This window comes from Ailuropoda melanoleuca, chromosome 7 (assembly GCF_002007445.2).
Source record: "Ailuropoda melanoleuca isolate Jingjing chromosome 7, ASM200744v2, whole genome shotgun sequence".
Classification (NCBI taxonomy): domain Eukaryota; kingdom Metazoa; phylum Chordata; class Mammalia; order Carnivora; family Ursidae; genus Ailuropoda; species Ailuropoda melanoleuca.
In genome coordinates, this window is record NC_048224.1 from 26,091,683 (window position 1) to 26,235,861 (window position 144,179).

The following is a 144,179-nucleotide window of genomic DNA, read 5'->3' on the forward strand; positions in this document are numbered from 1 at the left end:
TCTGTTAGAAGAAACTGCCTCCCAAAATTTTAAAGAAAGAAAAACTTATACATATATAAAAATAAGGCTAAATACAATGAAGGGATGGAATATGACTGTAAAAATGAAAATTAAAAAAGATTTTAAAAAAGGAATTAGTACGATAAAAAGTTGGTTGAAAAAGGAAAGAAGAAAAATTCAAAAAAAAGAAAAAGAAAAAAAGAAAGAAAGAAAATTTTAAAAATTAAAGTTGAAAGACTAAAGAATCATGGGCGGAAAAAGCCATGAATTCTATGCACTGTATTCCCCTGGTGCTGGCGTTTTTGTAGTTCTCCTTGATCGGTAAACTTGGTCTTGGCTGGATGTTCCTGCCGATCTTCTAGAGGAAGGGCTTGTTGCATTGATTCTCAAATGTGTTTGCTCCGGGTGGAATTGCACCGCCCTTGCCAGAGGCCAGGCTAAGTACTGTGCTCACCTTTGCTCTCAGTAGCTTTTGTTCCCTGAAGGCTTTCCGCACAGCTTTCAAGGATGAGACTGAAAATGGCGGCTTCCCAATCCCTGGCCCCAGAGGAGGCAAGAGCTCGAGGCCCCACTCCTCAGGGAGCCCTCAGAGAAGAGCAGTCAATCACTTTAGTCTCCCTGGTCTCTGGCCGCACCCCATGCTCACCCAGCCTGTGACCGAGCGTTTCTATCTCAGGCACAGGGCCCTAACGTCTCTAAACCCCGAGGATTTCTGCGGCACGCTCCCGCACGGGTTCTCCTGGGGGAGGAAGGGAGGTCGCCCCAGTTCTGCCGCTTGTTGGGCCCCAGCTTGGAGAGCAGTGGCCCGACTGTGCCGCAGATCACGGTTTATGGCACCCCCAGCTGAGAGCCCACCCGTCAGCTCACTCTTTGCAACCAGCTTCCCCACTTTGATACCTAGGAGCTCTGCTGCGCTCAGGCCTCCCCAGTCGTTCTTCGACCCTGAGAGTCCTGAGACCACACCGTCCCAGCGAGGGTTCCACCTCCCCGCTTAGCCACCAGAGCTCCATTCCTCACCAGAGCCGACTTCGAAAAGCTCCGATTTCGCGCTCCTCGGCTCTATCACTTGTGGGTAAGTACTGACGGAGGCTCCCTCACCCCTGCGGTCTATTTGCCCATATATTGCCTCAGATTCACTTCTCTGCACGTCCTACCTTGCAGAAAGTGGTCACCTTTCTGTTCATAGAGTTGCTGCTATTCTTTTCTTCGATCTCCTTTTGAGTTCGTAGGTGTTCACAGTGGTCTGATAGTTATCTAGATGAATTCCTGGGACCAGACGAAATCTAGGTCTCCAGACTCCTCCGCCATCTTGGACCCACCCTCTGACAGTGAGTTTTAAATACCATCCATATCCAGATAGCATTCACATTTCCTCCATTGTCCCATCAATGCTTTTTTATTGTGATATGTCAGTTTGTCTCTTCAGTCTCGTTTAGTCTGAAGATTCCTCTTCCAGCTTTTTTTTTTTTTTTAAGAAGCTAACGTATTAGTCTGGTAGAGATTTACATATTCTCACTTCCTGCACACAACCTCATGAAGTTGTTTAATGTCTCTTCCTGTATTTTCTGTAAATTGGTGGTTGGATCCAGAACCTTAACCAGATTCAGGTTTGATTTTTTGGCATGTCTACTACATGGATGGTGCTGTGCATTTCCTCAGGAGGTACCGAATGTCTGCGCCTTTCTATCCATAGTCTTTTAAAGGAAGTTGTCCCTTCAAACAATGGAATCCACAATTGGGGTATGCTGCCACCGGGTGGTAACAGCACGCATAGCCACAGGTTCAAGCAGTAAAATAAGAGAAACACTTTTCTTGTAAGGTGACCGCAGGCTGGACTTGTTCTCCTCATTGAAACTTTATTAAATTACCACAGTTCTTAAACATGATACTTAAAAGCTACTTTTAAAATAAACTAATGCTGTGTCTTTATAGTGCTTTTATAGCAAGTAATAATAGCTACAAATTTGTTGAGTCCAGGAACCTTACATCCATGATCTCATTTAATTCTCACAATACCCGAGAATATTAAATCATTGTGTCCATGGTAAAACAGTGGTGAGGCTGAGATTTGAGGTCTACCTTTGTTCTCCTAACCATTTCTCTGCCTTGCTGCCTTCCCTTTTGGTCTATTTTGAAGTTGCCTGTACTTGCTGACCCCCTCCTCGCCCCCAGCTTATAGCTGTGCTGACTTTTGTTTGTTTGTCCTGCTTCTTCCCACCCCCAAACCATCCTCCATCCATCTCTGTTCTGGGAAACTGGCTCCTGTGGCTGTCTGACCCAGTGCCTTCCAACGGCTTCCAACTGAGTTCAGCCCAATTTATTCTTTTTGTTTTCACACTACTTTGCAGTGTTTCTGAATGGCTACTTCCCTCAACGGCTACAACTTTGGCTCCAGGTGGCCCTTTTCAAAAGCTTCTCGCCTACCTGCAGCTAATACAATTTTCTCCTCTCACCCCTCAGGCCTGAGGGTGTTAACAACTTCCTGCTATTCTGTCCCCTGGGAGTCTCAGCTTCCCCATGAGTACGCCTCCTCCACCTACCCCCATCAATAGCACCTTCATTAAGACATCTCAAGAAAAACCCTAGCTGAGGGAGTGCCTCTTATTCACAGCTCTGGTCTTGATCTCATGAGTCAAGCATTGGGCTCCACACTGGGCATGGAGCCTACTTAAAACAACAAAACCCAAAGAAATAGCAACAAGAAGGCCCACCTGGGCTGGGTTGCAGGTGTGCCGGCTGTTTCCCATGAGGATTCTCTCATGCTTTTCATTCACTTCCTCGCCTCTCACTTTCTCCTCAGTCCACTTCAGTGAGGCAAGCACCCCAGCATTTCGCTGAAAAGTTACCAGTTTCCACTTTTCCTAGCCAGTGGCTAACTCTCAGTTCTCATCTTTTTTTTTTTTTAAGACTTTATGTATTTATTTGACAGAGAGAGAGAGCACAAGTAGGCAGAGCAGCAGGCAGAGGGAGAGGGAGAAGCAGGCTCCCTACTGAGCAGAAAGTCTGACGTGGGGCTCCATCCCAGGACTCTGAGATCATGACCTGAGCCAAAGGCAGACGCTCAACTGACTGAGCCACCCAGGCGCCCCTCAGTTCTTATCTTAATCTACTAGTAGCTTTTTTTTTTTTTTTTTTAAGATTTTATTTATTTATTTGACAGAGAAAGACAGCCAGAGAGAGAGGGAACACAAGCAGGGGAGTGGGAGAGGAAGAAGCAGGCTCCTAGCAGAGGAGCCTGATGTGGGGCTCAATCCCAGAACGCCAGGATCACGCCCTGAGCCGAAGGCAGATGCTTAACGACTGCGCCACCCAGGCGCCCCTACTAGTAGCTTTAAAGAAAAAAAAAATTTTATTTGAATATAGTTGACACACACTGTTACATTAGTTTTGGGTGTACAACATACAGAATAGTGATTGGACACGCTTATATGTGATGTGCTCCCCACAGGTGTAACTACCATCTCTCGCCATACAAGGCTATTACAACATCATTGGCTATAGTCCCTACACGGTGCCTTTTATCCTGTGACTTCCTCATTCCATAAATGGCAGCCCTTACCTCCCACTCCCCTTCCCCCTTCCTGCTCTTCCCCCACCCCCCTCCCATCTGGCAACCATTAAGTTGTTCTGTGTAGTTATAGGTCTGATTGTGCAAGAGCTGCTTCTGACACTCTCCTTGAAGCACTTCTTCCCAGGCTTCCCTTCAGATATGGTTGACCTCTGTACCTTCTCAGCCACTCCTTCTCTTCCTGACCACATTTTGGTGGCATGTTCCAGCGTTCAATTCACAAACCTCTCCTCTGTCTCTACTCTCTTCCTATTCATCTCATCTAGTCCTGGAGCTTAAATGCCACCTCTACACAGATGACTCCCCAGTCTGTCTCTAGTCCCAACCTACCCCAGAGCTCCAGAATCACGTCGAATTGCCTACCTGCTGCCGCAAAATTAATTCCTGATTCTAGACCTCCTCCCACCCCACCCCAATAAACTACCTACCACTTAGTTGATGACATCACCATTCACCCACGTGCCCAGCTTGAAACCTTAGAGTCATTCTTGACTCCTCTCCTCACTCCCCAAGATCCACTCCATCAGCAAGTTCTGTGGGGTCTGCCTTCAGAATATATCCAGGATACTGACAGCTTCCCGCCATTCATCACTGCCACCCACACCCAAGCCACTGTCACCTACCAGGACAGCAATAGCTTTCTTGATAGGTCTTACTACTTAAATTCTTCTCCCTTCCAGTCAATTCTCCACACAGCTGCCTTCTGGTCTTTTAAAAATGTAAATCAGCTCATGTCACTCCTCTGTTCCTCTGTTGACCTTACCTCACACCTAGAATGAAATCTGAAGTGCTTCCATGGGCTGTAGGGCACTGTGCCATCTGGTGGTGTCCGCCTCTCCACCTTAACCACCCACCTTCCTGCTCTTGCTCTCTCTGCACCCGTCATGTAGACTTTTCCTGAACATGCCAAGCTCAGTCCAGCTCAGAATCTCTCTCTGCTGATCCCTCTGTGTGGATTTTTTTTTCTACCTTCACGTGGCTATTTTTCATCCTGCAGACCTCTGCTCTCCTTTTATCTCCTCAGACGGGCCTTCTCAGACCAACTTATCTACAATAGCGACTCTCCCTCCGTGTCACTTTTCATCACCTGTGCCTGCTTAGTTTTCTTAGTCAGCAAGTGTCATGTTCTGAAATGAAACCACTTATATGTTTACATGTTATTTCTATCTCTCTTCCTGGAAGGTAAGCTTTGTGAGAGTAGGGAATTGTGGGAGTCCATTAAATATTTGTTGGGTGGCATCACTTTTATTGTTGTCTCCACACACAGCAAGTGTTTGGTAGATGTTTGCTCCGTGCAGAGTCTTGGAATCCTGTCCCTGATTCTGAAGGCTCCAGGGCTGTTGCAGGCCCCTCCCAGCCTTGGGGGCTGAGGCTATGTGATCTCACTGTGATCCCCTGAGCACACGCTACAATGCCCTTCTCAAGGACGTGGTGATATCTTGGCCATGGGGTTAGGGATTTTAGAGAACTGCCAGTGAGCCTTCTTTTTTTTTTTTTTTAAGATTTTATTTATTTATTTGACAGAGAAAGACAGCCAGCGAGAGAGGGAACACAAGCAGGGGGAGTGGGAGAGGAAGAAGCAGGCTTCCAGTGGAGGAGCCTGATGTGGGGCTCGATCCCAGAACGCCGGGATCACGCCCTGAACCGAAGGCAGATGCTTAACGACTGAGCCACCCAGGCACCCCTGCCAGTGAGCGTTCTTACGGTGGACATGGGCATTTCTTAGCTTAAGCCCTCCTGTTTGTCCTTCAGTTCAGTTCTACTCAGAGTCCTCTGCTGGCCCCGCTATGGGGAGGCAGAGCCAAGGAAGCTTTGGTGTGAGGAACTCATGGCAAGGAGGGGTCTCCAACAGCTGTCACAGGAGGCAAGGGGACTGAGTGCACAACAGAGGCAGGGCAGCCAGGCCCAAAGGTGCCTGATTGGCAGTCCATCCGTTCCCAGTAAAATGTTCTGATCTCAGACCTGCTGCCTCGCCTTAACTTGGAAACGCCCCTCAGAGTGAACAGGTTGGGTTTTCCCAGCTGTTTCTCCCAACCCAGCTTCAGGGATTCTGGGAATCCTGGCCAGCATGCAGAGCTTCTGAACTGGGAGTGAAAGCTGTTTCAAGATTTATTGGTACGCAAGGAGGGTGATCTGTGGGCTCGGTTACTGTACATGACCCTCCAGATGACATCTTCTGGTTGTCGTGGCTCTCAGGCACACACAGTATGGCAGCTGCATTGCAGCTGGGACACAATGCAGGATACCTTCGTTTCTTGGCAGGTGTGAATGCTCATCCACTTGCATGTCATAAAAAATGTAGTGAGCTGTTGTGTGTCCTGAAATACAATTTTTTGAGATGTTTAATGATATTCCTTTCACCACATGGTGAAAGGAATATCACCCTCCTCTCAGCTTATTCCCCTACCTCCCCTCCATTTAAGGAGCTGCCTTTTTGGTTGTCTATGTCCCTAGGAAAGGGATGTGATAGAGATGAAAGAAAAATCAAAGGAGTCTTCTTGCTTTGGTGTCCAAAAATATATGCCCTTCCATAAATAGAGAAGACTCCAAGAATAGACAAAATCTCTGCGAGAGAGCAGGGCTTCCCAACCCCCATACTCAAACAAAGAAGAGGTTTCCCTGCAGCTGGGAGAAAGAAAAGATAATGGGGAAGAAATGGCATAGAGACCTTGGTGGTGTATGGAGGGACAAGCCCTGCCTTCTGGACAGAGCCTCATGAGGCAAAGTTGAAGCTTGGGGATCCTTTTACTCCAGAGAAGGAGGAGCCTGATTCCCACACTCTCAGATGGCAGAGAAGGGAAGACAGCTTCCAGGACAGAAGGGTCTTGGCTGTCAGGAAGGAGAGAAATGGTAATAGTCACTGGCATGGGCTGATGACCAAGGTCAGGTGCTCACCTCTATCATCTTAATGTGGTGGAAGAGAAATTGTGGGGTGGACTCCAAAAACCTGACATTAAGGTTCTGCTCTTTGGACAGAATGTGAATTCAAACTCAAAATTAAGCCAAGCTTTCACACACACACACACACACACACACACACACACACACACACACACACAGAGATATGCAGGCACACAAGAATGTTACATCTCATAAAGAAAGCTTATTGAGTTCCTACTGTGTGCCAGGCTGGGAGCAGGCTCCCAGACATGGTCTCTGGCCTCCAGTATTCAGAGGCTCCCAGCAACATTTGAGTGGCTGGCCATGAGCCTTGGTGTTTGGTGGACTACTGGAAGTGTGTGCCTAAGGCTGCATGATCATAGGGGTAAAGTGTGCATTCTCCTGGGAACTACAGCTCAGGCTTCACACACTCAGAAGACCCCACTTTCAGGGTGCTCATTGCAGTCACTAAACTCCCAGAAGACTACTAGGGAAAGCCAGAGCTTGTGGAGTCTTTCACATGAGGACCACAAACCTTTGGGAACTGGCCACTCTCTGCTCCCAGAAGGCTGCTTAGAGGATGCAAGCTTGCAGGGAGGCAAGGTGCCTGGACACTACTGTGGCACAGTCCCCTCCTGCTAGCTCTGAAAGGGCTCAGACTTGGAGAATTCTCTCTGCTGACCTGCTCAGTTTCTCCCCTGGTGACAAATCCTACACCTATAGGGACTGAATACAGTGGCCATTTCTCTCTCTTTTTTTAAAGTAATCTCTGTACCCAACATGGGGCTCAAACTCATGACCCTATGATCATAAGTTGCATGCTCCATGGACTGAGCCAGCCAGGCTCTCCTACAGTGTCTAGTTCTTAAAAGGTGACCCTTTATTCTCTTTGCTCCACGCAGGTCCCTTTTCTTCCCCTCTTCCGTCACCTACATTTAGTTTCCTGGATTACCGTTTCTGCCCTCCCAGTAAAGACTTGCGGAAAACATCTTTATTTCCACAGCAACAAGCACATTAGCTCCTTGGGTGGGCAAGATTCCTACATTTTTGTGCATTCTCACTAATTTCATCAGGAAAACACCTCCTGCCCATGTCTCCAGGCCTTTGGGAGAGGATTATATAGTTCTGAAATCACAGCATAGACCTTATTTGTTTCATCCAGAAAATCATTTTGAAAATTTTTTTGAAGTAATTATGTCTGTTGCAAAATATTTTAAAAATGTATGTATTACTTTAAAAAGCAATTCAGCTTTGAAAAGGTAATAGACAAATTTGTTATAAAATTCAAAAGGTACTGTCAAATGACAAAACTAAGACAATTTAGTAACAAGCTTGATGTTCTTTGTGCAAAGGAAAACAATCCATGGACTGGGGGAGTACGGTGCCTCACCAGCGGCAAAGCGCTCTTCCCGTGGGATCTGGGGCAAGGCGAGTTTTATAGAGCATTACAAGCAGCAATACCGAAACAGGGCATGATTGGCTAGGAGGCTGGGGGTTTCCTCATAGAGCTAACAGGACTTGTTTTCTTGGGTAAGGTCAGCTAGCTAACGCTGAGCTGGAGGACTGGGGTCGGTGTATGTTAGGTTTCCATGACCGGTGTTTCCTGTAAGTGCAGGCCGATTTAGGCTTAGATTTGTGTCGTGGGCCTCACCATGCTGTGCGTCCTGATGCACCAATGAAGTTTATCAGTACAAAGCCAAAGTGGTGAAAAAGCAGTCCTCTTTCCGCTCCTTTCCTCCAGGCACTCAGTTCTCCCCGGAGGTAATCACAGCTACCAGTTTATTTTGTCTATAAATAAGTTGTAAATATTTCCCAGTTTGTGGCTTGCTTTTCAATTTATTTGTGGGTTTTTTTGGTCATGTTGATGTTTTAACATTTTTATGTAGTCTATTATTTTTAGCTCTAAAAATTATTTTAAAAATGCATGCAATAACCCTCACACAAATGTTCATAACAGCTTTATTTGTAATAGCTCCAAATCAGAATCATCCCAGATGTCTTTCAACATGTGAATGTATACACACACACACACACACACACATATATACACACATACACATATACATACACAAACACACACACCATGGAATGCTACTCAGCAATAGAAAGGAATACATTATTGATACATGCAATACCTTGAATGAATCAGTTTTACAAAATGTTACCATTGGGGATATGGCATAAGAAGAAATATATATTTGCTGTCTGCCTTCCCTCCTCCCCCTTTCCTGGCACACAGCTCCTAAAACCCTTGGAATCTGAAGCAGTAAATGTATTTCTGTATGTTAATGAGGTGACTACTGGCTGCAGTCTCTTGGAAACCCCCAAAGGTTGGAGGGGTTGGTTTTTGCCAGAGGAACCAACACTGTGATTGGAGAATTGGAACTTTTAGTCCCATCCCCCAACCTCCAGGAAGGGCAGAGAGGCTGGAGGTTGAGTTAATGATCAGTGGCCAGTGATTTAATCAATCATACCCACATAGTGAAGCCCCCATAGAAAACCCTAAGCCAAGCATTCCGAGAGCTTCCGGGTCACTGAACACATCAAAGTGCTGGGAGGGTGACTCGCCTGGAAGCTCTGAGCCCCTTCCCACATACCTTGCCCTATGCATCTCTTCCGTTGGGCTGTTCATGAGTTGTACCCATTTAGAATAAACCAGCAATGTAGTAAGTAAACTCTTTTCCTGAGTTCTGTGAGCTGCTGTAGCAAATTATCAAACCCGAGGAGGGGGTCATGGGAACTCCTGATTTAAAGCTGGTTGGTCTGAAGTGCAGGAGGCCCAGACTCCAGATGGGTATGTGAAGTGGGTGCAGCTTCGTGGGACCAAACCCTTAACCTGTGTTGTCTGATGCTAACTCCAGGTAGATCGTGTCAGAATTGAATTGAATTGTGAACATTAAACTGGTGTCAGAGTGTTTAGTGTGAGTAGTAACACAGAAAAAAAAAGAGAAAGAAAAAGAAAAGAGGAAAAAACCCCTCTTTTTTTCTTTAGAGGGAAACTGAGCAAAGCATATAAGGGATCTCTCTGCATTATCTCTTATTACTATTGCCTGTGAATCTATAATTATCTCAATAAAGATTTCAATTAAAAATACATGCAATGTAGGGGCGCCTGGGTGGCACAGCGGTTAAGCGTCTGCCTTCGGCTCAGGGCGTGATCCCGGCGTTGTGGGATCGAGCCCCACGTCAGGCTCCTCCTCTATGAGCCTGCTTCTTCCTTTCCCACTCCCCCTGCTTGTGTTCCCTCTCTTGCTGGCTGTCTCTATCTCTGTCGAATAAATAAATAAAATCTTTAAAAAAAAATACATGCAATGTAGTACCATGGAAAGTAAAAACGAAGAGTCTCCTCTCTATACCCTAATTCCATTTTCTAGAGGGAATTTTAACACTACAACATATATCCTAGACATTTTCCTATACTTACACATTTTTCTAAACAAAAATGGGGCTGTACTATTTATCTATATAATTAGCTTATTTTTTCACTGAAAAAGCAGACATCCTTCCATGGCATTTAAGGTTGCCAGATATAGCAACTAAAAATATAAAATCCCCAGTGAAATTTGAATTTTGGATAAATACTGGATAATTTTTTAGTATAAACATGTCCCTATATGTTGCTTTTTTTACCTAGAAACCCTAATGGCAGTGTATTTATGTACTTCTTTTGAAAAGTTGGTTGCATAGTAGCCTTTGCCTATTGATGAGGGTGCTCTTTTTTGATCAGACTGTTCATTATCAGTCTTATTAATTCACAAAGTCTCTTAAATTTGTATGTACCTTAAACTTTAATGTTAATACTTCTCTCATGTTCAATACAGCAAACATTAACAGAACTACAGCAGAAAAAGCCTGGGCTTTGGGTCCCTGGCTCTGCATCTTACCGGATAACTAAACTTCTTGAGCCTCAGTTTCCTCATCTGTAAAATGGGAATATGAATATCTACTCTGCAGGATTAGACATAACGTATCTACAGTCCCTAGTACAGTGTCTAGCAGAGAATGGAAACTTAAGAGATAAACCATTGTTTATTTATCCTGTGGTAGGTGCAAAGGGTAAACAGAATTAAGAAACGTATTCCTGGGGCACCTGGGAGGCACACTCAGTTAAATGTCTGACTCTTGGTTTCAGCTTGGGCCCTGATCTCAGGGTCATGAGATTGAGACCCATGATGGGCACTTAGTGCAAGTCTGCTTGAGGTTCTCTCTCCCTCTGTCCCTACCCCCCCCAAAATAAATAAATCTTTAAAAAAGAGAAATGTATTCCTGACATTTTTTGTTTACTTTTTATTTTGATACAATTTCCAAGTTATTGGAAAGTTGCAAGAATAGAACAGAACAAGGAACTCTCACATACCTTTTACCCAAATTCACTAATTGCACATTTTGCCCTAACATCATTGTCACTGTCATCATCCTCCTCATCATCATCATTCTCTCTCTCTCACTCTCTCTGTTTTCCCCAGAACAAGGACATTCTCTTACATAACTACAAGTTCAATGGTCAAAATTAGGAAATTTAACAAATTCCCAAAGTAGTTATCTAATTCAAATTTCTGTCGTATTTGTTAAAGATTTTGTGTATTTCTTTGAGAGAGCAAGAGCAAGAGAGCACAAGAGGGGGGTGAGAGAGCATGAGCAGGGTGAAAGGCAGAGGGAGACGCAGAATCCCCACCGAGCAGGAAGCCTGTCATGGAGCTCCATCCCAGGACTCCAGGATCATGACCTGAGTAGAAGGCAGACGCTCAACTGACTGAGCCACCCAGGCGCCCCTGAAGTATTTAAGATTTATTTATTTTGAGAGGGGGAGAGAGAGAGAGGAGGGGCAGAGGGTGAGGGAGAGAGAGACCCCCAAGCAGACTCTACGCTGGGTGGGGAGTCCAACATGGGGCTTGCTCTCATGACCCATGAGATCATGACCTGAGCTGAAACCAAGAGTCGGATGCTTAACCGACTGAGCCACCCAGGCATCCCTGAAGTTAGGCTTTTAAAAAAAAAGTTTTTTGTAGAGCTATCCCCTTTTTTAGCAAGATTATGGCCAAAAACTTAATTTTATGTGGCTTCCCAATTTCTCTTAGATTGGGTATAGGAATTGAGACGTGGTTTGTAGCCTGAGGTCGTCTAACCTGGGTTTAGTAAGGGAAGCAGCATTGCTATGAATGGACTGAAGCCTTTGCTTCCTTTCCCCACTGATGACTTAGCCACATGTATCGCTGACATCTGGGTATCCATTCTGCCACCAGAGAAGCACAGTTCTTACCCTTCCTTGCCAAGTCCAGATACTCCTATGCTGGCAGGGTGGCTGCTTGGTCTTTCTCTGAAAGGTACATCTGCTCATCCCCGTCTCCCGGTCAGCACCCCACCCAACTCTAGCCTGGCACACAAGGCCCAGTGAGGTGGGTCTCCACTTCCCGGCTCTTCCTTTCTTGCCACACCCCATCTCCTTGTGCTCTACCCAACATGCCTTCCTCTGAAGACACTTGTATTTTCTTGCCACTGGGCTTCTGCACACATACCTTGCTCTGTCTGCTGCATGCTCTTTTCTTATCAAATTTTTCTTTTTTCCCAAGGCCTAACTCCAGTACAAAATACATTAATCCCTTGGTCAGAAATGATTGCCCTCCTCTCTGAGCTCTAATCAGCATGGCGGTGTGCACTTGTATTTAGTACTTTTGTTTGGCCTTTTATTAGAATTGGTTGTCTATGAATCTGAATCTCGCTCTTCTGTCTGTGAGCTTCCTTGGGCAGAAGCAACATCTCTTTTTTTCCTTTCTCTGGCATTGCCCTGAACAGGGTCTGGCATAGGGTAGGCACTGGTGACTGGTGGAAGAATGAATAGCAGACATTACACTGTGAGAGAGGGGCTGGCATTTGGTTATAGAGATGATGCATGTGAGTGCACATAATTGCTCAAAAAGTCATAGTGGATCTTATTATTGCTGGTAATGGTGTAATTATTGGTAGACACGTTATATCCCAAATGGCCAGATCCACCCAGTTAGTGACTCATGAAACAAGAACAGCACAAATGTAATCCAACCTCCTTATTATCCATATGAGGAAACAGGCCGACAGAAGATCAGGCACTTCTTCTTCTTCTTCTTCTTTTTTTTTTTAGGTAACTGAGAGGTTTTTATTTTTATTTATTATTATTATTATTATTTGGTTTGGATTAGGTACTTCTTTCTGGCCTCACAACTCAGAGCCTTGCCTCCTTACACTGGACTATTTTGCCTTGTGGCATAATTACTCTCCTCAATTCAGTAATATCCAAACTCTTTTAAATACATATACTCAAAATAATTTTGAAAAAGCAGACATCTACATTTTCTCATAATCCTGAATGGTCTAAGAATATAATTTTGGGATTATTGTAAATATGTCTTTAAAAAGCTGGATTGTTGTATACTTCTTAGAATAAAGCTGTAACATCACTCCTTTAAAGTTATCCAATGGACTGGAAGTACTGAATGATTTGATATCCACCATCATCCATTAAGAAAAAATACAGAAACAGGGGTGCCTGGGTGGTTCAGTCGGTTCAGCATCTGCCTTGGGCTCTGTCACGATCCTGGGGTCCTGGGATCAAGTTTGGCTCGGGCTCTCTGCTTGGTGGGGGCCCTGCTTCTCCCTCTCTCTGCCTCTCCCCCTGCTTGTGCTCTCTCTCTTGCTCTCTCTCTCTGACAAATAAGGAAATAAAATCTTTAAAAAAATACACAAAAATACACAGCTTCTTTTTAACACTTGATTGTTTCTCCTCTTTTTTTCTCTTCATTCATATTTCCAGTCCATAGAATGTTATCTTAGTGCAATTTTTTCTGCTTGAAAATCTTTTTTTTTTTTTAAGATTTAATTTATTTATTTGACACAGAGAGACAGCCAGTGAGAGAGGGAACACAAGCAGGGGGAGTGGGAGAGGAAGAAGCAGGCTCCCAGTGGAAGAGCCTGACATGGGGCTCAATCCCAGAACTCCGGGATCACGCCCTGAGTGGAAGGCAGACGCTTAACGACTGAGCCACCCAGGCGCCCCTCTGCTTGAAAATCTTTTATCCAGAACCCTATTGTACTTCATTGCAGTAAAATAATAATTATACACACACACACACACACACACACACCACACAGATATTGCTTCATGGGCAGGTAGAGCAGAGCAGAGAATTTTTAGGGCTGTAAAACTACTCTGTATGAACTATAGTAGTGGATACATGTCGTTATACACTTATCTAAAACCATAAAATGTACACACCAAGAGGGAACTCTGATGTGAACTACGGTCTTTGAGTGATAATATGTCAATGTAGGTTCATCAGTTGTAACGTATGTACTACTTTGGTGATTGGGTGAGGGATAGTGATAATGGGGGTGGTTATGCATGTGTGGGGGCATAGTTTTTAGGGTCCGTACCTTACCCTTAAGTTTGCTATGAACCTAAAACTGCTCTAAAAAAGAAATGTCTCTTTTGTTTTTTGAGGGGGAGAAACAGCGTGCGTGTGAGCTGGTGGGGGAGGGGCAGAGGGAGAGAGAGAAGCCCAACGTGGAGCCCGACTGGGGGCTCCATCTCATAACCCCGAAATCGTTTGAGCAGAAATCAAGAGTCTGCTGCTTAACTGACTGAGACACCCAGGTGCCCCAAAAAGTAATGTCTATTTTAAAAATACATATGCAAACTTATACTTAATGTTTTCTTTCCTGTAGCTGTAATTTTTTTTCTTCCAGGTAGAGTTACCATTACAATTGTAATTCATACAGACATGAAAATCAGATAATGATCGGACAGTGAACTGTGTTAGAAAGAATTCCATTGTGTGGCCGGGTTGGTGTTTATGGTACCTTCAGTTATCTAATGGACAGTTAATTTGACCCCAGGGCCGGGGGATGGGGTGTATTCCTGGTGGCCGCACATTTTAGTAAGATTTGGCGAGAGGAGAGATATACTTGTATTTGATTGGTGGGAGAAGGGCCGCTGGGCAAGGAGAGGACGAAATGAGAACCGTGAAGACTAACAACTTCTCTGCAGATCAATTTTAGGAAGCAGGGCGTAAGAAGGCTGAATTCTGTGGAAACTTTGTATGTCCACGCCGCCTGGAGAACCTTCACATGCCCTCCGGTGAAGGCGCACCCAGACAGAAGACCAAGGTCTTAGGTCACGTTAACGCTCCATGGTCACCTTCACATGTCCTCCGGTGAAGGCGTACCCAGACATAAGACCGAGGCCTTACGTCACCGGGCCTCGGCAGCCCCAGGGCCACTCCGCCGTCCCATTCCCGGTCCAGCCCTCACGGCTGCGGGTCCGACCGCGACCGCGCCCCCCCAACTCCCCGCCTCATCCGGACCCGGCGCCGCGCGCGCCCCCGCCGCGCCCCGCCCCTTCCGGCCCGGGAGTTTTGATTTCCTTGGCGGGCGGAAGCAGCCGGAACCCGAAGATCCCATAGCTTCTTAGAGGTTTTGGGCACTCGCTGCGTCGCTCGGGACGGCTGGCCGGCTCCAGTGTGCTTCTACCCGGCCCCGCCCCGCCCGGCCCTCAGTCCCTCAGGTCAGTGTCTCCCTGCGTAGGGCCGGGGTCCGGGCTGTGTGCGGTGCGGGGGAGCGGCGGCGCGAGCCCAGCTTGCTCCTGGCTCACAGGAGACTGGAGCATTTCCTCGGAACCCCACCTTACGAGCCCACTTCCCGGATGTTATAGTCAGGCTTTCCGACCCCCGGTTTTCTCCTCTGTAAGTGGCGATAATGATCGTACCCTACCTCAGGGTTATTGGTGAGGGGCAGGCAAAACGTTTGCCACGAAGGAGGCTGCGAGAGGTGTGAGTTCCCATTGCACGTTATGTGTTACCACTCCCTTTTCAGAGTCCAAATCCTTCCTCTTCCTTCACCTTCCTAAAGTAGTGGCTTAAGAGGCTCACACTAAAAGGTATATACCTTGACTGCTAAAGCAGTAAAAGGAGCAGCACCACCAAGAAACCGGTGGGAAAAAGGGAAACTCTAAGGGAGAGCATCCCAAGAAAGCGAACAGACCTGTAGCAGCTAGCATGAATAATTGTTCTTGAGCTTCACCTTTGATATTTCCCTTTGGTAGTGGAATGGGGGAAAGTGGCGGCGGGTTTCAGAGGTACCTGGAGTCTTGCTTAGAAGCCAGCGTTGCCTAACTTTTTCGTTCAAAATATGGTTTCTGTTTACTATGTTGTGTGGGAGAAATCGGAAACTCCCTTACTGCACCATCATGGGCTTCTTTCACCAGCGGATCTGACTTTCTTGTTTATCTACTGTGGACCAGCCAGATGGGCAGATGACTCCCTTAACGCCTTTAGGAATGAATGCCTCTTCGTTGGTGCTCCCAGAATCCTCTGCAAAGGAGCAGGACAGGATGTTAATTAAATGTATCAATTACAAGGCCACCTTATACGCCATTCGGTATTCTACTTCTTATTTGAAATATCCTCAGCGTCAGTATCTTACCAAGCTCATAGACGAGGTAAATGTATACCCGGTAGGTAATAGCATAGCCCAAATAATACCGTTAGTAAGAAATTGCTCCCAATTTGTTGCTCTCTATACAATTTAATGATAAATCTATTATCTAAGCATTTCCTTGTTGCCTCAGAGAAGTTCAAGATCCCAAATATACATGCCAGCTATTCTTCTATTTAGTTACTCCGAGAAGGACATCAGGTATCTGATTGGGGTCTTGTTTTCTTCATTATCCACAGTTGAGAGGCTGCCTTCCACATTGATCATATACCTCCTTTAGGTAGCTACAAAGTTAGGTTCCTCCAGTCCCATCCTTCCTATGTTCTTTATTTCCAAGCTCTAGAGGATAAACAGGGCACTTAAGAATATTTAGAGCCAGCTCCACAAAATTTAAAAACCAAGTGAACTCTGCTGTCATTATAGCAGTTCGAAGTGCAAACACTAGTTTTCTTTTACAGTAGCAAAAATGATGTTCCCTGGATTCAGTAGATATATTTGAGGCCCACATTTGTATTACTCATACAAAAACATGGTATAATTTGGCGGGGGGTAGGTAAAGAAGAAAGAGAAAGAGAAGGTGCTTGGTTCTGTCTTACATTGGCACAAGTTGATCTCTGCTAGTTGACTCAAGGCCATGACCTGGAAGTTCAAAACTCATTTGGGAGAAACCCATCAAGTTAATTGTGAATTCTTTTATCTCTCATCTGGGGAAATGAATTCCAATGTCATGCAAATGGTTGTCTCCTTCTGAGTGTGGCAACAAAGCCCAGTCCTTTGTATGGAATTTAGACACGTGCAGTTGGCAATTAGAATTCTTATATTTTGTGAGGCCTTTGTCCATTTCCATCTCATGGTTTTTAAACTTTGAAATGTCTTTTGGTGTTTCGTCTTCAGCCCCTGTGTTCTGAATACCCTAATACTGCCTTGGTTGGGGCTTTGTTCTCTAATGAACCCGATAACCTACTTTTATAGCAGGCAACTTTTTTTTTGAGGGTGGTGGTCACAGCACCTTCCTTTTTTTTTTTTTTTTTAAGATTTTATTTATTTATTTGACAGAAAGAGACAGCCAGCGAGAGAGGGAACACAAGCAGGGGGAGTGGGAGAGGAAGAAGCAGGCTCATAGCGGAGGAGCCTGATGTGGGGCTGGATCCCATAACGCCGGGATCACGCCCTGAGCCGAAGGCAGATGCTTAACAACTGCGCCACCCAGGTGCCCCAGCAGGCAACTTTCTAAACAGATTTATAGCCTGGTGTTCCCCCATTTCTAATCTTCTGCTCTTTCTCTTCTACCTCATCAGGATCCCAAAGATTTCTTTCTCTCTCTCTCCTTTTTTTTTTTTTTCTTTTTAAGGGAGAGTGTGTGAGCGGTGGAGAGGGGCAGAGGAGGAGAGAGAATCCTAAGCAGGCTCCAGGCCCAGTTCAGAGCCTGATGTGGGGCTCGATCTCATGACCCCGAGATCATGACCTGATCTGAAATCAAGAGTCAGACGCTTGGGGCACCTGGGTGGCTCGGTCGTTAAGCATCTGCCTTCCGCTCAGGGCGTGATCCCGGTGTTCTGGGATCGAGCCCCGCATCAGGCTCCTCCGCTGGGAGCCTGCTTCTTCCTCTCCCACTTCCTCTGCTTGCGTTCCCTCTCTCGCTGGCTGTTTCTCTCTGTCAAATAAATAAATAAAATCTTAAAAAAAAAAAAAAGAGACACTTAACNCTCTCTGTCAAATAAATAAATAAAATCTTAAAAAAAAAAAAAAGAGACACTTAACTAACTGAGACAGCCAGGCCCCCCCTTTTCTTTCTTTCTTTCTTTCTTTCTTTCTTTCTTTCTTTCTTTCTTGATTTTTTTTTTAAGATTTTATTTATTTATTTGACAAAGAGAGACAGTCAGCGGGAGTGGGAGAGGAAGAAGCAGGCTCCCAGCGGAGGAGCCTGATGTGGGGCTCCATCCCTGAATGCCGGGATCACGCCCTGAGCCAAAGGCAGACGCTTAATGACTGAGCCACCCAGGTGCCCCTCTTTCTAGATGTTATTTATTTTGAGAGAGAGAAAGACAAAGATCACAAACAGGAGGAGGAGCAAAGGGAGAGGGAGAAGCAGATTGCCCACTGAGCAGGGAGCCAGACTCGGGGCTCAATCCCAGGACCCTGGGATCATGACCTAAGCTGAAGGCAGATACTTAACTGACTAAGCCACCCAGGTGCNGGCCCCTTTTTTTTTTTTTTTTTTTTTTAATTTAAGAGATTTTACTTTTAAGTAATCTGTACACCCAGTGTGGGGCTCAGACTCACAACCATGAGATCAAGAGTTGCATGTTCCACTGACTGAGCCAGCCAGGTGCCCCCGGATCTCAGAGTTCTTGTGTTGACTATACTTTTACTGCTGTTGTTGCCTGTTTTGAAATTTCTTAGTCCTATGAACCCTGACTTTTTTGGGTGTGGTTCCAGTTTGTTCCCACCTTTGCCCCACTGACAAATACTCTTTAAAAGATTTCTGAATTAGTAGTGCTGTTAAGGATCTTTTTAATCCTGTGCCTCAGGTACCAGTGAGAATAAATATGACTTCTGTGATGTCTCCTTACCTGAAGTAACTTTTGCCACTCCAACGGAAGCAGAATATTTTATTTCCCCAACTTTCTGTGATCTGACTTTGTTCTTCCATTGCGCTACCCCATTCAGGCAGGTTCAGCTAGATTACAAGTTCATCCTGCTGATTAAGTTGGTCCAATGCCATCTCTTCCTAGGAGATGGCTATTTATTGGATCAGAACGTCTTTTGCCCATGATCTTTATCTTTCTTGCTGTAATAGCTTTGACGTTGAGATTAAAACTGGCTTTTTTTAGGCTGATGTTTTCCTTGAGTTTTAATCTTCCTTCCAAAGCTTCTGCTGTAGTGTTCTGTTCACGGACCAAATTTTCGAAGGGTTTTTACTTGCTGACAATAATTTATCTTTTATCTCTAAGTAAAATGATTCATGGAATCAGAGTGCTTTAGGCATTTTAAAAGGAGACTTAAAAAGATATTTGAAAAAATACTCTTTGCAGCTCTTGGGCTTTTGATTATTTCATTCAGTTTTTTCTCTACCTCAATTTAAGAAGATGCCCCATCCTCATTGTAGTAAGGATCTCCCTTTTTACTTTTTTTTTTTTTTTTAATAAACTCACCACACTCCTGAGATAGAACTCTCACTCTAGATCTTCCAAAGTCATGAGCATTTTTTTAAAAAAAGATTTTATTTATTTATTTGTCAGAGAGAGAGAGAGTGCGAGTGAGAGCAGCAGGCAGAGGGAGAAGCAGCTCTCTGCTGAGCAAGGAGCCTGATATGGGACTTGATCCCAAGACCCTAGGATCGTGACCTAGGATCATGACCCGAGCCGAAGGCAGATGCTTAACTCACTGAGCCACCCAGGCGTCCCGGTTATGACCATTTTTAAGGCTTATTAACGTGCTGGCCACTCAGCTCTGGATGAGATGGGATAAGGAACAGAGAACAGGAAGGTAGTGAACACGGTGCTGGCCACTCATCAATCCCAAGCCTTTGGCAGGCTTTCTAGAGCTCTGCCTGTTGGTGAAGGGGACTATCTGGCTCTAGAAATGAGCACTAGCACCAGGTTTCCACTACAAGAGGCAGTTATCAAGGTGGATGAGCCTTGCCCTTTCCAGGTGGAACTTCATTTCCCAAGTCCCAGTTGGATATGCATGTACTCACTTAATTTTTTGAGATGTTAGAGAGAATGGGGTCTGAGGATCCTGAACCCTGTTCTGCCATAGCTAGTCCACTGCTAGGTCCCCAAGGGAGATTTGTGCACAGGGGTCAGGCCAGGCAAAGGAGAATTTCCTTACTAGCTGGGTATGGGCTCAAACCCCTTTGTGAACTCTAGAGTCCTGGTGTGCTGTGCTGGATTATATGAGAGATTCTTTGTGCCTGGCTCAGTGACCTCCACTTCCCTGGGCTTCCTGATTCTTGCTTGGCTTTCTAAGGGGTGTTGGGTCATCTCTTCCCAAGGTTGAAATCCCCAGCTCTGTCCTTCCGTACCAGCCTCTGAGAAGGAGAGCCCTTTAGAGAAGCCATTTCTATATAGGTTCAGAGATCTTTCACCCCATGTCTACCCATAAAGAAAGCTCCACTTTGCAGTACTGAGACTCAAGTCTTAGGACTTGACCTATGTATATGTGAACACTTTTAGAAAATTTTAGAAATCTACTTCCTAGAAACTTTTACTTGTTTTACCTTTTTCTTCTTTCTTGGCTTTCATGAAGCTATATTCTTCTAATTCTTTTCTTTTTCCTTTCTGCCTTTTCCCACTCCTAACTATAGGCCTGGTATGGGGAAGACCTTAGCTGCCTACATTTTAAAGATTTGTCTTTCGCTTTTAAGTCTTTACACTAACTGTAATTGATTTTGTGTGTGATATGAGAGATCCAGTATTCTTTTTTTCCATGTGGCTAACCAATTGTCCCAGCTCCAAATCTGCATTTCCATTTGCTGGTACCCCTAAAAGCAGTTTCAGTTCAGTACATGTAGGTCTTTTTTGTCCCCCCGGGATCTTTGCACCTAAATTCCCTCTTTTCGGAATACTTTCTTCCTCTCCTTTTTGGGCTCACAACTCCTGTTGAGGCCTACTGACCAAAGACCACTAAACACATCTGTAGTAAAAAATTAGGAAGCTTACCTGATTTTTGAAAACAAAACAAACCCCCTCCCCCGCAAAAATTAGGTAATTCTTACCTTTCTGCAGCAAGAGAAACCATACTCCCTAGGAACCGAAAAGGGGCTTGAGGGTTTGAGTTGTGCTGGTGATTTTCAGAAGGATTAGGGAAGCAAGGACCAGTTTTAGAATGGTTACTGTCAAAGAGCTGTGGCATTTCAGTGGGTGGGTCTCTTAAGGAAGCAGGTGGTGGGAGGAAATCCTTGGTGAGAAAACAGCAGTCAGTCTAAGAAAGGATCATGATCATTTCAACAGCACCTCCGATTTGATTACCGGAGGGATGATTTTCTTTTTCTCACTTTTCATCCTTTGGATTGGATCTTGGCTTAAATATTACCTTCTCAGCAACCCATTCTGACCACTATTGCCTATTTCTTTCCCAGTGTTTATGACAACTTTTAATTATTTATTCTCTACTTATTTGCTTTTTGTCTTCTCTGCTGGAATGCAAGATTCATGAGGGCAGGGACCACATTTCTTTCCTTCTCCATTATAGAGTTAGTGTAAAATGCAGGTCTGACACATCATAGGTGCTCAGTAATTTCATCTGTATGATAAATGAAAAAAAAAAATTCAGGGTTGACAGTCTGACTACACTAGGACTTCTGCCTGATATACTGCTAATCTCTAGTTAAAGTCAACTAACAGCACATCCTCCACAGATGAGACAAAGCTGACATGATTGTGACCTTAGGTATTCATGTACACAACAAGGCCCTCCTCATCCCCATGATTTTTTTGTAATTCTACTTAATTTGAAAACTCAAAAAGACAAAATCAAATAAGATCTACCTAAGACTTTTACAGCTAATTTATATATATATATATATATATTTTTAAAGATTTTATTTATTTATTCGACAGAGATAGAGACAGCCAGCGAGAGAGGGCAACAAGCAGGGGGAGTGGGAGAGGAAGAAGCAGGCTCATAGTGGAGGAGCCTGACGTGGGGCTGGATCCCGTAACGCCGGGATCACGCCCTGAGCCGAAGGCAGACGCCCAACCGCTGAGCCACCCAGGCGCCCCTTATATATATTTTTTGATACATACTTAAGAGTATAGTTGACCCTTGAACAACACAGTTTTGAAATGTGTGGGTCTACTTATACATGGATTTTTTTTTTTAAGATTTTATTTCTTTATTCGTCAGAGAGCAAGAGAGAGAGCACAAGCAGGGAGAATGGGAGGCAGAGGGAGAAGCAGGCTCCCCACTGAGCAAGGAGCCCAACGTAGGACTCCATCCCAGGACCCAGAGATCATGACCTGAACCAAAACCAAGAATCAGATGCTTAACCCACTGAGCCACCCAGGCACCCTCTTCCTTATGATTTTCTTAATAACGTTTTCTTTCCTCTAATTTACCTTATTGTAAGAATTTAGTATATAATACATATGAAATACAAAATATGTGTTAATTGTTGATGCTATTGATAAGGCTTCCTGTCAACAGTAGGCTGTTAGTAGTTAAGTTTTGGGGGAGTCAAAAGTTATATGTGGATTTTTGACCATGCAAGGGAGTCCTTGCCCTTAACCCCTGTATGTGTGAGGATCAACTGTATATGTACACATGTAAATTGTGGAGCATAGTAATAAAATATGTATCTCATTATATGTTTCTTAAAATTGTATGTTATTGAAATCTTAATTTGCATTTCCCTGATGACTAATAAAACTGAACATTTTTTCATGTTTTTACTGGTCATTTGTGTTTTTTAATGAAATGCCTTTTTATTTCATTTGCTTTTTTCTTTTGGGTTGTCTTTTTCTATATTGTATATAATATATTCTGGATAAAAATATATTGTTTATAAGTGTTACAAATATTTTCTCACATTTATAGTTTTCTTTTTTTAAGACATGCAAAAGTTCTGAATTTTAATGTTTAATGTATGATTTTTTTTATGATTAGTACTTTCTGTATCTATTTAAAAGATTTTCTTCTGTCCTAAAATCACACAATATTCTTTAAAAATTTTTGAAGGTTTACCTTTCGTATATGCCTTTCCTTGATCTACAGTTGATTTTTATATATGGTATGAGATAGGAATCCTGTTTGTTTGTTTTACCATATAGCTGATCAGTTTTTCTGGTATCATTTATATGCCTATGACATATTTATATATGCACTTACAAGAGTGGAGGAGATAATCTCATAGTAGTTCCTTTTTTGATCATGTACTATTTCTGTCTTACAGGTTCTTTGTGTAATATTGTATAAACCTCCAGGAGGACTATGAAAGATTATGATGAACTTCTCAAATACTATGAATTATATGAAACTATTGGGACAGGTAATTGTTTTTTTCCGCAGAGGCAGAGGACAGATCAACTATTTGAGAATGTAGTGCATTTGGGCAGTCATGAGCTTTTCAGTATAATTTTAAAATTCTTCAACCTACTTTAGAAAGAAAAAGTGGAGCAAGAGAGAGGAGAGTAGTAGGAGAGGCCTAGTAGATCCTTTTATTTAGAATAAACGTCACTGGAGAGTTTTGAGGCAAGGAGTGATCTATCTGACCTTTGTTTTTAAGGATCACTCTGGCTGCTTGGTTGTGAAAAGCTTGGGCTGGAAAAGGCAGGGGCAGAAGCAGGGAGATGTTAGGAGTTTATTGCAGTAATTCAGGTGAGTGATGCTAGAGATGATGGTGACTTGAATGAGGGTGATAGCAGTGAAGGTAGTGAAAGGTTGGGATTCTGGTGGCTAGTGAAAGGGTGTGTGTGTGTATTTTAATTTATTGAGGTACAGCACAATAAAATATGCAAAGTACACTCGTCTTGATGGAGTTTTATATATACATCCACCTACATGTTCCCTGTTCAGATCAAGACAGAAAGTTTCCAGTCAGTACCTGCCTCTTTTCCCCCAAGTAACACTGACGTGTTTTGAAGACAGAGCCAATGGGGTTTGTTGATGGGTTGGATATAGAGTGTGCTACAAAAGAGAAGAGCTAAGGATGGCTCCCGGGTTTTTGGAAAATGTTGATTTGCCATTTACCGAGATGGGGAAGACCATAGGAGGGACTACCAGAAGCTTCTTTTTAGAAATGTTACGTTGGCATTCTTTTTTCTTTTTTCCTTTCTTTTCTTTTCTTTTCTTTTTTTTCTTTTCTTTCTTTTCTTTTCTTCTTTCTTTTTTCTTTTCTTTTCTTTTCTTTTTTTTCCTTTCCTTTCCTTTTTTTTTTTCTTTAAAGATTTTATTTATTCATTTGAGACAGAGAGATAGAGAGAGCATGAGCAGGGGAGAGGCAGAGGGAGAAGGAGAAACAGGTTCTCTGCTGAGCCAGGAGCCCAATGTGGGGCTCGATCCCAGGACCCAGAGATCATGACCTGAGCTGAAGGCAGATGCTTAACCATCTGAGCCACCCAGGCACCCCTCTTTTCTTTTTCTTTCTTTTTTTTTTTTTTTAAGATTTTATATTTGAGAGAGAGAGCAAGCACACACAAGCAGAGGGGGAGTTGTTCAGGGAGAGGGAGAAGCAGGCTCCCGCTGAGCAGGACCCTGGGATCATGACCTGAGCTGAAGGGAGAGGCTTAATTGACTGAGCCACCCAGGTGCCCCAAGTTGGCAATTTCTTTTAGATACTGATGTGTAGACATTTATCCAGCTTTTTTTTTTTTTAAAGATTTTATTTTATTTTTTTATTATTTTTTTTTTATTTATTCGACAGAGATAGAGACAGCCAGCGAGAGAGGGAACACAAGTAGGGGGAGTGGGAGAGGAAGAAGCAGGCTCATAGTGGAGGAGCCCGATGTGGGGCTCCATCCCATAACGCTGGGATCACGCCCTGAGCCGAAGGTAGATGCTCAACTGTTGTGCCACCCAGGCGCCCCGACATTTATCCAGCTTTTGATCCAGTTTTGAAACATAATATCCTGCTTTTGATCTAGTTTTAAAACTGAGTTGATGTTTCCTGTTGTCTTTTGTCTCAGCAACTTTATATTGTGTTCTAGTAGTGTTAATTGTAAAGCAAATTTAATTGCAATGTCAATTGTAAAGCAAATTTCTAAACAGCAAATTCTGTTTTCCTATTTCTTCAACCTAAAGTTAAAGATACTATTGTGGTAAAAAAAAAATCTTCAGCTAGGCAGTGGATGAGGAGAGGTTAGAGACATGGCTAGCACTTTGGAAGCAACAGGAAGAAAGAGCCACAAACTTCCAGGAAAATATGGATTGATAGAGCCTTTTTTTTTTTTTTTAAAGATTTTATTTATTTATTTGACAGAGAGAGAGACAGCCAATGAGAGAGGGAACACAAGCAGGGGGAATGGGAGAGGAAGAAGCAGGCTCCCAGCAGAGGAGCCTGATGTGGGGCTCGATCCCAGAACACAGGGATCATGCCCTGAGCCAAAGGCAGATAGATGCTTAATGACTGAGCCACCCAGGCGCCCCTGATAGAGCCTTTTAAATGCAAATGGAGGGGCACCTGGCTGGCTTAGCTGGAGTGTGCAACTCTTGATCTTGGGGTTGTGAGTTTGAGCCCCTCATTGGATATTGTGGTTACTAAAAAAATAATATCTTAAAAAAAAGAAAATAAAAGCATGTGGGAAGGTTTTGTGCCTGTGTCCTCAGGTTGCTCTGATGATGATTTTAGGTTACTCTTGCTTATCTCTTCATAATATGTTTTCCTATACTTAGGTGGCTTTGCAAAGGTCAAACTTGCCTGCCATATCCTCACTGGAGAAATGGTAGCTATAAAAATCATGGATAAAAATGCACTAGGGGTAAGTTTAAAATTATTTAAAAAATATGTATAGATCAGTTTTGTAAATTAAAACCTGAATTTGCTTGAATGTTCTGGTTACTACTTTTTTTTTTTTTTTTAAAGATTTTATTTATTTATTCAACAGAGATAGAGACAGCCAGCGAGAGAGGGAACACAAGCAGGGGGAGTGGGAGAGGAAGAAGCAGGCTCATAGCGGAGGAGCCCTGATGTGGGACTCGATCCCATAATGCCAGGATCACGCCCTGAGCCGAAGGCAGACGCTTAACCGCTGTGCCACCCAGGCGCCCCTGGTTACTACTTTTATGAGAATCATCTTTCTATAGCTTTTCTTTTTTTGGCTTGTTTTTTAAATTGCCAGTTATGTATAAATCTCTGGTTTTAGAACCAGGGAAGGGCAATTTAATTTTAATGCTGGGCAGTGGTACACATCTGCAGTCAGTAGGATCCATTCTCTTACAGTTGTTTCATAGTCTTTCATGTGTTTCTGGGTATTAATATCTCCCCATGACACCGTTACTAAATATTGATCTCTTTTTACTATCGGTAGATCTTAGTCCTAGAATTTTATTCAAAGTGACCTTAGAAATTATCTCATGAAATCCTTTTTGTAATCAGCCTCTTTCTCTTCTACATGGATGCCTCCAGGATTGAGCTGCTCATTACCTCTTAAGCAGCCCATTCAACCAATATGTGGTCTTGGTTTTAATGTACCTAAAATTTTTTGTTTTTATATTAAGGGAAGAAATGTCTCTTTTGATGGTCTTTTTTGGGCCTGTTATACCCCTTTCCAGTGTTCGAAGTCACCCTGAGTGGTCTTTTGTTTTTAATTCTTTTACCTTTCCCTCATATGGTTTGGTTTCTTTGTTTTTTTTTTGTTGTTGTTGTTGTTGTTCTGGTCTCCTTCTGTTGGGAATTCACTAGTCTCATAGTATGGATCTGTGGCCCTTTCTTTTTCTTGAAGTTGAGTTAGAAAACATTAAAAAAATCATTTTTCTCTCTAACTAAAAACCCTGGGTGTTGAAAACATTTTTTCTTGTGGATTAAGTTAGCATTATAATTAGTAGTAGTGTAAAACAGCACAAACATTTTATAAATGTTGATAATTATCAAACATAAAAAATAACAGTTTACTGAAAATACATTTTAAAATTAGACACTTTGGACTTCTTTTGGTCTCCCTTATTGGAATGAGACAGAATTTAACATCAATTCTTACCTTATTTATTTTTCTTATTTTTTATTTTTAAGGAAAGAAGTGCTGGTTAACATACATAGATAAGTCAGAGGGAATGTGAGGAGTTTTATTATTGCAGTATCACTCAATTCTTTGACGATTAGTGACTAATCAGAACCTATTTTTAATAATCTATCAACCAACAATTCAGGTTCTCCTCCAGTGTTTTTGTTTTTCATTGTTCAGTATTGTATTTATTAAACTAATAAAAAAGCATTGAAAACCATTTTTCGTGAGCATTTAAAGCATTGATTACAAATCTGATTAATTTAATCCCCTTAAGCAATTTAAACTTCAGTTATAACTTCAGTATGCCTTATTCATATGAATACTATAAATGCTTTAATAACAAACTATGAAATGTTTTTCCAAAATGTATTACTACACTGATACTCAAAACTTATTCTAAAGCATCAATATAATGATGTTAATTCATTATTTCTAAACTTGTTTTTTTGTTTTTTGTGTTTTTTTTTGCTTATTTTAGTTACTTCCTAGGACTTTAATTATATTTTTTTTCTTCCAGGGTTTTAGTTATCAGATTCCCACTCCTCCCAAAAGAGAGGAAAAAAAGATTGTCATTTTTTTTTTTTAAAGATTTTATTTATTTATTTGACAGAAATAGAGACAGCCAGCAAGAGAGGGAACACAAGCAGGGGGAGTGGGAGAAGAAGAAGCAGGCTCATAGCGGAGGAGCCTGATGTGGGGCTCGATCCCACAACGCTGGGATCACGCCCTGAGCCAAAGGCAGACGCCTAACCGCTGTGCCACCCAGGCGCCCCAAAGATTGTCATTTTGAAATAGTCAAATTTACAGTTGATCCTGGTCAAGACCTGACATCTATATGGTCCGACATAATTGGATGTTAAGCCACTGATCATTAGATTGAGCCTCTTTTTACAATAAAGTTTTACGTGTTATTTCATGGATATCTAGATTTCTGTCTTTAATATGGACTTGGAAATTTTTTTCAGCTTGGCTCTTCCCCCTTTCCAACTAACTTTGTGTTTTGAAAAATTTTAAGCCCATAGAAAAGGTAGAAGATTGAGACAGTGAAGACCTGCATATTTTTCACCTACATCACCAGTTTTTATTTTATTTATTTATTTATTTATTTATTTATTTTAATAGATTTTATTTATTTATTTGACAGAGATAGAGACAGCCAGCGAGAGAGGGAACACAAGCAGGGGGAGTGGGAGAGGAAGAAGCAGGCTCATAGCGGAGGAGCCTGATGTGGGGCCCGATCCCATAACGCCAGGATCACACCCTGAGCTGAAGGCAGACGCTTAATCACTGTGCCACCCAGGCGCCCCCATCACCAGTTTTTAGCTCAGCATGCTTCTTGAAGGGACACTGCTAAGACTGAAAATGGTAGTGCAGGCATGTCTCTGTTATTTTCCTTGTTTGGAATGCTAACCTTCTAAGGGAGTCTGAGATTGTTTTGATTTTTCTGGATATTGTACTATTGACCCACATCAAACTTGTCTTTCATAAAATCCTCAAGGCTTTTTTTTTTTATGTACATACAAATAATTTTTGGTATATTTTTCTGTGCTTTTGAACAATTTGTTCTGAGGCTATTGGTTGCTTTTCCTACTCAGTATTAAAGCTGTTGACTTTAATGCTTGGTGTACTTCCCAAATAGGTTTATTGCTCATGTAATGTGTTTTGTCACAGAGTGATTTGCCCCGGGTCAAAACGGAGATTGAGGCCTTGAAGAACCTGAGACATCAGCATATATGTCAACTCTACCATGTGCTAGAGACAGCCAACAAAATATTCATTGTTCTTGAGGTTAGTAGAATGGTCTAGAGACTTAAAGGTATTTGGTCACTGTCTTAGTCTGTTTGGGCTACTATAACAGATGTCACGGACTGGATAGTTTATTTTTCACAGTTCTGGAGGCTGGAAATTCCAAGGTCAAGGCACTGGCATGGTCAGGTGAGGGCCCTCTTCTGATTCATAGCTAGTGCCTTCTTGCTGTGTCCTTAATGGTAGAGGGGCCACGGGATCTCTCTGGAATCTCATTTATAAGAACATTAATTCCATTCATGAGGGCTCCACCCTCATCTCCTAATCACTTCCCAAAGGCTCCACCTCCTAGTACCATCAGCTTTTGGGGGTTAGGATTTCTACATACCAATTTTGTGGGGGAAATCAAATATTCAGACCATTTCTATTCACTTTATTAATAGTTAAGGGAAAAGTATGTTTCACCTGAAAGATTAAGAGAAATGTTAAGTGGCTTACCTGTTTGAGTTCTGTCTAAAACAATTTAGATTAAGTAGATGTATAAAATAAGTTGGAGATTCATTGTAAACGCATACTTTCCAATATACTTCTAATAGGGTTAGGATTAATGAACAGAATATGTTAGAATTTGTTCCTAGAGGGCAGGATCCATTTCAGTTTTACATGGCATATTAGTCTAGGGCTGCCATAGCAAACTACCACAAAGTTGGTGATTTAAAACAACAGAAACTTATTGTCTCACTGTTCTGGAAGCCAGAAGTCTGACATCAAGGTGTGGGCAAGGTTGGTTTCTTCTGGAGAATCTGTTCTGTGCTTCTTACCTAGTTTCTGATGGTTACTGACAATCTCTGGCATTCCTTAGCTTGTACCACTCCAGTCTCTGCCTCTGTCTCTAAATGGCATTTTCTTTTTTCTTTTTTTAAAAGGAGAAAGGACATTTTCTTTCTTTCTTTCTTTCTTTCTTTCTTTCTTTTTCTTTCTTTCTTTTCTTTCTTTTCTTTCTTTTCTTTCTTTTCTTTCTTTTCTTTCTTTTCTTTCTTTTCTTTCTTTTCTTTCTTTTCTTTCTTTTCTTTCTTTTCTTTCTTTTCTTTCTTTTCTTTCTTTTCTTTCTTTTCTTTCTTTTCTTTCTTTTCTTTCTTTTCTTTCTTTTCTTTCTTTTCTTTCTTTTCTTTCTTTTCTTTCTTTTCTTTCTTTTCTTTCTTTTCTTTCTTTTCTTTCTTTTCTTTCTTTTCTTTCTTTTCTTTCTTTTCTTTCTTTTCTTTCTTTTCTTTCTTTTCTTTCTTTTCTTTCTTTTCTTTCTTTTCTTTCTTTTCTTTCTTTTCTTTCTTTTCTTTCTTTTCTTTCTTTCCTTTCTTTCCTTTCTTTCCTTTCTTTCCTTTCTTTACTTTCCTTTTGTTTATTTGACAGCCAGCGAGACAGGAAACACAAGCAGGGGGAGTGGGAGAGGAAGAAGCAGGCTCCCAGCAGAGGAGCCTGATGTGGGGCTCGATCCCATAACGCCAGGATCACTCCCTGAGCTGAAGGCAGACGCTTAACGACTGCGCCACCCAGTCTCCCCCTAAATGGCATTTTCTTATCTGTGTGTCTTTGTCCAGATTTCCCTTTTCATGTAATAACACAGTCATTGGATTAGGGTTCACCCTGGTCCAGTATGACTTCATTTGGACTTGATTGTATCTACAAAGACCTAAATAATGTCATTTATATTGGTACCTGATGTTAGGACTTGTACATATCTTTTTGGGGGGCATAGTTCAACTCACAGCCTATAGGTACCTTTCAATATACGAGTTATATGAATCAGACTCTTTCAAGTTTTAGCTACCCTTTTGGGTCTGAAATGTAAAGTCTTTAGAACTTCCATCATTCATCTCTTGTTTCATTTTCTTTAGTCTCAGCCAAATAATTTGTAACTGCATATCGTTTTCATAGATTAGCTCTATTTCAAGAGCACATTTTAAAATTCATAATGTTGGGACACCTGGTTGGCTCAGTCAGTTAAACAGCCAGCTCTTGATTTCAGCTCAGGTCATGATCTCGGGGTCCTGGGAAGAGCCCTGCATCAGGCTCTGCATTTAGCAGGGAGTCTGTTTGAGGATTCTCTCTCTCTCTGCCTCTGCCCCTCCCTCTGCTTGTGCTCTCTCTCTCTCAAAAAATAAAATAAATAAAAAAGATGAGAATGGGTTTTAGTACTTTGCTATAGAAATACAAAACCCTGAATGGACTTAAAAATCATAGTGTTAGGGTGCCTGGGTGGCTTGGTCAGTTGAATGTCTTATTCTTGGTTTTGGCTCAGGTCATGATCTCAGGGTCTCTGGATGGAGCCCTGTGTTGGGCTCTGCATTTAGTGGGGGAATTTGCTGGAGATTCTTTCTCTCCCTCTCCCTCTGGCCCCCCACCCCCTACTCTTGCACTCTCACTTACTCTTTCTCGAATAAATAAATAAATCTTAAAAAAAACACACACACAGTGTTTTTTGGTTCTGCTTCTATTTACTAGTCATAAAGCTGCTTGAGACCATAAAACTGCTATTGATCTCTTCTGGAGTAATTGTTGACTTGTTTGATCCTGAGAAGATATTTTTGAATATGCCTCACTTGTTTTCCTTGCCTTGAAGTTGAATTAATAGTATCTCTGAGTTAAGTAAAATTTTTTGTTTTAATTCCCCTGGAGTGTTTTTCTGGATAATAACAACATCTCTGTGTCTCTGTTGTTACTGAAGTATTGCCCCGGGGGAGAGCTGTTTGACTACATAATTTCCCAGGATCGCCTGTCCGAGGAGGAGACCCGAGTTGTCTTCCGGCAGATAGTTTCTGCGGTTGCTTATGTGCACAGCCAGGGCTATGCTCACAGGGACCTCAAACCAGTAAGTGGCTGTCACACATGCTGTCCTGAGAGTTCAACACCATTTACCAGTAATTACTAGTTTTCCAAATGTTGTTCTGTTTATAGTCTATCTTGGCTTCTTTTTTCTTCCACTCATAATGGATCACTTTTTTTTTTCTTTTTTCCTTTTGACTGCCGGTAGGCTTTTGGGGCATACTTGATTATTGGCATTCTATATATTTGTCAGTTGTGGGCAACACTACGAATGTCTTTGTAATCAGCTGGGGAATATAAATCTCAGGATTTTATCTCTCGCAAAGAAGAGTTTTGAGTATTTTCTTCGAGAATATTGTCATTGAATATTTTCCCCTCAATACTCTTTTCCTGACCTCATCGTCTTTAATTTTAATTCCATTATGCCTCAGAAGGGAACAGTTCAGTGGAATGAACAGACTCTAATTTTCAGGAACAGAATAAAAATGTGAATACTCTTAAGTCTGCAGGCTCTAATATGGGTAATGGTGAACGTGGATTTTATGTTATTTGATATTAGGGTCAGGAACCTAGGGGCGCCTGGGTAGTGCAGTCATTAAGCGTCTGCCTTTGGCTCAGGGCATGATCCCGGCGTTCTGGGATGGAGCCCCACATCAGGCTCTTCCGCTGGGAGCCTGCTTTTTCCTCTCCCACTCCCCCTGCTTGTGTTCCCTCTCTCGCTGGCTGTCTCTCTGTCCAATAAATAAATAAATCTTAAAAAAAAAAAAAAAGAAACCTAGAATTGGTTGGCAAAATATGGCAATGTTGCTATCCTTTTACCTCAGTTTATACCCAACCCTTTGCTTTGAGTTCATTCTTTTGGTTTGGCACATATTGTGTTTGCTTGTAGTTGAACCTCAGAGCACCAAGGAGAAAATGGTTTATGCTGAAGTGTCTTGAGGGGAAGCAGGATATTTATCAACATTCTTCCTCTTCCCTTTCTGTACTTCTTGTCATTTCATTCTTTTTTAATGATTTTCATTCTGTTGTTCCCAGGCCGTTTGATATAAACAATCTTAAATCTTATTTATTGGTTTTGCTGCTGCCTGGACTACATCACGCAGAGCCTCCAGTGGCAGGGTCTGCAGGCAGAAATATAACTGGACAAAGAGTTTTAGAAGAGCGGAAAATGCTTATCATATGGAAGCAGAGGCCTGCATTACATTTACTGAATTTGGAAAAATACAAAATATTGTAACTTGCTTGTTGAACAGCTAGGTAGCTCTGCTGTCATCAGCCAACTCCAGTTCTGTTATACTCCAGGTTCTGTTGAGAATCTCAGATAGCGGGCCTGTCTTGTTGTGAACGTGTGGTGCAAAGGCAAGAAGTCTGTAACTTGTTGGCCAAACTCTAGGAAAACCTTTATTCATCAAAGAAGAAAGAAAAGAATGGGAAGGCTAAATAGATAATCCCCAGTCGTGCAGACTTTCAGGTTCATTAACCGCACAATAAAAAACCACAAGTGCAAAATATACGCTGCTTCAAAAGTATTTGTAACTCTTGAAGTAAAGAGGAAAGAGAAGAAAAAAAATCTCTTGAAATTCCAGCCAAAATATATTGTGTTTGCATCTTTTTGTTTATTTTTATACTTTTTAAAATGTTTGCTTTTATCCCAAATATAAATAGTGTATAGTATATAAAGTGTTTCTCCCCTAAAAATCTGTCAATCCTTGAATACCTAAATTTCCTTTCTATTTTTAAAAGCTTATGATGGGAAATACTGTGGAAATAAATGTCTTATATGTGAAAAAAAATCTTATTTATTTAGAAATCGTTTTTAGAAATGGCTAGAGGTAGGATGTGATATAAGGAAGTCAATACACAGTTAATGAAAAAAAAATCTTTGTTTTCCCAGGAAAATTTGTTGTTTGATGAATATCATAAGGTAAAGCTGATTGACTTTGGTCTCTGTGCGAAACCCAAGGTAAGTACAGAAATCAAAATGCATTTATTTCCTTTGTAAATACACCTCTTAGTATGTTATCTTGCAATGACTTCCCCTTAGCCTTTATTGAGCGTTGTTGCATCCATTAAGAATGCTAAATTTCGTCCCTTTTAGAAGTTCTCTAGATGATTCTTTTTTTTTTTTTTTTTAAAGATTTTATTTATTTATTTGACAGAGATAGAGACAGCTAGCGAGAGGGGGAACACAAGCAGGGGGAGTGGGAGAGGAAGAAGCAGGCTCATAGCAGAGGAGCCCTGATGTGGGGCTCGAACCCATAACGCTGGGATCACGCCCTGAGCCGAAGGCAGATGCTTAACCGCTGTGCCACCCAGGCGCCCCTCTAGATGATTCTAATACACCAAGATTGAGAACCACTGCTCTAGGTGCAGGGTTGGTCCTGCTGAAGATCCCATGGGTATGCTGTGAGAGAATTTGCAGTGCCAAGGTGACATGAGGTCATTACAACATGAATTCTGAATTGATCATGTGTTTGCAGTTTGAGTATGTTGCCACTAGATGATGCTTTTGTTCATTTAAATAGGAGTTTTGGGAATTTAGTGCAAGTCTTTCTTTGTTATCCAAATGGTTATATAATTAACAGTTACATTTTGAGAGACAATCCCCTTTCTTTATGAAAGAATGAAGGAAGAAGTCCATTTGCACTTTTGAATTTATACTGTTCTCTATTTCCTTAATTTGCACTTCACAGTTAAGTACGGGTGTTCTCTAGTGTACCTTCTCTTTGAGGTGACTTTGAACTTTCCAGCTGTGCTGTCTGCAGAGCTCCTGTGTGGCTGCCTGTTGGAGGCTTCCTCCTGAGTTCTCTAATGATGGCACTCACAGTCTCTAAAATGAGCTGTCTACACTCATTAAGAATGTGGAAATTGCAGACCTGTCTCAGCTCTTGTAGTCCCATGATTATTTCCTGCCCCAATCAGAATTAGCGAAATGCAAAGGGAAGCAGATTTTGCCCCTTCAGCTCAATGTTTGATTCTTTCTGATTTTCCTCTCCTTCACTTGGCTCTTCAGAGATTGTCAGTGGAGCCTTGGGTCTGGGAGCCAAAAGCTAGAATGCATTTTTTTGATCGGCAGCCATGTAAAGAAACATATTTTAAGCAGATAAACTGGGCTAAGTCATGTTCTCCACAGGAGGCGGCGGAGAAGGTTTGTGGCAGACTCCATTAGCTTTTACTTATGGCTGCCACAGATTCGACCCACGCAGACACCATCTAAAAAAAGCAGGGTTGTCTGGGAGAGGATTGCCTCCGCTTTCTGCTGTGGAGCTCACTTCTGGGCATGTTGTTGCAGTTGTAAATGAAATTTCACGATTTCCCAAGTCGTTTGCAAGTCGTAAGACTGTACAAGCATTGAGTAGTCATATCATTTGCGTTGTGTCTTGAGGTGTCTGTGGGAGAGCAGAGGGTGTTGAGCACATTCCTCATCTTCACAGGTCTGGGAGCTTGGGCTGTGATCTGCTTTATAACTGGTTCTAGAAAACAGACTCCTAAGGCACTGTTTGTTGCAGCAGATTCCTCTCTCCCCTTTCAGGGAAGAGAAGCTTCTGTATTTGTAAAGACTTGGTATTTGAGATAGGGTCCAGGAAAAAAATGGTCCCTTTTCTTTGAGTACTTGGGGGGTGGGAAGACATGGGTGCTTGGATGTCTGCTAAGCTGGTGAGTATTTGAATAGACAGCTAGGAAAGTATGAACCTGACTTGACTGAGCTAAGGGGAAAAGGATTTTGTTCATGCCAGGTTGTAGTGGTGTTGGAAATCCAGAGAAGAGGGAAGCACGTGTGTGCATGCATATAGGCAGAGTATTGCGTTGGCAGCAGAGTCTCTTATTCTTTGGGGTAATTCTTCGTCTAGCTTCTCTTTGTTTGAGCCGAAAGAATGTTTATCAAGGTTTTAATTTCTTAAGGGCTGTAACTAATGAGTCTTTCATTTTTTCTTATTGGCAGGGTAACAAGGATTACCAACTGCAGACATGCTGTGGGAGTCTTGCTTATGCAGCACCTGAATTAATACAAGGCAAATCCTATCTGGGGTCAGAGGTAATCATTCATTGATTAATTCAGTATATAATCAGTATACATTTATTGGAGACTGATAGTGAGTCAGGCATTGTGCATTGGGGATATTAAAGTAAGCTAAGAAATGTTCTTGTTCATCAAAGCATTCAGTTTATTCAGAGAGTAAGATATAAAGTAACACATGAAATGAATAACTTGCAATAAATATAATAATACATAGTATACTTGTGAAGCAAGGATGCATTTCTGGTGTCCTTGTTGTGGATGCTTTTGTGTTAAACAGTACCATAGTTTAGACTGCTTAGTCCCGCCAGGTAGAGCACAAGGCCAGGGTTATAGGCTTAGTTTTCAGAGATGCTGGCTAGCTCTGAGAAAACTTGTACTTTGTTCATAGCCACCTATTTGAGGCCAGCAGTCCTGTGTAGGAGGCCCAGGCTCAAAAGGCCTGGGAATTGCCTGTTTTACTTACCATTTGCTACTACAAGCTAGTCAGTCCTTTCCAGTCTCTGGATTACTAATTTGCTGATGTTAATATCATAAGGAAAACAAGGTTTAGTTATCAAAGGCTCAGGATATGCTGGATTGAACAGTTTTTTTCAGCTCAGGACATCTCCAAATCTTTTTTTTTTTTTTTTTTTAAGATTTTATTTGTTTATTTGAGAGAGAGAGAGAGAGCAGAGAGCACAAGCGGGGGTGGGAGGGTGGATGGACGGAGAGGGAGAAGTGATGCGGGGCCCGATCCCAGGACCCTGAGATCATGATCTGAGCCGAAGGCAGACGCTTAACTGACTGAGCCACCCACGCAGCCCTGGAGATCACCCCTGGACATCTCCAAATCTTTAAAACGTTCTTGTACAATGTTGTCCTTTGGGGAGCATCACAGAGAGCAGCTGATCTTGATTTGCTTTGCCTACAGAGTCCTCTTTTTATGTGAAGCATCTTTTGGAGCTAGTGTTATGTCAGAGAAACTTTGACATGTTCATTTACTTAATTTATAAGAAGAGAAGGTGGGAACTGACTTGTTTTGGTGACTTTTTATTTGGATATAATCTCAAACTTACAGAATAGTTGCAAATGTGGAATGAGGAACTTCTGTATACGTTTAGTCATATTCACACTTATTTACATTTTTCCCTAGTTGCTTGATCATTCTCTATGTTTGTATATATGCATATTCTTTTTTTGAACCAACTAAGTTTTAGACCTCATACCCTTTAAGATTAAGTACTATATATATATTTCCTAAAAGTGAGAACCTTCTCTTTTATACCCACACTTTAGTTCTCAAAATCAGGGAATTTAACATTGATACAACTTACTTAATTCATAATTCGTATTCCCATGCTGCTAATGTCTTCAAGGCTTATCCATGTTGTAGCATGTGTCAGAATTTTTTTCCTTTTTAGGGGTGTCTCTGTGGCTCAGTTGGTTAAGCACCTGCCTTCATAAATAAATAAGTAAAATCTTTTAAGTCCACAAAAATCCTTTGGAATGAGTACTGTTGCTCATTTCATTAAGGTAAAGAAGTTGAGGAAATTGAGGCTCAGAAATTTAAGCGCCTTCTCAGGGTCACACAGCTGGTAACTATAGGTCAATATTTGAACTGAGTGAGGCTTTCCTGCGTACCCTTACTCTTTCTCTCTCCTCTCTCTCTCTTTTTTAGTGTATAATAATTTTTTTTAAAGATTTTATTTATTTATTTATTAGAGAGAGAGTGAGCATGAGTCAGGGGCAGAGGCAGAGGGAGAAGCAGACTCCCTGCTGAGCAGGGAGCCCGATGGAGGGCTCAATCCCAGGACCCCTGGGATCATGACCTGAGCATAAAGCAGATGCTTAACCGACTGAGCCACCCAGGCTCCCCATAATAATTTTTTTAGTAGAGCCTTTTTTTTTTTTTTTTACATTTTTAAAAAGTTTTAAATTCCAGTATAGTTAACATGTGGTGTTACATTAATTTCAGGTGTACAGTATAGTGATTCAACAATTCTATATATTACTTAGTGCTCATCATAAGTGTACTCTTTAACCCCCTTCACCTATTTCACCCATCCCTCCACACACCACATACCTGTATTTTTTCCACTGTTCCATCCAATCTCCCAGGAGCAGTGTGGTAATCGTACACCTAATGCTCAAAGATTCCTAGAGGACTGATGCTGAGGCCCTGCTGGTTTGAATGCATATGAGATTTTCCTATAGGATCTTCAGGAGTTTTCTTGTCTACTTTATTTTATTTTACTTTATTTTGGAGAGAGAGAGAGATTGAAAATGGAGTGGGGGGAGGGGCAGAGGAAGAAGGAAAGAGAAAATCTCAAGCAGGCTCCACGCCCAGCGCAGAGACCAAAGCAGGGCTCATTCTCTCAACCCTCAGATCATGACCTGAGATGAAATCAAGAGTCAGATGATTAACCGACTGAGCCACCCCGGCGCCCCTCTTGTTCCTTTTAATTTGACTTTCCATCCTTCTAGGATAGTGTCCCAAGGAATTGTCTAAGGCACTTGTTAAAAGAGGTAGAGCTCAGTCCTGTACGCTTAATAGATTTTGGTTCTGTTTTCTAAGGTGGGACTTAAAAAAAAAAAAGAAAAAGATTCTTCATTCTAAAATAAGTACTTTAGGTAATTCTGTTTTTCATTGGTCCAGATCATGCTTTAAGGAATGTCCCATGGTAAATATCTCTAATTCCTTCAGTGATTTCTCACAGGAAATTGTTTCAAACCCCTACTCCCTCTGATTTTTTTTTTTTCTTATTTGGCAATTGGTAGTTTATGGATTTACTTGCATTTGCTTTGGTTTATGATTTTAGCTGATTAATTTATTCTCATATCCAATTCAAAGCAGTGAGAGGAAGGTGTTTGGATGAGTTAACTGAGGAATACTTTTTCTGCTTTTTTCTCTCTAGTAGACTTTGGTAGACTTTTTTCTCTCTAGTAGACTTATGGGGATGTTACTTTTTATTTTCCTTATCTTTTTATTTAACCTCAGACATAATCTCTGTTGACCACTTCTTTTTTTTTTTAATAATAATTTTTTATTATGTTAGTCACCATACAGTATATCTTTAGTTTTTGATAGTGTTCCATGATTCATTATTTGCGTATAACGCCCAGTGCACCATGCAATACGTGCCCTCCTTAATACCCATCACCGGACTATCCCAGTCCCCCATCCCCCTCCCCTCTGAAGCCCTCAGTTTGTTTCCCAGAGTCCATAGTCTCTCATGGTTCATTCCCCCTTCTGTTTACGCCCCCCCCGCCCGGCCTTGTTGACCTCTTCTTATGGCATTTGATGAAGCCATGCTAGCCCACTCCTTCCTGTGCAGCCTCTTTGCTTTGAATTTAACACCCTGGTCAGGAGTGCTATGCTCTCAAGGCTTAATTTATAGATTAATTATTTGACATCTCTGAGGCATAGATGGTTAATTTCTGACCTCCTGCAACTTGGAAGAAAAAATCAGGTGTTTGCCTAAAAGATTATTTACTTGGGACATCTTAATAATTTGATGTGATTTGGTAGACAAGACTGAATTAGATTTGGATTACTTAGTACAGAGGCACTACCTAGATGTGATGCTGCTTGAGTTATTTTAACTCTGTTTCTCTCCTCTACCCAACCCCTCCTGCCTTTAAAAAAAATGCTGCCCTTTTTACCTCTTAAAATTTTCCTAAGGCTCAAGCAAGGGTGGGAGCTGTGACTTGTCCTCAGCCAACAGTGGTGTCATTATTGACTAAGGCCAAATACTGCTTGAATAAGTAGTTAGCGCTTAGGACTCACGGGACACATGGATATCTTATATAAAGGTTAAGCTCCTTTCTGGGATTTTGAGATTTGTAGGGGTGTTTGTGCTGGCAGGCTAATTTCTAACCTTTATATTTGAGAAGTCAATCATTGAACTTTATTAAGGTTTCTTTGCACAGAGAGGACTTTACAGCGCAGTTTAGTCACATCTGCAGATTATCAGGAGTAACTTTTAAGACTTGTTTTGACATCCTCATGCATGTTTCTATAATCCTCACATGTAGTAAACCCTCAACAGCACTACAGAGTTGTCTTTCAGAATCAGAGACCTGGCTTTATCGCCTTCCTCATCATATCCATTCTAGCCTAGCCAACTGTGAATTATTTTCTCTTAAGTGTTAAAATCCAACAGAAGAGAGTGCATTGAACTGCAAGTCAGGAGACCCAGCCGGGTGGCCTGCCATTGACTAGGTGACTTTGAACAAGCCTTCCTTTCTGGGCTTTAGGTTCCCTGTCTGTGGAATGAGCAGACTGAATTGGATGGTCTCTGCATTCTTTTTCAGCTCTGTGAAGATTCTGTGATTCTGTTAAGTGTACTACCATTCTGTAATATGTTCTAAAAATTTTTTTTAATTATTTTTTTCCTCCCTCTCAGGCAGATGTTTGGAGTATGGGCATACTCTTATATGTACTTATGTGTGGCTTTCTACCATTTGATGATGATAATGTCATGGCTTTGTACAAGAAGATTATGGTGAGTATTACAAGGCATAGAATTTCAGTGTAAAAGTTCTATACTGCATACTATTTGTTTCTATCCATAAAAGTACAAAACCTGGCAAAAGTAATGTGTGCTGTTAGAAGTCAAGATAATGGTTATGCTCTGGAGGAGGAATGAATGGAAGAGGGGTGTGGGGGGGTTCTGTTCTGTTTCTTGATCTGGATGCTGGTTATACTTGTTTATTCAGTTTTTGAAATCTTGTCCAGATGTGTATGCGCTCATAATATGTATACTGCTCTGTGTGTATATTATACTGCTTCAGTAAATAGCTTAACGAGACAAAAACAAATGGGGAGCTAAACACGTAAGATGATTTTTCTGCTAAGAGTTTTTATTTTGTATCCTGAAATGATATCTTGGTAATTTACTTGGTTAAATCACATTCTCCTATTGAATTCTGGTAAAATAAGAGAAACTGTTTCTGTTTGACGGTAACATTTGGCTTTAAGGTATAATAAAACTACAGTTAAGAGTACTGTTAGCTTTGTTAAAATCCTATCTATCAGAGACAGGAAGTAGATTTGTGGTTGTGGGGGTTGGGGATGGAGTGGCAGTGGGGGTGTGACTGCTAATGGATATAGAGTTTATTTTTGGGGTCCTGAGAGCATTCTGGAATTATATAGTGGTAATGAGTGCACAACTTTATGAGTATACAGAAAACTTCTGAACCATACACTTTAAAAGGGTGAATTTTAGGTTATGAGAATTATATTCAATTTAAAAAATCCTCAGAATCACATATAACAAGGAAAACAGTGAAATTCTTTTTAAAGATTTCGTATTCAAAACAAGTTAACGCAAGAAGATATGTAAAGAGGGAGAAAGAGCATCACTTTGTGTCCATAGCAAGCCAGGGTCAGACCAGCAGAGCAGCTTCTCTCCATGTAGTTTGAATTCAGTTCTGTCGAACAAATATTTCTGAAGGTCATCTTTGTATGAGATACTGGAAGGCATGAACAAGGATCTGTGAAACTTGATCATTGTCCACCAGGGCCTGATTTCTTGTCGGAGACAGATGGAAGGCTATCTAAAAAGGGTGAAGGGCCAGGGATTCCATAGTGTAACAGAGGTATAAATGAAGTTAATGTAGGAATGGGTGAGGGGTTTGGGAGAACATATTACAGGAAGTGAGGTTTGAGCAGGGCTTTCAAAAAAGGGTAGAAGTGCTTCAGAAAGGGATGTGGGAGAGAGCATGCTGATAGAGTAGACAGTATGAGCAAAGAGAAGATGGGAGAAGCGTGGGGGGAAATGGTCTGACGTTTTCTGTGGCTGGACCACTGGGTCTCTAGCACCCTTTAGGTAGGGAGACTACCTAAATCAACTCTCATTCTTGGGATGTGGTATACCAAGTTGAAAGTGGTAATCCCAGTTGGATCATTTCATGCCCTATAGAACACGTTTAAGGGCATGAGTTCAATCTTCAGTTTTTAAATTTATTTAATACTTATTTCCTATGTCCCACCGTGGAAAAACCTTTAAAATCCCTGCCCAAATGATGAAGAGTGGTTTTGGGAAGAGGTGGAATGGTAGTAGTTCCAACTCTTTAAAGGCTAAGGAGCTCTGATTCTGCGGTCAAATGGAAGTCAGTTTGCTGTAGCTGTTAGTGCTGCTTTGGGGGAACCGTGCGTGCATGCGCTTCTCCTTGGGAAGGGGAGCTAGATGGGGCAGGAGGCTGGCAGCCATCTTCCTGGGGCTGGCTGCTGAGGGAGCCAACAGCCTGTATCTCCTTTCTCGTCTCTAGAGGCTTTCCCTAAGCTCTGCAGGCTAGCACGTGTGGCTTTGGCTCTGCTCACTCATTGTGGCCGCAGTTCCTGACCACACAGAGCCGCACCCTGCTCGGTCATACAGCAGAGTAGTGTTGGGATCTCGGTATAGCTTCAGCTTTGCTTGAAACAGAAGTGGTGTGGGATGGAGGCTGGTCTTTGGGCAGCTCAGCACAGTTTTCCAGCTATGCTTTTTTAAAAAAGAATTCGGCCAGGCTCTTCAGTACTTCACTCTTTTGGCTACTCTTTCCTGTAAAATAGTAGAGCTATGTTTCTTGTTCTAAAAATAATTTTAGTACTGTAAGCCACTAGTATATTTTACCCCACTCTTTTTTTTTTGGAATTCCATGCCAGGGAAATAAACTGACAGACAAATTTCTCCCAAGATGAACTAGAATTGGATCTGTTAGGTGGTATAGCATGAAATTTTATACCATTTAGAATTCTAGAAAGACAATGTGGGGACACATAATCCTAGAAATTCACTGTTGGAAAGGATCTTACAAATCATGTTTTCTCACCTCTGCTTCTTGTTTCATAATTAAATCTTGCCTAAAACATCTCCTGCCTTGGCTACGTCCATGTAATTTCTTTGTGTATTAGCATCATTTGGGGTGCTTTAAAATGTACTGGGTCCAGCCCCCAGAGCAATTAAATCAGAATCTCATTGGTATTTTTAAAATCCAGGATCTCTGCTTTCTGTCTGTAGACAGAATATGGCAAATTAGTTTCTTCCTCTGTAAAATGGATGGAATGGTAGTTTTTGCTATATAGGGTTGTTAGGATTGAATGAGTTAAGCCATGCACAGCATTTAGAGTAGTGCTCAATAAGTGTTCACTATTATTATTCACACACATGTCTAAATTTGGTTTGCCAGTATTTTGTCCAGGACTTAAAATTTGTTCAGAGATTAATATGTACTTTCTTTTCTTAAACTGTTTTATGTGTTTGTTTATTTTTGGTTTCAAGATTTTACTAGCCACATAAAGTTAATTGAGGGGTATTCTTCCTTTTACTTCTTCTTTAAACAGAACTCCTGATCATCCCAAATGAGTTTTGGAAGTTCAGTTTTGGACACAAAGAATGTGCCCATTTTGTATGATTTCTCAAAGTTATTGGTATAAGAGTATTTACTAGCGGCAAACTATATATCAGATTTTTATATATTTTTTTCAGATTTTACATATATAAGGAATTTTATATTGTATCTCTTTATGCTATTCCCTTTCCAGTTTTTTCACACACACATGAATGGAAATTTCCTGAGGTTTTGGCTATGCTAGGGGCAAAATGACTGTCAGTATAACTGGAGCTAGGATGGACATTCTTTTGTGAACATGGAGACTTCTGAGGATACTTGACTTCTTGATGATGAGTATATGGGAATCTTAGTAAGACATTATGCCATAAAAGATCATATGATTTTATCCATGTAAAGTTTTGAATATTCACCTTGGCCATGCAAAGGCTCAGTAAAGATGTCTGACTTTGAACAGGCTAACTTCCATATACCCCATGGATATCCACCTAGTAAAACAAAATGAGGTACTGTATGCATTTACCAACTATAAACTTTGATTTTAGAATAATTATATCTCTTTTTTATAGTGATGATTAAACAGGTTGTAATCTTTGATTTGCAATGTTAAAGTGTTGTAATCCACATGTAAGAAGACTACTTGGCAGGAGGACGTGCATTCAGCTCTTCCAAGTGATATCGAGGCAGTAGGGACAAGTTGAACAGAAGGGGTAGGTAGACCAGGGTTGAGGGCGGGATATATTGTTGTCTTATCCTGTTGGAAAGTAGTAGTTGATCTGTCAGGAAATTGTTCCTACCAACTCTGACTCTTGAGTTAGTAGCATGATGCATAGTTCTTCTAGATGTGTGAATACCTAGGAATCTGTGCTGCAGCTTAACTTCTTTCTAGGGTGCTAAAGGCGAAGAAAGGTTGGTTAAAACTTCAGTCAGCCTTCTTGGCCAGGCGATGTAGAGGTTGGCAAACTGTGGTCTACCAGCCAAATCTGGCCTACTGCCTGTTTGTTTAAATAAAATTTTATTGGAACATAGCCATACCTATTTGTTCATGTATCATCTGTGGCTGCTTTGCACAACAGTTGGTGGAGTTGAGTAGATGTGACTGAGATTTTATGGCCCACAAAACCAAAAATATTTACTATCTGTTCCTTTTCAGAAAAAGTTTGCTAACTCCAGGCTTAGTGTCCGTGATCTGTAGTAGAATGGCCCTCTCCAGAGCCTGCTTGCTCCTTTTCTAGAATATTGGTCTAAAATGCCCAGGCTTGTAGTTTATCAAGAAACTGACATTCAGTTAATTGTTTTTACAATGAAAAACAAAGAGTGTATGGTAAAAAGCTAAAACATTACTGAGGAGCATATAATTTAAAAAACAACAACTTCTCACCTAGCCCTCTATTTTCTTCCACAGAGACGACTATTTAGAAATTTCTCATATACCTTTGTAGGAATTATCTGTACTTATACAAACCTTTATATATCTGTATATATCCTTTGGGATTATATAATCCACACAGTGAATGGCCCTCACCCCCTTCTTCTTTCCTCCTTTTCATTTTATTTTATTTTTAAATATTTTATTTACTCATTTATTTTAGAGAAAGAGTGAGCAGGGGAGGGCAGAGGGAGAGGGAGAATCTCAAGCCGACTCCACACTAGGCACGGAGCCTGATGCGGGGCTCAATCTCACAATCTTGAGATCATGACCTGAGCTGAAACCGAGAGTCTGACGCCTAATCGACAGAGCCACCCAGGCGCACCCCGCCCTTTTTAAAAATTTTATTTTATTTTACTTTTTAAAGATTTTATTTATTTATCTGACAGAGAGACAGCCAGAGAGAGAGGGAACACAAGTAGGGGGAGTGGGAGAGGAAGAAGCAGGCTCTCAGCGAAACAGGGAGCCCAATGCAGGGCTCGATCCCAGGACCCTGGGATCACGCCATGAGCCGAAGGCAGACGCTTAACGACTGAACCACCCAGGCGCACACCCCCCCCTTTTAAATTTAATGCTTTACTTTGAAGATTGTTTCATATTGGTACATAGCAGCATGTACAGGTTTTCCTTGTTCTTTTTTTTTAAATGACTGCACAGTATTTATTGTGAAATTTCTTTTATTCTAAGTTTGTGTACATCATTTTTTAAAAATTAATTTTTAATTACACAATTACACAAGTAGTGCATAAAATGTTCTCTGTATAAAGAATGAAAACATAGATAACTGAATTTCTCTTGACCTGTCACATAGGTAATTACTATGATCACTTTGGTTCTTTTGGAACTTTTATTTGTATTTGTAGTATTTTGTATTTTTTTCTTAACATAAATGGTATCATACAAATATAATTCTGTATCTTTCTTTCTTTACTCAACAGTATATGCCATTGTACATATAACATTAACTCATTTTTACAAATAGTTTAGCCATTTTTTGTTGAATATTTTAGGTTATTTTCTAATTTTTTCACTAATATAAGTGATGTTCAGTGAGCGTCCCTGTGCATATCTTCTTGGACATATGTACCAAGTAGTAGAATTGCTAGATCCTAAGATATGACATTTGAAAAATTAACAGATATTGTCAAATTGCACTCCAGCATTTTTTTCCACATTTTACTTCCAGCAGCCTTGTATGAGAGTGGCTGTTTGTCCACACTCTCTTTAACATTGTTAGTTATAAAAATTTTGGATCTTGATTAATTGAATGGGTGAAATCTGAAAATGGGATCTGATTTTTTAAAAATTTATGGCATCTGATGTGTTCTTCATGTGTCTCTAATACTTAGAGTTTGAACTTATTTTAAATGTATATCTCTATATTTTTTAAAGTTTATTTCTTCTGCAGACTGCCTGTTCATGGCATTTGCTCATTTAAAAAAACTTTTTCTTATTAAATTACAAGAATGCTTCTACAATAAGGAATAATAATAATTACTGTCGTTCATGGAGTATTTACTACGTGCCAAGTGTTGCTCTATGCATTCTACATGGATTAGCTCATTTAATCTGCATGATAGTCCATTGAGGTGGGTACCGTTATCATAACCTTTTTTATGTTATTAATTGTATATATTTATTTATTTTTTTAAAGATTTTTTGTTTATTTGACAGAGATAGAGACAGCCAGCGAGAGAGGGAACCCAAGCAGGGGGAGTGGGAGAGGAAGAAGCAGGCTTCCAGTGGAGGAGCCTAATATGGGGCTCTATCCCAGAACGCCGGAATCATGCCCTGAGCCGAAGGCAGACGCTTAACGACTGAGCCACCCAGGCACCCCTATCATAACCTTTTTTAAAGATGAGGGAAGTGAAGCAGAGAGTGGTAAAATAATTTGCCTGAAGTTATTCAACTAATTATTGGCAGAATTGGGATTTGAACTCAGGTGGTCTGCTTCCAAAGTCTGTATTCCCAACTACCATGCTATAGAGCATCCGAAGGAAATTAACCATTTTGTTCTCTGTGTTAAAATATATATTTCAGGTTTTTTCTTCGTGCTTTTTTTTCTAGTATTTTTGCCTCTTTTAAGATTTTATTTTTAAGTAATCTATATCCAACATGGGGCTCGAACTTACAACCCTGAGATCAGGAGTTGCTCTCCACCGACTGAGCCAGCCAGACACCCCAATACTTTTAAATTTTTTTAATACTAATTTTTTGATCTACCAGAAATTAATATTGGTGTAAGAAGTAATCGAGACCCAGCTTTTTTCTAACAGTTTTTATTTTAAAATAGTTTTAGATTCACAGAAAATTTGCAAAGATAATACAGCATTCCCGTATATCCCTCACCCAGTTTTTCCTATTATTATTTTTTAAATTTTTTTAAAAAGATTTTGTTTATTTATTTGACAGAGATATAGCCAGAGAGCACAAGTGCGGGGAATGGCAGAGGGAGAGGGAGAAGCAGGCTTCCCATTGAGCAGGGAGCCCAATGTGGGGCTTGATCCCAGGACCCTAGGAGCCCCTAGCTTTTCCTATTATTAACATCTCACATTACTGTGGTAGTTTGTTACAACTAAAGAACCAGCATTGGTACATTACTAATAACTAAATTCTGTACTTTATTCCTGTTTCACTAGTTTTTCTCTAACGTCCCTTTTCTATTCTAGGGCTCTTTCGGGATACTGTATTATATTTAGTTGTCATATTTTCTTTGCCCTCTCTGATCTGTGATAGTTTCTAGGGATCTTTTATTTTTAAATAAATAATTATTTATTTATTCTAAAATAAGTATTGGTTGTCCCAGGCCTGCTTATTCAATAATCCATCATTTTCCCATTGATTTGAAAGGATGGTTTTATTATATATTAAATTTCTACATTCACATATTTCTTTTTCTGGGCTTTTTATTTTGTACTTATCTTTTTGTCTATTCTTGTCTGATACATAATCGTTTTAGTTGCTGTATCTTTATAATGCCATTTATTTTATGTCTGGTAGAATTAACTTTTTCTTATTCTATTTTTCCTCTAGAATTTTTCTGGCTGTTCTGCTATGGTTTTTTTCCCTGGTGTACTGTTTAAATGGAATGTTTGGAAAGCTAATGGGTCCATAATTTGATGGAATAAAGTCTAATCCATTTTATTTATTTATTTATTTATTTAAAAGATTTTATTTATTTATTCGACAGAGATAGAGACAGCCAGCGAGAGAGGGAACACAAGCAGGGGGAGTGGGAGAGGAAGAAGCAGGCTCATAGCAGAGGAGCCTGATGTGGGGCTCGATCCCATAACGCCAGGATCACGCCCTGAGCCGAAGGCAGACGCTTAACCACTGTGCCACCCAGGCGCCCCAAGTCTATTCCATTTTAAAAAGGGATGGTTTGGTAACATATCTGTGGTATTAATAATGGAAAATGAATGAGCCGGGATTGGAAGACCTGGCCTTGGGTGCTCTTTCAGTTGTATGAAATTCCAGTCCTTTCAGAGGATCTGTATTTTCGTAGCCTAGAAACACACATTTGTTTATTGCTTGTGCACGTTTTCATTTCTTAATTCTTTGTGTGTTTGTGAGTGTTATTAGTGCTTTTTCTTTTGAAAAACATTGTTATTAAATTATAGTACATCTTTATAATAGTCTATTCTACAGCCATACAAATAAATGAGGAAGCTCTTTAAATACTGCTATGAATGATATCCAAGATAGATTGTTGGGGGGAAAAGCAAGGTTACAACAGTATGTATAGTGTACTGTCATTTTTGTTAAAATGAAGGAAAGGGAGGCATATTTGCATAGAAGGGGATACAAGAAGTTAGTCGTTGCTGTTCCTTTTGGGGAGAAAAACTGGGAGAGAGGAATGGGAGACTTTTCATTCTATGCTCTTTTAAATTTTGAATCATGTTAAGTTTTTACTTCTTGCCTAATTGTTCTGGCTAGGACTTCCCATACCATGTTGTATGGAAGTGGTGAGAATGGCCATCCTTGTCTTGTTCCTGATCTTGGAGGAAAAGATTTTTCTTTCCTCATCGAGTGTGGTGTTAGCTATGGATTTTTCATTTATGGGTTTTATTATATTGAGGTAGTTTCCTCTTATTTCCAGGTTATTGAGTGTTTTTATCATGAAAGGGTTCTGATTTCTGTCAAATGTCTTTCAGCTGACATATCATGTGTTTTTTCTCTTTCATTCTGTTAATGTGGTGTATCACATATATTCATTTGTGTATGTTGAACTTTCCTTGCATTCCAGGAATAAATCTGACTCGGTGATGGTGTATAATTCTTTTAGTAGGCTGCTGAATTTGGTTTGCTAGTAACCGGTTTTTAAAAAGTAGAATGATGAAGTTCCATGTGAGTTTTGAACTCCTTAAACTGATGTGGGAAGTGGAGGAGATGCCTTCTCCAGTAAAGTGTGAGTCTGTCTGTAGCAGTGGTTGTATGTTTACTTGAGTTGTGCTGAAGTCTCTTCTGTCTGAAGCATCTGCATCAGTCTTTTTGTTGTTGATTTTTTTTTTTAAAGATTTAGTTTTTTTAGGTGATCTTTATACCCAACGTGGAGCTTGAGCTCATAACCCTGAGATTGAGTTGCACGCTTCACCGACTGAGCCAGCCAGGTGCCCCTTGCTGATTTTTTGTGCTTTTCCCCCCTACTTCCTTCCCCCCCTTCTAAGGAGATAGAGCATTCTGAAATGTGTATGTTTTGTATTTTCATGTCCCTTTCACATGGATTCTCAGAAAATATAAAATGTTTGCGGGCACGGATATTCTTATTTTGTTACAAAAGTAGTACCTAACATTCATGAGCTTCTTTGGTCAGACTCTAAGTGGCATAGCTAACTATTACTGTACCTTTCTTATAGATGAGGACTCTAAGGGGCAGAGACCTTAAATAACTTACTAGTCTTTTGGCTAGTAAGTGGCAGAGAGATTTGAACTCAGCTTGTCAAGCTCAGAGCTAGTTCTCATCACCATCCTGAAATACTGTTTCTCAGCTTTGTAGTTACTAGTTTCAAGAGAATCATAGACTCCTAGGCGGGAAAGTGACCCCTATCCCAAACTTCTTTTTGTGTCCATTCACTTGGAAATATTACCAGACACCCCAACTTGTCAAATTTACCAAGACTACAAGTTAATTCTCCTAATTCATATCATCGAGCATCAGCTTTTTTACTTGCTTTAGGTGTCACTCCTGGTGGAGCAGCTTAGGTGGGTCCTCGTTTGCTTCCTCAGTAGCGTTAGAGCCTTGCAGTCATCAGTCATTTCCAGGTCCGTTCCAGCTCTGAGTAGCTGTAAGTTGTCTGACTTCTCTTTGTTCACATTTGGGTTCCCTTGTTTGTTTCAGCCTAGCATTTCTGTGGAAATTTTGGATCTTGATTCTGCTCTCTTGAAATATCAGCTGTCTCCCAGCATTGTGCCACTTTGCACGTTTCTTAAGTATCTCTAATCCAAGTTGTCAATTGAAAAACTGAATAGAATAGGTGTTTTGAGAATTGGGTTTTGATCTCTATCAGGTACACTTAACCAAGGTTTTGTGGTCTTATCCATAAATATAAACTGAGTGACCGTTAATGCCTTACAGAAATTGAACTACATTAGATCCATGGTGTTCCTCATTTACTGCCTTAATTCTAAGCTTTGCTTTCTCTCTCTTTTTTTTTTAACCTGTCTGGACCTAAGTTTCCATACTGTCTATTTGCCTTCACTTGCTGCTCCTTCAAGTTCACATTCATATGGCAGCCATAGAATCAATGCCCTTGATTATTAATATATTATTTCTCCAATACAAGGTAAATGTTCCAACATACAATCTTCAGGTTCTCTACATTTATTTGTTTGTTTGTTTTAATCCTTTGGGGGGTATTTTGATATTTTTGGTAAATCAGATATTTATACAGTGGAGTGAATATAGTAGAAAATATCTAATTCTTGTTCAGTAGAGATTTAACCTTCCTAATTAGTATTATTTACTAATACTGTATATTCTTTGTTTCTCCTACTCTGAATTTCATTTTTTAGTTTTTCATGTATTTGCAAGTTGGAAATTGATTCAAATTAGGACTTTTATGCATTATTGTGGAATTTAATTTCACACATTATAGATTTTGAAATTTATTGTAATCTTGGCTCAGAACTATTGTTCCGAGGCGCAGTGTAATACAGTCTGCTGGTTGAATCTAATTAAGGTGTTGTATCACTTGCATGCAGTATGTATCTTTGCCTAGAATGTTCTAAAATTCTTCACTTGGGAATAACACTTCCTTTAGTTCTTCTTGGTCTGATTGAAAAACCCAGCAATATTTCACTGTATGTAACTCTTGTTTAAGAGGCAGACTGTGTTTATCTCTTGCATTTGTTGACTATTTTAACCAAAATGCTCAGCTGCAGTTTCTAGCATGATTGCCAACAGATTGGGTATTAATCTTATTAATGTCACCTATATTCGTTTACCATCACTGCATTCAAAGACAAGCATGACTGTACTCTAGTTCTGGGTACACAAATATTAAGAAAGTATAAATAATTTAGTAAATGAAAGTTGAATAGCTTGCAAGTAAAATTGCTTTCTAACAAGTATAATTTATAATTTTAAAGAAAATGGGCACATTATCTTTTTATGAGATTATATTTTACAATTATGGAGTTGACTATATACTGTAATTATGTGTTGGAGAGATCGCCTGCCTTTCTTAGAACCATGTGAAAAATGAACAATTTCAAGCTCTCTAGAATTCCCAGGATTATCTTGCTTAGCCCACAGGGTTTATTTCCCCCTCCTGCTTGGTTTCTCTCTCTATTACCCATTTCTTGCTCTCATTTGCAAGGTAATCGTCCCTTAAATAAACAAGAATTCTCTAAAGACTGAGCAGAAACCAGGGTTAAGTTGCACAGCCCTGGTTGACAGAGGGCCTTTTATGGAGATGCTCTTCCCCAACAGCATTGCTCGTCTCAAGGTCTTTTTCATTAGATCTTTGGGTATACTTCCAATGTTGAAATAAGGAGCCTTTCTCCCTGTTTACCTCTAGACTTTCTTAGATTTTCCAGCACAGTACAACAGAAAAAGTACCGTATGTCTCTTCTAGGGCTGTCTACTCCTTTTTTGCTCTGTAACAGTGTTTTTCAGTTTTGGCACTATTGACATTGTGGACCAGATGATTCTTTGTTGGGGCTGTCTTACGCACTGTGGGATGTTTAGCAGCATGCCTGGCTTCTGCCCACTAGGTGCCGGGAGTAGCTCCCAAGTCATGGCAGTAAAAAATGTCTCCAATTGCTAAGAGAGTAGATCTTAAAAGTTTTCATCAAGGAAAATACTAAGCGAACAAAACTTGTAAATATGTGTGGTGATGGATATGAATCAAACTTATTGTGGTAATCATTTCATAATATATACATATATTAAATCCTTATGTTGCACACATAAAAAGGTCTCCAGACACTGCTAGATGTTTCCTGGGGAATAAAATCACCCTGTTGAGAACCAGTGCCTTATGATATTGAACAAGTGCTTCATTTCCCTGGCTGAGACTTAGTTTCCTCATCTATGTAGTGTGGTTAATAACCCTTGCTTACTGCACATGATAAAATATTTGTGCAAGTGTCTTGTGTATTTTAAAGCATTATGTACAAATAAGAGGTTGGGTTAAGGCTAGCAGTAGAACTCAGCTCTGAATTCTATTTCTGTCAGTATCGCAGTGCAGAGAATGAAGCTGAGGATGTCGGGTCTTGGTGATGGGTCACAGGCCTCATGGCTTACTGTAGATGGTACTCTACAGACTATTCTGTCCAAACAGGGAAAGTGCATGGGTACACTTCAGGATGTAATGGCAGCAGGGCTTGACTAGATGATGTGTTCTTTACTAGGCAGTCCTGAGGCAGCCGCAATGGGGCATAGCTCCATTGGGAGGACATGTGGCACTCCTCAGAATGACTCTAGCCTTTCTTACAGTACTGAGTATTTAGCATTCTGGCATGCATGGTTTTGGCTAACATACCCATCTTTGGTCTGTTACTGTTTTGGGCATCCCTCCTCTCCCTCCTGTTTCTTTCAAATTCAACAAACATTTATTGTCTCTTACGTGCAAGGCATTGTGTTGAGTGCTTTCACATATTCCCTTTTATTCCTTTTAGAATCCTATAGGTGGAATTACTTGTTTTACAGATAGTAACAATAGTAGTAATAATAGTAGCATTAGTCGTAGAGGCAGCAGTAGTAGAAACTAACATATATGGAGTTCTGTGCCTGGCACTGTGCTCAGTGCTTTACATGTATTGAATCACTGAATCCTAGCAACATTTTTTGGAGCAGGCACTATTATTTTGCTTCTTTGTACAGATGAGGAAACTGAGGCACAGTGTGATTCGGTAGCTCATCCACACGACTAGGAAAGGGTAGATTCTGGATTTGAACCTAGGAAATTTGTCTTCAGAGTCTACTCTCTTAGGAAACCGGTCCAGAGCGATTAAATAACTTGTACAAGTTCATGGAGCTACTAAGAAGCAGGCGTAATGTTGACTCCAGTCTATTCCTGTTTCCAGTGTGCTGAGCACCATGCTTCTCATTGACCTGTTCTTGCCTCTTTCTGGCAAGGATGGTTTTGGTGTGCTAACTTAGAGCACAGTAGGGGGATCTATTAGAAGATATGTCATGAATTCAGGATGGGATTTATCAGAGGTGATAAAATGAGGCAAAGAGGAACTTGGAATCAGTCTGGTGGAGCTTTTCTTATTCAGTGCTTTGTTCTGAATATTTCTTTTTACATCTGGTTTCTGTAGAATACTGCTGCTTTTAGTTAAGAGTACTTTTGTTTTGGGTGGTACTTTCTGAATTTAAAGGCATAACATTTATTTTATTTTGATAGATCTGGTGATGGGCCTATTATCTGTGTTGGAGCAGACCAGAAAGGGCTAGAACCTAGAACCAGACCTATCCTTGGGGTGGGCAGGTGCTGGTGGGAGAGAGGTATGTGAGGAGTTAAACCCTTATAGATGGTGTATTAGTTTCCTAGGGTTGTTGTAACAAAGTACTACAAGGCAGGGCCTTAAAACAACAAAAATTCATTCTCTCACAGTTCCGGAGGCTAGAAGTCCAAGTCAGGTGTCAGTAGAGCCTCGCCTTGGAGCTGGGCTGATTTCTGGAGGATGATGTTCTGGACAGTTTATAAGAGCAGAGAACCCCAGTGCTTGGGCTAGTCGATGGCTTCTCCATCTACCTGTTCCACCCTTCTAGCCTTATTTAACTGCTGTAGGTTTTGTGCGTGTGTGCATGTGTCCATGTGTGCTTGCCCTTGTCTCGCTGGACCTATATTATATTTCTGACTCAGGAGCCTTATTCAGTGCCTTTTGTCTTCTGTCATTTGTTTTGGGGACCCTCTGGAATTTGCCAGCAGACTATGTTCCTTCGCTCCCAAAGTTATCACAAACAATTCTGTGATGAATGTTACTGTTCATGTATTTTTATATGCCAGATTATTTGCTTAGGATAAATTGGTGGAAGTGAAATTGCTGGATCAAGGATACGCAATTTTGAATGTTTTTTATACGTATTTCTGTATTATTCTCCAGGAAAGCTTATATTCTCTAGTAGTATATATAAGCACTCTTGTCCCTGAACTCTTAATAACACTGGATAATGTTTTTAAGTTTGTCAGTTTGATAGACAACAGATTGTATCGTATTTTTGTTTAAATTAATTACTTTTTTATTACTAGATTAGTTGGACATATTTTCATGTTTATTGGCCATTTAAAAGTTCTTGTTTTGAGGGGCGCCTGGGTGGCACAGCGGTTAAGCATCTGCCTCCGGCTCAGGGCGTGATCCCGGCATTATGGGATCGAGCCCCATATCAGGCTCCTCCGCTATGAGCCTGCTTCTTCCTCTCCCACTCCCCCTGCTTGTGTTCCCTCTCTTGCTGGCTGTCTCTATCTCTGTTGAATAAATAAATAAAATCTTTAAAAAAAAAAAATTCTTGTTTTGGAAATTATCCATGAATATTCTTTGTTCATTTTCTTTTGGAGTGTTTGCTTTTCATCCCATTCCTTTATTTATTAAACAAATATTAATTGAATACCTTTTATATGCTGGGGCCAGACACTATTCTTTGGGAACAGTACTAACAAAATCCCTGTGATTAAGGAGCTTAAGTTCTATTGTAGTGAGATAGAAAATAAGTAAATATATAATATGATGAGTGGAGATAAGGACTGAACAAAAGGTAGGCATGAAAGGGAGGTAGAGAATGATCGTGGGGGTGCTATGTTATAAAAGGGGTCGTGGGAAGCCTCACCGATACCACTAGTGTATAAGTGGAGACCTGAAGATTAAGACAAAAGCTCTGCTGATGTTTGGGGAAAGCATTATAAGGCAGAAGAAACAAACAGTGCAAAGGCCCTGAGGCTGGACTGTGTTTGACATGTGACTATAGTTTGGTGAATGAGGGGGAGAGTTAGGAGGTGAGTCTGAGAGGTAGCAAGGAGTTGGGTGGGTGTGGGGATAGAGAGCATGCATTTAGGGCCTTGGAACCAGAATAAGGGATTTGGATTTTATTTTGAGTGATCTGGGGAAGCATTGGAGAGTTTTGATGGTGAAGTGGCATGACCTGAACTCATGTTTTAAAAGAACATGGGTGGTAGTGAGTGGAGACTAGACTGGGGGTGGTGGAAGGGGCAGTAGTGGAATCTGGAACATCAGTTAGGAGCTCTTGCAATATGCCAGATGGGAGATGCTAGTGGCATGGTGGAAGTAGTGACAAGTGGTTCTGGGTAGATTTTTAACATAGAACCAATAGACTTTGCTGATGGATCGGATGTGAGGTGTGAGAGAAAGAGGAATTAAAGATGACTCTGTTTTCTCCCCATTTCCAGAGATGGGGGAAAATGCAGGCAGAACAGGTTGCCTGGTGGTGAAATCTTAGTGATTTGTAAGAGCTTTTTATGTGATGAAGTTTATTAATATTTAGCCTTTAGGTGGAAAAATTTTCTTTCCTCAATTTGCTTTTAGTTAACTTAGTGCTGTTTTGCGATACAGAAATGTCAACTGTTAGTCTTTATAGTTTTTGGTTTTGCTGTCATGTTTAGAAAAATTCTAAAAATAATCACCTCTTCTTTACTTAAGTACTGTATGGTTTTGTATTTACATTCCCTCTTTAATCTGGATGAAATTAATTTTGGCATAAACTGTGAATTAAAGTTCAGTCTTAATTTTTTCATATAATTAACCTTTTATCCTAGCATCATTAAACAATTTGTTCTTTGCTAAGAGAAATAATTGTATCATTTCCTCTGAATTGGGAAAGAGGGGTGTGTGGTAGGTTGTGTAAAGAGATATTCTAGTACATATTAGTGTTTAGCAAGCCCCTCGTCTTGTCTTTGGTTGATGACTCCGTGACTGTAATTTCTGAGTACCCCAGATTGTAGACATTTGTCTCCTGAGCCTGTGCCATTCCCAAAACATGTACTTGACTTAGAAAATGGCTTACATCAGTTTCCCTCAATGATTATGAATTCTGTCCTATGGATGATATGTGACCTGTTTTTAACCACAGCCTATGTCCTGCCACCAAATATGCTTTTCTGCTACTTGATATTGTCATCTGATAATTGTTTTGAGATTATAAACTAAAATTTGTATTAGTAATATGAACATTGACTACAGTGTGTACTGGCTGTCCCTTTAACCACATTACGGATTCCAAAAACTTCCACATTTATGTATTCCAGTTACATTCTCTGTGCTCTAGTCCTTCTCTGATAGGTGGATAATGTAGAAGTGATGATATTTAATTTATTGGATTTTCTCCTTTAGGGCAAGACATATGTCTCTTATGTTGTTAATAATGTTTGCCAAACTTATAGTTGGATTAAGTCTTCAAGTTTGGAAGTAAACTTCTAGCATTTTGTCATCTTAGAGATTTATGTCAAGGCTGATTGAACCTAAATCTCTTAAATGTTTCTTTATTTTTTGTAGAGAGGGAAATACGAGGTACCTAAGTGGCTCTCTTCCAGTAGCATTCTGCTTCTTCAACAAATGCTACAGGTAAACTTTGTTATTTATTTTTTAAATAATAGAAGTCTGTTGTGGTTGTTTGATCCAACTGTAAGATGTCTGTGGTGCTGCTACATTTGGAGAACAATGCTGTTTTTCTAATAGCTTAACAAAATTCCATTCATTGTGTCAACTGCCTTCCACAAGATCCTTTCTTTCTTTTTTTTTTTTTTTTAAGATTTTATTTATTTATTCAACAGAGATAGAGACAACCAGCGAGAGAGAACACAAGCAGGGGGAGTGGGAGAGGAAGAAGCAGGCTCATAGCAGAAGAGCCTGATGTGGGGCTCGATCCCATAACGCCGGGATCACGCCCTGAGCCGAAGGCAGATGCTTAACCGCTGTGCCACCCAGGCGCCCCTACACAAGATCCTTTCTTAATTGTGTCGCAAATGCATTTCCTTTCATACCTCTACCATACGTCTTTGCTGAGTGGTTTTCCTTCCTTTTTCTTGAGCATTGTCTGTTTTCTCTGACCGACTCTTGCTCTACTGTCTTCCCCTTTCTGGCTCCCACTCTTGCACATGAGGTGTATAGTAGACAGGGAGTACATGCTTGAATGAGCTGATGGACAATCGAGTGGACCCCATGACCTCGTGCAATGGTTCTCAAACTTTAGTGTGTATCAGGATTGCCAGATGGGCTTGTTAAAACACAGATTGCTGGGTGCCACCCCGAGAGTGTCCAGTTCAATGATCTGGAGCATGACTAGGGATGTGCCTTTTTGCCCAGCTTCCGGATGCTGCTGATGCTGCTGGTCTTGGTATACCACACTTTGAGAACCACTGATTTAGGGGAATGGACTCTGAGAGCTAAAGGTAGGAGTGCTAAAATCTAGGTATCTACCCTGCCAATCTGTAGGCATGCCACCTCACCTGGTCTGATCTGTCAAATGGGGATTCTGAGCCTGGCCTCACTGCTATGTAGTGTTAGGAGGATAAAATGAGATAAATAGGAAACACTTTGAAAATATGAGTACCTTATTAGTGCACTATTTGTTTCATTTTTATTTATTCAGACTATCTTCCAGTTTTTCCATTTATTAAGGCATCTCCAGTTTTTTTTTTTTTTTTAAAGATTTTATTTATTTATTTGACAGAGATAGAGACAGCCAGCGAGAGAGGGAACACAAGCAGGGGGAGTGGGAGAGGAAGAAGCAGGCTCATAGCAGAGGAGCCTGATGTGGGGCTCGATCCCATAACGCCGGGATCACGCCCTGAGCCGAAGGCAGATGCTTAACCGCTGTGCCACCCAGGCGCCCCTACACAAGATCCTTTCTTAATTGTGTCGCAAATGCATTTCCTTTCATACCTCTACCATACGTCTTTGCTGAGTGGTTTTCCTTCCTTTTTCTTGAGCATTGTCTGTTTTCTCTGACCGACTCTTGCTCTACTGTCTTCCCCTTTCTGGCTCCCACTCTTGCACATGAGGTGTATAGTAGACAGGGAGTACATGCTTGAATGAGCTGATGGACAATCGAGTGGACCCCATGACCTCGTGCAATGGTTCTCAAACTTTAGTGTGTATCAGGATTGCCAGATGGGCTTGTTAAAACACAGATTGCTGGGTGCCACCCCGAGAGTGTCCAGTTCAATGATCTGGAGCATGACTAGGGATGTGCCTTTTTGCCCAGCTTCCGGATGCTGCTGATGCTGCTGGTCTTGGTATACCACACTTTGAGAACCACTGATTTAGGGGAATGGACTCTGAGAGCTAAAGGTAGGAGTGCTAAAATCTAGGTATCTACCCTGCCAATCTGTAGGCATGCCACCTCACCTGGTCTGATCTGTCAAATGGGGATTCTGAGCCTGGCCTCACTGCTATGTAGTGTTAGGAGGATAAAATGAGATAAATAGGAAACACTTTGAAAATATGAGTACCTTATTAGTGCACTATTTGTTTCATTTTTATTTATTCAGACTATCTTCCAGTTTTTCCATTTATTAAGGCATCTCCAGTTTTTTTTTTTTTTTTAAAGATTTTATTTATTTATTTGACAGAGATAGAGACAGCCAGCGAGAGAGGGAACACAAGCAGGGGGAGTGGGAGAGGAAGAAGCAGGCTCATAGCAGAGGAGCCCTGATGTGGGGCTCGATCCCATAACGCCGGGATCACGCCCTGAGCCAAAGGCAGACGCTTAACTGCTGTGCCACCCAGGTGCCCCAGGGCATCTCCAGTTTTTATTCAGAATTTACCTCAGGCTCACCCACCTTGATTAAGTAGGGCCAGACCACCAAATCTCCATAATGAGATTGAAAACACCTCATCCTTTCTTCTAAACTCCAAAAAACTTAATCTTTGATGATTAATTTTCTTCCCCTCACATTTGAAAATTACAAATGGAGAAAAAAGGTGTGCTTTTCAACTTGTTCTATGGGATTGTAAGCTCATCGGAGGTAGAGATTGCATATTCACTATGAATGCCCTGCATTGTGGCTGCTTGAATATTAAATTGGTGAATATTTCCTGTGAATAGGTTTTCCAGCAAAGACTATTACATCATACAATAGATTGACTGAACTTCATGAATAACGTCCATACCAATGAAGTTCATGTTTGTTAAACATTTATCTTCTAAGCGCATGTTGGTTGCTATAGTTTTCTTGCCTCTATTGCCTTTTTTAAAGAATTTATTCCAAGGCCATTTTAAGGTCTTTGACAGCATTTTTGTGATGATAAAGTTTACATCTGTTCTGATGAATTTTGAGTTCTTGGGAGGAAAGGAGTTCTGTGTTCCCTATTTGAAATGTTAATCTCTAGCTACTTCTCAACGGCCACTAGGTGGACCCAAAGAAACGGATTTCTGTGAAAAATCTATTGAGCCATCCCTGGATCATGCACGATTACAACTGTCCTGTTGAGTGGCAAAGCAAGAATTCTGTAAGTAAAATGAAGTCTGGTAGAATTTTTCAAAAAAAAATTTGGTTTTTGTGTGGATTCAGGACCTACAGTGATGTGGTTTAAGTATAAAAGGAAATGTATTTTGTAGACTTGTTTATCAGATTAGTGGTTATGAAGCTTGTAACCTAATTATATATTTGTCTGTTAATCCCTAGGACAGTGGCTCTCAATTCAGGCTGCACATGAGAATCATTGGGACCTTAAAAAAAAGTGCCCATTCCCATCCTAGAACAATTAGTGGTTAATTCCAAAAGCTTCCAGGTATTTTTTTTACGTGTAGTCAGGATGGTGAACAGTGCTCTGGAAATCATAGGCAAGTCACTTAACTTTGCCAGATCTATTTGTTATTCATCTGTAAAAAGTAGATTAAATCAGTTCTGTCTACTTCCCAGAGTAGTTATGAGGTTATAGCAGATCTCAAACTTTTAAGTCTGAGGACTCCTTTACACTCTTAGTATTTATTTATTGATTCATTTAAAAAGTAACAGTAGTAAACCTATTACATTTTATCTCAAGTTAATTTTTTCATGAAAAATAACTTTAAAAAATAAGTTTAATGAGAGGAGTAGCATCTTTGCAAATTTCCTTAAAGTCTAGCTTGATAGAAGACACTAGGATCTCATCTGCTTCTGTGTTCTGTCTGTTTTGGTATGTTGTTTTGATCGAAGCATATGAAGAAAAAGCAGCCTCACACAGATATGTACTAGGACAATGGATTAACACTTCAAAATTTTTTCAGATAATTAGGGATATTCTGTGATAGTCCATTAAAACTTAACAAATAGTGGTTTCTTAAGGGTTAGTTGCTTGTGGAATCAATGAAGTTGTTGTACTCTATTACATTAAAATCAGTTGGTCTATACGTTGGATCTCTTCCCAATGTAACATTACGCATTGGTCATTTGGAAAATATTGGTTCACTGAGTTATGTAGATCTTCCAAATGTTAACACTTTTCATTATACAATAGAAAAAAACCCTCACATTCCTTAAAGTCTCTATTGATCTCATCAGAAAAGCTTTAAGAAGTGGAAAGCTATTAAACTAATGGTGGCAGGTAACAAGTTTTTGAAAATCCTAATTTTATTTTTAAAGATTTGTTTCTTTTAGTGGGGGAGGGGCAGAGGGAGAGAGTCTTAAGCCGACTTCACGCTGAGCACAGAGCCCAACGTGGGGCTCGATCTCACGACCCTGAGATCACAACCTGAGCTGAAACCAAGAGTTGGGCACTTTAACTGATTGTATCACCCAAGTGCCCCTCAAAATCCTAATTATTGATTGAAAGCCCAAATTGTATCATTAGCAACAAATACTGTCAGTTGTTTGTTTTCCTTTAAGTGACTAGTTCATTTTGTTCATTTTTGAGAAAAGGCCAAATACCCAAGTATAAATATAGTTTGTCTTTTAAGTGAAAATGGTGTTCATGAAGAAAACAGGTAATTCAACTCAAAACTCAGTCATACAGATGCTTTTCCTCTAAACAGCCATCATATTTTGGTATGCAGAAGGGCTTTATGCATATTTCCCATTTTGTCACATAGAATACCGAAAGCACATGTACTGAGTGGCCAAGATTTAATAAAATTAGTACTTTTTACTACTTCATCAATGATATTCTTAATTGAAATTGTCTTAAAATTTTTTTTTTGAACTGTGGGTGCATGACAGAATACGGTATCTTAATATAGTTTGGCGTTACTGCATTGATTCATACTAAGGCACCAACAGTGTTACTCATCTTTGCTTTTGCACCATCACTGCAAATATTAACATTGTGAAAAATGAAAAACAGTATTATTATAAAAATAATTTTTTTATTATTATTATATTATGTTAGTCACCATACAGTACATCCCCGGATTCCGATGCAAAGTTCGATGCCATTAGTTGCGTATAACACCCAGTGCACCATGCAATACGTGCCCTCCTTACTACCCATCACCAGTCTATCCCATTCCCCCACCCCCCTCCCTTCTGAAGCCCTCAGTTTGTTTCTCAGAGTCCATAGTCTCTCATGCTTCATTCCCCCTTCTGATTACCCCCCCTTTCTTTATCCCTTTCTTCCCCTACCGATCTTCCTAGTTCTTATGTTCCATAGATGAGAGAAATCATATGATAATTGTCTTTCTCTGCTTGACTTATTTCACTTAGCATTATCTCCTCCAGTGCCGTCCATGTTGCAGCAAATGTTGAGAATTCGTTCTTTCTGATAGCTGAGTAATATTCCATTGTATATATGGACCACAGCTTCTTAATCCAGTCATCTGTTGAAGGGCATCTCGGCTCCTTCCATGATTTGGCTATTGTGGACAATGCAGCTATGAACATTGGGGTGCATATGGCCCTTCTCTTTACTACGTCTGTATCTTTGGGGTAAACACCCAGTAGTGCAATGGCTGGGTCATAGGGTAGTTCAATTTTTAACTTTTTAAGGGACCTCCACACTGTTTTCCAGAGTGGCTGTACCAACTTGCATTCCCACCAACAATGTAGGAGGGATCCCCTTTCTCCACATCCTCTCCAACAATTGTTGTTTCTTGCCTTGTCTATCTTTGCCATTCTAACTGGCGTAAGGTGGTATCTCAGTGTGGTTTTGATTTGAATTTCCCTGATGGCTAATGATTTTGAACATTTTTTCATGTGTCTGTTAGCCATTTGTATGTCTTCATTGGAAAAGTGTCTGTTCATATCTTCTGCCCATTTTATGATTTGTTTATTTGTTTCTCGTGTATTGAGTTTGAGAAGTTCTTTGTAGATCTTGGATACCAGTCCTTTATCTGTGGTGTCCTTTGCAAATATATTCTCCCATTCCGTGGGCTGTCTCTTAGTTTTTTTGACTGTTTCCTTGGCTGTGCAGAAGCTCTTTATCCTGATAAAGTCCCATAAGTTCATTTTATCTTTTATTTCTCTTGCCTTTGGAGATGTGTCGTGAAAAAGGTTGCTCTGGCCGATGTCATAGAAGTTGTTGCCTATGTTCTCCTCTAGAATTTTGATGGATTCCTGTCTCACATTGAGGTCTTTCATCCATTTGGAGTTTATTTTTGTGTATGGTGTGAGAGAGTGGTCAAGTTTCATTCTTTTGCATGTAGCTGTCCAATTTTCCCAGCACCATTTATTGAAGAGACTGTCTTTTTTCCACCGGATGTTTTTTCCTGCTTTATCAAAGATTAGTTGCCCAAAGAGCCGAGGGTCCATTTCTGGGTTCTCTATTCTGTTCCATTGGTCGATGTGTCTGTTTTTGTGCCAGTACCATGCTGTCTTTGTGATCACAGCTTTGTAGTACAGCTCGAAATCCGGCATTGTGATGCCCCCAGCTTTGTTTTTCCTTTTCAACAGTTCCTTGGAGATTCGGGGCCTTTTCTGGTTCCATACAAATTTAAGGACTATTTGTTCCAGTTCTTTGAAAAATGTCCTCGGTATTTTGATCGGGATAGCATTGAAAGTGTAGATTGCTCTGGGTAGTATGGACATTTTAACTATGTTAATTCTTCCAATCCATGAGCATGGAATATTTTTCCATCTTTTTATGTCTTCCTCAATATCTTTCAAAAGTGATCTATAGTTTCTAGGATATAGGTCCTTTACGTCTCTGGTTAAGTTAATTCCAAGGTAACGTATGGTTTTTGGTGTTATTGTAAATGGGATGGATTCCCTAATTTCTCTTTCTTCAGTCTCGTTATTCGTGTATAGAAATGCAACTGATTTCTGGGCATTGATTTTGTATCCTGCCACCTTACTGAATTGTTCTATAACTTCTAATAGTTTGGGAGTGGATTCCTTTGGGTTTTCCATATAGAGTATCATGTCATCTGCAAAGAGAGACAGTTTGACTTCTTCTTTGCCGATTTGGATACCTTTGATCCCTTTTTGTCTTCTGATTGCTGTTGCAAGGACTTCTAGTACTATGTTGAATAATAGTGGCGAGAGTGGGCATCCTTGTCGTGTTCCTGATCTTAAGGGAAAGGCTTCCAGCTTTTCCCCATTGAGAATAATGCTTGCAGTAGGCTTTTCATAGATGGCTTTTATGAGATTGAGAAATGTACCCTCTATTCCTACACTCTGAAGGGTTTTAATCAGGAAAGGATGCTGTATTTTGTCAAATGCTTTTTCTGCATCAATTGAGAGGATCATATGGTTCTTGAGTCTTTTCTTGTTGATATGATGTATCACATTGATTGATTTGCGAGTGTTGAACCATGCTTGCATCCCAGGTATGAATCCCACTTGGTCATGATGGATAATCCTTTTAATGTACTGTTGGATTCTATTAGCAAGGATCTTGTTGAGGATTTTGGCATCCATATTCATTAGAGAAATCGGTCTGTAATTCTCCTTTTTGAGGGGGTCTTTGCCTGGTTTGGGGATCAAGGTAATATTAGCCTCATAGAATGAGTTTGGTAGCTTTCCTTCTGTTTCTATTTTTTGAAATAGCTTTAGGAGAATAGGTATTATTTCTTCTATTTTAAAAATAGTTTTGACCTTGGAGATCCTCAGGACTCTGTGGACTACACCCTGAGAACTGGCCTAATATATATGTATGAAAGAACTTTAAACAGAGTCCTATGCGAGTTTAAGCAGTTATTTAAATAATTATTCTTGCATTAACGTTTAAATCTTTTTTTAACAAATGGCAACTTGAACTTGGCAAAAATGGAAATATTACTAAAGGATAGGTATGCTTTGATATTAGTTAACTATTATGGTATAAAATGAAATCTCAAAATTTAGTGACTTAAAACAATAATAACTTAACAATTCTATGGACCAGCAATTTGGGCTGGCTCAAATGGGCAGTTGTGCAGACCTTACCTGGAGTCCCTCATGTAACTGCAGTCATCTGGTGACTTGATTGCAGCGGGATGGTCTATGCCTCACTCACAAGACCAGCTGTTTGTGCTGGCTGTTTGTTGGGCCACATCGTGTGCTGCAGGCTAGTCTGGGCTTCTGGAAATGCTGCCTGGATTCCAAAAGAGGCAAGAAAGTGGGCAAACTCTAATCCTGCATTTTTCAAGCATTTTTCAAGCCTCTGCTTATATCATATTTGCTAGTATCCCATTCACCAAGGCAAACCACATGGCAAAGCCTGGAACCTCTGTGAAAAGTGTGTCCTTCTAAGTCAATACAATTCATATCCCTAATATATAGATAAGGAAATCAAGAAATGAAAAATAACGATTTAAAAAATAAATTTTGAAGGTGGCATCACTTTACATCTTTGCAGATTACGTTTGAATCTGGCTTAATAGAAGACACTTGGATACTTACCTGCTTTTGCATTCAGTCTGTTTTGCTATGTTGTTTTGATTGAAGCATAAATAAAATGTAGCCTCACATAGATATGTGGTTAGAAAAGTAATCGAATACTTTAAAGGAGAAATATTTTAATGGCCTTTTCGGGTAATTGGACACGTTCTCTGATAACCTACTAAAATTTCTGCAGTGGAGTGGGGTATGTGCATGGGTCAACAGAATAGCTTGGTGGTTTTTCAGACATGCCACAATGTGGACTTGGTAGAGCTGTGAGGTATTTGCTTTCTGGAATAATCACACTAATAAATATAAATAAATACTCTTCCCAGTAGCCAACCGGTTTTGGAAAAACAGAGTAAGCTTGTTTTTAGCTCCTTGTCACTAGTCTGCCCACTGTTATGAAATGCCTTCTGATTCTCCTATGACTGTCAGCTCCTAAAATTTTTTCTCCTTTGGGCCACCTGGGTGGCTTAGTCGTTAAGCATCTGCCCTCAGCTCAGGGCATGATCCCGGGGTCCTGGGATCGAGCCCCGCATTGGGCTCCTCCTCTGGGAGCCTGCTTCTTCCTCTCCTTCTCCCCCTGCTTGTGTTCCCTGTCTCACTGGCTGCCTCTCTCTCTGTCAAATAAATAAATAAAATCTTTAAAAATAAAAATTTCTCTTCTTCATATTCCCCTTGGTCATCCATGACATCTTTAATATCTATTGAGCAAATGCAGTTAGACCAGCAACTTAATTCTTTTTTTTTTAAGTTTTTATTTAAATTTCAGTAGTTTCAGGTATACAATATAGTGATTCAACACTGCTGTACGTCACCTGGTGCTCATCAAAACAACTGTACTCCTTAATCCCTGTCACCCATTTCACCCATCCCTCTGCCTACCTCCCTTCTGCTAGCCATCAGTTTGTTCTCATCAGTTCTGCTAATCATCAGTTTATTCTCTAAAAGAGAATTTCTTGGTTTGCCTCTCTCTTTCTCTCTCTTTCCCCTTTGCTTGTTTGTTTTGTTTCTTAAATTCTACATGTGAGTGAGATCATAAGGTATTTGTTTTGCTCTGCCTGATTTCACTTATCATAATACTCTCTAGCTCCATCCATGTCGTTCAAATGGCAAGATTTCATTCTTTTTTTTTTTTTATAGCTGAGTAATACTCCATTGTGTATATATGCACAGCACATCTTCTTTACCCATCTGTTGATGGACACTTGGGCTGTTTCTATAATTTGGCTATTGTAGATAATGCTGCTGTAAACATCGGGGTGTATGTATTACCCCCTTTTTAAAAAACATTTTATTTTTAAGTAATCTCCACACACAACACAGGGCTTGAATTCACAACCCTGAGATCAAGAGTTGTATCCTCCACTGACCGAGCCAGCCAGGCACCCCTCTTTGAATTAGTATTTTTCTTTCTTTGGCTAAATACCTAGAAAGATTGTGCGATTGCTGGATCATAGGGTAGTTCTGGATCATAGGGTAGTTCTATTTTTACCTTTTTTTTTTTTTTTTAAGATTTATTCATCTATCTGGGAGAGAGAGAACATAAGCAGGTAGAGAGGGAGAGAATCTCAAGCAGGCTCTCTGCTGAGCACGGAGCCCAGTGCAGGGCTCGATCTCGACGCTGAGATCATGATCTGAGCCAGAACCAAGAGTCAGATGCTTAACTGACTGAGCCACCCAGGTGCCCCTTATTTTTAAGAGAAATCTCCATATTATTTTCCAGAGTGGCTGCACTAGTTTGCATTCCCACCAACAGTGCAAGAGCATTCATTCGCCTTTCTCTACATCCTCACCAACACCTGTTGTTTCTTATGTTCTTGATTTTAGCCATACTGAAAGGTGTGAGGTGATAGGTCATTGTTGTAGTTTTGATTTGCATTTCCTGATGATGAGTGATGTTGAGCATCTTTTCATGTGTTTGTTGGCCATCTGTATGTCTTTGCAAAAATGTCTATTCATGTCTTCTGTCCATTTTTAATCAAATTATTCATCTTTTAGGTGTTGAGTAGGATAAGTTCTTTCTATATTTTGGATACTAACCCTTTATCAGATATATCATTTGCAAATATATTCTCCCATTCCATAGGTTGCCTTTAGTTTTGTTGATTGTTTCCTTCACTGCACGGCAGCTTTTTATTTTGATGTAGTTCCAATGGTTTATTTTTTATTTTATTTCCCTTGCCTCAGGAGACATAGCTAGAAAGAAGTTGCTGTGTCAAAAAAGTTACTGCCTGTGTTCTCTTCTAGGATTTTTATGGTTTCAGTTCTCACATTTAGGTCTGTAATCCATTTTTTAATTTATTTTTGTGTATCGTGTAAGAAAATGGGTCCAGTTTAATTCTTTTTCATGTTGCTGTCCAGATTTCTCAACATTTGTTGAAGAGACATTCTTTTTCCCATTGGATCTTCTTTCCTGCTTTGTTGAAGATTACTTGACTATATAATTGTGGATTCATTTCTGGGTTTTCTATTCTGTTCTATTGATCTATGTGTCTATCTCTGTGCCAGTACAATACTGTTTTGATTACTACAACTTTGTAATATAACTTGAGGTCCAGAATCATGATGCCTACAGCTTTGTTTTTCTTTTTCAAGGTTGCTTTGGCTACTTGGGGTCTTTTGTGGTTCCATACAAATTTTGGGGATTGTTTGTTCTAGCTCTGGGAAAAATGCTGTTGGTATTTTGTTAGGAATTACATTAAATGTGTAGATTGCTGTAGGTGGTATAGACATTTTAACAGTATTTATTCTTCCAATCCATGAACATGGAATGTCTGTCCATTTCTTTGTGTCATCTTTGATTTCTTTCATCAGTTTTTTATAGTTTTCAGAGTACAAGTCTTTTACCTCTTTCGTTAGGTTTATTCCTAGGTATCTCATTGTTTTTGGTACAATTGTAAATGGGATTGATTCCTTAATTTCTCTTTCTTCTGCTTCATTATTGATGACTAGAAATGCAGCAGATTTCTGTATATTGAATTTATATCCTGTGACTTTACTGAATTTGTGTATCAGTTCTAGCAGTTTTTTGGTGGACTCTTTTGGGTTTTCTACATAGAGTATCATGTTATTTGCAAATAGTGAAAGTTTTACTTCTTTCTTGACAATTTAGATGCCTTTTATTTCTTTTTGTTGTCTGATTGCTGTGGCTAAGACTTCTAGTATTATGTTGAATAAAAGTGATGAGTGTCGACATCCCTGTCTTGTTCCTGACCGTAGAGGAAAAGCTCTTAGTTTTTCCCCATTTAGGATGATATTAGCTGTGGGTTTTTCATATATGGCCTTTATTATGTTGAGCTATGTTTCCTCAAAACTTACTTTGTTGAGGGTTTTTATCATGAATGGATGTTGTAGTTTGTCAGAAGCTTTTTCTTCATCTATTGAAATGATTATATGGTCCTTATCCTTTCTCTTAGTGATGTGATATAGCATGTTGATTGATTTGTGAATATTGAACCAGTCTTCCAACCCAGGAATAAATCCTACTTGATTGTGATGAATGATTTTTTTTTAATGTATTGTTGGATTTGGTTTACTAGTATTTTTTTTTAATTTTCTAGTATTTTATTGAGAATTTTTGCATCTATGTTCATTGGGGGGATATTGGCCTGTAGTTCTCTTTTTTTAGTGGTGTCTTTATCTGGTTTTGGTATCAGGGTCATGCTGACCTCATAGAATGGATTTGGAAGTTTTCCTTCCTTTTCTTATTTTTTGGAGTAGTTTGAGAAGAACAGGTATTAACTCTTTTCTTTTCTTTTTTTTTTTTTAAGTATGCTCCACACCCAGCATGGAGCCTAACATGGGACTTGAACTCACAACCCTGAGATCAAGACCCGAGCTGAGATTGAGTCATATGCTTAACTGACTGAGCCACCCAGGCGCCCCTAACTCTTCTTTAAATGTTTGGTAGAATTTGCCTGTGAATCTGTCTGGTCCTGGACTTCTGTTTGTTGGAAGTTTTTTGATTACTAATTTAATTTCTTTTTTTTTTTTTTTTTAAAGATTTTATTTATTTATTTGACAGAGTTAGAGACAGCCAGCGAGAGAGGGAACACAAGCAGGGGGAGTGGGAGAGGAAGAAGCAGGCTTCATAGCAGAAGAGCCTGATGTGGGGCTCAATCCCACAATGCCGGGATCACGCCCTGAGCCGAAGGCAGACGCTTAACTGCTGTGCCACCCAGGCGCCCCACTAATTTAATTTCTTGGCTGGTTATTGGTCTGTTCAAGTTTTCTGTTTCTTCCTGTTTCAGTTTAGGTAGTTTATATGTTTCTAGGAACTCATCCATTTCTTTTAGGTTGTCCAATTTGTTGGCATATAGTTTTTCATAATAATCTTTTATAATTGTATTTCTGTGTTGTTGGTTATTTCCCCTTTCTCATTTGTGATTTTATTTATTTGGGTCCTTTCTCTTTTCTTTTTGATAAGTTTGACTAGAGTTTTATCAATTTTATTAATTGTTTTCAAAGAACCAGCTCCTGGTTTCATTGATCTGTTCTATTTTTTTTTTTAAGTTTCTGTATCATGTATTTCTTTTCTAATCTTTATTATTTCCTTCCCTCCGATGGCTTTAGGTTTCACTTGTTCTTCTTCTCGCTGCTTCAGCTGTAAGGTTAGGCTGTTGAGCCACAGTGTCATTCTAGCAACTAGCAATACTGAGCCTAAGAACAGCAGACTGTGCAGATGTGTGGACAGTGCAGTAGCAGGGCCAGGCAAGCTGGGATGTGTCCCTTGTGAGGTGGAGGGAGTGGGTGGTGCAAATGCCTGTGTTCAACCATTGGGGGTCATCATTTCTCCACGCGTGGGAGGGCTTTGCATGTCTTCTCAGCCATGATCCTAACAAGATAGGATACACTACTGCTTGCAGGAGAACAGAGGCCAAGATGAAGAAAGTCTCTGATTTCACCAACAAAAAAATTATTTTAAATTTGGGTGCAGTATAAAATAAATATATAGTTTTGAGTGTTCAAAAAGTATCTAATTTTCCTTATATCTCAGTATAATGATTGCTAATATTTATTGAATACTTAACTATAATTGAATAGTGTGCTATCATAGTAAGAACGCTCTATAGAGCCCTTAGGATTTTACCTTTAACAATCAGGTGCTACCCTATGGGCTTTGAGTTTTTAAATCTTTTAGCTCATTTAATCTTCATACCAACCCTCTGAAGTAGATACTGTTATTGTCTCCATTTTGCAGATGAAGCAACTGAGACACAGAATTGTAAAGTGACTTCCCCAAGGTCAAACAACTAGTAAGTGTAGAACCAGAATTTGAACCTAGACATAAGGGCTCCAGAATGTGATGGAGCTGACAGGTCAAGTAATTCAAATGTAGGGCGTGCAGCCTGTGTAGCTGTGGCCTTTCTGACGAGCATTGCTTGTCTGGTCTGTTAAAACAGCTGATGGAGCAGGGTTGTGGAGAGGTGGCATTGTGGTTTGGTAGAACAAACTCTGGGCTAGGAACGAAAAATGCCAGTCTTGGGCACATTGCAGGAACTTCTCCGAGTCTCCGTTTTCTCACTTCCAATATGGGTATTCTGATGTCAACCTCTTTTACGTATGTTTGGGTTATGTTTTGCCATTTATAGAATGCCTTTACGTGTTATGTCATTCATCTGTCTTGCCTGCGTTACAGTACTGCTTTGGGGATCAAATGAGTAGTATACAGGAATATAAGCAGTGATTGTTGCTTTTCAAAGTATTTGCTTTTCTCCCCTCGGTTTTCTGTTTCTTCAAGAGTGAATTATAAAAAATAATTCAGATTTACTTGGATATTTAATGTATAAGTGCTATTCTATAACTCTATGCATGATCTCCTTCTATCATTTTCACACATAGCTCTAGTACCCAAGTATTGTATCAAATAGAAGTTATATTCAGTTCTATTTTCTGCCCTACTGAACAGGAAATGTAGTAGGCACGGATAATCCAAAGTAATTGGCTAGCTTTTGGTATTCATTTTTGTACTTACTTTAACTTGAGTATGTGTGGCTGAGAATTCAGAATATAGATCTTCTTTGACTTAAGGGGTTACATCCCGATAAACCCATCGTAAGTTGAAAATATTGTAAGTCAAAAATGCATTTAATACACCTTACCTGCTGAACGGCGTAGCTTAGCCTGGCCTCCCTTAAGCATGCTCAGAACACTTACATGAGCCTACAGTTGGGCAAAATCATCTCACACAAAGCCTATTTTATAATGAAGTATTGAATATCTCATGTAACTTCTTGATTATTGTCCTGAAAGTAAAAAACGGAATGATCGTATGGGTACAGAATGGTTTTAAGTGTATTGGCTCTTTATTCTCATGATCACGTGGCTGACTGGGAGCTGCAGCTTGTTGCCCTGCCCAGCATTACAGGAGAGTATTACACTTTATATCATTAGCCTGGGAAAAGATCAAAATTCAAGATTTGTAGTATGATTTTTACTGAATGTGTATCACTTTTGCATCATGGTAAAGTTGAAATATTGTAAGTTGAACCGCTGTAAGTCTGGGACCTCTGTACTTAAAGTATTGAGTCTCTTTGGAAAACTCAGCTTGAGATAAGCCATACATTTCAGACTTTGGTGTCTTGTCCACCCCACTCTTTATCGTCTCCAGTTCAGGAGTCTAGCAAAGAAGCCAGCACCTTTTTCCTACCCTTCCTTCCTTTCCCACACACACCTTGTGGTAAAGGTACAAAGCAGAAGGCTAGGGAGAGAGAGAAAGGGCTTTTTTTGGTTTGTTTTTAGGAGAGTTACTTTTTTTTTTTTTTGCTACTTTTTTGTGAGAGAGAGCAAGAGAGAGCAGGTCAGGGGGAGGGGCAGCGGGAGAGGGAGAGTGAGAATCTTAAGCAGGCTCTACAAGTGCAGAGCCTGATGCGGGGCTCGATCTCATGACCCTGAGATCATGACCTGAACCTAAATCAAGAGTTGGACACTTAACCGACTGAGCCACCCATGTGCCCCTGTTTTTAGGAGAGTAACATTAAGATTATAGAGGGAACCCCAAAAATCTTCTCACTTGAGCAGTGGTTACGTCAACTGGTGTCAAAGAAGATGCCCAACTGGTGGTAAAGTGTCTGAGCTTCTGGGGTTGGGACCTTCCTAAAGAGGGAATCTACAGTAGGGGGAACTGCTAAGGTCAAAGCAACACAGTGAAAACTTATCTTAGCATTTTGGACTTTTATACAGTACCATTAGTATAAGCCTCTGTGGTCTCCACATTCTCCGTAATCCTTGAGGTTGTGCTTATACCAGCCAGTGATGCAGGTTGTTGTTTCTAGTGTTCCTCTATTTTCATGATGGCAGCGTGACTTTCTCTTCAATCCATTATTACAAATATCGTGTCCAGAACAAGGGGAGATTCATGATATTGCTCTGTTTTGTGGGGCAGACCTCTCCTGGCATATTATGTTTGGTTCTGAACACTTCACGCTGAGCACCAGTGACAACCTAGAGTGTGTGATCTAAAGAAAAGGCCAGAATGGTAAGGGGCGGTAGTCATTGAAATGGTGGTTAAAGGAACTGGAAAAGAGAAAACTTGGAGAGGAGAGGTTGTCTATAATAGGAATATTCAAATTCCTGAAAAGCTCTTACACCCAGGAGGAAGTAAAATTATGTCTGTTAATAAAAAGAGTTAACCATTTTTTGAGGGTCTACTCTGTTTAGGTGTTGTACTAGGCTCTCCACATATGTTACATGTATTGCAAGGCAGGTTCTATTTCAGTTGTACAGATGATGGAACTGAGGCTCCAAGACGTATAATAACCTACTCAAGGTCATACAGTTATTCAGTGATTTCACAATTCAAACCAAGGTCTTCCTAATTCCAAAGCCTGTTAGCTGTCAGATTGTACTGACCCTGAATGGAGATTGTAGGCAGACAGACCTAAAGGGGACAGGTGGGAGAACTAGCCATCCCAACTGTTGTGTTCTCGGGAAAGGAGGACTTAGGGCAGACATGAAAGATCACTTATTGGGGTTGTTGTGGAGAGAATTCATCATGGCAAAGATGACTTTATTTATTTTTTAATTATTTTCTAAATTATTTTTTAAAGATTTTATTTATTTGTTTGACACAGAGAGACAACCAGTGAGCAAGGGAACACAAGCAGGGGGAGTGGGAGAGGAAGAAGCAGTCTCCCAGCGGAGCAGTGAGCGCAATGCGGGGGGCTAGATCCCAGGACCCTGGGATTATGCCCTGAGCCGAAGGCAGACACTTAACGACTGAGCCACCCAGGCGCCCCGGCAAAGATGACTTTAAAATTACATTCCTTATGAGTCTCTTCCACTATGACTTTCTGAACTCCTGTTCCAGGTCCAGGCTAGGCCCCTTCTGCCTTTTGGTTCTCAATGATTCGTATTTGGTTCTCAGAACCTATTTCTGGCCCCTCATGCATGGATCTGAATACTTGGATAATTACTGTCCTTAAGCAAAATAAAACTTGTACAGAGGCTATCTCACTTTTTAAAATTGTACTTTGCTAGTACCCTCAGCATCATGAGGGCTCCTTGGATTGGTGCTAAACCCAAATGTAGCTTGAGGTGCACTGTGCTACAAGTCTGAGCCACTCTTTACCAGCCTGTTGTAGAGCCACTGACGTTAGTGCCTCGATAACTGTTCCTTGATGAAAATGCCATGCAGGTCTTACAGTGGGGAAGGAGGACAGAGTGCCTTGGGTACATAACGTAATTTTAACAATTAATCAGATGATGATGGGGTGTGAAGGGCTAGGCAAGAGCTCTTCTTGAACTGCTTATTGTCACCCGGTGATATCTTCAAAAATTATGGAGAATGTTTTTTCCTACTTAAGAATTTGACGAACTCATGTTTTTACAGGCTGATATTGATTTTACAAAGTAATTTTGCTAACTTTAAGATTTGAAAACAATATATTTTTAATTTTTTGTTAATGAAGTTTATAATATTTTTTTGTAGCTTATTCACCTTGATGAAGATTGTGTAACAGAACTTTCTGTTCACCACAGAAATAATCGGCAAACAATGGAGGATTTAATTTCATTGGTAAGAAATACAACATGAATTTGAGAATAATATTTTGTTTTATTCGTTATTTATATAATAAATGTACTGATAAAATACATTAAAATAGTATAGCATTTTTCAGACCTATGATTTTATCATCAGTGTTCATATTATATTTATGTGTGATTTTCACTCAATTCTTTTCTCATGTCTGCTGGATATCCTCTTAAAAATGACATTGATTAAAGAAGATTATAGTGGGGGGAAAAATGAAGAAACAGAAGAAACTATTCCACAGAGAATTGACAGAGTTCTGATTTTACTCCTTGAAATTCTCTAACATGGAACTGTGATTCTGCTATAGGAATAAGTAAATACAAAGCATTTTTCTTCTTACCTAAAAGCAACCCTGTAGCATCACATCATCCCTAAACTTATGAACCAAATACCAGGAAATCATTATCATGATTTCTGTGTTGGATTCTTTTAGCTTTTTCAGATACATAATCTATAGATTTTTTCCTAGAGATGGAGGCACTCACAGCTGACTCTGAGTATAATCTAATCTTCTAGGCAGGGATTGTGTCTAACTTTGCTCCTGGTTCAGTACTGTGTCTTTGATCATCTTCGATTTGTGTTTTTTCTCTTTTCTAGTTTGTAGGGTAATGGCTGTAAGCAAATTTTTTTTTAACTAACAAAGCTTTGCTAAGCCACAGTTCTTTTCAGTGAGGAGATATAAAGGATTTCTTTGAATGACATAATAAGCAAAGGTTCTGGAATGTATCTGGAAAACAGAATGAGAATTTAGTTTTTCATGAATAATGATTTTATTTTATTTTTTAAAAAAGATTTTATTTATTTGTGTGAGAGAGAGTGAGAGTATGAATGGGGGCGGGGAGAGACAGAGAAGTAGGGAGAAGCAGACTCCCCACTGAGCAGGGAACTCAACACAGGGCTAGATCCCAGGACCCCAAGATCATGACCCGAGCTGAAGACAGATGCTTAACCAACTGAACCACCCAGACACCTTAGATAATGTCTTTAAAGGAATGGCAAGAATTGGGAATTGTTGTAAGGTCTTTTATAATAAAAATTTGAAGTTTCCATTGAAGTAACTTTAGAAAAAAAATACAACTTTTTCTTTAGGACAATCTTTAATAGAAGATCATATTTCAGATACATAAGATTTCTTTTAAAATTTTTATTTTACAAGTTTTTAAACCCTTACAAAAGTAGAATGGTTTCACAGTGATCTTCATGTACTCATCATCCAGTTTCAACAGTTAATGACACTTTGCCAGTTTTATCTGTGTCCCAGCACCCTCTCCCATCTGCCCTTTCTAAGTAGGATATTTCAAAGCTAGTCCCAGACATCCTGTCCTTTTATTGAGAAAAAGTTTGGTGTGAGATCCACAGACTTAAAATCTGAATCTTTAAAGTAGTATACTTAGTGGGGCACCTGGATGGCTTGGTTGGGCATCCGGCTCTTGTTCTCAGCTCAGGTCTTTTTTTTTTTTTTAAGATTTTTTTTATTTATTTGACAGAGACAGCCAGCGAGAGAGGAAGCACAAGCAGGGGGAGTGGGAGAGGAAGAAGCAGGCTCCCAGTGGAGGAGCCTGATGTGGGGCTCGATCCCAGAACACCGGGATCACGCCCCGAGCCGAAGGCAGACCCTTAATGACTGCGCCACCCAGGTGCCCCTCAGCTCAGGTCTTGATCTTGGGGTCATGAGTTGGAGCCCCACATTGGAATTTCAAAAATTATTGAAAAAAATTTAGAATTTCAAGAACTATTGAAAAAAATTTCTTTAAATAGTACCCTTTATGTGATCTTTATATACAGTTTTCAAACTTGAAGTGAAATGGAAATAGGAATTGTTTACTTCTGATACAGAAAAAGTGAGTAATGAAGCATGATAGAAATTGTTTTCTGGTGTTAATCTCTCTAAAGATCTCAGTGATTCTAAAAGCTAGACATGAGCGACATCAAGAATGCTGTGAAGAAAGTAATAGTTTTTCTTCTTTTGTACTCTTCCCTCATTCTTAAATGCCTGTTTATACTTATTTTGCAGTCCTAGGGATGAGTAGGATACAGAGATTGTCAACCTTATCTGAACACTAGAGTCCCCTGGGTACTTGAAACTAATCCCAATGCCTAGGTCCCACCTCCAGAGATTATGATCTAATTGGTTTGTTGTGTGGCCTAAACATCAGAATTTTTAAAAGCTTCCCAAATGGTTGTAGTATGCAGCCAGGAGTTGAGAAGTACTCCTCTAAATCCAGGAGTTGAGAAGTACTCCTCTAAATCATTGCTATTCAGAGTATGTTCTGACCAGCAGCATTAGTATCACTTGGTGCTTGTCAGAAATGCAGACTCTTAGGCCCCACTTCAGACCTACTGAATTGAAATCTGCATCTTAGTAAAATCCCTAAGTGATTCATATGTACATTAAAGCTTGAGAAGCGTTGGTCGAAGTCCGTGGTTTTCAACTGGGAGTGACTTTACCTCTCGGGACATTTTTGGTTGTCACAACTGGGATGTGTATATGTGCTGATGGAGTCTAGTGGTTAGAGGCCAGGATTCTGCTAAATATCCCACAATGCACAGAACAGCCCTTCACAAGAAAGAATTATCCAGGCCAAATGTGAGTAGTGTTGAGGTTGAGAAATCTTGGTTTAGGAATTCTCAGAGAATTCACATTGGTCCTAAGTACTTTCCAGTTTAAATAGCCTCAGGGGACCCAGATTTGAGGTCATCTGTGGTCAGCTACACTTTTTCTGGCACTTTGGGAGCTTTGTGTTTATTTTGGGGGCTAGTTAGACAGGACAGGGAGAGATCAGTTTAGTGAGATCTATGCTGGTATGATGCTGCTGATCCTTGTGCAGAGAGAGAAACAATATTATTCTCAAATATTTAACTCCTAGAACTCCCATTTATATATTATACATGAGCACTTTAAAAAAATATTTATTTATTTATTTGAGAGAAAGAGCACGAGTGGGGGTAGGGGCAGAGGGACGGGGAGAAGCAGACTCCTACTGAGTGCAGAGCCTGACGCAGGGCCAGATGCAGGGCTGGATCCCAGGACCCTGAGATTATGACCTGGGCCAAAGTCAGACACTTAACTGACTAAGCCACCCAGGCGCCCCTATATGTGAGCACTTTACACTGTTTTTTATATGCAGAAGTTACAGTTTCATATGTGTTATGATTTCAAGCTATCTCATCGTAGCCCTCTTGAGACTCCCAGTAGTGGTGCTAGAGCTTCCTTCCGCCTGGTTGCTTTCCTTACTTTCCCGCTGTTCTTCCGGCTGTGGGTGGCTGTGAATTGTGGGAGCAGCCAGTCATCTGGTAGGGGGACTTCACTGAGAGTTACACATGCATTTGAGAACCTATTCAGACCAATCCCTTCCCCCACCCCTGCAGTGCAAATCCCCCTGTATTCTGGTGGCAGAAGTTTAAAGATTGAGGGCCTCGTGACCAAGGTCAGGGGAAGGATAGTGAGCCATTCCTCAATTTCTCAAATGCTCTGTACTGGTAACTGCCTGCCCTCAGCCCAGGTGCCCAGGCAGTTCTTTAACATGTAGCCTGTGTGAACAATAACTGAGGATTAAAAAAAAATTTTTTTTTTTTTTAAGAAATGGAACCTTCTTTATGATAGGTAAACCTATTGCTTTACTTTCAGATATTTGACTTTCAAAATAGGGAGCTGCTTAAAAGATAAGGGAGACATGGGTTGTGTTAGACTTGTGGACTAACGTCACCTGGAAGCGTAACTAATGTGCCTATTCATCTGTTATTGAACACAACTCCCTGTGTATCTAATTGTAATGAGTATAATGTGCAGTGGCTATGGCAAAAAAAGTTATTAAAAGGATCCTGTTTGCTTAGAGATAAAGAGGGCTTAGGGTTGTAAAACTCCTAGGCAGGTTTAGAAGACTCCATCTAAAATTGTCCAGGTATTGTTTACAATGCCTGGATTGTGCGATACTTTTGTTGATAAGCAAGTGGCAACTTGTTTCTAAGCCATTGTCTCTAATCAGTTTATGGCATCCCTTTGAAAAAGGTAGGACTGTCATACTGGAGAGTGATTGTGACTGCATAGTTTTTACCCAGTTCCCAAGTACCTTCTCTATGAAACTTTTTCTGTCCTTCCTTCCAACCCATCCTGTCTGGATTAAAGGCAACATTCTGTGATAATTTATCACAGTATTTTACACTTTTCCCACTGGATTGATAGGTCTGTTATATAGATTTCAAAGCGTACATGATGATAGTGGTCAACTAAAATATTAACTCATAAAATTTATTAATAAAAAGTTTTTATTTATACTTTTTTGGTAGTAGGCCTCTTTGGATCATGTGCCTTGTGGGGAGATACATGCATTAAATATTATTCAGTATTATTAAAATTTAACACTCTTGTAGGGTAGAGAGTCACCCAGTCTTATGAGCCCATTACTTAGAAACTTTCAGTTATACACAGTGGATTGAACAGATATGTTTACATCCAACACTTCCCTAAAACCTCACTAAAATAATAATAAAGCGATAAAAATAAAAAATTCACAAGAATGTTGAGAATAAAAGAAGAGACAAAAAGTAATGTCAATAAAATTTGGGGAGTTATAAAATACATAAGTGGCATCTGACATAGCATTTTAAGCTGAAAGCTAAGTGCCTGGAGTGGAAAAAGAAAATAAGCAAACTGATTAGAGCCCTAGGCTCTGGAAAGGCTTCGGAATCAGAGGTACTAGGAACCTCTGAAGTTAGGGAAGTAAGTAGGGTGGAAAACAGGAAGATTGGTTGAAAGTCTGTACTAGAAGCAGTTGGACCCCAGGTCCTTCCTCTACCTTGTGCTGCATGACAGCCACCTCTTCCTTAGCCCAGCAGGAGATGGGAGACATCGAACAAGAGGCACTTGTGTACCATACGCAGCTTGGGTAGGGGTGATGAGCCATTCTGAATGGACGCATGGACACATGCAGTCTTCATATTCATAGTGAACCACTATCCCTAACCACCTTCCCTATTCAACTGTGAGAATGCTGGAACCGGGACTTTATCCTGTTTGCAGTGGGGGTGGGGAAAATATTGGAAGATTCGATTCTAGGGAAAAGCCAAGAGAGAAGACCTACTATACCAATGATTGGGAGTTCAGATTCTTGTCTGTTTACCATAGAGAGAAGCTCCCAAGGCAATGAGCAGCCTCGAACTACATGGTCTTGAGTTAGCTGTGCTAGATAATTCTTTTTTAAATAGAGACAGGCAGCCAAAGATTACCAGACTTTTGAGGAAAGCCTCTAACGTGAAAATTAGAGATCAAAACAAATGGTGGGGGTTGTGATGGGGCGGAGGAGGGAAGGAAAAAAAGTAAAGATACTGAGAAATGAAAGATAATGCAGGAGTGGAAAAAAATGGCTAGAAATGGTAATTAATATTCTCAGAGATAAGAGAAGCTGTTTCTTTTTTTGCAATAGGAATAAGATAACTAAAAAGGAATATTTCAAGAGATAGCTCTTGAAAATTTAAGATATGACCACAGAAACGAAAAGCTTAGTAGAAATGATTGAAAGTAAAATTAAAGGAAAATCTCTCAAAAGTAGAATCTAAGGACAAAGAGATGCACAAATAGAAGAGAATGGGTAAGAAAGGTCCAACATACAAATAATAGAAGTTGCAGGCAGATAAAACAGAAGAAAGAAGGGAAGAAAGCATCAAAGAAATAATACAAGAAGAAATATTCCAGAACTGATGGTTTCTAAGTTAGTAGAACTGAGTTTTTAAGAATGAAGGGGCTTAGCCAGGGTTTGAAAATATGGATGAAAATAGATCTACACAAAGTGAAATTTCAGAAAACTGGGGGAAAGAGAATACCCAAAAAGTTTCTGGAGAAAAAAAAAGCCCCTAAAAGATCATAAAGAAGAGCTTGGAGTCAGAAAGACTTTGACTTTTTCAGTAGCTGTACTAGAAGTGAGAAGACCATGAAACAATGTTTTTGAAACTATGGAAAGTATTGTCATCCTAGAATTCTGTACTCAGCCCACCCAGAATCAAGTGTGAGGATGGAATGCAGTCATTTATCAGACATGCAGGATCTCACAAAATTTACCTCCCATTCATCCACCCTCAGGAAGTTGCTGGAGGATATATTCCACCAAAACAAGAAAGTAACCAAGAAAGAGGAATATTTAAGATCTGGGAAACTGGGGATACATTGTAGAATAGAGGTGAAGGGGGGCGCCTGGGTGGCTCAGTTGGTTAAGTGTCTACCTTCAGCTCAGGTCATGATCCCAGAGTCCTGGGATCGAGCCCCACATTGGGCTCCCTGCTTGGCAGAGACCCTTCTTCTCTTTTTTCCCTCTGCCCCTCCCCCTGCTCATGTACATGCTCTCTCTCTCCCTGCGTCAAATAAATAAATAAAATCTTTAAAAAATTAAAAAAAAATAATAGAGGTGAAGGGAATCCCTAGACTGACAGTTGAGTTGCAGGTTGAGAAAGAAGCTAGTCCAGAGTGGAGCATGGAATGCAGACATCAGGTGGCATGTTTCCAAAAGGGCCATGGAGGAGGGAACAGATTAGCCTGTGTGTGTGGACGTGCTGAGGGGAGGTGTAGAGTGCTGGGGAGTGTGGAATTGAATTAGTAAGACAAGTAACTGCCTCTTTTTTATTTTTAACTTCAGGAAAAACCAAGATACAAACGAAGGAAATGCAAGGGTAGCACCCCATGTGGTTTAGGTGCAATTCCATTCTGGTTGTTAAGATAGTAGAATATTTATCTACTCACTGAAGAATTCCTACTCTGAGTGCCCTCCCCATTGTCTGTTACCTCCCTTAGGTCCCCTGGGCACCTCCCTCCAGTCTTCCTTGAGACCCAGTGATTATAAGGTTAATAATTGTCATGGCAGGGGTGCCGCAGGACCCTACTCACCTCTCAGCCTCTGTTCTAACTGCATAAAGTCAGGGTACCAATGAAATATTTTGAACATTATCCCTACTCAGTTGTGAATACTAATTTACATAATCATGATAGTGTAAATATCGATTTAACTAAAAATTGTGATAAAATTATAATAGGGGGATGCAAGGAGGAAGAATGTATGGGGCAGGAAGGAGTTGTAGTAGAGCTAAATCCTTATTTTCCACACTAGGAAATTCGTAGATAATATCTGAATCTGAAAAAAAAATTTAAAGCTGTATAAGCAACATAGAAACATAGAAGAAATAGCTAAAAGTATTTAGAAGTGGTTCCCTCTGAGGAGTGGAAACTATGTGTGTGAGAGAGAGAGAGAGTTGGTACAGGGGATTGCTTTTTTTCTGAATGGAAAAAAATTAATGTAAAATAAAACGTTATTTCTAAAAACAACTTCAGTCTTCTAAACAACTTGATTTTCTTTTTTCCAGTGGCAGTATGATCACCTCACCGCTACCTATCTTCTGCTTCTAGCCAAGAAGGCTCGGGGGAAACCAGTTCGTTTAAGGCTTCCTTCTTTTTCCTGTGGACTAGCCAATACCACCCCAGTCACAAACATTAAGGTAAATGTTAGAACCTTTTTTTTTTAAGATTTTATTTATTTATTTGACAGAGAGAGAGCACAAGCAGGGGTAGTGGCAGGCAGAGGGAGAGAAATGTTAGAACCTTTTGTATGAACACCTGTTGCTCTTTTTTTAAAAGGGGGGGTAGAGGGGAGGGAGAATCTTTTTTTAAATTAATTTATTATATTTAGAGAGAGAGCACGTGCGTGTGGGGGGAGGGGCAGAGGGAGAGAATCTTCAAGCAGACTCCCCACTGAGCACGGAGCCCAACTCGGGGCTCAGTCTCACGACCCTTGAGATCATTACCTGAGCTGAAACCAAGTGTCATATGCTTAACAGACTGAGCCACCCATTCGCTCCAAACACCTACCGCTCTTGCGTTGTGCCTGCTCCATTCATGAGTGGATAAACCACTCGTGTCAGGGAAGCAGAGGCAAGACATTTTATGATTTAAATATTTTTGGTGAGGGGGAGGAAGAATAAAATAAAAATAAATAATTAAATAAATATTTTTGGTGAGGAAAATGGGAAGTTCTGAACTTGAACTCGAAATTTAAATGTTAACATGGCATTGAAATAATCCTCTCCTCCCCTCTGTTTTTCATAAAAGTAATTTCTAATTGTTGCAGGAAAATTTTCAGCCACAGATAAGCCAAGGAAAATAGAATTTATCTATGAACCTACCACGTATAGGTTTTATTTGTGTCTTTCCAGTCTTTTTTAGAATGCTTTATTTATATAATTCATGTATAGGCAAGTGCTTTTAAGAGATAACCATATTATTGGGTTGTGGATAAAAATTTTAAATATTGTTGGGACTAAGATTTCTGAAAGAGGATATACTTTATATGACATAAGATATTTTAATAACTATTTTGATACTCATTTATGTTGATTGTTTAGGTTTGTTTTGAGCAGTAGTTATAGCTCATGTAACTCAAATTCCTTGTATGAGTTTGTTGTAACCATATAATTTTCTTCTATTTTTTCCTTCTTTGTCTCATTTTCTTTGTCATGAGCATTTAGAATGGCGGAGAAGCTTTACATTTTTGGAAGCACCGTGTCATTCCTAAGAGTTCACATTAGTCTCTATCTTCTGTCTGATTCTTTGTTATCTAAAATTCTGCCTTCCAAATCCTTTGCTGGCTGGGTGTGGAACTTTGTGATCTAATAAGTCTTCCCTTCAATTAATTTAGGTTGCAATTTAAGTTATTCTTGCAGTAGGAAATTGTACTTCTATTACTCTCAGAGAGAGGTAGTTAGCTCTCTTTACAGAATCCAGTATAGCCCAAATGACTGTGTAGGTGAGGTGATTTTATTTCTTTAGGTCTCAAAACTCTGTTGGGGAAAAAAAAAAAGCCACGTTTTTCCTGATCTTGTGTTGAATCTCCCTCTGACCCCCCTGAATTCCTTTACTGCTTCATGTAGATCTCTCTTTTTGGCACTTGTCAATCATGTGCTGCAGGTATAGGGGATCTTGTGTTCTTCCCAGACCCTGCCAGTCCCTTCTTCCCTCCCTAGTTGATGTTTTGACCTAACTAAGCACTAAAAGTGGCTATTATGTAAAGGAATCTCTGAAGTGAGATAATGTCATTCCTGGGTTGGTTTTCTAGTCTGTTCTTGGAGAGTTTTATTGCATTGGTGAATACCCCATATCCAGACAGATTTTTTACCTTTGGACTTTATGAGTAGTCCTGTCACTCATCCTGCCCACATTGCCAGACCCTTTAAACTCTCAGATTGAAGTGAATACGTTTAGGTCCAGGAGGACACAAAACCATGAACTCTGTTTCTGATCAAGGTAGTTTCAGAAAGGAATTAGTTAAGTCTGTACTATAAGTGGATTATATATAAATTATGTATATTAAATTACAATAAACTTTTAAAATAAGCTTCGGCTAAATTTTTATATTTATGACACCTTAGTTAACAGGCCTGAGACATTTTCCTAAACCATTGAATTTTCTTACATCTGGATTGGCCTAATCTCAATTCATCTGCTTATAACAATTATGAAGTATTCAAATGGAAAAGATCTGGGAAGATACTTACTCTTCTCTTTCAACTAATGAGCATTGACCCTGGTCATGTAATTATTTAGGCATTTATGTTATTTAATCAATTTTTATGATAGGTAGACATTTTAGTGACAAAAAAATGGAGCAGAAATCAAATTTTGGGTTGTTCTCTGATTTTATGTAAATCATTGAAACTTGAAACAAGGTTCCTTTGTACTATTCTCCCCCTTAATAGAATCCCTCTTTTTCTCTGGGGTGTTATTTATAAGCAAGTAGGTAATCCTGAACTATTAATCAATGGATGGCATTTTCAGAGAAACAATAATATAGTCTGATCCAAGAATCACAAAAGGCTATATCATCAACATATCATTAGCATTTTCAGGCCTATGCTTGGTCTATAACAGTTAAGTTGAGGCAAGACGTAAAGATAACACTACACTGGAGTAATCGATGATGGATGCCAATAAGGAGCTAGAAGTGTGCTCTAGTGGCTTTAGGAAGGGAGTGATCACCATAGGTGACCCAAACTGGATATACAGTCAAGTCTAGAAGAAATGGAAAAGAAGGAACACAGTATTCAGGGAAGGATAAATAAATTAGCAAAATCTCAGGCACCTAAATGTGCTTTTGGGTCACCAGACTTTGGTTAAGATGGAGAGGTCAAGTAGGGGAAAAGTGAGAGGAAGAGAAGGAGGAAGTGAGGTGGAAGGGTAGGCGAGATCTAGGTTGTAGAGAACCTTGAAATGCCATGTGAGAAGGGTTAGACTTTATGCTATAGGTAATGGGAGCCACTGATTTTTGAACAAGATAGGATAAGTCACCGACATGACTGTAATTTAGAAAAATTTATCCAGACTTGTTCAGTTAGGGATGTATGTGCTGTTACTCCCTTCTGCAGTGCCCATGACAGCCATTATTCACACAACACTGTTCTTTTCCCCACTGAAGCTAGATTTAGCTTTAGTATTTTTCTCCACCTAGCACTCCATGTAGCTAGTTCTAGTTCATGATAATTGGAGAACTCTGTCATTTCTGGCTGAGAGGGTGGAAACATTGGTGGCACAGACCATAGCATCTGTTTGAATAGTTCAGGTCTGAGAAGATGTGTCCATGAATTAGAGCGATAGCAGTGGGACTGGAAAGTAAATGATGAGGTAAGAGGAATTCAAGCAAAACTGTCTGGACAGCTTAACTCGATGTTGAGGGGAAGGGAAGGAGGGAGAAATAAAAAATCCGATTATACTCCATAGTCTTAGGATTTAGGGTGTGTCTAGTATACCCTTAGTTTGTAGAGGGGGAAGAATGAAGGAAGATAAATGACTGGTGGTATTGTTAGCACAGGACCCCAAATATCCTTTTCCTAGGAGATCTTTCATGAAGCTAGTTTGTTCCTTGGAGAAATTGCTACATACTCTGCATGTACTTACAATGAAGATATCTATATTTCTTTTTTTAAAAAGATTGTATTTATTCATTTGAGAGAAAGAGAGAAAGGCAGAGAGAACACAAGTGGGGGTAGAGGCAGAGTGAGAGGGAGAAGCAGACTCCCCGCCGAGCAGGGAGCCCGATAAGGGGCTTGATCCCAGGACCCCAAGATCATGACCTGAGCGGAAGGCAGACACTTAACCATCTGAGCCACCCAGGCGCCCCAAAGAAACCTGTATTTCAAAGTCATTTCCCTTCTGTTTTCTACTTTGTCAGAGCCTTTTTTCTTTCTTTCTTTTCTTTCTTTCTTTCTTTCTTTCTTTCTTTCTTTCTTTCTTTCTTTCTTTCTTTCTTTCTTTTCTTTTCCTTTCCTTTCCTTTCCTTTCCTTTCCTTTCCTTTCCTTTCCTTTCCTTTCCTTTCCTTTTCTTTTCCTTTCTTTTCTTTTCTTTCTTATCTATTAAAAAGATTTTATTTATTTATGTGACAGAGAAACAGCCAGCGAGAGAGGGAACACAGCAGGGGGAGTGGGAGAGGAAGAAGCAGGCTCCCAGCGGAGGAGCCCTATGTGGGACTCGATCCTGGAACGCCGGGATCAAGCCCTGAGCCGAAGGCAAACGCTTAACGACTGCGCTACCCAGGCGCCCCAGAGCCTTTCTTTTTTAAAGGATTTATTTATTTATTTGAGAGGGGGGCAGGGGCAGAGGAAAGGGGAGAGAGAGAATCCTGAAGCAGACTCCCGCTGAGCACAGAGCCCAACTCAGGTCTTGATCCCAGGGTCCTGAGATCAGGACCTGAGCCGAAATCAAGAGTCGAATGCTTAACCGACAGAGCCACCCAGGGGCCCTGTCAGAGCTTTTTATTTGTTATTTGTCTGGTGTTATAGTGATTATCTGATAATAACCTAAATAGTGTGGCATATAATGTAAAAATATTCCAAGACACATTGTTTGAGGGTCAGAGATTCTCCTATGTAATAATTTGTATTAGCATTTTTTGGCTTATTTTCTGTCCTGGATGGTGAGCTCCTTCAATATACGATCTCCGCTTTGTTTCTGCTTCCTGGGCCTCGCCCTGTGCCTCAAGCATACGCTTTTAACAATTGAATCATGATGGTGTTGTCTCTAAGTTCTTTTGTATTTCAATAGTCAAAGAATCTGAGTCTAGAAGATATGACAACAAGTGATGAAAACTATGTGGCTGGATTGATAGACCCTGGCTGGTGTGGAGACAGCTCAGCAGCAGGTGCGGCCACTCCTCAGACACCACAGGTTAGTTACTTGTATTACTGTTAAAAGCAGTGTATGTTGTCTTAGTGATAAAAACATCTAGACTTGAATGTGAGTATGTGTAGTAGCTGCATGTTATATGTAATATTGTGTGTGTGCTTTCAAATTTAATGAATTCCTAAGCATTTAATGAGAGATGTTGGAATATGAATGAAAGGGAAGCCAGTTATTTCCAGGTTGAAGAAAGCCAAGATTCCATTTTGGAGCACTTTACTGCTCCTCTTTTTGCTTTTCTTGTCTTTTGTTATCTCCTTCCCTCCCTCCCCCTCCTTCCCCTCCTTTTCCTCCCTCCCCTCTCCCATTCCAAAAACGAGGTATAGCTTACATGTAGTTAATTATTCACCATTTTAGTGTACAATTCTGTGTGTTTTGACAAATGTATACAGCCATGTAACCGCCATCAAAATCAGGAACAGTTCTGTTGCCCCCCCCCCAAATTCTCATGCTTCTTTGCAGTCAACTCCGTAGTACCCCTGACTCAGAGAAGCACTGATTTGTTTTCTTTTCCTTTTGATAATCTTTTTTTTTTTTTTTTAAATCTTACTTGGTATTTGTTGAACTTATTGGATGTACAGTGAATGAAATTCCTCCGCTCTCTGTGAGGGGGCCACTCCTTCCTACAGCAGTGAAATACAGGAGTAGGTGTGCATGGTTCTGCTCAGGAACTCACACTAGAGCCTTAAATCCAGAGTTTTTACTGGGGGCTGGTTGCACAGGCTCTCTTTGTCGGTGTAATCAGCCATAATCACAGAAACTCTAGACTGCTAGAGGGAATGCTGGTGTTCATCATAAATCACACTGCTTGTAGTCTGTACCATCTGGTACAGCAGGGATCAGTGCCCCAGCTGTACAAACAGACTTATCCCAACAGTGTTGGGAACTTCCTAAAAAGCCGAGTTCCCAGCTTCCAGCTGGGACCTGCTATGCCAACTCTTTTACGCAGCAAGGCCCGTTACATACGTGCAAGAGTCCTACTGTGTGTATACTTAGGAGAGGAATGAGTATCTTCAACCTTACAGCCAATTTTCCCCCCAAAGTGGTTGTATTAATTATACTTCAACCAGCAGACGTGTATTCCCATTGCTCCACATATTTATTAATACCTGATATTTTTAGCTATTTAATATTTTAATATTTAATATTTAAATATTTTCTAATCTGGTGAGTACAAAGTTATGTCTCCACTGTTGAAAAGTCCATTCTTTCACCACCAGATCTACAGTGGTACTTCGATCATATATCAAGTCGTTATAGGAGTGTGTCTGCTTATGGGCTATGTTTTGTTTTATTGGNGGCTCGATCCCATAACGCCGGGATCACGCCCTGAGCCGAAGGCAGACGCTTAACCGCTGTGCCACCCAGGCGCCCCTTATTGGTTTATTTTCACCGATACTACACTTCTTAATTAATTTTATAATTGTTCTTCTATCTGGTTGGCCAATTTCCTCCCATCTTATTCTTCTTTAGGCTATTCTTTTCCCTTTGCATTTCCATATACATTTTAGAATCATTTTGACAAATTTCACATACACTCAAAAATTGAAATTACATTGAGTTTAAGATTCAGCTTGGGAAAAATTGAAATCTGGACCCTCAAATCCCCCTATCCATAAACATAGTACATCTCTTGATTTATTAGGCTTTAGATAATGACTTTCAATGAATTTTTATAAATTTCCCCAGGAAGATCTATATTTTTTATTAGATTTATTCCTAAGTACTCTTGTTTTTTTTATTGCTATTGGGAATGGTAGGTTTTTAAAAATCACATTTTCTGTTACTGGTGTATAGATATGAAATTGATTTTTGTGTATTGATCTTAATTCAACAACTTTCCTAAACTCTTAAATTATTTTGATGTGTTGTTTGTTTGTTTGTTTGTGTTTTTGAGAGAGAGTGTGTGAGCTGGGGGTGGAGGTTGGAAGAGGGGCAGAGGAAGAGAATCTTAAGCAGACTTGTGCTGAGCGGGGAGCCCAGTGCAGGGCTTGATCTCACAACCCTGAGATCACAACCTGAGCCATAACCAGGAGTCAGAGGCTTAACCAACTGAACCACCCAGGCTCCCCTGTCTGTATATTTTTTGAGTGTTCTGTGTAGAAAAGTGTATCATCTATGGATGGCAGTTTTGTTTTTTCCTTTCTAATTCTTATGCCTTTAATATCCTTTCTTTTATTACTACACTTAGTAGGCCTAACAATATAGCAGCCACTCTGTGTTCCTCCCAATTATAAAAAAAATGCTGCTTTTATCATTAAATATGATGTTTGTTCTGTCTCACTTTCCATCTTACAACCTTCCCCTTCCCCCTCTCCTCAACTTTTTCTCCTTCTCCCCTCGTCATTCTTCCTCTCTCTTCACTGCACCTCCCGCCTCTTATTTTTCATGTTCAGACATGTTTTTCATTTAGACCTGTTTGCTAAGATTTGTTTAAAAATCATGAATCCCTGTTACAGAAAACAAATTAGATAAAATTTACCTACTGAGATAATCATCTGTTTTTGTTCCTTTCATTAGTTAATGTGGTCTGTTATATGTTATATCAATACTTTTGATGTTAAAACAGTCTTTACATATTCTTTACATAAGTCCAGTTTACTATTTTTTAATACATTGCTGAGTTTAGTTTACAAAAATTTGTTTAGAATTTTTGCTTCTATGTTCTTAAATGAAATTGGCCTGTAACTTTTTGTCTTCTGAAAATTTTAATTTTATTATTATAGAAGTAATACATGGATACGTTCATCCTGCAAAACATTCAAACAATATAGAACAATGTTGAAGAATGAGTGAAAGGCTTTCTTCTCCTTTTCTTGCATTCCATCCCATTTTGTATTAGTCTTATCTGATTTTGGTATTGTGATTATATTAGTCTTCCAAAATGAATTAGGATGTGTTCCTTTTTTATTCTCTGGAATAGTTTTTTAAGAGCTAGGGATTATATTTTCCTTGAATGCAAGTAAGACCGTGCAGGTAGTATGAATTTGGTCCCCAAACCGTTGTGAAATTACAGATTATTAAAGGAGACGTTTGCTTTTCTAGAGCCAAGGCCAGGGCAGACACATTTTTGTACCAAACTCCTTTCCAGGGTAGATTTGTATTTAACTCATCCTTTCATTTTAGTTATAGCCCCTCCTGGCTCTTCTTGAGAGCTTTGGTTCTAGGTCTAACGCTTCCATGGCTGTTAAAACCCACACTGTCAGTTACCCGAGACAGTAGGTAGATGCCCTTAGATCAGCGGACAGTTTCAGCCTTCGTTACATCTCTGGATTCACGCGCCTCTTTTTAGTTTGGACTCTGAGGATTTTCCTTACGTTTGTGGCAAGCTCAACCATAAATTCAAAAGGATTAAAAAATATTTTGTGTCCAACATTTCTGTTAGAGTATTTTAACACAGTTTTTCTGCTCTAATCATTGACTAATTACATATTAGAGACAAACCGTGGCAATCTAGGCATGGGAAACAATTCTTAGGTATTTATTTGTGGCCATTCTCAGTATTGCCTGAGATCTGGGTATGTTTGATTTAACATTTAACCTGAAACATGTTGAAATGATGTGTCAGTAGAACAGACTAAAGTGATCTACATGTACTAAAGAGAACTGAAGGGCACTTGGGTGGCTCAGTCGGTTAAGCATCTGCCTTTGGCTCAAGTCATGATCCCAGAGTCCCGGGTTGGAGTCCCACATCAGGCTCCCTGCTCAGTGGGGAGTCTGCTTCTCCCTCAGCCCTTCACCCTGCTCCTGCTCTCTCTCTCTCTTGCTCTCCCTTTCAAATAAATAAATAAAATCTTTAAAAAAAAATAATAGAACTAAATACTACATTTTCAAATTTCCTGATGTTGCCAATAATATCCTTTTGAGAGTATTTCATTTTAGTAAAAATGGTGCAAGGTAATCTGCAAATGATTAAGGCATGTTGTAGAGAAATTGACTTTTCTTCGTCAGTGTACTTTATCCAGGAACTTTTTTTTTTCCAGTTTGCCAAGCGTTGGACAGAATCAAATGGTCTGGAATCTAAATCATTAACTCCAGTATTATGCAGAGCATCTGCCAATAAATTAAAGAACAAAGAGAATGTATATACGCCTAAATCTGCTGTAAAGGATGACAACTGCTTTGTATTTCCTGAGCCAAAGACTCCAGTTAATAAGAACCAGTATAAGAGAGAAATCCTCTCTACACCAAATCATGACACTACACCCTCAAAAGGTATTTGCTATGGGGACTAATCAGTGGTAAAATACTTTAAATTCCATTTTTCTTACCATCTAAATAAACGTATAACAGGTCAGACATTAATAGCATTGCTCTCAGGAATTTCTGTTTTATTATCATATGTTATTTGCATTGGTTGAAATGAAAGCATTTTAGTCAACTTCTAATTTTTCTTAAGTGATATTTTTTCTTTTTTTTTCTTTTTTTTTACATATATAGAGTTGAATTATAGCATCACAGAATGTCAAAGCCAAAAGGCAAGTTAGAGCTCATTTCTTCCACCTGCCTTTTTCACAGCTGAAGAACCTGAGACTCAGAGGAGTGATTTGCCCAAGGTCATAGGTCCAGGTTTAGACTTTGCCTTCTCTTTTGCCCCCACTTACCATGGCTAAAGCTAGAGTCTCTTCTGAGCTCTTCTTACTCATGTGGATCTCCAGTTCTGGTATCTGATTCTGCTCTTGCCCATATCCCAGCAGACAGGAGAGACCTGTGTTGTCCTTCTAGATATCTAGATCTATATCCAGTTATTACAACTTTCTCATTGCCCTTGGTTTCCTCGTCAGCTCAGTCATCACCAATTATGTAAGCTGTTTCCTTTATGACACCTCAGTGTTTTCTTGCTGGCCTCATTTGAGCACATTCTGTTTTGTCAATGTGTCTCTTAAGAGTCACTGAGCCCAGTGTTCGTACTGGGTCTCATCAGGATTGGACTGTAAGTGTCGTGAGAGTAGAGATCCTGTCTGCCAAGTTCATTGCAGCATGATAGAGTATGTAGTAGGGGCCATGTTTATTGTCTGGTACATAGTAGGTGCCCAATGCCTAGTGTATGGTAGGGCCATATTTATTGAATGAAGGGGTGAATAAATTAGAGCCTGAGGGGTTTTATTTACCATGATATCGTCTATGTCACTTTAAAAAATGACCCCTAAACATTTTTGGCCTTTTATCCAGCAATCGTGACCTACTGTTTTGCTTTGTTTTGTTTTTTGAGAGAGACAGTGCGCATGTGTGAGTGGGGAGAGGCAGAGGGAGAAGGGGAGAGAATCTCAAGCAGGCTCCACACTCAGCACAGAGCCCAATGTGGGGTTCAGTCTCATGGCCCTGAGATCATGACCTGGGCCAAAATCAAGAGTCAGAGGCTTAATTTACTGAGCTACCTAGGAGCCCCTGACCTACTCTTGTTTTATGTTAAGAGCCTCATGAACCCAAATTCTGACATTGCCATGTGAACTGCTGCCAAATCATGTCCTGCCATTGTGCTTCCAGTTTACTAGTGGGGCTGATAGCCAGTTCCAGGGCTGTATTTCTTATAAAGATAGTATGAAAAACTTTGTCAGAATATTTCTTATAAGTTCTATTATTATGTTAATGGTATTCTCTCCTTCATCAACTCAAACAATACTTTCCCCAGAATTGTGAGGCTAGTTTGGTGTGATAAGCATTTGTGGCTGCCTGGGATTGTTATGAGGGTTCAGTGAGATAACATCTGGATATAGTGGGACTTTAGTAGTAGCTGCTATTGCATTTTTTCCTTATGGGGGTTGTTTCTTTTCTGTTATTTGTTAATATAGCTACAACATCCTTTGTGAGTCAGGGAGTTGGGTAGGGAGATAAGATGGACTTTAGCTCCCTGAGGGTTTTTTTTTTTTTTTTTTTTCTAAGACTGATGCTTATAATCCCTTCTGTTACTGTGTGTGTGTGTGGGGGGTGTTTTAACTTTAAATTTTTTTAAAGAGTGATTCATTTATTTTTTAGAGAGAGAGTGCGTGTGTGCGCACGCGCGTGTGTGTGTATGTGTTTGCGTGCGCGCATGCATATGTTGGGGGAAGGGGCAGAGGGAGAGAGATAATCCTCAGTAGACCTTGCTGAGCCCTGAACCCGACATGGGGCTCAATCCCAGTACTCCAGGATCATGACCTGAGCCGAAATCAAGTCGGCTGCCCAACCAACTGAGCCACCCAGGTGCCCCTGTATTTTTAACTTATGTAATTCTGAAGGTTTTGACATATGGATAATTTGGAATTTATAGTGTTAAAATGTCATCAGTTTGCTTATCTTGTCCCTGTGAGGAGGGAGACAAGATTGTGTCAGTCAAAAAGAATTATTGGCTGTTTTTATTTTATTTTTAAAGATTTTATTTATTTATTTGAGGGGTGCCTGGGTGGCTCAGTTGTTAAGAGTCTGCCTTTGGCTCAGGGCGTGATCCCGGCGTTCTGGGATCGAGCCCCGCATCAGGCTCCTCCACTGGGAGCCTGCTTCTTCCTCTCCCACTCCCCCTGCTTGTGTTCCCTCTCTCGCTGGCTGTCTCTCTCTGTCAAATAAATAAATAAAATCTTAAAAAAAAAAAGATTTTATTTATTTATTCGAGAGAGAGAGTGAGAGCACAAGCAGGGGGAGGGACAGAGGGAGAAGCAGACTCCCCGCTGATCAAGGAGCTGGGTGTGGGGCTTCATCCCAGGACCCTGGTATCATGACCCAAGCCCAAGGTAGACACTTAACCGACGGAGCCACCCAGGCGCCCCTGGTTATTTTTCTTTAAACATAAGAGCCACCCACGGAAGTTAGTGGCTGAAGCTCCAATTGATAGCTTCCATTAGTGCTTTACATTTGACTTTGACTCTGAGTCATTATTGATATTAGCAGTAACCACTTTTCTGAATCTTGTACAATCCAGTTAGTGACAATTTGTCAAAGAGTAACTTTGGATAGTAGTAGATAATCTTTGTGTACAAAGATGAAAACTATTTTCAGAGATGCCCGTGAGTGATCTTATTTTCTTATTCTTGTGGAACCAGTCAAAATAGTGCTGAATAGTCATAAACAAAACAAAACTTCTAATGTCTTTTTAAAAAACTTGATATCATATACTTATTATAAAGTGTTATTAACTTCTAAAGCGTATGTAATTTTTCAATCATGAACAAAAAGTTAACTAATCAGTGGTAACCAGATTGTTACTGTGAATTTGTCGCAAACTGGATACAAACACCCTAGTGGAATCAAACACAAAATTCTAGAATAGGGAATATAAAAATAACCAAAGCTCACAGCTGTTTAATAACTTTTGTCAAGATTTCACAGGGACTATTCTCTTTGCCTAACAGGAATTGAGTAGGACTAGGAATTGAATTAACACCTCTCAATACTATTTCACTTAAAAGTATAAATTGGATCCTTGTATAAATACAGATGAACTTATTTATAGAAAGGAAAATTAGTAGTCATAAAATCTGTATTATATGATCTATTTAAATTTGTCATATAATATTTATAATATAATTTTAAGCATGGCCTCAGTTTTGCAGTGAAGGAAAAGAGGAGCCACACATGCAAAGCAAAATGATTTTGTTTTTATTATAAATCACACGGAAACATTTCTTTAAGTAATGAGAGCCTAAACAGCACTGGCCAAGTGATTACAGTATTTCTGAGTCAATGAATAAGTGATGTATGCGTTATTGATAGAAGTTTTGAAACCATAATATGTCACCTGCATACGGCTTGTGTTTCTTGTTTCTCTAATAGCCAGAAACCAGTGCCTGAAAGAAACCCCAGTTAAAATGCCAGTAAATTCAGCAGGAACAGAGAAGTTAATGACAGGTGTCATTAGCCCTGAGAGGCGGTAAGTGTTGTTTTTTAGATTCTTTGATCTTCAGTATATGTAACCAGATTTCCTTTTTTCACATATGATAAGCCTGATTAAGGTAATAAACCATTGTATAAATTATGTTGGAGACTGTAGGAATGTCTAGCTGAATGATGATGGTCTGTGGCCATTCCTGGAGCTGTTGCTGCTGGCTTCCTCTTGGGGTAGAATTCTGAAACTCTTCAGGAGTAGGACTGGCACCTTAACATATGGCAGGCTGGGAAGACAGTGGCTCTGGCCCCAGCCACCTAGTACCCATTCTTTTTTTTTTTTTTTTTTTTAAAGATTTTAATTTATTTATTTGACAGAGAGAGACAGCCAGCGAGAAAGGGAACACAAGCAGGGGGAGTGGGAGAGGAAGAAGCAGGCTCCAAGCAGAGGAGCCTGATGCAGGGATCGATCCCAGAACGCTGGGATCACGCCCTGAGCCAAAGGCAGACGCTTAACAACTGCGCCACCCAGGCACCCCCCTAGTACCCATTCTGAGGCCCATCTCATCCTATGCTTCTGCCAGTAGAATATAGACATCCACTAACAGATAGCAGTTGCTCCAATAGTAAAGATACTAATGGGTGTTTCAAAGAAAACTCATTCCTCTTGTATGGACAGTTCTGCAGTGTTGGTGACCCTTCCTTGTCTTTTATAGCTATTTTTTTAAGCAGGGTCCATTTTGAGGACAATTGGGGAATTTAGACTCTGAACTAAATATTAGACAATACTATGGCATTATTATTTAATTTTCTTGATGTCATGTTGGTATTTTGGTAATGTAGAAAAGGTCCTTATTCATTGGCTATTTGTGCTGAAATGTTTCAGAGTGAAGTCTCATGATCTCTTCAGGCAGGTTACTTTCAGGTGGTTCAGCAAAGATGCACGTGTACTTAATGTATTTACTTACCTATATATGTAGAGAAAGCAAATATGGCAAAATATTAACAACTGTTGAATCTAAGATGATATATGGGTATTCGCTGTACTATTCACTCAACTTTTCTCTGCATTGACTTTTTTTAAAAAAACTAAGGGAAAAATAGTTTTGCCAAGTGGCATTTGGCCGAGGGGAGAAGTGATGACTATGTTCCAGTGGGAGATGGCTTTTGTGCTCCCTGGGCAGTGAGGTGGTCCAGCCTTGGCATGCTCAAGGGGCCTGTGAGGGCCCCAACTGGCAGGATGGCCAGCTTTACTCATGGGGTTTTGGGGTTTTTTTTAAGATGTCGCTCAGTGGAACTGGATCTCAACCAAGCACATGTAGAGGATACTCCAAAGAGAAAAGGAATCAAAGTGTTTGGGAGCCTTGAAAGGGGATTGGATAAGGTTATCACTGTGCTTACTAGGAGCAAGAGGAAGGGCTCTGCCAAAGATGGCCCAAGAAGACTAAAGGTAAGTGGACTGGAATTCTTTAACATGGATTTCTGAAGCTGACTGCTAACTGGACTCCCCCCCTCCCAAGAGAAGAATGAATTAATTGATTATTTATTTTATGCATTTTGATGCAATGGGCTTTGAGAATGCAGAGTAAATTATATATACTTTCTCCTTTCAACTAGCAAATAACTATAATTAAAATACTCAGAGTGATTAATCACAGAGGCAACACGGAGGTGGGAAAAACATGCGGCATATATGAGGAACTGAGAGCTGCCTCAAGGATGGGGACTTGAGCTTAATTATTGTATCTCTGGCATGTAGGAGAGTCCCTGACACATGGATACCTTTGTAGGCCGTTACAAAATATTTGAATGCATGGGAAGTGAATTTGAACTTTGAATGTGGTGTATGTGAAGAAAATAGTGAGTAGCAGACTGGGAAGGTAGACCAAGAGGTCCTCACAGGCCTAAGAGATTTGGACCTTATTTGATAGTCCTATTATGCTTTAAAAGGCTTAATGTGTTAGTGGTGTGGACAATATGTTCAATTTGTAAAGGAAAGGAAAAAGAAGTTATTAGTGGGTATAAAATACTTTTTACTGTTTCAGATCCTCTCAGCATTCCCTCAGACATCTAATGAATGACATGTTTGTTTGGGGAAGTAAGAGGTAAAGGTATGAATAAGATACAGCCCATATGATTGAGGATCTTGTGGAGTGGCAGTGAAGACAGGCAAGGATGTCGCTCTGGGCTGTGATAAAAACATCTTCCAAGAGGTGTGGGGCTCAGACGAGGCCAGAGAAGATGGCAGTGTTGCTTATGGTTTGGAGAGTGGGTCTGTGTTTAGTTTTTGTACTGAGACTCTCACTGGGAGCAAATCTGGACAGGTTTGGGGAAGGAAAATGTTGAGCTGTTAGGCAGAAGTGTGTTTCAGGGAGAAAGTTCGTTTATGTCCTGCTTTAAAGTGGAAGAAGATAGGACTTCTCCATTAATATTTGTTGACTTGTTGAACTTGTATAATGCACTGAGAAGTTTTGCACATGACTGTGTATTAGGTATATTTTGTCCTTTTGTTCTAAGATTTCTCTAGATGGAGACAGTTAGTGAAGTATTTCAAGCCCTGATATTGGGATTAAGAAAACCATACTGTCATTTCTTTGAAAAACATTAGATAAAGAAAATTAAGGAAACATGTCTAATCATATACATTACTGAGAAGCTAAGCAGTTATCAAATACTGATGGATAATATCCTAAAAGTGTTCACCTGTGTAAATTGCTTGGAGCCTGAATGCATTTTCCAGTGGGAACTGCTATATTTGTTGGCTTCCCAGGTATTCCCTAATACTTCCAAGATATAGGTTGGGAATGAGAAGACCAAGGTTCTAGCCTCAGCTTTGTACTGTGTAGCTTGGATAAAAGTCATTTTATCCTTGACTGCCTCAATTTCGTTAACTGTAAAAACTGCAGGTAATTTCTACCCCAGCAGCTTCTCAGAGCTGGGATGTATGAAAAAAAAAAAAAAAAAGCCGTCTCTGTGAGGTGTGCAGGAAATGCTCTATTACATAAGGTGTTCCAGTGTTGAGTAGCATTGTTTCTATCCATATTGAGCATTTTAACCCCAATGGAGCAGAACCACAGTACTAATTAGCACACACCTAACATTGGAAACTTGACCTAACTTTGGATCTTTAACCCTTTATAATGCTTTAAGTTTTTGCAGAACTGCAGAGCTTGCTTTAGGAAATTAGTTTCATTTTTTCCTCCCTATCTCTTATATTAAAAAATTATAAACTTACGGGGCGCCTGGGTGGCACAGCGGTTGAGCGTCTGCCTTCGGCTCAGGGCGTGATCCTGGCGTTATGGGATCGAGCCACATCAGGCTCCTCCGCTCTGAGCCTGCTTCTTCCTCTCCCACTCCCCCTGCTTGTGTTCCCTCTCTCGCTGGCTGTCTCTATCTCTGTCGAATAAATAAATAAAATCTTTTTAAAAAAAATTATAAACTTACAGAAAATTTAAAAGGATGGTACAAAGAACACCTTAGGTTGTTAATATAGCAAATCATATGTAGTTAAGCCCTCTTGTAGGAAGCAATTTGTAAAAATCTGAAATTTTAAAAGATAAATTAGGATTAATTCTTTATTTTACAAAAGGAATCACTAAAATTGTGATTTGGAAGTGTTCTGCTTATTATCTTGACAAAACCAATTTAGTTTGGTGAAGCGGCCCTGGATGGGGACCCAGCAGACAGAGGATCCTGTCATTAGCTTTTATAACTTGAAGCTGGGTCCCTAAACTCCAGTCATTTAACTCACCTTCATCACGGCATATCATCTGCACTGTTATTTATCTGGCATTTTCTTTATATTGACTCTAAAAAAAACAGATTTATAGAGGTATAATTGACATAAGTAAACTGTACATATTGAAAATGCATGATTAATATACTTTGGCATTATATAAACACCTGTGAAACTATCACCACAATCCAGATGGCTTTTTTTTTTTTTTTTAAAGATTCTATTTATTTATTTGACAGAGAGAGAGGCAGTGAGAGAGGGAACACAAGCAGGGGGAGTGGAAGAGGGAGAAGCAGGCTTCCTGCTGAGCAGGGAGCCTGATGCGGGGCTCGATCCCAGAACGCTGGGATCATGACCTGAGCTGAAGGCAGACACTTAATGACTGAGCCACCCAGGCGCTCTAGATGGCTAACTTTTTAAAAACTTGAGTTTATTTTTATTTTTTTATTGTTTTTTTAAAGACTTATTTATTGTAGAGAGAGAACATGTGTGTGTGAGTGGGGGGAGTGGCACAGGGAGAGAGAAAGGAGAGAGAGAGAATTTTCAGGCAAACTCCCCACTGAGCCTGGAGCTTGACCTGGGGCTCGATCTCACAACCTTGAGATCGTGACCTAAGCCAAAATCAAGAGTCTGACGCTCAACTGAGTCACCCAGGTACCCCTTGAATTTATTTTTAAAGAAACTATATATTATTAGTTTTGCTAATTATGTTTTTCTAAATCCCAGATTGGAACAAATATATAAATACTAAAATAAAAATACAGTTGACCCATTGAACAACATGGGTTTGAACAGTGTGGGTCACTTATATGTATATTTTTTTCAACAAATACTTTAGGAAAATTTGGAGGGGGGTTATGACAGTTTGGAAACACCAAAAAACCACATAGCCTAGAAATATCAAAAAAATTAAGAAAAAGATGTCATGAATGCATAAGATATATGTAGATATTAGTCTATTTGATCATTTACTACCATAAGATATAAACAAATTATTATAAAAAGTTAAATTTTATCAAAACTTATGCACACAAATATACCATACATAGCACCATTCACAGTTGAAGGGTGAACAAACTTAAAGATGCAGTATTGTAACAGCCTAAAATTGACTGTAATACATGCCGTACCACTGTAGTAATTTTGTAGCTACCTTCTGCTGCTCTTGCGGTGAGCTTGTGTTGCGAGTATCTGCTTAAAAACGCTGTGTGATGTGGGGTATCTGGGTGACTCAGTGGATTAAGTGTCCGTCTCTTGATTTTGGCTCAGGTCATGATCTTGGGGTCCTGGGATTGAGTGCTGCTTTGGGCTCTGCTCAGTGAGTCTGCTTGCCCCCTCCCTCGGCCCCTCCCCCTACTCGTGCCTCTCTCTTTCTCAGATAAATAAATAAAATCTAAAAATAAAGTTAAATAAAATCCCATGAAAAACACCATGTGATGCTGATCATCTCCATGTGAGCCGTTCGTCTTTTCAGCAAGTTGCATATCACAGTAAAAAATGATCTCTCGTGGTTCTTGCATATTTTTCATCATGTTTTGTGCAGTGCCATAAATCTTGAATAACACTAGGGGACCCTATGTAGTGCCACTAGTGATGCTGGAAGTGCCCCCAAGAAGCACAGAAAAGTCATGACATTACAAGAAAAAATTGAATTGCTTGATATATACCATAGATTGAGGTCTGCAGCTATGGTCGCCCGCCATTTCAAGATAAATAAAGGCAGTAAAAGGACCATTGTTTGTTTTTTTGTTTTTTGAAAAAAGGAAATTCATGAAGCCCTTGCTGCAGCTATGCCAACAGGCACAAAAACCTTGCACTTTTTGCAAAATGCTTTTCTTTTTAAATCTCATATTGAAAATGCAACTTTTATGTAGGTGCAGGATTGAAAGGCATAGAAAGGCATACCTATAAACTTTCATATGATTTGAAAAAAGATGAAGTCGTATTATGACAACTTAAAGCAAAAGGTGAAGTATCTAAAGTTGGAGAATTTAATGCCAGCAAAGGATGGTTTGATAATTTTAGAAAGAGGTTTGGTTTAAAAAAGGTCAAGATCACAGGAGAAGCAACTTCTGTGGACCAAGAGGCAGTAGATACTGGTTCCCAGATGTCATTAAGAAAATCATTGAGGTGGGGCGCCTGGGTGGCACAACGGTTAAGCGTCTGCCTTCGGCTCAGGGTGTGATCCTGGCATTATGGGATCGAGCCCCACATCAGGCTCCTCCGCTATGAGCCTGCTTCTTCCTCTCCCACTCCCCCTGCTTGTTGTTCCCTCTCTCGCTGGCTGTCTCTATCTCTGTAGAATAAATAAAAAAAAAATCTTTAAAAAAAAAAAAAAAGAAAAAAAGAAAATCATTGAGGAAAAACGGTATCTTCCTGAACTGGTTCTTAATGCAGACAAGAATACCCTATTCTGGGGGGGGGAAATGCCACAAAAGACATCTATTAGTAAGGAAGAAACACAAGTACCAGCATTTAAGGCAGGCAGGGATAGGCTAGCTCTATTGTTTCATGTAATGCAGTTGGGGTTATGATCAGCGCTGCCCTTGTTTATGTAGCTGCTAACTCCTGAGTCTTGAAGGGAAAAGATGACCAACAGCTGCCAGTCTTTTGGTTGTACAAGAAGGTCTGGACAACGACAATCCTTTTTCTGGATTGATTCCATCAGTGCTTTGTCCCTGAAGTCAAGAAGTACCTTGCCAGTAAAAGACTGCCTTTTAAAGTTCTTTTAATATTGGACAATGCTGCTGGGTCACCCAGAACCCCAAGAGTTCAACAATGAAGGTGTCAAGGTGGTCCGCTTGTCCCCAAACACAATGTCTCTAATTCAGCCTCAAGAAAAGGGGGTCATAAGGACCTTTAAGGCTCATTACCCCCAGTACTCTCTGGAAAGGATTGTCAGCGTTATGGAAGAGAACGTCATGAAAGTCTAGAAGGATTACATCATTGAAGATGCCATTGTTGTAACAGAAAAAGTCGTGAAAGCCCTCAAGCCTGAAACAATAAATTTCTGCTGGAGAAAACTGTCCACATGTTGTGCATGACTTCACAGGATTTACGACAGAGCCGAGCAAGGAAATCATGAAAGAGTGTATGGATATGCCAAAAAAAAATAAGGTGTGTGTGTGGGGAGGGTTTCAAGATATGGGTCTTGGAGGAATTCAGGAGCTGATAGACACCACACCAGAAGAATGAATGGAAGATGAGCTGATGGAGCTAAGTGCTTCTGAACCAGTGCTAGATAATGAGGAGGAAGATGCAGAGGAAGCAGTGCCAGAAAACAAATCGGCATTGTGCAGGCTGGCAGGAGGGTTTCCATTATTCAGGACTACTTTTGATTCTTTTATGACATGGACCCTTTAATGAAATGAGCACTGAAACTAAAGCAAACAGTAGAAGGAGGATTGGTACCATATAGAAACATTTTTAGCAAAATGAAAAGCGTCAAGTCAGGCAGAAATTAGGATGTATTTCCATAAAGTTCCACCAAGAGTGCCTACCGCTCCTGCTTCCCTTCTACCTCTTCCACCTCTGCCACCCCTGAGACAGCAAGACCAAGCCTTCCTCTTCCTCCTCCTCCTCCTCCGTCTCAGCCTACTCAACATGAAGATGAGGATGAAGACCTTTATGATGATCCGTTTTCACTTAATGAGCAGTGAACAATTCTCATATCATATGGTTAATAAACTCCCCTATTGTGTATGTGTGTGTCTTCATGTGAACATCTAATAGCTGTACAAGAATCATGAGACATTTTTGTGTCATCATCATTACCTAAGTATTCATCGTGTAGAACATTGTGTTCAAGACTCACAGAAGTGGATTGTCTATCTTTACTTAGACATAAGGTGAGTGATATTTAATATAAAATTAATAATGTGTTAGTTTTCTTACTGTTGTATAACTTTGCTGTCAAAGAATTATGTTACTGTACGGTATGCTTCTTTTGTGATTGGAGAAACTGCTTATCAGCCTATCATCACCAGCAGGTGTTTAAAAAAATACATAACAATGTTTCTAATACTGTGTTATGATTATGACTGTATTACTGTATCTCATAAAAATTTTACAACCATTCATTAGTGTATAGGCTAAGCTACTGTGAAGCAATCATATTGATTACACTAAGCTACCATGAAGCAATCCTATTGCTGCTTCTTTTTATCAATGCATGAATCACTATACCTGTAAATAAATATAACTTTCTTTTTCACATTATCTTTTCATTTTTGATATCTAGTGTTAGTAATACATGTAATATCTATAGTGTTTTGTGTCATATAAGACTATTGATGCAGGTAATAACAGACAGGTGATAAATAATTCATCTTATAAACTAAACTTACAGTATTGATAAATATAGTACAGTACTGTAAATGTATTTTCTCTTCCTTATTATTTTCTTTATAACATTTTCTTTTTTCTTTTTTAAGATTTTATCTATTTATTTTGACAGAGAGAAAGACAGCCAGCGAGAGAGGGAACACAAGTGGGGGGAGTGGGAGAGGAAGAAGCAGGCTCCCAGCAGAGCAGGGAGACTGATGCGGGGCTCGATCCCACGACCCTGGGATCACGCCTTGGCCAAAGGCAGACGCTTAACGACTGAGCCACCCAGGCGCCCCTTAATAGACATTTTCTTTTCTCTAGCTTACTTTATTGTAAGGGTATAGTATATAGTACATATAGGGGTACCTGGGTGGCTTAGTCGGTTAAGTGTCCAACTCTTTATTTCAGCTCAGGTCATGATTTCAGGGGTTGTGAGATTGAGCCCTATGTCAGGCTGAGCATGGAGCCAGCCTGGGATTCTCTCCCTCTACCCCTTCTCCCCCCAGACCCCTGCTCACACACCCTATCTCTTTCTAAAAAACAAAAACAAAACAAAGTAACTAAAAGAAATACATATACAGAACACGTGTTAATTGACTATTATGATATCTGTAAGGCTTTCGGTCAGCAGTAGACTATTAAGTTTTGGGGGAGTCCAAAGTTATATGTGGATTTTTTACTTCACAGAGGGTCAGTGCCCCTAACCCCTGCATTGTTCAAGGGTCAGCTTATATATTCCAACCACATTTCCTAGGGCATTTGTTTCATTTCCCACAGTTCACATTTTAGGACTATTAATATCTATAGCATAGCGTGGGAAGGGAGAAACAAGTAAAGCTCAAACAGACATGTTAATTAATATTTATGTATTTCTTTAAAAAGATTGGTAGGAGAGGAGGACGAAAGGTTAAAAAGGATGATATGGATGTAGTTACTAGTGAACATGATTTCTCCAAGCTCTTCAATGCCATCTTACTTCAGCTTACCCAGAGTTGGTTGTAAATTGTTTCCGTATTTTTCTGGAAATGTTTCCCTTTGAACTGGTACTATAATGAGTTTGGGATCTCTCAATTAGGTAGGATGGTCTTTGTGTTGACGTAAAGATATACTTACCTCTTCTTTTTCTTTTTTAAGCTTCACTATAATGTGACTACAACCAGATTAGTGAATCCAGATCAACTCTTGAATGAAATAATGTCTATTCTTCCAGAGAAGCACGTTGACTTTATACAAAAGGGGTAAGAAGCATACTTAGGAGCTTTTGCATTTATTGCTTGATGTCTTTTGAACTTTGAGAAAACACGTGTGATTCTTCTCTTCTCTTTTAAAAAAATATTTCTCCCACCTCATTTTCATCAAAAAAGCTTTTATGCTAGTGTAATTGTTCATAATTCAGTCTCGTTGGTATTATATGAGCTAGCACCATATTGTCACCACTTTCAAAGTTAGACTTTTCAAAATAGGAAAAATCTAAACTTCTTCCAGCTTTCTTTTCAGTCGTCTATTTTCCCCTGATGTTCTGCTTTTCAATAATATTTATAAACTGTAATCTAAATTTATGAGATACCTCAAACCAATTAAGGATTTATGTAGAACCCTTTCCTTTATGACTTGCTGTTGGGTAGGTCTGGGTTTTCAGCACTTTATTAAATTATTTCACCTGAACTGTTTCCCACTGTTGAGTGAGCTGCCAGCAAAGCCTCTGTGGCTGTGATCTCATGGTCTGAATGGCCACACCTCTTCTCATCACCTAAGATGTTCATATTTCTAAGCATTTTCACTATGTCTCTTTAAAATTTCATTATTGAGGCAGATAAAAAGAGCCACTAATAGATATAACAAAATATTTAATTAGAATATTCAATGTAGAGTACGATTTTAAGAAACAATCTTTTGCAAAAATAATTTTATTTTTCATTATCTCTGAATGTTGGCAAACATTCCTTACTTGAACCCTGGCTTTCCTCTTTAGGCGTCATTAGCACACATATAACTCACTCTGGCCTATTCTTCATGCTTGGGCTTTGGTGATGGTTCCAGAACCTCTAGCCAGATCTATATCAGAAAGCTTTCAATAATCTCTCCTTCAGCATATGATCTCTCCTTCTGATCACCAACTAGCTGTTAACCAATAATTTATTCTTCTAACTTCCTGATCAACTGCAAAGTTCCTGCCTTGATCCTTTTTTTTTCCTTTTTAACTTTTCTGTTTATTTTTAACTACTTTGTGAAAAAGCAGAGCAATAAAATTTAAGTTTTTTAGTGGTGTGATGTTACTAATCTCGGGTATATTCCATTATGATCTTTTCCAAGCTAGAAGAATTGGTTTTTCTCTTCCATAGACTGAATTGCTCTATGCGTCATCTTCCCATCAGGCACCTTAACTATAGGGTACTCCTCTTGGCATTTCTGATAATGACTGCTCATTTTTAAGAGATCAGGACCCCAAACACAGATCTAAATTAGTAAGAAAAAGGATGATATTTTGTGAAACCTCGTAACAGATAAGTATTTTCTCTACACTTCCGTGGAACACTGCCTAATCCTCTGCCCCTAAATATTTAGGGAAATGAAATTTAAAGTCGATTCTATTGTTTATTATTTATTGGAGATTAGTAAGACATCTAAAATATCATGCAAACTAATTAAAAAATTGATTTACATGAATTCAATTTATCTAACTTTGCAGGAACATACCTATTTCTTTCTTTTTTTTTTTTTTTTAGATTTTTTATTTATTTGACAGAGATAGAGACAGCCAGCTAGAGAGGGAACACAAGCAGGGAGCGGGAGAGGAAGAAGCAGGCTCACAGCAGAAGAGCCTGATGTGGGGCTCGATCCCAGAACGCTGGGATCACGCCCTGAGCCGAAGGCAGACGCTTAACCGCTGTGCCACCCAGGCGCCCTGGAACATGCCTATTTCTTAAGATGTGTTTAAGGCTTCATTTGGCTTGGGCCCTCCCATCATCAGAGTTGTTATGTTGGCAGTTCTAGTTATATTCACCACGTGTTTCAACTATGGGAATATACCATCTCCATGGGCTTTCTGTTACAACTCTGCCGTAAAGTGTAACCATCATAACCTCTTATCACTATTAGAAAAACCTCAAAAACATACGCCCTTCTGACAGATTGGTAGCTTCAGCTTTATTTATATGAAAGACAGAATTTTCAGACACAAAAAATATTCTTAATCTTCCCTGCACTTTTCTTTGTTGTGAACATTGTGGAATGACCTAACGTTCACAGATTACACTGTTGAAGGAGATGCATAACGAAGGCCAGAAGATTTCTTGAGCATGAATGGCATGAGTAGCTATAAAAGAAGGCCTTTTCTTTGGACAAGGGAAAATTCTGATAAAACCTTTCATCTTTATTCTTTCTTAAGATCCTCGTTCAGCTTCTGGAAAAACACTAGTCATGCTCCATGACTAAGGTATAGCTAAGTCATTTGGAAACTATAAGCAGTAATAGATTGCTTAATGTGAAATAATGGTTCATTTTCTCCACTGGCCTCCTAGAGGCTTAGAAATCTCTTATATTATACAGAATATTCATGGTGTTCCTACTAACTGGTTTCTTATCTTGTTTTTCATAGCTATACACTGAAGTGTCAAACACAGTCAGATTTTGGTAAAGTGACAATGCAGTTTGAACTAGAAGTGTGCCAGCTTCAAAAACCCGATGTGGTGGGTATCAGGAGGCAGCGGCTTAAGGGTGATGCCTGGGTTTACAAGAGATTAGTGGAAGACATCCTGTCTAGCTGCAAGGTATAATTGTTGGTTGGTCGCCCTTGCCCGCCCCCCGCCCTCTGCATGAATATGGGTGTGAGACAGCCTATGTGGACACCGGTGTGATTGGTTTGATTTTTAAAGTTCTTTGGAACTACAGACTTCTTTCTAAAGAGCTGTCTTAAGGACCAATATCTTATTGTTTTTAAACAAAAGATATTTTGCTGATGAATCTAAGGCATGCCCATCTGTCATTATCTATTACTGTCTTTTTTAATCATGTGGTTTTGTATATTAATAACTGTTGACTTTCCTAGATTCACTTCCATATGTGAAAGGAAGTGAACTATGTCTCCTTTTAAATGTGTAATTTCTTTCTGAAATAAAACCATTTGTGAATATAGCAGGCTTCTCCTCTTCTTTGTATTTGATTTTGATCCAAATAAAACCTCAAATGGCTTCCTGACTATTAAGTAGAGACCATTTGGAGATGTTTTATCTGTTATCAAATATGCCTTGGGCAGAAAAACAGATAAGAATTCATTTGCATAATTTTTTCCTGTCTCTGATTTAAGTAGGATTTATTGAGATCGTTAACTAAGTCACAGCTGTGGTTACCAGAGTTAAACAACACATTTAATATGTTGAATAAAAGACTATTGACTTCAGTAAGTGTGTTCGGTCAACAATGATAAGTATCTGAACTATGAACCCCCATGAAATGTTACTTTATGGTAATTTTCCTTAAGTCTCAGTGTTGGCCCCAAATTTGTATTTTTATTTCATTTTATTGGTCTCTAAAGGCTAGCACTCAAGTTTTATTTGTATGGATTTTACCAATTAAACTAGTTGGAGAAAAATAGCACTACTTCTAGTCAGAAGTGGGAGTATTTTGTCACTCATTTATTCAGTAAACATTTACTAAGTGCTTACAAACATTAGGTTCAGGGCCTGAAGATGATACTGTCTAGTAAACTCAGGGAGCTCAGACTCGATTAGGGGCAGATGCCCGAAGTAGTATTTATAGTATAGAAGGGATCGCCAACTTTGTCTGGAGGAGTAAGGGATGATTTCTTGGAGGAAACAGTATTTGTTCTTAAAGGATATATAGGTGTTCATCAGAAAGAGAAGAGGGAATATGACATTCTTGGCAGAAGAAGGGTATGTGCAAAGGCGTGGAATTATGAAATAGCATGCCTTGTTTAGGGTGGAGGCAGAAGATGGCGCAAGGGGGAAATCGCCGGAGATGAGGGCTAAACATTTAGCTGGAAATAAAGTGACGGAAGAACTGGAAGGGACTCGAATGCTCCACTAAACTGTTTTGGCAAAGGGAAGCTGTCAAGGGGTTTTAAATTTTTTAGAAGAGCTTACTGAACTATAATTCACATACCATAAAATTCACCTCTTTAAAGTGTATAATTCACTAGGCTTTATTATATTCACATTTGTGCAACTCTCACCACAATCTAATTTTAGAACATTTTCATCACTTCAGAGAGAAACCCTGCATCCAACAGTGGTCACTCCCCATTCCCCCACCGCACAGCCTCCAGCTCCCACTAATCTACTTCCTGTGTCTGGATCTGAGTGTTCTGGACATTTCATGTGCATGGTCTCATATAATATGTGGCCTGTTGGGTCCGGTTTCTTTGGCTTAACAATGTTTTCGAGGTTCGTTATGTTACAGCATGTGTCGGCACTTCATGCCATGTTATAGCTGAATAATATTCCATTGTATGTATGTATCACATTTTATTTATCCATTTATCAGATGATAGATATTTGGGTTGTTTACACTTCTTGGTTATTATGAATAACATTGCTGTGAACATTTGTGTACAGATCTTTGTGTGGACATGTTTTCAGCTCTCTTATATTTGTATATAACTTGGAGTGGAATTGCTGAGTCACTTAATATTTTGAGGAACTGACAAACTGCTTACTGATTTTACGATCCCACCAGTGATTTATGAGGGTTCTAATATTTCTACATTCTCTATAACATTTGTTATTGTCTGTCTTTTTTATTTTAGCTCTGTGAAATGGTATCTCATTATGGTTTTGATTTGCTTTTCCCTAATGACTAATAATGTTGAGCATCTTTTCATGTGCTTATTGGTCATACATCTTTTTGGAGAAATATCTATTCAGACCCTTTGCCCATATTGAGTTGGGTTTTTTGTCTTTTTATTGTTGAGCTGGCAAGAATTCTATAGTTATAGCTAGAAGTCCCTTACAAAATATATGATTTCCAAATATTTTCCCTAATTCTCTGGGTCGTCTTTTTACTTTCTTGATGGTGTCTTTTGAAAGACTAAAGTTTTAAATTTTCTAAAGTCCAATCTGGCTATTTTTATAAAACATAAGAGAAGAATCACTCTGGTACTCCTGTGGCAGATGGCATGGTCTGGAACAAAAACTGTTGACCATGAACCACAGTAAGAAGTCCCATTTTACTTTGGGATGCATCACACATAAATATAAAACACTGCTTAGCCTTACTATAAATATGATACTATTTTCTATTCTCTTTTCTTTTGTAAACATCTAGTCTGACAATTGCAGTCTTTACATTGGAGTTTTTAGTATATTTACTTTAAAAATTAAAAATTTTAGGGGCGCCTGGGTGGCACAGTGGTTAAGCGTCTGCCTTCAGCTCAGGGCGTGATCCCGGCGTTATGCGATCAAGCCCCACGTCAGGCTCCTCCGCTATGAGCCTGCTTCTTCCTCTCCCACTCCCCCTGCTTGTGTTCCCTCTCTCGCTAGCTGTCTCTATCTCTGTCAAATAAATAAATAAAATCTTTAAAAAAAATTAAAAATTTTAAATATCTTTTTTGGGGATTAATTCAGCCTAGAAATGCTATTATTGGCTCTACTACCCATCAGACTGGATCAAGTAAAAATAGGTACCCTGACTGCTATTTAGGCTAAAGCTTGCTTTTCTTTAAGGAAAATAAATGTTAATGGTTGCCATAGCATCTAAAATCTATCACTTAGCTCTAATTTTATGGAGCCATTTGGAAAATTAAAGGGGTATAGTTGTGAGTTGAGTGAATGAGGCTGGGTTACTTCCTAAGAGGCAAATATGGTTTAGATTGCCGACACTAAACTAAATCTGCATAGTTTTAAGTTGGCTTCCCTTTCCATTGTGCAGCCACCCCTGGACTTCTTGGGAGGATGTGTGTGAATTTTATATCCAGAGGAAGGCAGTGTGAAGAAGTGATGAAGGAACTTGGTGAAGAATGGTTGAAGGAATTGAGAGTTTGGAACCTGGAGATTACTTAGGGCGTTAACCCTTAAATACCTGAAGGTCTATCGTGAGGGGAAAATAGATTTGTTGTAGTGATAGTCGCAGGCAAAGAAGGTCCAGTGAGAAGTTGGAAGTAGAGGTCATATCTTACTCATCTTTGTGTTCCTAGCATTTAGTAATGCCTGGAATACAGCAGGGACTCAGTATATATTTATAAAGTTGAACTATATTGAAGTTAAGCTCACAATCAAGAGCCTTCAGAAAAACCGCAAGCTTCCTGACAAGAGAGGGCGCCTAGGAATATAGTGGTTTCCCTGTCATTGGAGGTGTTCAGACATGTTGGACAGCCATTCATAGGAAAGGTCATAGAAGGGATTTAAGTACTGAACTGAAACCAATAGTCCTAAAGCTCCTATCTGCCGTATTATCTATGGTCCAGTAACAGTGTGGAAAATAACGAATCAATTGTTTGGATCTTGGGAGTAGAGTGACTGAAGAAGTTTTGGCAGCAGCATTTTAGATAATTTTGAATATTTTGCATATTGGGGATGATGGAATGGTGAGTGAGTTGCAGGAGCAATAAAAGATTGTGTTTGTTGGCTGTGATAGGGAGAAGGAAAGTAATGACCCTATATAGTAACTACCTAGTATTGAACCCCCACTATGTGCCAGACACTACACTGGATGATTTATATCGAGCATGAGCAAACTGTGGCCTCCGGGCCACCCTAGAGCCTCTTTTGGTAGTTCTGTTGGAACACAGCTGTGCTCATATTATCTAGGACTGTTTTTGTGTTAGAGTGGCAGAGTTGAGTAAATTTGACAGAGACTGTATGACCTGCAAAGCATAAAGTATTTATTATTATAAAGTATTTACTATCATAAAGTATTTATGGAAAAAGTTTGCTGACCCCGGATTTAAATAAATGTTTTCAAATCATATACATATTAGCTCATTTTGTCTTTACAGTAACTCTGCAAGGTTGGTGGTATCCCTTTTTACAGAGGAGAAACCCGAGTATCAGAGAGGCAAAGTAATAACTCTCTCAAGGTCATAAAACTTGTAAGTGTATTGGATTTGAATCAGCATGACAGTCTCCAAAGTGCATGTTCTTTCCTACACTAGAAATAGGTGTAATACCTCTCTCCTGAAATTGTTCCATATAGAAAAGCATGATTATATATTATACTTATCAAAACATTGCTTTTTTAAAAGCAGCAGTCTTACACAAACTGGTTAAGATGTAGGAAAACTTCACTAATTCAGACCTTATTACAGTGTAATTTACTTCAGTTGAGCTTGTTATGTGATTCTTAGTGAAAGTAAGAAATTCAAAGTGGCTTCCTCTTCATAAGAGAATATGGTCTACTAAGGAAATAAGAATTAAAGGACTTTCAGCTTCTTGATTTCACAGTGATTTTGTACATTTTAAAGAGTTTATTTTTATGACTATGATTATTATGTAATATAGGCCTATAGAATTATATATTTAAAAGCCTTTCTGTAGGCAGTGGGTTAGGATCCATTTCCTTGTTTTTCTAATTCTTGGAGGCTGCCCACATTTCTCAGTTCATGGCCCTCTTCCTCTCATCTTCACACAAATTTGAGTCCTTTTCACATCATATTACACTTTCCACAGTCATATTTCCCTCTGACTCTGAACTCTTCTCCCTACCTCTTCCACTTTTAAAGACTGTAATGATTACATTGGGCCCACTCATGTCATGCAGGGGTATTTCCCTGTCTTATGGTTAGCTGTTTGGCAACTTTAATTCCGTTTGTAAGCTTAATTCTCCTTTGACATGTAACATATCATATTCATAGATTCCAGCAATTAGGATGTGATATCTGTGATGTGGGGGCAATTCTTTTGCCCATCACAATGGTCAACTGATTTTTGACAAAGATACCAGGACATTTCAGTGGGGGAAAGAATATAGTCTTTTCAACAAATGGTGTTGAGGGGTGCCTGGCTAGCTCAGTCAGTAAAGCATACGACTCTTGATCTTAGAGTTGTGAGTTTGAGCCCCACATTGATTGTGGAGATTTCTTAAAAAATAAAATCTTAAAAAAAAATGATGTTCAGATAATTGGATGTCTACATTGCAAAAAATGAAGTTGGATCCTTTTCTCACACCATATAAAAAATTAACTTAAAATGGATCAGAACCGGGGCGCCTGCGTGGCACAGTGGTTAAGCGTCTGCCTTCGGCTCAGGGCGTGATCCCAGCGTTATGGGATCGAGCCCCACATCAGGCTCCTCCGCTCTGAGCCTGCTTCTTCCTCTCCCACTCCCCCTGCTTGTGTTCCCTCTCTCGCTGGCTGTCTCTATCTCTGTCGAATAAATAAATAAAATCTTTAAAAAAAAATGGATCAGAACCATAGGGCACCTAGGTGGCTCAGTCGGTTAAGCATCTGCCTTTGGCTCAGGTTACGATCCCAGGGTCCTGGGATTGAGCCCCACATTGGGCCCCCTGCTCAGCAGAGAGTCTGCTTCTCCCTCTCCTCTGACTTCTCCCCCCTGCTCATGCTCTGTCTCTGCCTTTCACTCTCTCTGTAAAATAAATGAATAAAAAAAATGGATCAGAACCTAAATATAAAAGCTAAAATGATAAAAATTCATTTAAAAAAAGTGTGGGTGTAAATGCAATCTTGGATTAGGTAATGGTTACTTAGACATGACATGAAAGGCACAAGCAACAAGTGGAAAAATAGATATATTGGACTTCACCAAAGTTAAACACTTTTGTGCTTCAGAGGACACCATCAAAAAAATGAAAAGACAACCTACAAAATGGAAGAAAATATTTGCTAAATACATCTGGTAAATGACTTGTATCCAAAATATAAAAGAATTCTTAAAACTCAACCAGAAGAAAACAACACAATTTAAAAAATTGGCAAAAGATCTGAATACATACTTCACCAAAGAAGATACTCAGATGGCAAATCCATCTATGACAGGATGCTCAACATCATTTGTCATAAGAGAATTTCAAATTAAAACAAGATATCACCACACACCTATTAGAATGGCTAAAGTCCAAGAAACTGACAATGCCAAATGCTAACAAGGATGTGGAGCAAGAGGAACTCATTGCTGGTAGAAAGGCAAAATAGCACATCCACTTTGGATGACAGTTTCATAGTTTCTTACAAAGCCAAACATAATCTCACTATATAATTCAATAATTGTGTTCCTAGGTCTTTGCCATGGATTTGAAAACTTAGGTCCACACAAAAACTTACGTGTGCATGTTTATTCATAATTGCCAAAAATTGGAAGCAACAAAAATATTCTTCAATATGTGAAGGGATAAACAAACTGTGGTACATCCAAACAATTGAATATTTTTCAACAATAAAAAGAAATGAGCTATCAAGCCATGAGAAGACCTGGAGGAACATTAACTGCATACTACTAAGTGAAAGAAGCCAGTCTGAAGAGACTACCCACTGTATGATGATAATTCTATGGCATTCTGGAAGGGGTAAAACTAAAGAGATGTTGAAAAAAATCAGTGGTTGCCAGTGGGATGGGAAAGAGTGTTGAATAAGTGGAGCATGGGAATTTTTAGGGTGGTAAAACTATTCTGTATGATACCGTAATGGTGGGTACATAATATTCTGCATTTGTGAAAGCCTATAGAACATTACAGCACAAAGCGTAAATTGTAGTTGTCAACCCGTTCAGCCAGTGATAGCAAAGTACCACAGACTGGGTGGCTTAAATAGCACTTATTTCTCACAGTTCTGGAGGCTAAGAACTCCCCAGGATCAAGGTATTGGCAGATGCCTGCTTCCTGGTTCAGGCAGCTGTCTTCTCACCGTGACTTAACATGGTGGAAGAAGTGAGAGAGCTCTGGGGTCTCTTTTGTTAAGGGCACAAATCCCATTGATGAGGGCTCCATCCCTCCTCCTGATCACCCCACAAAGCCTCACCTCCATTGGTGATTAGGTTTCACACAAGCCATCACATTGGAGATTAGGTTTCAACATATGAATTGGGGTTGGGGGGGTAGACACAAACATTCAGTCTGTATTATTCAGTCAAGTATTATTGTACTTGAATCATTTGAGAAGTTGGGATATCTTAGGAAGGAATGAATACTGAGACAAGAGACTCTAGCTATTAAAAAAATGGATGAAATAACCTCACTGAAGGGGGTGGGGGAAAATTTGCTGACCTGAGAAACTTTGGAAATAAAGAGTGTGTAAGACTCAAGACTACACGAACCACAGGTAAGCATTGTACTCTAGATAATAAAATTGTTTCCCACGAGAGGGCAAGTTAACAATTCTGGTACTTGTATACTGGAATTGAAGTAAATGGTAAATTGAAGTAAATGGATGGTAGATGGTGGAAGCTAGATTTCTAACTGTTGAAGTGGGAATTTGCAGATAAGGGAAGGAGGCTAGAATGATCCATGTCCATGTTGTGATGGACTAGGGAAGGAAACATCAGTAAGAACTCATTTTCCTTTTTTTTTTTTTTTAAGAGAGGGAGAGTGGAGGAGGGGCAGAGGGAGAGAGAGAATCTTAAGCAGAATCCATGCTCAGTGCAGAGCCCTGTGTGGGGCTCAGTCTACAGCCCTGAGATCATGACCTGAGCTGAAATCAAGAATTAGACCCTTTAAATGAATTCCCAGAGCTCGTTTACCTTAATATAGATACAGATGGTTACATACAGAAATGGTTGTAGATATGTATATATACATATATAACTTAGTATCAGCACATGTGTTTTTTTGTTTTGTCAGCTGATAAGTTCTGAAAGACACCCTGGTAGCAACAAGTGACCTAGTGCCCAGATCTTGTTTCTGATACCATTACCATTCTCCAATAAAAGGAGCCAGGACTCCTTGGAGAAACAGCTGATTCTATCTAGGACTGGGGCAGGAAATATTCAAGATGAGTCCGAAACATAATACTAGAAAGTAAGGATGTGCTAACAACAGCAACACTCACATTGATGGGAATATGTCATCAAGTGGAGAGAGCTTGGAGTTTTTGGCATATTTTTAAATTTAAGATGTTTGAAATGGCAGTTATTGTAAAAGCTCTGTTATGTCTGAGCAGAGACACTGGGCACTTGCTTGGCCTTTGAAAGCTTCAGGTTCTCAGCTGTTAAACAAAAAACTGCCCTCTTCAGGGGCAGTTGTAAGAATTGTCAGAATATATGTGCACTCATGATCCAGGGTCTGTCCAAAGTCAGCCCAGAAGATGAGCTTCCCAGTATCCTTTTAACTGGACTCTATGTGGAGTGGTCTTGTCAAGACACAAATCTGATATGTATGCCCAGTCCTTCCACTACTAAACCTAATGGCCCCAAATGATTAGCCAGTTGATGCAAGGCCATTTGTTGAATATGTGTTCATTCTTAACTTACTTTTAACTTCATTCAGTTACTCAGTCAACATTTGTTGAATTTGAACTTAATGTTGGTACTAGGTGAGATATGGGAAAGAATACATGTATTTTCCTGCTATCAGGGTGCTTAGGGTCTCAATGAGAAATCTGTTGGGCAGCAACAAGATACATTGAAGTTCACACATGGGGTTTGGGGGGTCACCTTTCCACATGATCCTCTAAGCCAACTTTCCAAGAGGCAACTGTTTCTCATAGCATATGAGAAGAAGGCTCTAGGGTATGACCTCCTATTCCTACTTCAAGGCATTGTGAAGACTTCTCTAAGACCAGCTATAGCTTTTTGTATCACTATCCTGAAGACTGTGCACTTGAGCAGAAAGAGTGCTGGATTCTGGGATTGAGGCCTTTGGACTCCTGAGCTGATTCTGTTTATGACCCTGGGTAAGTTATTGGCCACCTCTGGGTTTGTTTCTGTAAACATGACACACACATGCAAACATATACAAACCTCTTTTAGGGTCTCTCCTAGATGATAGCACAAATGACATTGAGGTTTGATGTGTAATTAGGAGTGATGGTTTCAAGTTTCGGCTAAGATAAGTAGCTCCAACAGAGTAGCTACAAAGACCGCACCATGTGGTATAAGTATATACCCAAAATACAACACTCCTTACAAAGGACACTCTGGACTGGACAACACATTTCCTCTGTATTTAGGTGTTCATTCTGCTGATCTGCTGATCTGCTTGGTGTTCTGAATTCCCAGTCTGGTTCATACACTCTGAGAAGCCTCAGGCATTCACTTGTTGGAGAGAAATAACTTGCACAGAAAAATATTTAGAATTATCGAGCACAGAGTTATAGAGCAGAAAGATTTAATTCCAAGGGAGACTTTCAACAAAGTTCAGCGGTTAATGGAAATTTCTTGCATTTGTCCTAAAAGACCTAAACCATCTAGAAGGCCAGGGTGTACTCGGAGGTGAGAGCAATACACTTTGATATTTTAGTGTCAGAGGTACAAAAAAAAAAAGAAAGAAACCTTTGGGGAAGGGGATACCTCTCAGGATTTACTATTTTTATTTTTGTATTTTAATGTATTTTTAATGTTAAATTTGATTGTGTTTTGGGCTAGATTTTAGAATGAGGAAATATTGATTTATACAATTTCAGAGCTGAAAAGGGCCCTTGAGATAAAAGACTACTGCCCTTCTCTCCACCCCACCCTGCCCCTGCCATGTCCTTAGCTGAGAGGAGGATCTTTTTTTAGAGAGAGAGATGGAAAGAAATCATAGGGGACAAGTCCAGGGTGACAAGATCCACCGTTCATCATGGCTCCTGACCACGAACAGTTGGAGCCTTTCTCTTTACTCTGTGGGGTTTTTTTTAATTAACCTTTTTTCATTTTTCCTACTTTAGAATTTCACATTATAGTCCTTTGTTCATTCTCCTCTTTTCTCTCGATAATGAAAATGGATATAATATGAACTTAAACTCACTTGCCCTGGGTCATTGCCAGTGCTTAATAAAAGTGTATTAGTATTTGTAGTAATGATAATAACCCACAGATAATGATGTCGCTAAAGACCAAAGGGTCCCCTTGCATGAGAAGCCCCCCCTTCCAGTCTCCTAGCTTTGCTGGATTTAACGGAGACCTTGACTGCTTCAGATAGTCATTGTCCCTTTTAAATTATCAAGGTTTCATGGAGACAAGCATTCTTCACTTAAGGGTTTTCCAGACTGTCTGATGTGCTGGGCTCTGGATAACCTTGTTCCTATGTCATCATATGTCATGCTGCCTCTCAGAAATTGTTCCCTGATGTTTGCAAAAATGAACTACTTAAAGGAAAACCAGAAGAAATTCCCTTTGTTCACTTACACACACACACACACACACACACACACACACACACACTTCACTATCAGAAATGGTTACACCTGGATAAGTGAGTCAGGGTCATGAGGAGATTTGAAGTTGTGTGATGTGAGGAATGGCAGGAAGAGATGAAATTTTACAGAGATGAGACTGAGGAGGAAATGTGACAGGCATCTTCACAAATCTGAAGATGTGTGGAAGAGGGATTTGATCTTTTCTGGGAGGACCTATCGGGTATAAGGAAGACCAAATACATGGGTATAATAAACTGGATTTGGTTTGATGCAAGGAAGGCCTATTTAGCTGTCTAAAAAGGAAACATGCTTGCTCAGGAAATGGCCAATCCCCTATCCCTGGAGTGCTCCAGCAGCAGCAGGGGAGTCCCCCAACTGGGACTATTGAGGAGGGGTTGTAAAGATTAGTTGATGTCTGACATGAATCACATGAGGCTCCTTTCTAACCTCAAGGGGCAATATTTCTATGAGGTTCTTGATATGAGAATCCTTGATCCCATTTCTACATTGTAGAGTGGGAGTCCCAGGGGTTTCTTGATAGAAAGCTCAAGTCTAGGATCTGGCTTTAGGAAGGAGAAAATGGCCTTTTCCAATGGCCCCATGTCTCCCCTGGCCCCGGGTTTATATGAGTGGCTCTAAGCCCCAGGCAAACTGCAACCATTGTCAACTACACATCTGAGGAATAGGTGAAGGAGCTGGAGACAGGAGAGGAAACAATAAGTCATCAAAGTTAGGAGAGGAGGCCTTTGAAGGAGGCATAGACAGCAGTCCTGTAGGCTGTTGAGAGGACAAGGAGGCTCAGGAATGAGAGGGGGCATAGGATCTGTTAAGCAGGAACACAAAAGTGTGGGGGCAGAAGCTTGACCCCAGGAACACAAGAGAATTGCTGAAAAGTAGAGGAAAAAAGTTCAGATCCCATGGTCATGAATTTGGCTGCAAGAGTGATGGGATAGAGGCTAGACAGGTAAGACCTATGAAGATGAAATTCGGAGGCAGAGGGGGAGGGGAATGCAGATGAGGAGAAATAGCTGATGTTGGAGGAAGAAAGGATGTTGGGTGGGGGGAGGGAGAGAGAAAGAGAAGACATCTCAGTTTCTCAGATCCACAAATAGACTCCATGCAAATGGGACTAGGTTTAAAGAGAAGATGAGAAATCCTTTGGTTTACAGGGGATATTGAAGTGTGGCTGTGTCCATGGACTCTGAGAAACAAACTGAGGGCTTCAGAGGGGAGGAGGTGGGGGAATGGGATAGACTGGTGATGGGTAGTAAGGAGGGCACGTATTGCATGGTGCATTGGGTGTTATACGCAACTAATGAATCATCGAACTTTACGTCGGAAACCGGGGATGTACTGTATGGTGACTAACATAATATAATAAAAAATCATTAAAAAAAAAAAAAAAAGAAGTGTGGCTGTGGAGGGAACGACCCAGAGGTCAAGTCTTTGTCGAGGACAACATTGTCATGCTCATAGCTGAACTCAGTGACTGTGTAAGCTTTTCCTGACCCCTGACCCTGTTATCCATTTCCTCCATTTGGAATCTCTCTGCTTTTGGTTTTATTCCCTTCTGGTTTTCTAACCATGCTTCAGCTTCTTCCTCTGTCTGCCCCTTTGATGTTAATTCCAGGCTTCTGACTCTGGCCTACTTCTCTTCCTGCTCCTCACATTTCTCTAGCTGTTCTCATCTGTCCTGTGGCTCATGATGGCTCCCAGATCTGCATCTCTGGCCCAGACCTCTCTCTCTTCAGCTCTAAGTCCTTCTACTCAGTCCACCCTCACTGTACAGATCCATTTGGACATCCCATAGGCACCTAAAAGGCAACATTTCTAGACTCAAACTTATACACCCCAGACTGTTTTTTCCCCACTGTCTGCATCTTTAGGGTGACTGTACATCCCTCGTTGCTGAAATAGTCTCAGTTTAAGCCTATTGTCCCAACATAATTATTAATAATCTCTCTTTTCCTCTCAGAAATGTTCTGGTTTGAATGATACATTATAAGGTCACTTTATCCATTTGAACAATGGCATGACCAGTCACTTAAATGCCCATGCCAGAAACTTCATATTTATCCTCAACTTAGGATAAATTTGCTTAACTCCCGCATTCTGTATTGTTTGTCTCATTCTGGTAGACTGAGCCCCGGGACAGCAGGGGCAGTGTCTTATCCACTGTGATATTCTAGTGCCGAGCACAGAACCTGGCCTATAGAAGATGCTCCTGAATGTCAAGTGTAGGATTTGAAGATGGAGTTAAGGAATGAAATTAGAAGCCATAGAATATTAGAGCTGGAAAGGGTGGGCCCTTAGGCCTATCTTCTCATTTTACAGATAAGGAAATTGAGGCCCAGTGTGGTGAATGGACTTGACCAAAGTCATATGACCAGTTAGTGGCAGGATCAGTACTGGACCCCAGATTTGCCAGAACCTATTAAAGGCTCTTTTTTAGGTGTTTTAAATCTTCTTCATTAAGTAGAGGGACAGCTCAGCAGTCTTCCTTCATTAGACCCTTCGTGTGTGTGTGTGTGTGTGGTGTGTGTGTGTATGTGTGTGTTTCCTGAGGGTTTGAGGATGTGGTATGGAGGGGAAGAATAGATATTCTTGCTTCCAACAGTGTTCAAATCTGCTGAGGAGACCCGTCAAGGCTTATTTGAGAGGCATTATACCACTTTTCTCTTGGAGACATTTTCTCCTTCTTAACATTGCCAGACCAGGTTAAAGTAAAATCTGATCTGACAGTAGCTCGGGTGGTGTCTTTTGTTACTGTTTTTAAGCTGAGAATCAGGTGCTGTGAAACATAGCCTCAGTAAGGTGGGTAATGGGAGGCTATCATATCATTTACTGCTCGATCTGACACCTTGTTGGTGGACATGGGGATTCTGAAAAAGAGGCTGCCTGTGTTCAGTGGAGTCTTTCCCCTTTCTTTTAGTTCACCTCCAAGTCTTCTCTTAGCCTGGTCTTGGTGAATAAATAATTTGATTTTGAAAAAATGATCCCCTTTTCTGAACTTGGTGTTCCTTTTTTTTTTTTTTTAAAGATTCTATTTATTTATTTGACAGAGAGAGAGAGAGACAGCCAGCGAGAGAGGGAACACAAGCAGGGGGAGTGGGAGAGGAAGAAGCAGGCTCCCAGAGGAGCCTGATACGGGGCTCGATCCCGGAACGGAGGGATCACGCCCTGAGCCAAAGGCAGTCACTTAACAACTGAGCCACCCAGGCGCCCCTGAACTTGGTGTTCCTTATTTGTAAAATGAGCAGGCTAGACTAGAAATTCTCATAGCTGTGTCTAGCCCTGAGTTCCATCATGTTAAGGCTCCCCTGACCATTGCTTGGAGCAGACTTGGACATTCATGTCTACCACAGGTATTTCTAATATACATATATTTAAACTATCAAAACCCAGGTCTCTGCTTTGTTCTTGGACAGACTGAATCTCTCTTATACATGATACTTAAATTCGCCATTCCTTCAATGTCCAGTCCTCTTTTTTTTAAAACACTCTAATATGCTTATTATTTCAGCCATTTATATTTAACATTAAAGTTTAATCATGAAGTTGTTAACCATAGAAAATTATTAAATAAGTGAGTTTAGAATGAGCTTGGAACAGCTGAAAAAAATGAGTGAGTATTTCAGAATGAGCACTTTGGAAAAGAAATTTATGCATAGAAAACAATGGAGAATTACAATTAAGAGCTCTGGGGATCTCAAACTGATTTGTCCAGCTATTACATAGTCATTTCAATTTAAATTAAAATTGTAACTATTTTCTAGTCTACTAAAAATATGAGGTGTCACATTAAGAGTTTTAATGGTGCGTTCTCTGGGGAATGCAAAAATGCGAGATTGTAGCACATAAATAACTATATAGTGAAGAGTGAATAAATTCTCTGCCAAAAATGAATATGATAAAAACAGAAATGAGAGTGGATTATTTTATTCCCTCTAGTGAAGCGCAGCTCACACATTAGAGCAAAGAAACAGTTCACAGGGTGTCTAATTCCATATCACTTTGTCAGAGCTGATGAAAAGAACAACACAAAAAATTTTAACTGGTTGATGAACTCAGGCATAAATGAGGCCATATATTTTGTTCCCAAAGTAAAAAAAAAAAAAATTTAGCCACAGAAAGTAGGTTGATATTAATATTTGATAGCCCTGATTCATAGAAAATTGGATTAGTCAAGGTTTTAACCACTGTAGAACATGTTTAAGGCAATCAAAAACTTCTGGAGGGGAAAAAAAGATTAAAGTCAAAAGCAGATGTAGCTTCCTGGAGTAGGCTAAATCCTGGTGTGTGTGGGGTGTGTGTGTGCGTGGTCATGTACGCTAGAATGGTTGGGCAGAGTGGGTGGAAGAACACGGAAGATTTGGGATTGTACTGTACTACCTGTGACTTACAGATAAAAGAAGTAGTATCTGGACATCTGGATAATGGACAGAGTTAACTGAAGTAAGAACCAGGTGCAAGAGAGTTACTATAACTAAGTTTGGTTGAGCTTCCAGGTAGCCAGGATAAAAAGGAAATTGGTAGGTTTCATACATCTTGTTGTCATATCAATGTTTTCCTGTTCCTAAGTTCTTAGAGGAATTTGTTGTTTGGAGCAGTAGTTCTCAAACTTGAGTACCCTTAAGAATTATCCAGCCTCTAGAGATTGTGTTTAATTTGTATAGGATGAGACATGTGCATCGATATATATTTTTTAAAGCTCCTCAGGTGGGTCTGATGCACAGACGGGCTTGTGGGTTAGTGGTGTAGAACCTTACAGAGAACAAATGACTAATCGCTGTTCAGCAGAAGATACAGAAACTCTTTATACAACCAATTATCATATTGATTCTTAATACAAGAGGAGTATTGATTTGTAGTTCAGTGAAGGCATTTCTAAAACAATTCAAATCTAGTTTTCCTGCCACATAAAATTACAGGCATCTGTACTTTGAGTAATCCATTCCTGAAAAATCAGACATTTTGCATACACATGCTAGCTGGGAGCCAATTTTTATTATTTAAAAAAAAATTTTTTTACTGGGTTAAATACCTTTTATTTTATTTTTTATGATTTTTTATTATATTATGTTAGTCACCATACAGTACATCCCCGGATTCCGATGTAAAGTTCGATGCTTCATTAGTTGCGTATAACACCCAGTGCACCATGCAATATGTGCCCTCCTTACTACCCACCACCGGTCTATCCCATTCCCCCACCCGCCTCCCCTCTTCTGTTTCCATACAAATTTAAGGACTATTTGTTCCAGTTCTTTGAAAAATGTCCTCGGTATTTTGATCGCAATTTTTATTATTTTAATAGGAAAAAAATTTAATTTGTTAAATGCAACCCAAATCCCTCAACTAAATATTACTGAGACAGTCAAATTCCTTCATAAATTTAAGTTACAAATTACCACATTAGGATGTAAAAAAGGCTTACAACATTCCTTCCTGTCGTTAAATGATACACAGGTTTTTAACGGTCGTTTGTGCGCAGTGACAAAGCGTCTTTTAGGACCGGCCCCATCTGAGACACACTTCCTTTTTATTGTTTTCTGATGTGCAGTTCAAAATTTTGTGCAGTTCTGATGGTCTACCAATTATAGTTGGAAGGAATTTGAGGCTTTTCTCAAACACAATGTCACAGTTTTTGTGATAATTTTTTAACGAATGAAAAATTTTTTCCCTTATGAATATTGACTTAAGTATTATATTGGAAGATATGTATATTCTATGATATTTGGTCATTCCTTTTTTTTTTTTTTGATATTTGATCATTCCTATTCTGAGGGGCATTCTACCAGGAAAATGCTAAACAGGGAGATATTCTATTTAAAAATGCATTTAGGGGCACCTGGATGGCTCAGTTGGTTAGGTATTGGACTCTTGGTTTTGGCTCAGGTCATGATCTGGAGGTTATGAGATCAAGCCCCGCGTCAGGCTCTACACACAGTGTGAAGTCTGCTTCAGATTCTTTCTCCTTTTCTCTCTGTCTGTCTCCATTCGCTCTCGCTCTCTCAAATAAATACGATCTTAAAAAAAGAATAAAAATAAAAATGCATTTAAAAAAGTACAAGGTGGATAACAAGGGTTGAGAATTGAGTTAGTAAGGATTTTTTTTTTTTTGGCTGCAAGTTACAAAATACCCTCCCTCATTAAAGTGGGTATTCGTGGCAAGAAGTCCAGAAGTGGATGGTCACAGAGTTGGTCCCGCAGCTTAATGTTGTAATCAAGGACTATGGTTATTCCCACCTGCTTGATACTTTACTCAACTCATGGTCTTGGTGATGTCTCCCCTCATGGTCACAAGATGACTGCAGCAGCCCAGATACCATGCCTTCTGTCAACAGAGCCCAGAAGTAGGAAGGGACAGCAGTGAGAGAACTCATCTTATTCAGTCTCTCTTCATATCAGGAGCAAAGTCCTTCTCACAAGCCTTCAAGCCGAATTCTAACATCTCATTAGCAGAAATGGGTTATATGGCCATCCATAGCTATAAAGGAGGCTGGGAGAATGGTTATCTTGCATCTACAACCTCCATCACGCAGGGAAGATGGGGGAGAGGAAAGGCCAGTGGGAAGGTCAATAGAGTCCAGATTCTAGCATTAATGAGCTGTGTGTCCTTGGACAGGTCTCTTACCCTCCATAAATTGATAGGGTTTTCTGACAGAGCACTTCTGCTTGCATTTTAAGATGTTACTTATAAAGGTTTGTCTTGATTGGAAAAGAAAGTGTCTTTGGAGATTGCCAGGGCACCTTGGCATATAAAAATTGCTAACAAGTTCTGCAGCAAAGAGAACAATTTAACTATCCAGCCCAGTGTTCCCAAGATGCATTTGACCATAGAACCTTTTATATAAACCAGGAACTTGTGCATCCAGTGTTCTGTGGAACTTTCCAGGAAACACTGCCCTGTTAGATTGAAGTTTCTTAAAGATAGGGTCTTCATCTTTAAATTTTTCAGAGTACTCAGTGGAGTTTCCAGATACCCACTGCTCATCCTTCAGTCAAAGCTTTAACCTCACTTCCTCAGGGAAGACATCTCATCCATCCAAACTAGGTTAGAAGATACACATGTATATTTCCTGACCTATTTTGACACGTATCCTGTATAAATATATCCTATCCTCCTCCTTTATAGACACCTCAGTTGCAAAAACTTGCAATTTGTTACCATAAGTATGTATGATCTGTCTTTCCAGTGGACTGTAAGCTCCCTAAGAGCTGGGGTAGTGTCTTGTTTACTGCCTTGTCCCAGTGCCTACCACAGTGGCTAGCACATAGTAGGTGCTCAATACGTATTTTTGAATGAATGCCTCGCAAATGGTGGGCTATGGAAGTTTTTGTGTAATGGACACCTTGTGTTTTTTTTTTCCCCAGCACTGAATGCCCCAATCATTTTCTTTTATGATTGCCACCTCCCACTCCATTTCATCCTCATGGTTGTTCCCACTGGTGAATGGCCCAGGAGGTGCGTACCTGGGCCAGTAAGCCCCCTCCTGGGGCTTATAATATTTGGGATAGAAGAAGGGCCAGATTTAGTTCTTCCCAGCAGTTAAAAACGTAAGTGGTAAAACTCAGGAACTTTGACCACCATATTCCCTTCTGCTTGGATCAGAGAACTGGAGATGACTGATTGGGGAAGATAGATGGATAGATAGATAGATAGATAGATAGATAGATAGATAGATAATACATAGAGACAGAGAAAAAGACAGAGAGAGAGGGACAAAGAGAGAGAAGTCATAGATACCCACCCAGATATAGGAGAAGACTGTGCTGGGAAAGACTGAGCTTCTAGGATTTGCACTTGGGACCCTGCCACATCCCCTGTTCTTGGGTTTCAGGAGATCCTCTTTAATACCTCCTCTTTTTTGCTTAAGCTTATTTGAGTTGGTTTTTTCCTTCCTATGAATCCTAACTAGTATAATTTGCCAAATGAATGACTAACTGTGCACGGAAAAAGAAAGGAGATGTAGGGCATTTGGGTTCATGGGTGTATATAAAACAGTGAGCAGAAGGACTAAGTTGAATTCAAACTTGGTGAACTAGGACACAACAGAGCATGCCAAATTCAGGAGCAGGAAACATTCAATCTAGTTAGGTACAAGGTGGTTTTGAGGATCAAATGAGTCAGGAGGCGTAAATGTGCTTTAACAACTGAAATAGAAGGAATCTTTTCAATAAACCCAAAATATGCAGTTGGGAATGGGGGGAGGTAAAAGCCTACAAAGAACCCAAACCACAGGCATTACCATGAAACCCGATGGCTGTCATTCCACAGCCGTCATCATCCCCTCGAACGCCCAGACCTCTCCTGCCTTCTCTGCAAAGAGCACTCAGCCCCACGCTGCCACAGCACCTGGCTCATCTGCACTCTGCAGGTGTGTTCAAAGTCATTTTGCTTCTTGTTCCTTGTCTGCCCTACCTGAAGACACTCTCAGACTGTGTGAAGGACACCATCGGGCCACTCTAGGGTGACTCTGGTGACTGAATAATGCATGAAACCAGCAGTGGCCAAGGGGGAGCCTCCCCAAGTGGGTGGTGGGTTGAGGACAGGGCCTGGTCTCCATCTGTGGGGACCCGACTTTCCTATCCATGGGGTCTTTCAGATTGATGGCTCAGTCCATATGGATGAGGCTCCTTTAGTAGGTTTCCTGAAATATTTATTAGCTGTGCTGGAAACAGGTATGGACTGACAAATTAGACAACAGTGCTTAATGGTTTACAAATGATGCCCATGTCCTTCCAATTCATTTCACTGGGGCCTCACAAATGCTCTGGGAGGTAGAGGGGCAAGGGTTGTTATCTATCATCTATGACAGGGAAACTGAGACCCCAAGAAAGCATGATTTACCCAAGAAAAGATCAGTCTTTTGGGGTGACTTATTTTTTTAATGTTTCTAGATTAACCGAATTCACAATATTTTTCTGTTCTCAAGGCAGATTGGAATATTTTGCCTGCTCTCACATTCCTATTGAAAATAAAAACATGGGGTGCCTCGGTGGCTCAGCTGGTTAAGCGTCTGCCTTCAGCTCAGATCATGATCCCAGGGTCCAGGGATCAAGACCCACATTGGGCTCCCTGCTCAGCGGGGAGCTTGCTTCTTCTTTTCCCTCTGCCATTCCACCTGCTTGTGCTCTCTCTTGCTCTCTTTCTCTCTTTGTCAAATAAATAAATAAACTCTTAAAAATAAAATAAAAACATAAATTTATCATCCTAACCATTTCTGTCCTTATGATTCGGTAGCATTAAGTACATTCACAATGTTGTACAACCATCACTTCTATCTAATTCCAGAGCTTTTTCATCATCCCACACAAAAGCTCTGTACATTAAACATTAACCCCCCAACTTCCCTTCCCCCCAGCCCCTGGCAACCATCATTCTACTTTCTTTTTCTATGAATTTGCCTATTCTAGGTACCTCATGTAAGAGGAATCATACAATATTTATCTTTTTGTATCTGGCTTATTTCACTTATCATCATGTTCTCAAGGTCCATCCACATCACATCATGTATCAGGCTATCGTTCCTTTTTTAAGGCTGAATAATATTCCATTGTATGTATACGTCACATTTTGTTTATCTGTGCAACCATTGGTGGACCCTTGGGTTGCTTCCATCTTTTGGCTCTTGTGAATAATGCTGCTGTGAATATGTGTATATACTGCTAAGAGTCCCAGCTTTAAGTTCTTTTGGGTATATACCTAGGAGTGGAATTGCTGGATCGTGTGGTAATTCTATTTAACTTTTTGAGGACCCGTCATACTGTCCCTAGTGGCTGTCCCATTTTACATTCCCATCATCCTTTTCTATTTTTAAGCTGAAGTTCATCCTCTGCTTCCAGCATCTCCCATTCATCTCCACTCCTCAAACATCCACCCTGTGTACAAAGTGGATGTGCCTGTCCCACTTATTAGAGAAAAAAAGTTGCATTAATAGTTAAAAGTGTGGTATTACGCCGGGTCTGGCAGTAGGTGATTGATGGCCTCCATTACACCCCATTAGATATTTTATTCTTGTTAAATGAAGAGCAGCCAACTTTGTCAAGTATTTTTTGCTCCCTCTGGTCTTATTGGTCCGATCCATTCTTCAGGACGACCTGTAAATGGCCACATATGGCTGAGTGTCTGCAGGACGGATGGCCGTGCAGCTGGCGTTCATTGGCCACCAATTTACCCCGGCCCCCTTCATTGTGAGCCTGACAGCGCCGGGGAGCCTTGTAGATCTAACCAAATATATCTATTTTCTAATTGTCTATTTATCACCTTCTGGGGATTTGTGGGCCTCCTATCTGAAGGCAAAGGGGGGATGGCCTTGAACAATGATCCTTGTCAAGGCTCTCGCTCGCTCTAAATTAGGGCCTAGTTGCTAAATAACTAATTTAGTCCTGCTATCAAGCTGAAAAAGTGGGTATTCAGCGCAAAGTGCCAGCTGGGGAATTGATTATGTCTTCTCTCAGCGAGTGTGATAAACCTGCCGCCGAGCCACTGTGGAAGGCTGGAGATGGCTCCCCCGGGGCGGCGGCATTTCATCATGGAGACTTGGCAGGGGTGCCAGGTCCACTGCCCGCGTGGCAGATGAAGTCTGGGGCATTGGACCTGCCTCGCCAGGGTGCCCGCAGGGAGTCTGGCCAGCATGGCACCCTCCTGCTCTGTGGCTTCTGCCTGGAGCCTTGGGGATGGTTGCATCTGTCAGAGATGGGACCAAGGTGAGAACTGGGGAGGGGACAGGGAAGTCATCCTGACAGTCCCAGTTCCAATTAGAGTGAGATTATTGAAGGTAGCTCGGCCTGGGGTGGGGGAGGTGGGAGGGAATAAATGAGAATAGCAGCTTCTTAGGAAAATGTATTAGTAACAACGGCCAGATTTTGAACGGAGAAGGGGGCCAGGTAGCTGACAATAGAGAGTTATGGTTTACTGCCTGAGAAAGCTAAGGACAACAAAAACAGCAACAGAAGTCAATTACTCAGCCCTCCCCTGTGCAGGGCACTGTGCTGGGAGTCTTCAGACCTTTGATCTCTTTGAATCTTCTTAGTATCCAGGCAGGTCAGGGTTCCTACCCCAATTGGTACTTGGAGAAAAGGAATTTCAGAAATGTTACCTAATCAACTTGTTGAAGGCTGAACTCTGCCCGTAAATTTCTCCCCCACCCAAATTTTTTTTTACAACGCCCAGAATGCCTCTATCGTTACTTTACTCAACTGGTCTAGGTGCTGGGGGCCACAGTGGAGATTCAGTCAGACCAGGCCCTGCCTTCGTGGAACTGATCTGTCAGAGGGGGAGTCGGTGGTGGAGACAGACCACACCAGTAGTTCTCAATACAATCAGACCCAGAGGCCCCTTTGTAACTCAAATCTTTTGAACGGCTCCTTTATCATCCTGAAATTAAATTCACAGATAATACATTACACTTATTTGCATAATGTAAAAAATCAGTATAGCATTTTCACTGTAATTTGATGGAGAAATGAAAGTAATTGTAATAAAATAATATGTATTTCATTATTCAAATGTTTGGTCATAAGTACATGAGAAAGTATGAAACATTCAGATGCTTATACTTACTTATAATGAATGTTTGAATTTAAGAAAAAAGAGATAATGTCCAACTGAATGTTGACGACTTTTTCTTGTTGACAATTTGAAATAAAGGCTAAAAAAAGATATTGGTCAATATACTTAGAATTGCTTTGAATGTGAAAGCTACAAGTGCAGACTGATACAAGACTCAGATACCATGAACGGTGCTGCCATGATGTCAGTTTTTGAAATGAGAAAACTCCAAATTGAAGAAAGTAAAATAATCTTTGTGTTTCCATAGCGTTGCATTCCTGGGAAAGTCAGTGTAAATTAAACCAAGCATACTGTCCTTTGTGCTTGTGTGTAAGATGGAGTTTGAGTCTAGATTTAGAGGACTATAAATGTTTTTTGACCCACACAGATGTCTGGTTAAAATTTGGTTGTTGTAAGTTTATAAGACAACCCGTGCCTTGCCTCCCCCTCACTGGGGGTTGGTTCTGCCCCTCTGAGAATCACTGGACTATATAAAAGACAAGTAAATAAACAAGAAAATAATAAGTCGTGATAATGACAATGATCAAAATAAAACTGGGTGATGGGTTAGAGAGTGTTCAAGGAACTACTCAGATTGGGAAGTCAGGGTTTCTGATTTGGGTTAAGGGGGTCCCTCTAAGGCCGGATGTTCCTGGGGAGGAAGAGGCAGAAGAGGCACAATCATCCTTTGAAGGGCTCATTACTCCATGAGGGCAGCGGTGGGGAAAAGAGGGTCAGGAAATTGGCCTGGCTGGAGGCCCAGAGGACCCAGGTTGGGAGGTGTTCTACCAGTTACTGAGTGACCTTGAGCAAGCCACCTTTTTCTTCTTGAGACTCAGTTTTCTCACCTGTCAAATGGAAAGAGTGATGATCTCATTGCCCTCTTTCCAAGTTAATGAGAAGATCCAAAGTGATAGGAGCAAATGCTTTGTACACCATAAAATTCAAACAGGCTTTAGTTTGCAATGGGAAACATTAGAAACAACTCACAAGCCTCCAAAGAAAGGGGACTGGAAACAAAGGCATGTCAAAAATCACTTAAGAGAGCATTATGTAATTATTAAAAATGTTGTGAAATAATAGTTAATGTGTAGAAAGATGTCTACAGGGTGAGAAAAGCAATGACAAAATGATACGGAGAGTATGCTCCTTTGTTTGCAGTTAGAAGAGGAAGAGCAAGCAAACAAAACAACCAACAAACAAAAAAAGAATTGGAGGGATGTATACTGAAATACTAACTGATGTTATCTCTGGGAATTAGAGTTGATTGTAATTTTGTTTTTGCTCCACTGTATAATGAACTGTATCATTTTTGTAATAAGAGAAACAAGCCACAAATGTGTATTTTAAGATGCTTGTCACACATCCAGACCCATGCTAGAATCACTGGTGCTGTGTCTGGCTGGGGGGCCAGGGTACTGACTTTCTCGCATTTCACATGTGCAGAGATAAGCATTGTGGCCACTTGCTGTCCAGGGAAAGCTGTGTCCATCCCAGGAACAACTGGTTCTCTTTTTGTCTTAACTTCTCTACCCTCAGAGCTTGAGTCTGGCAGCTCCAGGTTCTTACAGTCAGAGCTTGTGATGTCCCAGATTCTGGGCTAGGTACCATTATTTGAATCCTCACAATCACTCTATGAGGTAATATTATCACCTCCATTTTATAGGTAAGAAAAGTAAGCCCAGAAGATTAAATAAATAACCACTTGTCATATATCTTCTACGTGGAAGGACAAAAATTTCAACCTGGGATTTCTAGCTCTGAGCCGCTAGGCAGACATTGTAACCACTTGCGAGATTAATTATTGGCCAAGCTTCCGTGTCTCTATAAATGCAGTTGAAAAATGCCTAGAGCTTCCATTTTCTATTGGCTGAATGTTGGTAAACACCCCCCTCAGAACCTGGCTGGGAGACAGTAGGGTTTTGGAGGAGGAGGCTCGAGTCTTCTGTGTGTACAGAGGAAGGACGTGGTTAACATGACTTCCTTCTCTGGCTTCGGACAGTGTCGGAATTACAGCCCTGCCACCCGTTTCCCTCTGCCCAAACTGGAACCCATCATGCTGGGGGGTTAGTTGGAGGAGATTCCAATGAGGGAAACTAGGGACCTGGAGGGCAGCCCCAACCTTGGAGGGGGGGATCTTGAATTCTAAAGACTCCAGTATCGAACAGTTCATCCACCCAGCCACTCACCCATTATCATCTCCCAGAAAAGGGAGATTTACCTTCTGTTCAAGTCCTTCCTAAGTTTCTCATGTTATGGGGCTTGCTCTCATTTAACTATTTTTTATAATGTTTTTTTATTATATTATGTTAGTCACCATACAGTACATCCCCGGTTTCCGATGTAAAGTTCGATGATTCATTAGTTGCATATAACACCCAGTGCACCATGCTTTCATTTAACTTTGACCCAAAAGCATTATTTGGGGATGACATACATATTCATCCCCAATAACTTCAATCAATGCTAGGCTTCCAATGCTTATAAAGGTCACTTCCTGGAGCAAAAATGGAGACAGAAACACTAAGCACAGATTTGGTCATTTTTCCTTATAATTGCAAGTGTTGGGTGTTATAAACAAGTCTTTTAAAGATCACTTTAAAGGGGTGCCTGGGTAGCGCAGTCGTTAAGCGTCTGCCTTTGGCTCAGGGCGTGATCCCGGAGTTTCGGGATTGAGTCCCACATCGGGCTCCTCCGCTGGGAGCCTGCTTCTTCCTCTCCCACTCCCCTGCTGTGTTTCCTCTCTCACTGGCTGTCTCTCTGTCAAAAATAAATGGGTAAAATCTTTTAAAAAATAAACAAATAAAATAAAGATCACTTTAAAAAACAATACACTGTTTCCTTTGCAGAGCTCATGAATAGAGAATGGGTACTTGGGGCTAGGAGTGTAATTTCCAGTGACAGCATCATGCACAGATGCAAAACATCCTGTATCTTAAATGATTTGGGTGGACGTGAAGGTGATGTGCTCTGGAAAGTGGTGTTATATGACTCGCGAAGTGGCTCTAGTGGTGACAGAGAATGAATATCATTATTTCATGGATTCAATGTGAGCATGATAAAAAGCAATGTTTCCAAATAGCCTTCCAATTAATATAAGACTTTATATATTCGTCTGTTAACTTTCAATTAACATATTGACTTATAATTACTACATTGGTATATTAACATATTTTATATAAATTACTTTATGTGAAACTAAAATTTTAAATTTATTAAATAGTCAGACCTTTGACTATGCCCTCTATATTCCCAAAAGTTGACACATGCCAAGTTGGTCAAAGCTTTGTTTTGGAACTTCCTGTTGGCAAAACGTAGATCTCTCTATACTTGGGGTTTAGGCCTACTACGTGCCAGGCACGGTGTCAGGCACATAGTGAGGGAGCCTTGGTGGAGGAGAAAGCAGCTGAGTCCTGAGGGTCTGTGTGGGAAGAGGCCCCTTGGAACACCTTCATCTTCAGCCTCCCAAAGGGTGGTAAGTATTCTGCTATGGAGAGGATGTATCTACTTGCTGGAGCAGGCTGGTGTCTAAAGTGGGGTCAAGGGGCACCTGGGTGGCTCAGTCGGTTGAGCGTCTGACTTGGACTCAGGGTGTGATCCTGGGGTCCTCGGATCAAGGCTTGCATCAGGCTCCATGCTCAGCAAGGAGTCTGCTGCTCCTTCCCCCTCTGCCCCTCCCACTGCTTGTGCTCCCTCTCTCTCTCTCTCAAATAAATAAATAAAATCTTAAAAAAATAAATAAATAAAATGGGGTTGGCATCAGTGGGGATAACCATTTTTGCTCAGTGTTCCCTAAAACAATTTTGAAAATCTATGCCCCTTCTTGAATATCTTAATGTTGACATCTAGAATATCATAAACCATTTTAAATAATTTTAAATAAACAGTTTTAAATAATTACAAAGGATATAATGTCTGGTATATTATAAATGTATAAATTGTGAGATAAAACTCTCACATTGCTGTTTAAATGTGTCCAATAAAATACACATATCATAGCAATTTGATACCCACCACCATCCTTTTAAAAAATACACGAATGAGCTCTTATTTAACAGTAGGAAATTGTATTTCCAATCCACTTCCCCCACAGAATTTTATTCTTTTTTTTTTTTTTTTTTAAAGATTTTTTTTATTTATTTATTTGACAGAGAGAGAGACAGCTAGCGAGAGAGGGAACACAAGCAGGGGGAGTGGGAGAGGAAGAAGCAGGCTCACAGCAGAGGAGCCTGATGTGGGGCTCGAACCCATAACGCCGGGATCACGCCCTGAGCCGAAGGCAGACGCTTAACCGCTGTGCCACCCAGGCGCCCCCAGAATTTTATTCTAATGTAATGTATTTTTATGCTTGAAAGTCTTTTATTGATTTTCCTATCATACTTCTCTGTAACAAAAAGATGTATATAAATTGAATTTTTTTATTTCCTGTGGCCATAAGCCTCTAAGAATTAAAAAAAAATTCTTTTGGATTGAGTTATCATTTCAACTATCAGTAATACAAACCTGATAAAAATAACACGAATGTACCGCACATTTTGATAAATAATTACTAAAGAGTTAAAAATTATTGGAAAAGCTTCTCTTAATGAGATGGATGGGGGCTTATAACCATGTTGTCTGTGCACCGCAAAACTCCAGGGAGAGATGTTCACATAGACTGTGATGTAGATGGCAACCCCTGGAATTATGCAGTGAACAACCTGCACAACTGTATGTGCTGGGCCTGGATTTGGACAGTGGTGGTTATAGTGCCCTGATTAAAGGTGAAATTGAGAACATTGTTTGTTGGATTGTCCCTTTTTTGATGCCCCAGAATTTTTGACTCAACAGGACAATGTAACCATAGTAAGATTCAGGTGAAAAGATAACATGAGTCTGTTTGTACAGTAGAAGAAGGATTATAGAAGGGAGGATGGGAATGGAAAACTGGCATGATGCTTCCACCCAAAGGCAGGTCAGTTTCAGGAAAGAATTCACAAGGAAGTTGGGAACCAGGAAATTGATTCCTTCAAAGTTATCCATGCTGGATATGGTCTGGGAAATTTTCATACCCCCTGGGCACTGTGAATCTCTGGGGTATGTCCATAGTCCAGCCAGTGGTACCTGCAGAGCTCTTTGTGGTGCTGGCCAGACTGGAGGCTTTCTGCCATTAACCAGATCCTCTGCCTCTTGGTCTTGGCAGGCCCTCTCAGCCAGGATCCCCAAATCCACCGAGCCCACCACAAAACCCAACCCTGTCTGTGGGCCTGGTAGATGCCTCATACCATCCTAAGGAAGAGCATAATAATAGTGCCCACTTGCTTAGAATTGAATACATTCCAGGCAGTATTCTCTGCATTTTACTAATCTCATTGAGTCTTCCCTCAAACCCATTAAGTAAGTTCTATTATTCTCATTCTACAGACAAGAGAACAGAGGCTTACATATATGAAATAACTTGCTCAAATACATGTGGAGAAGGGAGTTTTCAGACCTAGTCCAGGTCAGCGAAGTTTTGAAGCCTGAGCCTTTTCCTAGCCCACCATGTCTCTTTCAAACATGAAAAGAGAAGGAGGAGCCTGCTAGGAGCCAGGTGCTTTGCACATTATCACATTCAAATCTCACTACCATCCTGCAAAGTAAATAATGTTACCTTTTGTTGCAGGTGAGGAAAATGAGGCCCTAGGTAATAAGCAGGAGAGCTGGAGTTTGACACTGGGTCTGTCCATCGCCAAAAGAATAACCTCTTTCCCCTCCTGGAGGCAGCTTCCTGGGCTGGGATGCCAGCTCTCCAGCCACTGCCAAGCCCATGACTGAACAGAGTCCATTACCTTTACTATAAGCTCCTTGGTATGAACTACCTTGGATTTCACTACAAAGAATAAGGGATATAAAGACAATAAAACCACTGTTAGAAAATTTGGCCTCTGAGTCCATCTGGCCCAACTCCACATTTTCCACTATAATTTAATTTAATTTAATTTAATTTAATTTAATTTAATTTAATGCCGAGAATGCTTCTGAACCCTGGCCATATGCCAGGTACCCAACTAGATGCTACTAAAGGCACTGGGCACGAAGGGCAAGGTGGTCCCTGACCTCAGTTGGTGCCACTTGACATGTGGTCTTGTCTTAAATTCCATAAAGACAGTGGTCAACATGGGGTCTCAGGAGGCAGGGGAGGGAGTAGACTGTGATGGGGGTATTGGGAAGATTGTATGAACATGGTGGAACTGGAGCTGGGGTATCACTGCTGTCCAGTTAATTCAGTCAAAACAGGTGACTCAATCTGAAGAATCTGGAGAGATGTGGCCATATGGTCTTACCGTGGAGTGCCTGAACCTGTCTGGTGTGCTGACTGGGAGCTCCTAGCTCATGTCTGTGCAGAGCGCTGAGCATAATAGCTCATTGGGCAGTAACATACTATTAAGCTCTTCATGGCATTATTTTGTGAAAATAATTCCAGCTAAATACACTTTGGCTTCTCACAGGAATAGGACAAGAATTAGTTCTTAACTAGGCTTCTCTCATTTCCCTTGCAAGTAGGATTACTTAGGGGCCCATGCTGAATGGAGTCACTTCAGGGCTCTGCAGACCTCAGGAGCCCCACTGAGTATTACCCCACTTGACCTCCACAAAATGCTATGTCCTAGCCAGACAGTCCCTCCAGGACTGCTCCTGAGCCGGCCCCGTGGTGGGAAGTGAAGCCTCCTCACCAGGGCCCTTCCTGCCCTTTTTCCCTGAACCACACCCAGACAAGTGAACCCTTCTCCCCTGCAGAGTGGGAGTGGCCAGTTACAGGGGCCATGTTCTGTAGAGGTGGTTTTGTGGCCAGGACCTGAGGAAGGGAGGTCCTAGTCCTCAGGAGTATCTCAAGAACTAGGTGAGAAAGAGATGCTAGCACTTCCTCAGGCGATGCCCACTGTCTATTTTTTTCTGCAATCCTGGGTTATTTGATTTCTCTGAGGAAAGATAAAGTGTTGGACTACACATTCATTTCTTTCTGTCAGACCTCTAGTTCTGCCATGATTATTTTTTCCTTTTTACTGCTATTAATTTTTTTTTTCTTTTTGGGTACCTGTAGAATTTTAAGGCCATGAATTTTGGTTGTGCCTATGACATTAGTGCCATTTATTGAGTCCCTACCAAGTACTAGGTACTTTTCCTGGGACATGTCATTTCATCCTGCAAAGTAGGCAGTGTTGGCCCCATTTTACTGATAAAGAGACTGAAACTCAGAAAGATGGAATGACTTACAAGATCACAGCTGGTCAGTGGTAGGGTGAGAATTTGACTCTAAAAAAGTGACTAACTCTAGAAAGTGTGTTTTCTGCATGGAGAGTCTTGAACTATCTCCTCTAGCCTTGTCCCCTACCTGCCAGCACCCTCTAAAATATAGCATCTGTCATTAAACACAGCTCAAAGAAGATGGAACCACAACTAGATGCACATGTGGCATTAATGCAGCATAAAGACTGGTAACCACCTTGCTGTGTGGCCTTGGGCAAGTCACTCACCCTCTCTGTACCTGAGGTTCCTCAACTATAGAAAAAAACCATGGGATGGATGATTTCTCAGGGATTTTGTACTTCCAAAGTCCCGTGCTTCAAATGCCACAGTCGGTTTAGGGGCTTTGTGGAGCTGCAGCCCATCTGATATTCTCCCCAACTTGACCTTTTCTTAAATTCATTTCATTAATTCTCTTATTCATAAGAATGCGTTTTCATTTCATGGTTCCTATGTTTAGTGCTTTCTCCTGATGATGCTTCTCTTCCCCGGTATAATTTTTTGTTCCATTAATTTCCAAGGACCATTTTGCCAGATCAGAGTGTTAAGAATCATTCACACCCCTTCCATTTGTCTAACCAACCGCTCATCCATTTCTCTCCAGAAATAATTGTATATGGTTCAATAAGTTTATTGTTCAAATCTGTTTACACTTTAGGATGCGTCTCATCAGGATTTGCTATAAAGGGTGGAAGCCAGTTTCCAATGATCATTATTATATCTGTTTCTCCAAGTTTTCCAAATATACTTTTTCTTCATCTTCAGGAGCCGTTTTTTAATTAAAAATTTTTTTTTCTTTTATCCCAAAGACAGACTTTAAACAAAAAAAGCAGTAATTCTTTTCAATATTTCTGTGCCTCTTTTTTCCTGACTCACCAGGGCTAGTGAATCACTTGTGTGGGATGGTGGGCTTTTTCTCTCTCCAGCACTACTCTGCCTTTATTTTGAGAAGTTCCCCATTCAGGGTCTTTGTAATTCGCTCAAGCTGCAGACACCTCGGGCAAGGGAGGTCTGAGAGGGAAGAGAAGCGAGAGAAGAGAAAAAAAGAAGCAGAAACGGAACTCTAGGAGCAAGAACAAGAGAGAGGATTTGTAAGTGAAGACACTGCCTGGATTCAGGACAGACCGCAAACCAGTTCCCAAAGCAGCCCCAGGTCTGGCTTCTCCTGAAGCCTCCCCGAGGCAGAGGTAGAGCCTGGGGGCTTGGGGCCGGCAGAGTGGTTTCCAGGGCTGTTCTGCCAATTAGTAGCTAGGCAGTGTGAGTCCATTCCTTGACCTCTGCCTCAGTGCCTCAGCTGTAAAAGTGGAGATAAAGTTCTTGCTTCGGAGGTTAATGTGGGGATCTATTCATATATCCATTTATTCAACTATTTATTAGGTTCCTGCCATGGCCCAGACTCTGTACTGAGCGCCGAGGAGATAGTCGGGAGCAAATCCCAGGCCCCATTCTTGTATTTATGGAGTTGGGCTCAGAGTGGGGTGACATATATCAATATATTCATCACTCATATAAAATTTACCAGAACTACAGAGAGTCCGCGATGCGCTTTGGGGAGCCCTGGGAGTGCACCAGGCGAGGAGAGGCAGGAGTGGCTGTGGGGCAGGGAGGAGTGGGGGAGCCCGGGTCCCAGTGAAGCTGGGGGCAGAGAGCACCAAAGAGTCCTGCCCATCACAAGTAAAGTAGCGCTCAGCTCCGGGAAGCTGCTCCCTGAATACTTGAACTGTGGCTGCAGGCTTCCCGGGGGCGCAGCTGTTGCCCCCTGAGCGGGGCGGAGCTATGGAATGCTCCCTCCAACCATGGGGAAAGCGGCCATAGACTCAGGAGGAAAGAGCTAGGGTCAAGGGTTCCACCGGCTGGGGCACTAGGAATCTGGACCCACCTGAACCGGGGCCCAGCTGCAGGAGAGCCTGGCATGAGGGGCCATGAAGCAGGGCCGTGAGATTTTCTGTCCCTGTCCTGAGCGGGGCTCGTCACTGCACATGTATCAGAACCACCAGGGGAGCTGACTTCCAATGCAGACGTCTGGCCTCCATTCCTGACGGCTGGTTTATCAAGTTGGGTCCGGGGCCCAGGACTCTGCATTGTAACGAGAGCCCCAGGTTGGGATCCCCCAGAGAAGCACTACCCAGTGGTAGCTTCCAGGTGGAGAGATTTTCTGAACAACAACAAAACCAACCCTGAAGCGTAAGTATGCCTCTGATGAATGTGGCCGGGAGCCTGTGTTCAATGTAGAACGTGGCAGTGTGAGGCAAGGCTTCAGGCTCTGTGGTGTGCGGGAGAGAAAATTATGGGTAGACCTCTGAGCCTCAGGAGGCCCTGCTGGCTTTGCCCTTCGGGGATCCTGGAGGTTAGGGGGTGACAGCGGCCTCCTTCCCAATTCCAGGAAGTGCTTTCTACCAGTGAGACCACCTGGCTGGGGAGTGCAGCCTGCCCTCCTGCCACTGGCAGACTGGGGAGGGCAGCGACAGGTGTCAGAGCTCCACTGGGATTGGATGGGAACCAGCGAGAACGTCCTGCCTTCTCCGGCTCTCTGTTCCCACTGTGGTTGTCTCTGGAGAAACGCAGGTGTGCTTGATCCTCTTCCCGAGGAGGCTCCTGAAAGGTCAGGTGCTGGGGCGTTTGGCTCTGTTGTGAGGGAGATGTCAGGGAGGGCGCTGGGTGTCCCTTGTAGCTCTGAGTTAAATGCTTTGAGGGGTGAGGGGAACCCCAGGCTGAGAATGCTGCTTGCTAGGAGTGTGGCATGAGGCATTCAGGGGCAGCCTTATGTAGTCTCATTAATGGACCCTGATGCCGGCAAAGTGCTCAGTGTGGGCTGGGAGTGGAGCCGGCCTTGGGCTCTCCTGCTGAAAGTCTGAGGTGGTTGTGGGAGCAGAGGGACAGAATTAGAAGCCTGTCCCAGGCCGCTGGGAACCTGGTCGAAGGTAGAAAGTCGTTCCAGGTTGGGGTGAGGTTGGAGAGCTCCCCTGGTAAAGATGCAACACTTGAATCTATACACTTACTGTGGATTTTTTCCCTGATGTTTTCTTGTTGTTTTGTTTTGTGTTTACTATAGAAAATCTGGAAAAAATACAAAGGAAAAAGAAAAGAACAAAATAAAATAAAAATCTGGCAACCCCCACAATCTAAAGCCATCCTTCAAAATTCTGGTGTATTTTCTGTCAGGATCTTTTTCTTAAACACAGGCCTGTGTGCCTGGGTGGCTCAGTCAGTTAAGTGTCTACCTTTGGCTCAGGTCATGATCTCAGGGTTCTGGGATCGAGCCCTGTGTTGGGCTCCCCCCTTAGCAGGGAGTCTGCTTGTCCCTCTCCCTCACCCCTGTTCCCGTGCTCTCTCTCTCATAAATAAATAGAATCTTAAAAAAAAAAAAAAAATAGACACAGGCCTAACCCATACATTTGAGGAGCCCAGGACAAGAGTACTATTGGTGGCCAACATACCACATGTTTAAATATTTATTTGAAAATGATTTTTATAAAAGGCTTATTTTAGGGGCTCCTGGGTGGCTCAGTTGGTTAAGTGTCTGCCTTCAGCTCAGGTCACAGTCCCAGGGTCCTGGGATCGAGGCCCACATCAGGCTCCCTACTCAGTGGGGAGTCTGCTTCTCCCTCTGTCCCTCCTCCTTGCTGTGCTCTTTCTCGCTCCCTCAAATAAATAAAATCTTTAAAAAGAATAAAAGGGTGCATAATTCTAAAATATGCGTAATTCTAAAATATGCAAAATTACTAGGACGAAAAGGCAAAATTCAAATTATAATTAGTAAATATTAAAAATTTAGATCAAAATTATTTCAATAAAGCTGGCTTTAAATTTTTAAACATTTGATTAAATTAAATATTAAAAATATTAAAACTATGCTCTTAAAAAAAAGATTTATTTATTTTAGAGAGTGAGCGTGAGCCATGGGGAGGGGCAGACTGAGAGGAACAGGGAGAGAATCCCAAGCAGACTCCCCCCTGAGTGTGCAGCACAGCACAGGGTTTGATCTCACCACCCTGAGATCATGACCTGAGCTGAAATCAAGAGTTGGACACTTAACCAACTGAGCCACTCAGGTGCCCCAAAACCATGCTCTTTTAATAGCCAACATTCATCAAGTTGTCAATGTAAAGGGTTGGTATTTTGCTTCATCCATTTTTATCTAAATCTACATATATACAAATTTAAGGGTAAAATGAATTATTTGATACTGCAAAATATTCCTCAGCTGTTACGTACAGCTGTTGCAAGTATTGTGCTCATTAGTGAGTACGTCTGGAACCATGAATTAGAACATGAAGAAAAGCAAGGAGATGGACACTTGGCACTACTGGGAGATGATACTAGGTTATGCAAGAAAGGTTTGCATTTCATGCTATCTAAGAGGAAGTGTTTGACAAATTCATTTGTCTTTTCTCTTACGTCAGCACGTCCACCGCTCACATCTTCCCTGCACTCTGCAGCGGTGTCTGTCTCTGTCAGTGGCAGCATGGTGCACCCAGTGTTGTGGCACTGGGATTCAGTCCTCTCTTGTTTCAAGGACAGAGGGCAAGAGGTGGAGACACATTTCCTGGGGCTTGAGTCATGTTAGTGGAGAGCTGATGTTTCGGGTTATGCTATGCAACGCTGGGCCCCAGATCCTAAGTAACAGAAGAGTCCATGTCTTCTGTAACAACTATTTGTGTGTATGTGTGTGTTTGTGAAATGCAGAACACCCTCAGTTGTGGGACCCAAGGCAGGGACCACCCTTGCCAAGGATATATATGTATAATTATATGTATATGTATGTATATGTATAACTATACACATATAATAGTATTTGTATTATTTTCCCAATTTTCTGTCATCAACATTTTCTTCATAAATATTCCTCTGAAAATATTCATTTTTAGAAATATTCCATAAAACAGATCTATCATCATTTCTTAAATCAGACCCCTACTGCTGAAATGTATGTGGTTTTCAATTTTTCTCTCTTATAAACAACACCACAGTGAACGTCCTTACGCACATCTGGGTACATTTCTGGAAGCATCACTAGGTCAAAGGGGACATACATGGTGTACATAGATTTAAATCAGGAGGGTCCCCTTTAAAAGTCCCATGTTAACTTGATACGCTCTTTAATCATGTGTTAAGGAGTGGTCCCAGGAAGACTGACAGCATGAGAATCAGCCCAGGCAATAGAGTCTGGAGTTCTGGATCCTAAGTCTTGGTGTGAACTTGGGCAAGGTTCTTTCTGTCTGGGCCTGTTTCTCTATCTGTACAAAGAGGAGTGGGACTAGATTTACCCCCGCCAGAGTCCTTTCAATCAGAAGCGCTGGGATTCCCAGACCCTTTGCTTGCTGGGTGCCTGTGGAGCCAAACTCAACCCTGTGCGGCTCCATCCATTAGACCACCCTGCCCCCTGCTGGCCAGTTACCAGATGCCAGTCCCGTTCCTGACTTCCCCGGAGAGGCCCTGGACTCTTGCAGGGCTCACAGCAAGTCAGCTGCCCGCTGGGAAACCAGCAAGTTAGGAGAGGTTGTGAAGTGGCTGCTGTTTCATTACTGGGAATTACATTCTTTGGGCCATGCTTCCAAATGTCTCATTTCATTCATTTGTTCAGCAAATGTTCCCAAGGTCCTCCTTTGTGCCAGGGCTGGGAACTCATTTTGCCCTTGAGGAACACACAGTTTAGAAAGGGCAGAACTGGCCACACCTTACTACCATACAGAGCAGAGAGAAAGATGTGGAAAAAATGCTGCAGAAGCTTAGTTAATTTGGCTGTTGCTGGGTTCTCAAGTCCCTGATATTCGTTTGTTTGGTTAAAGAGCCCAAATAGATGGCTGTTCTGGGTTGAATAGTGGCCCTCCTAGAGCCTGTGGATGGGGTAGAGGGTCTCTGCGGGTGTATTCAAGTTAAGACGGCATCCTGCGAGTGCGCCCTAGTTCAGTGACTGTTGTCCTTCCGAGAAGAGAAAACAGAGACACAAGAGACATCCTGGGGAGACCGCCCTGTGAGGATGAAGGCAGAGACTGGAAGGATGCATCTACAAGCCTAAGACTGATACGGATTGCCAGGAGTCACCAGAAGCCAGGGAGAGACAAGGAAGAATTCTGCCCTGGAGCCTTCAGAGAGAGCACTGCGGTGGTGGCTGACACCTGGCTTTGGGGCTTCCGGCCTCCAGGACTGTGAGAGAAGACATTTCCCTTGTTTAAAACCAGCCAGTTTGTGGTCATTTGTTACCATAGCCCTGGGAAACTAATACTACAGTGACTCCCTGAGGACGAAAGTTGGAGAACTAGGATCTAACTGAGAGAGAGAGAGAGAGAGAATGCCTATGTGTGGGTGGGAGGATCTGGAAGGCCCCAGTTGTAGCCCTAGGCGGCATTGGGTAGACAGAGCTTTTACTATTGTCATTCTGTTGCTGTTTCGTTTTCCAAAATGACTTTCTTTGGGACTGTGCCAAAACTTTTTTTTTTTGAGATAAGAACTCTTTTCTTAAAAGTAAACATAGCAGCCCACATATAAAAGGTAAGTTGTGCCAGTCATGGGGTCCCAGGGCTGGGTGGAGCACTTTTGAGAGCTCCTAACCCATCTCCAAGGGCACTGAGGTTTTGCTCATTGCTGTACTGGCCCTCTAGTGTCGAGACGGGTACATTCGATGTCAAATGAATAACAACCCAGAAGTGAGTCACTTTCTTCATTACTTAACAGGAAGATTCATTTAGCCCTTCTGTTTAAAAGCATGGGATCCCAGAACTTTCCCATGGGCTCAGAGAGGGTAAGTGTATTAGTTCCTTGCGGCAGCTGTAACAAATTTCCACAGACTTGGTGGCTCTCAGCAACAATATTTATTCTCTCGTGATTCTTGAGGCTGGAAGTCTGAAATTGACTTCACTGGGCCAAAGTTAAGGTGTTGCCCGGGCCACAGCCCCTCTGGAGGCCCTAAGGGAGAATCTGTCCTTTCTGCGTCAGTTCTTGGTGGCTGCCCACATTCCTTGGCTTGTGGCTGCATCACTGCCATCTCTGCCTCTGCAGTCACGTTGCCTTGTCTCCTGTCTGTGCCAAACCTCCCTCCGCCTCTCCCTTATAAGGGCACTCTCGACTGCTTTCAAGGCCCACCTGGATAATCAAGGACAATCTCTCCATCTCCAGATCCTGAATGTAGTCATATCTGCAAAGTCTGTTTTGCTATGCAAGGTAAGATTTGCAATCTAATTCAAGGGTTTAGACCTGATATTTTGGGGGGTCATGACTCATCCCACTATTGAAGTGACACGTCCATAGCGAGTCCGTGGCAGAGACACACTCTGTCAGTCGCCTCCCATCTTATTCTCATTATTCCCATCCTCCCTCTCTGCACAGTAAAGAAGTGGTAGAAGGAATTTGGAGCCCTTTTCCGGGTGACAGGTGGAGGAGGAGGCTGTCTGCCATCAGCCTCCTGTTGAGCTCAGGGCACATCACATGGAAGGCAGGACCATTCCCATGGAGAGACACAGAAGGAGGCCCAGCCGGTCAGCGTTTGGAGGCAGCCTTTTGTTAAAGGTTCATCTGATTCTGAAGGGATTTGCACGAGCTGGATCCTGTGTGTGGAGCTTCCCCCTCTGATGTAATCCCTCACAACCCTCTGAGACATTATCTGTTGAGAACCCTTAACCCTGCTGGGTTGTTGTGAGGTTCTAAGGAAATCATGTCTTGTACCCCCAGTGCCTACAGAGGAGGGGCTGGAGGTGAGATTTCAATGGGCCAGCAAGCTGTAGGCAGCCTTCTGGATGAATGAAGGTGAGAACAGGGGCTGCATGTGGGCCTCCTTTTCTGGGCTTGGCACAGATCGGATCAGGGCAACTGACCCTCCAGAAGGTACCAACAGGCAGGGAGGTGTATCCAAGGAGAACTAGCTCTAGCTGGTGGTCATTTAGATTGATCCAAAAGTGGCTCACTGGTAGTGGTTCTAGGACATTCTGGGTGGTAATGGCAAGGCGTGGTGGCCTGTACATCAGGGACCTCTAGGCCGTGAGGAGGGATGGGTATGTAAATAATGCAAGAGAAGGCCGTGAGTGTCCAGAACCAGGAGAGAGACAGAAACAGGTGAAGGGGGGACCCTGAGAACTAATGGATCAACTGTGACTCAGCACAGGGGCTGCAGGGGTGACAGTGGGCTCCTAATGCTCCATGTGGTCCAGTTTCCCTTGCATCTGCAGTTTGAACCTCACTCCCACCCTGGGGAGACAGAGGAAGGATAACTATTAGTACCATAAATAACTTTGATTCTTTTCCAATTAAGAATGCAATGGCCACTGTAGAATGTGTTGAAGATGCAAATAAGCACAAAGAAAAAACTAAAAAAATTGCTTCCAAGTCCATTGCCCACTGACTCGCCATTGTCAATATTTGGTGTGTTTCTTTCAGTGTTTTTTTCTACATATATGTCATGCTACCTCCTGTCTTGTAGCCTGCCTTTTCACCAAACTAGACAATGAATTATTTTGTGTCACTAATGGTTCTGGACAGCTAAATGGTTAAATTGGATGCATAATATTCATACTTTAACCAATTATGAACAATCAGATACTTACATTGTTTCCATTTTTTAAACTATTATAAGCAGGTACTGGAATAAAATTCTTGAAATTCTTACCTCTTTGTTCACTCAGTTCATTGCCTGGGTTTGGAGTTGCTGTGTCAGAGGGGAAGCTCATTGTAACAGCCAAATTTGCCCTCCACAAAGGTCGTTCTGATTTAAATTCTCAGCAATAGTGTTTGAAAGTACGAGTATCTCCCCACATTCACCAATGCTGGCTTTTATCATCTTTTGATTTTTGCCAATTTGATAATCAGAAATGTCCCCCAGCTGGTTTAATCTGTATTTCTAAGATGATTGAGATTTTGAACATTTTTTCCCCTGTGTTTATAGGCCATGTATATGTGTATGCCTGTGTGTCTTTCCTGGCAAAATGTCTGGTTTGTGTTTTCTTGGTATATTTGTAAGACCATCTGATACACCAGGACAGAAGCTAGTCATGCCCTTTATTGACGAGGAGGCTGAGGTTCAGTGAGGATAAGTGACTTGCCCAAGGTCACTTGGGTACCTAAGTCCTGGAAGCTGAGACCTCCATCCTGGGCTTCAAGTCACTCTCTAGCACCATGCCCACCGTGCCTGCTGATAGATGACCCTTTCCTATAGTTCTGGGGGAAAAAATCAAGCCTGCCTTGTTTCAATTTAGTCTTGATTCTTAAAATAATCTATCCTGTAACATACAGTAGTGTTAGCAGAGAAAATATGTTCTGCCACTTACTGCTAAAGGAGCTGGAGATCCGCGGTGGGCTGTGACCCTGTAAGAGCGTGCCCTCCATTCTGATGAATCAGGTCCTGGAAGGCTGTGTGGGAGATTAGTGCTGACGGGTGTGGGGACAGTTAGCACGATTATTAACAGGACATCATGGCTGAAGACAGCTGGCTCAGCATGCAGGCGAGCTCCTGGAGACCCCATGTGAGGGCTAGACTTTGAGAGCAGACTGGATGGGGGGATCATTCACCCACCCAGCCATGCCCCCCAGAGGCGGCTCTGTAGTGCCCATACATCCACCCCACTCTTCCTTGTTGGCACTGTGGCCACTTGCGGTGCCTGAGGTTAGAAAGAGCTGGGTCCCAAACCTGGCTCTGCCATGGCTTTACCTGTGACCCTAAGCACCTTCCTGCTTCTCTCTGCCCCCACTTACCCAGCCAGGATATTGAGCATAATAATTTCCAAGGGCCCCTCCAGGTCTATAGGTCTGCCTGCCTTGTCCATCTGTTTTCTGGCCTTTTCTGCCTCTTGGCTGCCCGAACGCCAGAAAAGATGCAGCTGCACAAATGTGGTGCTCAGTGGGACCTTGCCATCCGCTCACCCAATCTTGGGTGACAAACTCTGGTTGGCAAGAAAAGTGACTATCTTTTTCTCCAGGGCTTACTTTCTGTTTTGAGCTA

At 40.7% G+C, this 144,179-nt stretch overlaps 1 protein-coding gene and 1 pseudogene across 3 annotated transcripts; both read left to right on the forward strand.

Moving 5' to 3' along the window:
- Positions 1-14,838: 14,838 nt before the first annotated feature.
- MELK (maternal embryonic leucine zipper kinase) lies at positions 14,839-105,325 on the forward strand. 3 transcript variants are annotated; one of them, XM_011224565.3, is made up of 18 exons: positions 14,839-14,984; positions 22,809-22,904; positions 25,247-25,332; positions 28,249-28,365; positions 31,046-31,189; positions 33,038-33,106; positions 35,087-35,179; positions 39,550-39,648; positions 55,863-55,931; positions 58,722-58,820; positions 73,020-73,106; positions 80,472-80,603; positions 85,196-85,318; positions 89,314-89,545; positions 93,077-93,173; positions 94,409-94,577; positions 102,324-102,427; positions 104,788-105,323. In XM_011224565.3, exons 2-18 carry the CDS (start codon positions 22,847-22,849, stop codon positions 104,963-104,965), a joined length of 1,956 nt encoding a protein of 651 aa, XP_011222867.1. In that variant the 5' UTR covers positions 14,839-14,984; positions 22,809-22,846; the 3' UTR covers positions 104,966-105,323. The 3 variants fall into 3 exon arrangements, with proteins under 3 accessions (XP_011222867.1, XP_019654867.1, XP_034520017.1); XM_034664126.1 differs by having other exon boundaries at positions 14,840-15,162; XM_019799308.2 differs by lacking the exon at positions 31,046-31,189 and having other exon boundaries at positions 104,788-105,325.
- On the forward strand, positions 32,220-32,804 carry LOC105237484 (annotated as a pseudogene).
- Positions 105,326-144,179: the final 38,854 nt, after the last annotated feature.

Excerpts from the sequence above, each read along its gene's own strand:
- MELK (XM_011224565.3), top strand. The coding sequence starts at position 22,847 with ATGAAAGATTATGATGAACTTCTCAAATACTATGAATTATATGAAACT. Across the intron at positions 39,649-55,862 it reads CTTTGTACAAGAAGATTATG|AGAGGGAAATACGAGGTACC; the intron begins GTGAGTATTACA and ends TATTTTTTGTAG. Across the intron at positions 55,932-58,721 it reads TTCTTCAACAAATGCTACAG|GTGGACCCAAAGAAACGGAT; the intron begins GTAAACTTTGTT and ends AACGGCCACTAG.